The sequence below is a fragment of the Canis lupus genome, chromosome 11, assembly GCF_011100685.1.
Source record: "Canis lupus familiaris isolate Mischka breed German Shepherd chromosome 11, alternate assembly UU_Cfam_GSD_1.0, whole genome shotgun sequence".
Lineage (NCBI taxonomy): Eukaryota > Metazoa > Chordata > Mammalia > Carnivora > Canidae > Canis > Canis lupus.
In genome coordinates, this window is record NC_049232.1 from 53,080,395 (window position 1) to 53,224,573 (window position 144,179).

At 39.5% G+C, this 144,179-nt stretch overlaps 1 protein-coding gene across 9 annotated transcripts; it reads right to left on the reverse strand.

The window, feature by feature from the left end:
* Positions 1–15,526: 15,526 nt before the first annotated feature.
* RNF38 (ring finger protein 38) lies at positions 15,527–80,234 on the reverse strand. 9 transcript variants are annotated; one of them, XM_038552824.1, is made up of 12 exons: positions 80,152–80,234; positions 58,238–58,387; positions 47,746–47,939; positions 41,307–41,520; positions 32,297–32,464; positions 30,940–31,110; positions 28,503–28,664; positions 27,637–27,743; positions 25,828–25,912; positions 21,630–21,751; positions 19,196–19,295; positions 15,527–17,109 (listed from the first exon to the last, which is right to left on the reverse strand). In XM_038552824.1, exons 3-12 carry the CDS (start codon positions 47,850–47,852, stop codon positions 17,047–17,049), a joined length of 1,299 nt encoding a protein of 432 aa, XP_038408752.1. In that variant the 5' UTR covers positions 47,853–47,939; positions 58,238–58,387; positions 80,152–80,234; the 3' UTR covers positions 15,527–17,046. The 9 variants fall into 9 exon arrangements, with proteins under 9 accessions (XP_038408752.1, XP_038408747.1, XP_038408750.1 ...); XM_038552819.1 differs by having other exon boundaries at positions 80,043–80,233; XM_038552822.1 differs by lacking the exon at positions 80,152–80,234 and adding an exon at positions 67,761–67,860.
* Positions 80,235–144,179: the final 63,945 nt, after the last annotated feature.

A 144,179-nucleotide genomic window follows, 5' to 3' on the forward strand; every position in this document is an offset into this window, starting at 1 on the left:
AGTTTCAGGCATCTGTGGGATCTGAGGTGTAGCGTTTAGGAAGCCCTGACACCCCCTGCACCACGAGGATCTTCACCACATAACTCTTCTTGGACATGTTTGTTTTCTGGGCATAAACTGGAGTAGTAAGTTCATGGTTAATTTTGTCTTGCCTTCTAAAAGTCACACATATAATTAGTTTTTTCCTAATGAAAGCCCTGGGTTGGAAGGAAGGAATATTATCTACGAACAAGTTATATGATCTTGAGCAACTCATTTTTACAACCCGGATTTCTATTTTCTAATTTTTTTAAAGATTTTTATTTATCCATTCACAGAGACAGAGAGAGAGAGAGAGGGGCAGAGGCACAGGCAGAGGGAGAAGCAGGCTCCATGCAGGGAGCCTGACATGGGACTCGATCCAGGGTCCCCAGGATCAAACCCCAGGCTGCAGGCGGCGCCAAACCGCTGCGCCACCGGGGCTGCCCTATTTTCTAATTTTTAAAAAAGAGTTTATTTATGTATTTATTCATGAGAGACACAGAGAGAGGTAGAGACACAGGCAGAGGGAGAAGCAGGCTCCATGCAGGGAGCCCGATGTGGGACTCGATCCCGGGTCTCCAGGATCACGCCCTGGGCCGAAGGCAGGTGTTCAACTGCTGAGCCACCCTGGCGTCCCTGAAAATGTTTCTAGAAGAAATAGCAACATAAGAACACAGCTTTACATCCATTTTAAAAGGAATCTAATCCAATGAACATGAGCTTAGTGAGACTGACTTCATCTACATATCTAGATACTGAACAAATGATGGGTAGTGAATGGGTAAATGAATGAATGAAATACACAAAGCCGTCTTGATTCCATCAAGGGAATGAAGCCAGGCGACAGAGCGTGAGTGGGGGGCACAGCTGAGCCATTCAGAAAGAGGTCTGGCTGGTAGACAGCTTTTATAATCCTATGCAAAGTAAGTGGAAGCAGACACCTGCTTTTTGTGGGTCAACCTTTGTTCGGCCTCGGAGCAATGTGTACAGGACATTGTGTGACCTTTATTTCCCCTGTATCCGGCCAAAGATGCTTTTTGATTAATGTCTGTAGGACACCGAGACCATAAACACAGACAAGTGTCTGGCTGTGGCAAGGAGGCAGGAAGAGGCTTTCTGTTGGACCCTTTCCCCAGTTTGAATAGGGCCTGTGATGGGGGAAGGTATTATAAAACCTTTACCAGGGGCCCCTGGGTGGCTCTGTGGGTTGAGCATTTACCTTTGGCTTCAGTCATGATCCCGGGGTCCTGGGATTGAGTCCCGCATCAGGTTCCCCGTGGGGAGCCTGCTTCTCCCTCTGCCTGCGTCTCTGCCTCTGTGTGTCTCTCATGAATAAATTTTTTTAAAAATCTTTTAAAAAATCTTTACTGGGACACCTGGGTGGCTCAGGGGTTAGGCGTCTGGCTTGGGTTCAGGCCATGGTTCTGGAGTCCTGGGATCGAGTCCTGCATTGAGCTCCCTGCGGGGAGCCTGCTTCTCCCTCTGCCTGTGTCTCTGCCTCTCTCTGTGTGTCTCTCATGAATAAATAAATAAAATCTTAAAAAAAAACTTTACCACACAACATTTTGGAACCCCTTCATGCTGGGGTGCAGCAGGCTAGTACCCTGGAAGAGCAGGCGGGCAAAGCCAGATGAGCCCTACTGCAGGTCCCTTTTGTTTTGATGAACTGCCTCCAAGTTAGGGGAGGGCAGAGGCAACCCTTGCTCTTTGGGGGGAAATACTCCTGGGTGACGGGGACCTAGCGGGAAGAACATTATTTTGGGCACCAACAGACCTTGTTCTGGAGGTTGACATTACCAGTCTACCAGCAGGTGTACTCGGGGAGCTCCGTACAACCCCGGCCTCTTGCCCAGCGGATCTCAATTTGAGAATGTTAGCCCCTAGCCCCGAGGAAAGGGTGCCAAGGAGAGGCTCAAGGAGGGGGGGGCCAGGGATGGGAATGAAGGTGGGAGTCCGGCTGCAAGACCCAATCTGGAACTAGCGGGCAAAGAGCCTGTTGCCGGCCAAAGCCTTGACTTAGGGGCGCTTAGTCAGAGGCCCACAGATAGAACTGAGAGGGTCTGTAAAATAAGGAAGCAAAAGAGTACACCCTGATTTTCTAACTATAATGTAAATTTTCCTTCAGTTAAAGAAGGTGGGTAACAAACCACAGTGACTTCGTCACTGCTAGAATCACATGTTTTCATATCACAGGCCGATTGTCATGGAGACCTTGAAATATCACTTACATTCATCCCCTCTCCAAAGGCATGGTCATCATTAGACCTACCGCTACACTGTGTCCTTGAATGTGTGAGTAAAGCAGCGGCTATTTTCCCTACGCAGACTTGTTTATACGTTGGTAGCTGTATTTCGATCTGATCAGTTCCCTTTGCACTTATTTTAGGCGTTAGAACAGCATTCCGAGAAGCAGTCCACAGGCTGGGCCGCCCGTCCAGGGGGTGAGCTCACGGCACACAGAACAGCAGCCAGCACAGGGGAGGTTCTGAAAACACAGGCATGGTCACTTCCGTCTCAACATCCTTGTCAGCAGACACAAAGTCCTTTGTTGCTCATGTCTGTTGCCCTAGAAAGTTGATCAAGGGCCAACAGAGAACAGGATGGAGACGTGGGAGAAAATGGGTGGAGGGTCCCTGGAGACAGAAGGGAAAAGAAAGTCACTGCTGACGCTCCCCACCCACCGTCCCCCAACACACTGTACAGGAGAGTCTAAGTTAGAGCTGAACCGAGCAGAGGCTCGGGGACCCCGGCTCCTTAGGGTCTCTCACTCTGCAGCATCAGCTGGCTCCTTACAGACTCAGCAGCTGTCTGCTGAAAACTCCCAGCCGGCTCCTAACACCTGCCGGCCAGCTGCCCGGCCCATTGGAGACCCAACCCCAGGACCTCAAACATCTTTCCAGAAGGTCGAATGAGAACTTTATGGTCTTTGTTTGAGGACTCTACTGTTATCTGATCGCTGAGTGTATGAGTCAAAGGTCAGTGCTAAACACCCACCTGAACTTTGCAGTTTCCCTGTTTCATTCAGGAGGCTATTGTGGAGTCTGGCCCTGCGTCAAGGACACATTAATTCTGGGGACAGCCTGTTTCTCCGGGTCAGTCCCGGAGGGATGGAAGGGTGTGGCCAGGAGCCAATAGGAAGGGGCTGCGAAGAGAGGAGAGAGGCTCTGCAGGAACTGCCACGGAGCTTAAGAGCCCACCTCTGGGGATAGCATTTTTCTAGGCTGTAGAGCTCTATCATCCGATTTCCTGCTCCAGAAATAATATTTCCCCAGTAACCCGCAGCTAGTGTAGGTAAGGAGAGGTGGCGAGTGTGGGAAGATACTTGCACTAATGATTGTTACAGAGCCTCCAGGTTTCTTAGCCAGTCAAGCTGAGGTTTCTATAGGGTCACAGTAAAGTGTGCTCTCTTCATTTTTCCTAGGGATCCAGGGCTGTAGAAAACAAACAAAAAAAACCCTCCAAAGGCAAACTATAAACCTCGCCCATCTCATTTACTTGCCAAAGTGCAAACAGGTGAGTTGCCAAGTTGCTGGTTGGAGGAGGGTGGAGGAGGAAAAGTCCCCTTGTTGGCCACCACCCACAGGAACACCGCTCACGGAAAGGACATGATGCTAGCTAGTTACTAGGACACCTGGGTCCCGGGCCTGCCCTGCCTCTCTCTCTAACCCCCTGCTTGACTTACTTCTCCCAGTGGGCCGCCTCCGTTTCCCCACTGGAAAGCTAACCACCTCTGCTCCGGTCTGCAGTTCTGGCTGGATGCCTGCGCCCCCAGTGTGGGCAGTCCGAGAAAAGGAGAGTTCTACCGGCAGCACCCCCCCCCCCCCCCCCCCCCCGCACCTTGACCCTCCCTCCCTCCACGGGGGAGCTGCAGTCCCACCCAGCTGGGGGGAGTTCTGTGTAGCCCCAATGGTGCCTTTCACTCGCTCATTCATTCATGCATTCGTGCATTCATTTATTAGGCGCTGTCTTTGGATATTTTTCTGCTTCTAAGAATAAAACATGTTTATTGTCAACATTTCAAACAATGAAAATCTAAAATCGGTGCAAGTATTTTCCCAGCACTGCCTCCTAGAGGAAATGATTTACTGTTGTTTCTTGTATGTACTTTTAAAAATTCCTTTATCTTCCTTTTCTTTCTGTCTTTCCTTCTTCCTTCCTTCCTTTTTTTTTTTTGTGAACATGTTTTATTTGAGCAATATAGAAATACTTTGATTAAAAATCAGAGAGTTCCTCTCTACTCCTTTCAACCCCCAATTCCACTCCCTTCTCCAGACAGTCACCGTGAATATTCTGGTTTTGACCCTCCTAGGGACGCCGGGATGGCTCAGCAGTGAGCGTCTGCCTTTGGCTCAGGCCGTGATCCCGGGGTCCTGGGATGGAGTCCTGCATCGGGCTCCCTGTAGGATGCCTGCTTCTCCCTCTGCCTCTGCCTCTCTCTCATGAATTTAAAAAAAAAAAAAAAGAGTTGGTTTTGACCCTCCTAGACATTTGAGGGCAGGTGGCTCCCTATCTGAATGCTTGCCATCCAGCACTGGCCCCGTGGGGTCCCTGGGGCCCCTGCAGCGCTGCTCAGCCTCTGCCTCTCCACTTCCCAGGTAGGTGGCAGACACCGTGCCTTCTGTCCCCCAAAGTCCAGGGCCCAGCTAAGTCCTCCAGTCCTGTCCTGAGTGGCTCTCTCACACAGCTCCTCCCCACGGCGGGTGATGGAGGGTGGAGGGGAGGCTTTGGTGCCCCAAGAACTCCTCCGCCTGCTGTCCTTTTATAGGCTGGGTGGGGGCGAGCAGTGATGCCCGCAAATCTGGTTTCAGGACATCTCAGCATGTCCCACCGGTGTGGTCCAGCCCTTCCCTCGGGATGTAGGGGAACCAAGCACGCGCAGGCGTTTAAATTAAATTGGCTGCTGATTCTTATAAACACTTGTCATTTTGGCCTCCCCAGACCATCTGACCCCTGCCCTGCCTCTCCAGCTGGGAGAAGCTTACCACTGGACATGCCCAATGTACTCCATGGGGGCTTTGACAGCATCATATTTGCTGAAAAGTTTTAGTGCAAAAAGGATGTAGCATAATTAGTACTTAATACAAGAGATAAGTCAGGAGATGTCAAGAACATTTCTCCTTCGAGATGAGCTGTTCAGGACTCTGGTGCCAGACCTCCAGGAGATGCACAGATGTTCTCCTCTGCCCCTAAGGGCATCTTTCAATGCACTGCTCTGGTAGCCAGCCTCCACGGTGACCCCAGCGATCTGGGCCTCCCAGCATCCACACACCCTGCAGTAGCCCCTTCCCATGTGGTGCCAGGGTTGGTCTGCACGACCAAGAGAACATGGCAAAAGGGATGGCATGTTACTTCCAACATTAAGTTATAAGGCTATCAGGTTTTAGAAGACTTGGACTCTCTTTTTTTCTTGGACATTGTTTTGGGGGAAGCAAGCTGCTTTGTTAAACAGCCCGAAGGAGAGGTCCGTAGAGGAACTAAGGGCTGTCAACAACACATGAGTGAGCTTGGAAACAAATGCTTCAGCCCCGGTCAAGTCTGCAGCAGCTGCAGCCCTAGCTAACAGCTTGATCATATCCTCATTAGAGATCCTGAGTCAGAACTGCCCAGTTAAACCTCTCCTGGATTCCTGACCCTCAAAAATTGTGACATAATACATATTTATTATTTTCATCTGCTAAGTTCAGTTTGGTTTGAAACAGCATTAAGTATATGCTATATGCTGGGTCTTGGTGATTCAAAGATGAATAGCATCCTTGACCTTCAGGAACCAGCTTATAATCAGTAATGGATAAAACATATAATGAGATAGAAGCATTATTACATAGAAAGTGTCATGTTGGAGATTCAAGTGGAGAGTCCTCTGGGAGAAATGACCCCTGGACTGAGTCTCAGTGGATAAGGAGAAGTCTTCCAGACAAGAAGTGGGAAGGATAGTCCAGGGAGAAGGGAATATGTGAGAGGAAAAAAAAAAAAAAAACCCGCAACAAAAAACCATCAGAATATGAATCAGATGTATTGTGTGTAGAGGAATCACAAATAGTTTCCATTTCTAGAGTGTAAAATGCAGAGCTGAGAGTAGCAAGAACCAAGGCTAGAAAGGCTAGGAGGCCCAGGAAGGTCCTTGGGAACCAAGTTAAGGATCTCGGACCACATCTAGGTGATGGGGAGCCATGTATGGGACTCAAGAAAAGGAACGACGCATCAAGATTCGGCATATGGAAAGTGGATTTGAAGGGAAAAACAGACTATCAAGGATTTTCACAGCCCAGAATGGAACAATCTAAATGTTCAATAATAGAAGAATAATTAAATACATTTTGAAGCCCATACAATGGACTATTATTACACCACTATCAAAAAATCACTCCTGCAAAGACTATTTCATGATGGGTAGGGATGTGCATGTTATATACTGTTTTGTCCCGTCCCTTTCCACTTAGTGTGCTGGGTGGGTATGCTGCAAGATCCCAAATTTCTCTTAAAAAAAAAAAATCCATCAGAAAAAGCAGTAAGTATGATTCAACAGATTAGTAATTGGGAGCGAAAGGAAGACAGCCTAAAATGAGGGTGATGAAAAATGAAGAGACCAAGGTGCAGAACAGAGAGGCCAAAGTACAACTTAGTCCCCCATAGTGGGGAGCTGGGGGCATTGGGGACAGTTGGGCTTGTTGGACTTGGAAGGCAGATCTGAAAGCACCAGAGCCTGAGAGGTTTGGGCAGGAAGATGAGTACAGGTCTAGACATGTTGACTTCTGAGGTGCCAGACAGTTTCAGAAGAGAGACAAATCTGGTAAATATTGGAGAATAGCCAAATCTAGATGATTGACAGAGTCATCTTGGGTTAGGTCCTTCATCCAGAGTCATGTGGAACCTGGAAGAAGGTAGAGTTAGTTCCCCAGCCAGCCCTGAGAAGACTTCCTTCTGAGGCCTCCTAAAGTCAGCCTTGTCTTAGCCGACACGATTAAATGTTTGTTAAGATTTTTATTTATTTGTTTGTTTATTTATTCATTTATGAGAAAGACAGAGAGAGGCAGAGACACAGGCAGAGGGAGAAGCAGGCTCCCTGCAGGGAGCCTGATGCAGGCCTCAATCCCAGGACCCCAGGATCACGACCTGAGCCAAAGGCAGACGCTCACTGCTGAGCCACCCGGCATCCCCGATTAAACATTTCTAACATGCAGCTGCCCAAGCTTCTCTCTGGACCTCTGGACCTCGATATGGGATATCTGCCTGTGTGTTCACCTGACAGGGTGTCTAAAAGCCAGGTCCTCATCTTTGACACACACTCTCCTCTCCCATCCTCATTTTTGTCAAAATCTGCTCCTCCCTCAGGATGCATTCTTTGGGTGACTGTTCCTGCCAGCTGCCTAACCATTCAAGCTGAGTCATTCCCCATTCCTCCACTCAAGAAACCTTTCTGGAGTCACTACCCAGTGCCAGACTCTGTGTTAGGCCCTAAAGATAAAGACATGCACTAGTGCAGGCTCAAGATGCTCACAGGTCAGCAGGGAACCCACCAGAACAAGTGTTGATCACACATTGGGTTGTTCCAGAAGAAAGGTGGAGCGTCATAGGGATCAAGGAAGATTTCCTGGAAGAGGTGATACCTGCATTGAGTCATGAGAAAAGAGAGGAGGGGAGGAAGTGGCCTTCCAGGCAGAGGAGCCTGCAGGAAAAAATATATAAAGAAAGAGCACAGTGTGCCTGGGAAACCAATAGTAGATTGGCGCTGCCAGAGGATGAAATACAGTGGGAAAGGGGCCTTGAGCATTAAGACTGGAACCATGACTAGGAACAGACTTAGGAGGACTTTTTGTTGGAGAGTAAGATTGGACTTTGTTCTGTAGGCAACAGAGACATTTCAGGGTCTAGGACTTAAGGTAGGGGTGGGTGGTGAGGGAGCCAGATTTCAAATGACTCACTTGGGAAGCTGCGGAGAGATCAGAGTAAGAGGGTGGGTGGGAGGGATGCAAGCCTGGAAGCAAGATCTTGAAAAGGCAGGGGATGGAAACTGAGCCATGGTTGTGGAGGAAGGGGAGACAAAGGGGCAACTGATTAATTTGCCGTAAATGGGAGATGAATGGGTCAAGATGACTTCCTTGGTTCTGGCTGGAGTATTTGGGTGGCTGGTGGGGCCAGCAATGGAAATAGAGGAAGGAGGAGAAACAAGCTTGGGGGAAATGTGAGTTTATGTGGATACACAGATTGAATGCCAATGGGATGTTGGGGAGGAGATGTTTGGGAGGAAGTGGGAACACAGGCAGTAGCTCTGGGGAAGGAGCTGGGACTGGAGGCAGGACTGTGTGAGTCATGAGAACGGAGAACCGGTGAATCAGTAGGAGATTGCAGTCCCTCCAGTGAGAGAGTATGCAGAATAGGAAAACCAGAGGGAAAAGACACATCTTAGGGAGCCCTGGGAGGAAAGGGACAGGCCAAAGAGAAGAAACTCAGAGAGGAAAAAAAAAAAAAAGAAAAGAAAAGAAACTCAGAGAGGTGGAAGAGAGGAAACGCAGAGAAAATGAGGAGTGAGGACAGCATCTCGAAAGCCAAAGACTCTAAGAAACAAGTGGTGTCACCCCCTGGAGAGAAGTCTGGCAAGACTCAGACTGAGAAGTCTTCATTCAACTTGACAGTGAAGAAGCCACGGGTAAACGTGGGACTGGTGGGGGGCAGGTCTCGGCAGAGACAGTAGCTCCTGTCTGAGCTGCGTGAATGGTGAGAGCACCGGGGTCGAGTTCCTGTGTTCCACTGGATCTTGATCAATATAAAGGGAGCCCGATTTTAAACAAAATTGCACATTAGAATATAACCCAAACCAACCAACCAGTTGTAAGTGAAACATTAAAAAAACATTTAAACTGTTAGACACCCTACTTGGTAGGGAACAAACACAATGTTACTTAGAAAGGAATGAATCTCTGAGCTGTCCTGGTCCTGTGCTATTCTGAGAAAACCGACTTCCTATGTATACTTTCTGTAAACAAAAGCAACAGTAAGGCACATTTTGGGCATTTATAACCACATCAATCTTGACCTGTACAACTTGGTTGTGTACAATAGTGCCCTCTGCTGTGGATGTTATGCATAAAAACCTATCTTTTATTAGCATGAAGGTGATATTCTCTAATTATTTCTGCTCTCACATATGGTGGGGGGAGCGGTTGTCTGATTTACGTTTTATGGGATGCAACAAGCAACATCAGTGTATGTACCCAGGGTGGCTTCTTTAGGACGGTTAAAATTTTCATTTGCCCATTTTTTTTGTGTGTAGTTGTACTTCTATCAAAAGGGTTAGAGTGGGACCTACCATTTATTAAATTATAATGAGTTGAACAAATCATAAAGCACAATGAATTTCTCAAACTGAAGTACCTGTGTAATCAAGCACATAGATCAACAAACATTACTGACAGCCTCGATGTACCCTGCCCTTCCCAACACGCCCTCTAAACCTTTTAGTCACTATAACTTCTAAATGCCAAAGGGAACTACTCATATACTTTTTCATAGCATAGACCCACTTTGCTTTTGAACTTTCTATGTCACTCCCAGCCTCTCATCCCCTCAGCCATAGTCAACCAGTAATCTGTTGCTATAGATTTGCTTTTGACATTTCACATAAATGAATCACGTAATATGTGGCCTCTGTCTGGCTTCTTTTATTTTAAAGATTTTACTTACTTATTAATGACAGGCACACAGAGAGAGAGGCAGAGACACAGGCAGAGGGAGAAGCAGGCTCCATGCAGGGAGCCCGATATGGGACTCGATTCCGGGTCTCCAGGATCAGGACCTGGGCTGAAGGTGGCACTAAACCGCTGAGCCACCCGGGCTGCCCTGGCTTCTTTTACTTACCACGTTTTGAAGACTCATTGGATTTTGATTCAGCAAAGAAACCATCATGGATGAAACTACACATGGGACGGGACATAGGCTTCAGGCTTGTTCTGATTTATTCATTCCTCTTTAAAAATATTGCTAATTGCTCACTCGATGATATATTTATAGTTAACTTTCATAGTTCATGTATTTTCATGGATGTACTAGGAAGCCTCATTACTCTGAATCAATTTGCAAGAGCAACTGGTTTATCTTTGACTGTCAAGGATAAAGTAACAAACCCCTCTAACATTTTCTGGCTCAAAATTATTTTGGTCATGTTTTACGATAAATTCTGGAGTTTTGAGTTCATCTGTTGGAACAGATTCGAGTAATTTCCTGAGATGGGCAAATCTGGCTTTTTCTAAGGTACCATATAGCTGACCTCTATGTAGAGGCATGGGGCCTTCCATTCAGTTGAAAACACAGAGAAACACAAGGGAGATGTGAAGACCCATGTCCAGAGAGACAGAGATTGTGGAGTTACCTATCTACAAGCCAAAGAACTCCAAGGAGAGAGACACAGATTGCTCCTTGGAGCCTCCAGAGAAAACCAACCCTGCCAACACCTTGATTTTAGACTTCTGGCCTCCAGAAGAGTGAGAAAATTTATTCTAAGCCACCAAATTTGTGGTCATTTGTTGCAGCAGCCCTAGAAAACCTAACACACTAGATACCTGAACTCCCGATTCTGAAGCTGCCTGGCATAAACTGGTGCTCCATGGAAGCTTGTGGAGCATAGCCTTGCAGGCTGTGAACACACCTTAGGGAAGACCTGAATCTCTCATTTTGTAAGGAAAAGAAATTGAACTATTTTCCTTTAAGTAAGCTCTATGCTCAACACAGGGCTTGAACTTACGACCATACTCTACCTACTGAGCCAGACAGGTACTTTATCACTTTTTCCTTTCTGACTAGTTTCTAAAGTCAAGTGGCTTGTATTAGAAAGATGGCCCAAACTTCTTTTAGAAATTCTAGAATTAAAGAGTAAATGCAATCTATTTTCCTCCTGATAGCAAAACCAGGGCAGTCTGAGCTGAATCGCCAGGAAGCATTAAATTTCTTCTTGGGAAGGCTGGCCTTATTTTGGTACAAGGGTCAAGGTTATATTTTCCTCTGATTCAGCTTAAATCCAGTATTAACATGTCCAAAAACAAAAGGGGAGAAAAAGAACGAACTAGAACCTATGGATACCATATGCCTATATAGTCAACAGAAATGTCAATCTTTACTAGGATTAAGTTTACCTAGTCAGAAGAGATCTTAACATGTTTTGTGAACCCTTCTTTATTAGAAGTGATAACTACCAATAAGATTGGATAATACAAAAATTATTCTTATCCAAACATGAAAGGACCAAAGTAATGCGGAGAGGCCATCATATTCCAAATCTCTAAGGTTACTATTAAGGAGGGGCTGTGGGGGAGTCTAACACCTGAGAGGGAGGTTAAGAAAGCAGCTTGTGAACATGTTTACTGGACACACTGAGGAGTACTGGCAGATGCTGGGTGTTGGCTAGAAGTCCTTTTATTTATTAGCCACTATATTTTGTTTCCATGTATAGACTAAGAATCAGAGGTGTAAAGGGAAAGTGCAGTCCCTTTTTACTCAACAATTCATTTCATTTCCTCTATAGTGGGAAAATATCCATGCTGATTCTACAGCATTTTTGGACTTCAGACTGCAAAGTGACCTTTAATATCCCTGGCTGTCACTGTTTCTTTTTTCTTTCATTCTTTTTCTTTCTCTTTTTCTCTCTTGATTTTATTCATGAGAGACACAGAGAGAGGCAGAGACACAGGCAGAGGGAGAAGCAGGCTCCCTGCAGGGAGCCGGATGTCGGACTTGATCCCAGAACTCCGGGATCAGGCCCTGAGCTGAAGGTAGACATTCAACCGCTGAGCCACCCAGGCGGCCCTGTTTTTCTTTAGTTTTTCTTATTCCTACATTTCTTGCTGACAATTTTGGGAGGCAGAGAGAGTCACATGAAAGATGTTAAGAGCATATGCACTGTAGAGCATCTACCCCATCATCTCAATGTGAATTGGGTTTCCTACTCCCAATCCTTCAGAATGACCAATTCTCTGGCAAATGATCTTTCAAATTGCCACGAGTACTGAAAGTGCTTGGCAAATGTCTTTTTTTGGGGGGGGGGGGGCGCAAATGTCTGATTAGGGAATGAACGGACATCCCAATCCAGACTTGTCCTGTCCAACATTATGACCATCATCCATAACTACTTGAGCATTTGAGATGTAGACAGTCCCAATGGAGACATACTGTAGATATGTACATTGGATTTCAAAGACTTGGGATGAGAAAACAAACATCTCATTGATCTTTATACTAATCACATACTGAAATATTTTGAGTAAGTTAGATAGACCATATTAAAAATACTTCAACTGTTTCCTTTTACTTTTTAACGTGGCTACTAAAAAAAATCTTTAATTACAACGATGGCTCATTACACTTCTGACAGCAGTCTATTCAGCAATCTGAAACATACGAGAGATCTGAAACACTTGTGGCAGTGTCATCAAAATATTCCCAAGAAGAAAAAAAAATATTCACAAGATTTTTTTTTTCCTTTGGTATAGATCAGGTCTTGTGATCTATTAAGAAATAACGGTAGCCGGTGAGCTTTAATTGGCACATTTGATACACCTGAGGCTTAGTATTATCAAAGCATAGTTAAGAGTTTAAGATGCAACTGCTGATACCAGAGGCTTTCTATAACAGCTCTTTTCCAGGTTGTGACTCAGTACCCACCATAGGGCTGCCATCACCATGGCAGAGGAAAAGAGAGAGCTGGCTTTTACGTGCTCCTACACAGCCTGTGCTTATAGGCTTTTGAATTAATGCAAAAATTACTGATATATTTTATTTTCTCATATCAGGTCTTTGAAACTCAGTGTACAAATTTCCAGTACATCTCAGTTTGGACTGTCCACAGTTCAAATGCTAAATAGCTGCATGAGAGTCCCTGCCTTACTGTTGAGAGTCATGTGATAGTGCACAGGTATGTACGGAGTAATAAAAGCCTCTCCTGTAGGACAGCACAAGTTTTGGGGCATTCAAAATCCAACACAAACATTCTTTCCAATATACTGGAGACGTGAAACAATCAAAACATGGTCACTTTATGGAATTCTTCCATCAGTTAAGTACTGGAGCCAGTCAGAGGGCATCACCTTCCCTCAGGCCAAACAATGACTGCTTCCTGAGCGAAGAGAAGTGCAATCTATTCTTCATCCTCAACTTTTTGTATTTTGTTTCTACTTTCCTTCTCCAATAACATATTTTATTTCTTTTTGGTCATAGGAATTACACAACTTGTTATATAAAATGACAAACAGGCTTCTCTTTTCCTATTATGTGGACAAATTTGCCCATTTATCTCCTGTAATCTTATTTCCGGCATCTTATGGTTAACATATATAGAAAGAAACTAGTTACCTACGATATAGCCCTACTGTTCAATAAGCTATGCCACATGTGTGGCTACATTCAGCTATCTTCTTGGCTTTCTAAATGATAGAATTCTGTTCCATTTGTTATAATGGTTGTTTTCATGTTTCTAAGATACTTACACAAATGAAGAAAAAATTCTGAATTATACTCTAAAAACTTAAATCCAGCCACAGGTAGCTCAACAGCTCCATCTTCCTGCTAGAATCCCCCCCCTTCAACCCTCCTTCCAAGTACATACAACCCTACCCCTTCCCTAACATAGTAACATGAAACACAACAAAATGTTTTAAGTGTACATCATACATTTATTACCAACAACCCTCTCAACTCCAAAATTGGGCACAGGGATTAAAAATAAAAATTCATTGCACTACTTAGTAAAGCATTACTAGTAACTTTCATAAAAAATGTACAAACTTTGTTAAAAATTTATCAAGCCTTCAAATGATTTGGTTACAGATATTTATAATACGTACATTTAAAACTATATGTTAACTGATACAATGGAATATGATTTGAGGAAATGACTCAGCAAATGATTCCAAAAAACACCCCTGTAAGCTTTCATAATCTGAAACAAACAGCAAAAATGAGGTAACCAAATGTACCAACAGGGGGGAAAATAGCTTTCTAATGAAGGCCTAAAGATATCTGTGAAAAATATTCTCTTTGAGTTGGTAGATCTCATTCAAAATACTATAAGAGGCCCAAATTTAAGAATCTTAATAAATCACATTTCAGAGAGTGTATAAAATCTAAATATGCTTTCACATTTTCCAGATTTTGCTCAAAAAAATTCAGGAGAGAAAATCCTAATGAGATCTTGATACCTGGAGGCCTTATTGTTTGTTTTGTTCTATTGGGGGAAGGGGAGTGCGGCTAAAAAAAAATTCAAAGATGAAAATTCATGCAAAACAACACAAAATGAAACCCCACAGCAGAGTTAAGATGGTAAAGCCAATATTGTTTTAGGAGAAAAGAGGAAGAAGGCAACAAACCAACATCTGCCTGCTATCTGATGCATCGCTCAAGGTGACAACAGCTGGGCACAAATCAACTGTTCTCTTTTGCTAGCCATGAAGTTGTTCACCGTGGCTAGTCTGAGTTGGTTCAGAACACATGCATGTATGCTCCTAATACGCGCTAACCATTTAAAAAGCAAGTCTGTACACATCTCTAAGGGCCCCATGCAAAGAAAGACATTCCCAAAGAGAGATCAGTCACAAGAGTGCAACAATTACTTCAGGATTTTACCAAAATAGACCCTGCTGCCTCCTAATTTGCCAACTGCCTCTCAAAAATTTGCTGGAAAAGGGATATTATGACAAGAATTCATCGTCAGAGGGAAGATAGAGCTACTTTTCCTAGTCATTAGTACAATGTGCCTTGTTAATTAGGTATCTATATAAATTAGAAAAGTGCTTTACTTGCATGCTTCAATAAAATGAATACTGAGTGTAGTAGTGTTATGTTAGATCTGTACAGATATAAATTTTTTGCAGCTATATAAAAGAGTCTATGTATAACATGGGCTTTTTGCCATTTTAAACATGATTTTTTATAATTAAAAAAAAATAAAGATCAAACTATACGTGATTCGTAATGTAGCTGATTATTATGCCAATAATTTTGGTCTTCAACGCGCTTTTTATTCATCAGGAACAGGTGGGGAAGGTCCTAATGATTGAAAAGTAACATGTGCACTTTAGCACTGTTGAGATGTATTTCTGATGCACTGACAAATACAGGGGCAAACAGAAAGTGTGCAAAATCCTATTTGTATGACTAGATAGAGGCAACAGTGTCTGGAAAAGGGCAAAATTGTGCTTCTGTGAGAATTGACTTTACTGAACTCTAAGCTGGGATGAGCTTATAGAGACTTCAAGGGAAGGCAAGTAGCATGGCAGTAACAAGTAGTTAACACTGTCTGAGTAGAAAACTGACACAGAGCCAACTGAAAGCTGAGTGAGGCTGGCAGCAAGTCATCACAGTCCTGACTGGGATTATGCAGTTTGTGCTACTGCAAACAAAGCAATGACCTCAACTGCAGGAAGAGGCAGACGATGCTGAAGACAATAAAAGAACGAGGGACGAATCAAAACACTGCTGGAAAAATGACTTTAAACAATCTAAATGATCCTCAATGGACCTATTAAAAAAACAAACCCACATAGCTATGTATTATTTCAGATCAACTAAATGAAGGTCAATTCCTGTTTTACAGCATTATTTTTTATACAAAAATCAAATCTTCATTTATACTGCAAGTATTCTGGACCTGTTATATTAAATTTTTCTCAAACAAAAACATTTTAAAAAAGCAATAGAACATCAAAGCACATCAGGTCTAAGAATTTGAGCTGTCACAGCACTTGATCCATCCTGGAAATGAGGGTTTCCATGAGAAGCACATTTACTGAGGGAAGAACTAGACAACTTTCAGAATTGGAGGTTGGCAGGTGAATCGATACAAACAAAAAATACAGTTCCTTAAAACAATTTAGTTGCCTATGAGAGCTTAACAAAGAACATAACAGAAGTCAAGCTGAATTAGTTAACAGATTTTGTTCTGGTGGAAGTAGAGAAGTGAGACTTCATGGGACCAGCAGTATACTGAGAAATATATTACTCAAATATCTTCAGAATAGACTACAAATCTAAACATCAAAAAAAAAAAAAAATCACAGGTACTTCCTGTAAGAAGCTTACTGGAAATGTAAAGGAAAAAACAAGAGAGTATCAACATTCAAATCACTGATTGAAATGCTAATATTGCTAACTGATGATGTATGATATTGCACCTTCTTTTTGGAAACAGCAAGTTGGAGATTAAAAAATTTTTCACAACAGAATCAAAAAATCAGGTTCATGGAGTGAGAAATCTGTTACACTTTTTTTTCTTAAGTGACCCACCTGGGACCACCAACGAAGAGAAGGTGACAGCTGCCTGAAGCAAAGGAAGAAGGCTTTTCTCATTCCATTCATTGGGAAGAAAGGGTATGGAGTATTCAATGCTTATCATTGATGCACCCTTAGCAATCAGTGTGCAACAGCAAACACAAGGGAAAAAACCAGTGTACAGTACTAGTGCTGTTTAAATAACACACCAGATTATACATTGCAGCATAATTAAAACTACACACACATTCTTGGTACATGCTGGTATATAGGATCTCATACACACATTTAGCTACCATGCCCTCACACAAGTAGTTGCGCACACTCTCTCACACACAGATACATTTATCACCAACAGTCATACGCTGCATTCATTTCCACTCACAGTTTCTGAAGGCTCTATATAAGGTAGATTGCTATATCATCTGGAGCTACCACTTTTTATAAAAGCACATGCTAAAAGATCACGTCCACTGTAATCTTGCAGCAACACTCGGAATGATCACACAAAAACCAGGGAATGTTAGTGCACACACAAAATTAAGCTAAAGAAAAAGTCTTTGGAGTTCCAATCACACGGTTAGTATAACAATCCCATAATTGTGAAGACTAATTGTAAGCTTTTATAGTTGATTAAGTCACACAGTGCAAAGAAAGGTCCATTGACCCTTTTGGTAAAGGGAGGGCTGGAAGCCACACAGATTAAGTTCAATGAAGAGTCCGTATATACATGTGATGAGGAACACCCAAACTAAATTTGTGCTCTTAGGTTGGTCATTCTGAATCCCGATGCACTTCGGAAGCATCAGCTCGGCAGATTGGGCAAGTACGATTTGCCTAAAAGACAAGAGAGAAAATTTGTCTGCATTGTGACTAATACAATGTAACATGTTAAAAGCAATGAGATATTTTTATTTCCCAAATAGATAGTATTTACATTCTTTATTCCTTTATAAAAAGTACAAAGTAATCATTTTATCTCTTATTTATTTTTTGAAAGATCGATCCTTCCTTCTCGATCCTTCCTTCCTTCCTTCCTTCCTTCCTTCCTTCCTTCCTTCCTTCCTTCCTTCCTTCCTTCCTTCCTTCCTTCCTTCCTTCCTTCCTTCCTTCCTTCCTTCATTCATGAGAGACATGGAGAAAGAGGCAGATACACAAGCAAGCTCCCCACAGGAGCCTGATGTGGGTCGCAATCCCAGATCTCCGGGATCACGCCCTGAGCCAAAGGCAGATGCCCAACTGCTGAGCCACCCAGGCATCCCTAATCTCTTTTAAAAAATACACCACAGGGCGCCTGGATGGCTCAGCAGTTGAGCGTCTGCCTTTGGCTCAGGTTGTGATCCTGGGGTCCTGGGATTGAGTCCCACATCAGGCTCCCCACATGAAGCCTGCGTCTCCCTCTGCCTATGTCTCTGCCTCTCTCTGTCTCTCATGAATAAATTAAAAAAAAAAATCTTAAAAAAAATAAAAAATATACCACAGGGTATCTGGGTGGCTCAGTTGGTTAAGCATCTGCCTTCAGCTCAGTTCATGATCCCAGGGTCCTGGGACAGAGCCTTGCATCAGGCTCCCTGCTCAGTAGGGGAGTCTGCTTCTCCCTCTGCCTCTGCTTGTGCTCTCTCTCAAATAAATAAAATCTTAAAAAAAAAAAAAATTGACCACAAACTCAAAGACTTAGCAGCCAAAGATTGATTTAATATGTCTGTTTCAACATATAAACAAGATTAGCTATCACCAGATCAGACAGATTGAATAATCAGCTTAAAACCCCCTCTCAACAAATGGCACCACCATTTTCTGAGTTGCCAAAGCCACAAAGCATCTAAGCATCAAGTAGCTGCCTTGACTCACCTGCACCTTTACTTTCTAAGACCCATTATTCGTCAAAAACTCCCATTTGTACATTATGGTAGCTCTCCAATCAGTCCTCTTCTTCTTATCCAACTGCCAGTATTTGTTCTCTGTTTAGCCCAGATCATCATCATTCCATCTCAAAGTCTCTTAGAAATATCTTTCCTTTTCCATTCTCCAAACAGAGATCAGTCATCTTCCTGAACACAATCTCAGCCATAGCCTTCCACATCGCTTCGGGAATCAAGTCCACAATCCCTCATATTCATCACGACCTCACAAAAGCTGGTCACTGGCCATATCTTTAAACGTCTCTTCTCCTGCCACCCTCTCCATCAGCCACATGGAATCTGCTCTTTACTGATCTCTGCTCCCACATGGCAGGGCCGTGCATGTATAATACATTCTACTTCTAAAAAATTAGGATTCTTTGCCTTCAGGATTCAGTTTGAGCTAAACAGGGCCCCCTTACTCTGTGCTCACACAGAGGACTGATTCTATTTGAACTCATCTGTCTTCTTCACCAAACTGTGACCTTATATAATCGAGTGGGGGTATTATTTTCTAATCAGAATACTCTTAAAATAATAAAGTTGACTATTTTCAATTATTTTGCTGCATCCTATTTTTATTCAACAACTATAAAATACAAAATTTATATCCTTGTTTTTTTTGTATTTACAAAAGAAAAAAACCAGAATTAAATAAAAGCACTACTGGTTCATTTCCCATGTAAATTTCTAACAAAAGAGCTCCAGTGAAGTCCCCTCCAAAACTCTTAAGGGAAACTGGCTCTGCAAGTTTCGGCCTTGTCCCTACACACCACTAGAAAGAATATACTGTGATCAAGGACAGATAACTGATTTTCAATCACTCCAACTTTCTACAATCACTCCCATTTTGATAACTCTAGTTAATTTTTACTGGCCTTTTTCTCTTCATTTGCAGAAATCAGTGGAAGTTTTGTCTCCTTACCCACCCTCCACCAAACAATGGACTTATTCTACATTAAACTATGGGCAATAAAAAAGAAAATTCAACGTTATTCTCTTCATAGACACCATCACTTTACCTTAAGCCATTTGTCGACACACTTGGCATGGAACTCGTGGTTACAGGGTAAAACTCTAAGTAGCTGCCTTGACTCAAAATCACACATGCATACTACACACCTAAAAAAAACCAAAAAGATCGTTTAACCATAAATCCATGTGGTTTTCTATTTTGTTATGACTACCGAAGCCTAGAAAACCATTTACCATTTCAGTTTTCAAACGGTCATTTAAATTTTAAGAAAAACAATCAATACCCTGAAAAAAATCAGGATATTAAAACATTTAGAATGTTCTGCTTTACTAAGAGATCACCAAGAAAACTTCTGGTTAAACATCCAAGCTTCAGCATACTGAAGACACTATAATATTTGACCGATGGTGTTGGAACAATTGGACATCCATATACAAAAGAATGAAGTTGGACCCCTAACCTTACACGATATAGAAAAATTAACAGAAAAATTGGGGGGGGGGGGGGCAAAAGCCTAAATTAAGAGCTAAAAACTACTAAACTCTTAAAAGAGGTAAATCTTCATGACCTTGAAATAAGCAGTGTTTTAACACAGGTGACACCAAAAGCACAAAAAACAACAGAAAGTAGTTAAATTGAACATTAAAACAAAAAACTTGTGCTTCAAAAGACATCATTAAGAAAGTGAAAGACAACTTACAAAATGGGAGACACTTTTGAAAATTGTAACTTGTAAGGGAATGACATGTATGTATAAATAACTTCTACAATTCAATAACAGACAACCCAATTTTTAAAAATAGCAAAGGATAGAGAAATTTCTCCAAAGAAGATATATAGGTGGCAAATAAGTACAGTAAAAGAACTCAACATCATTAGCCACCTGGGAAATGGAGATAAAACCTTAGTAAGAGGGATGCCTGGTTGGCTCAGCAGTTGAGCGTCTCCCTTTGGTTCAGGGTATGATCAAGCCCCAGACTGGGCTCCCTATGAGGAGCCTGCCTCTCCCTCTGCCTATGTCTCTGACCCTCTCTGTGTATCTCTCATGAATAAATAAATAAAATCTTTAAACAAAACAAACAAAACCTTAGTAAGATACCACCACTTCACTCCCACGAGGACAGCTAGAACCAAAAGACAGATAATAATAAGCACTGGAGAGGATGTGGAGAAACTTTACATATATTTGCTGGTGGGAATGTAAAATGGTATATCCACTGTGGAAAAAACTGGAAGCTCTCAAAAGGTTAAACAAAGTTAGAAAAAAAAAGTTGGGGTGCTTGGCTGGCTTAGTCAGAAGAACATGTGACTCGATCTCAGGGTTCTAAGTTTGAACCCCATGAATAAATTCATAAATGAATAAGAAACTTTTTAAAAAGGTTAGGGGCAGCCTGGGTGGCTCAGTGGTTTAGCACCACCTTCAGCCCAGGGCGTGATCCTGGAGACCCGGGATTGAGACCCATGTCAGGCTCTTGGCATGGAGCCTGCTTCTCCCTCTGCCTATGTCTCTGCCTCTCTCTCTCTGTGTCACTCATGAATAAATAAATAAAATCTTAAAAAAAAAGAGAGATTAAACAAAGTCATATGATCCATCAGATATTTCAGAGAAATGAAAATATACATCCACAGGAAAATTCCGTACACAAACGTTCACAGTAGTATTATTACTAGTCAAAACACAGTAATAACCCAAATGTCTATCAATTGAGGAAGGGATAAACAGTATTTGGTGAAATATTATTTGGCCACAAAAGGGACAGAAGTAGTACTGATACAAGCAACATGATGGACCTTGAAAACTTTAAGTGAAAGAAGCCATACATAAAAGAGCACATATTGTATGATCTCATTTATGTGAAATGTCCAGGACAGGCAAATCAATAGAGATTTTTAAAAAGTAAATTTCTTGGGAGCTATGCTAGACAGGGTTGGGGGAAAATGCAAAGTGGCTGCTAATAGGTGAGAGGTTTCTTTATGGGGTGAAGAAACAGTGTATATTCAAATCTGAAGATGGCTGCAAAACTCTATGAATATAGGAAAAAAACAAATTGTACACTTTACATGTGAATTTTATCTCTGTAAAGTGATTATTAAAGATACTATAATAAGCACAATGTTTAGGTAAAAACATCAACCTTTACATGTAGGAGACCCTTCAATCTTATAAAGTTTGAAGTAGAAAACACAAAATTTGTAGGCAACCTGAAAATCCAGAACAGGACTGTCGAAAAGAACTTTCTGAGACAGAAATATTCTACGTCTTCTAACACGGCATCATTAGTTAGTGCAATAAAGAAACTTAACTTCTTATTTAATCTAAACAGCCCTACATGACTGTGGCTACCTTATCGGATAGCACAACAGGCCTGGAGTATGCAACAGAGACTACTTATTTTTATCAAGTTATCTCTGACTCTCAAGCTTTCTTTTATAAAGGCAGAAAAGGAAATTTCAGAGTGATGTTGGAAAATTGTACTTACAAAGTCTGTTCTGACTGGTGGTTGTTAGGATTGAACCGATAAGAAGGAAGCTGTTCAATATCTGCTTTAGTCAGTCCTCGGGGTTTAGCCTCTCCCAGTCGCTCTGCCAGGTTTAACAGGGCCTAGAGAAGGAAAAAGGAGACATAACTTTTATCTCTAAGTTTTCTATTTCAAAAATCAAAAAACCCAAGAAACAAACAAAAGAAAAATCAACCCTATCTTTATTATAGAAAATTTTAAATATGTACAATACTAGAAAAAAGTATATGAATTTTCACATGCCTATTACCCAGCCTCAACAATAATTTCATGAAGCACTGTCCACTCTAAACTCCAGATTATTTTGAAACAAAACTAAAACATTTATTTCACTGGTAAAATAGTTCTGTGTATATCTTTAAAACAATCTGCCCACCTCAGCGCTTCTGACATTTTGGGCCAGACAAAATTTTATTGAGGGGAGCCGTCCTTGTACATTGTAGAATGTTTAGCAGCATCACTTGCCTCTAAGCTGCTGGATGCCAATAACGCCATACCCCTAGTTGTAACAACCAACAATGTCTCCAGATGTTGTTAAATACCTACCATTTGGGAAGTAAAACTGTCCCTAAGTTGAGAACCACCCTACTAAAAAATAAAAGATGTTTTAAAAGAACAGAACCACAGTATCATCACACTTAAAAAATTAACAATTCCTTTAAATGCCAATTGCCTGTTTCAATTATTTTCTTTTTTTTTGGGGGGGGTTGTTTCAATTATTTTCAAAAACACTAAATACAGTTTGTTCGAATCAGGATCCAAAAAAATCTATACATTACTGCTGCTTGGTATGTGTCTAATATCTTTTTTATTCTTCTTTTATCTGTTGAACAAACAAGGTCAATGGCTTGTACAAATCCCCACACTCTGAATTTTGCTCACTGAACCTACTTGTATTTTCTTTCCCCTGTACTTGCTATAAATTGGTAGCTTTGACTATTTCCATCATAAGACTCAACATGCCTACCTGCTATGTTAGCAACCACTGATGTAACACTGCCTAGGTCCACAAATCCATTAAAGATGGCAAAATGGTAACATTCTATCACTTTCTTAATTTATTAGGTGTGATATTATTATAATAAGGCACTGTTCTATATCAAACTGTACTCAACATAATTTAAATAGAAAAGGTAAAATAAGGGGCAGCCCAGGTGCCTCAGCGGTTTAACACTGCCTTCAGCCCAGGGTATGATCCTGGAGACCCAGGATCGAGTCCCACATTGGGCTCCCTGCACAGAGCCTGCTTCTCCCTCTACCTGTGTCTCTGCCTCTCTCATGAATGAATAAATAAAAATCGTTAAGATAAAGAAAAGGTAAAAAAAGAGCAGTGAGTTTTTTATTTTTTGAAGTTATCACTAAGAAATCATGATTTTAAGACAGTTATGCTTCAGTACATGGCTGCTGTTATGCTTATTTATTTTACACCAGTGCCTCCTTTCTCCCAGTTTTCAATGTCTCTAATTAATCATTTGCTTTATCCTACAATCTGGCAGCCTTTTGTAGGCTGCTTTCCCCTCTTTTTTAGGCTGCCAAAGGGTTAAAAGAATGGCTAAAAATGAAATGACGATGGACAATGAAAGAAACAGAATTTCCCAAAATCTCAATAATTAATGCTATGATACTTATGCCTTAATATGGGACAGCTTATTTGGAGAATTGGGTCGTCTAAATAAAGTGGTCTCCCTTCACCATGCATGCCCCTAAGTCCTTCTAAAATGCTAGACAGTAAATTTGTAAATTTAATTGATGCCAATTACAATTAGCAGATAAAACTTAGGATACAGCTGATATAAATCTTTTATACCTCTAATGTTTATACTATAGGACACTTAGGTCAATTAAAACAACTTATAACAATTATATTCAATAAAGTGTGTTCATTAAAAACCCTTACTAAATGAGGCTATGATAAGCAAGCCTTCAATGAATTTATATGATCTAGCAAGCAAGAGAACCGAAGCTAAGACATGATTAGTATGGATGTTTTTATAAGAACTTTAAGAACAAAAAGGAGGGAGGGACTCATTTAGATCTGGGAATGTAGGGCAGCCCGGGTGGCTCAGCGTTTAGCGCCACCTTCAGCCCAGGGCCTGATCCTGGAGACCCGGGATCGAGTCCCATGTTGGGCTCCCTGCATGGAGCCTGCTTCTCCCTCTGCCTATGTCTCTGCCTCTCTGTCTCGAACAAATAAATAAAATCTTAAAAAAAAAAAAAAAAAAAAAAAAAAAAAGATCTGGGAATGGACTAGAAATGCCTTTCACAGAGGCAGTACTTTTAGCTAGGTCTTAAAAAAGTTATGTTTCAAAATGTGGAGGAGAGGGAAGTTCTTAGGCAGAAGGATAGGGGAATAAAGGCACTTAGGCAAGAACGTAGCAGGTAGATTCAAAACCAGAAAAGCAAGAGTCTGGACCAAGTATGACTACAGAAGATCAAACATATTTAACCCAAAGTATAGTTTAGAAAGGTACTCCAATGCCAAATAAAAAGTATTTTTCTTATGTTGGGATGGTATCACTGCTTTTTTCCATTGATGGGTACACATGATCTATTTAACAAAGAGCTGTCCTTTTCAGCAGCATGACTTAGGACTTCATTTTAGTACAGAATGCCTAAATGATAACCAACTCCTTTGTACAAAACTAACATCATCAGTGTAGAAATAAACCAGGAAAATTATTACAGCCCCTTTCTCTCTCTAAAAATCTGGAACTGGAATCCAAAGGACAGTGCAGTGTGATTACATATGTAGAAGGAAAATGACACAATACATTTTGAAAACTATAAAGGAGGGGATGCCCGGGTGGCTCAGTGGTTGAGCAACTGCCTTCAGCCCAGGCCATGATCCCAGAGTCTTGGGATCGAGTCCCACGTCGGGCTCCCTGCATGGAGCTTGCTTCTCCCTCTGCCTGTGTCTCTGCCTCTCTGTGTGTGTGTGTCTCTCATGAATAAATAAAATCTTAAAAAAAAACAAAAACACTAGTTTTTTGGTAGAAGAATATATAGTATTTGGCCTGATCTCTTCCACATGTTAAAAAAATAAACAAAAACAAAGGTGCTTTAAGATTATGTGTGTATGGTTTTGTCCCTTCTCCATCCCTAGGTTCTAGTCACATTGTATAAATAGAGACTGAGTGAGGCTGGGGTGAGAAAGAGAAGTACCAGTATAAAAAAGTCACATTGTCACATTCAACAATACAAAGTTCCCTTCCAACCCCTAAACTGCATGCCTATTCCTAATCTCAAATAATATAATAACGTCCACATCATCTACTTGACCTGTCATCTTTCATTCTGCATTCTTCAACTACTGCAATCCTTTTTGCAGAGCATCTTCTTTTGCAAGCCCCCTACACACACCCGACACTACCACAAATCATTCAGTGATCAATTCCTGTTGAGTCTCTCAAATTAAATTATATTTAAGAATTTTAAGAATAAAAAAGAAAAAAGTCTTTTAAGATAAGACTCTTATACATTTGGAGTTCCCATGGTTAATTGCATAGTTTTATAATTTGCCCAATCTATTAGGTTACTCTTCCTTCCACTGATGTCTGACCATTCCCATCTATTCCTTCATGCTACCAGCAGAGTTTGGACTCATAAAGGTAGACGTTTGATGCCATAAGCACCAAAGATACTTAGCAGCTCCTTCCTCTCACAACAGTCAAAATTTTGTCTCTAAGCAGGGCATACATATATTCAAGAACAGCCAGTTGAACTTTTCAAACAAATCTCCATTTTCTCCCTTTCATTTTAGCCACCAATCATATGCCGTGCCATAAGAATATCCAGCACTTCTCTACCTCAATCTCATGCATGAAGCAGCCTTTCCATCCTTTAGGAACCAGCTCCAACACCTGTCCTTCCACAAAATCTTTTCAGAACATTCAATCATAATTCACTGTTTCCTCATTTACAGTCTCTTAAAGGAATTTTATGTAATTCTAATGCATCACCAAAGCCTATTTCATTATCATAGCTGTGTGGTACATGTAGAAATATCCTAAGGATGCTGACCACTTTTTTTTTTTATACATTCGCATTGTGAAATGTATAGGGGAATTATCAAATGCGTGTTTAATTACATGAATGAGTGAATGAGTAGAACAATACTTCTTATGCATACAACACTCCCCAAATAAATTTACCGACTAACCTCATAATTTTCTACTTCTCCATCTTCCACATCCAATTCAAAGCTGAAAGTCGGGCCCACTGCAGGTGGCACTGGAAGCATTGATCTGCAGTGAAAACATTAGCATTCATACATTGGTACATTACATAAATGAACAGGATAGGAAGAACAAGGTTAATGCTACAGGGAAAAAGAATGGTCAGTGTTAATCAGTGGCAACCCTTTTAAAGAAAGGGACTTGACTGGCAATATATAAAAACTGACATTAATGGGCAGCCTGGGTGGCTCAGTGGTTTAACGCCGCCTTCAGCCCAGGGCCTGATCCTGGGGTCCTGGGATTGGGTCCCGCATCCGGCTCCCTGCTTGGAGCCTGCTTCTCTCCCTCTGCCTGTATCTCTGCCTCTCTCTGTGTTTGTGTCTCTCATCAATAAATAAAATATTTTTTAAATGAAATATTAGGGATTAATTTAACCAAACATGTACAAGACCTACATAATTAAAAACTAAAAATACTGCAGGAAATTTTGTTTAAATTAACAAATAGAGAAATATACTGTTAAGCAGACAAGAAGATATCAATTCTCCTCCAAAACTGATCTATAAATTTCATGCAGCCCCTACAAAAAACCCAGCAAGCTGTATTTTGGTAGAAACTGATTTGATTTTAAACTTTATATGGATCATGTAAGACTTTAAAATAATTTTAAGAACCAAGTTGTGACACTATCTGATTTTAAGACTTATAATAAAGCTACAATTATCAAACTAGTGTAGTATAAGCACATGGCTCTCTGTATAAAAAATTTCCTAGTCTTCTTAGAAGGTAATTATAGACATCAGACTGAATTCTAGCCAGCCGGATGTAGGTAGAAGTAACACATGCAACTAAGTATCCTTGAGAGGAGGCAAGTAAGCAGAGAGATCCGTTTTCATTTTTGATAGCTGGAATGTGGATAAAATGGCTAGAACTTGGGAGCCATCTTCAATCATGTAGAGGAAGTCATAAAATTTTAAGTTTGGTAGAACCATTTCTTATTTATGAGGCTAACAAGTGGTCCCTGAATTGACTACTTCTGAACTTCATTACAAGAGAGAAATATGGGACGCCTGGGTGTCTCAGTGGTTGAGCGTCTGCCTTCGGCTCAGGGCGTAATCCTGGAGACCCGGGACTGAGTCCCACGTTGGGCTCCCTGTATGGAGCCTGCTTCTCCCTCTGCCTGTATCTATCTCGCAATCTGTGTCTCTCATGAGTAAATAAATAAATAAATAATCTTAAAACAAAAAAAAAGGGGGGGGAGAAACAAAGAAATATGACCCATAACCCTTGGGCGCTTGTTACAAACTTAATTCTAACAGTATTTCTAAGGCATTGACATAACTTCTCTGTTCCCTCTTTCCTTGAGAAAAGCAGCAATATCAAAAGCTGTATATTCAGGGTACCTGGGTGACTCAGCAGGCTAAGTGTCTGCCTTCAGCTCAGATCATGATCGGGGGCGGGGGTCCCTTGCTCAGCAGAAAGTCTGCTTGTCTCTTTCCCTCTGTCCCTTTCCCCTAACTCATGCTCTCTCTCTCTCTCTCTCTCAAATAAATAAAAATCTTAAAAAAAACCTACTTTCTGGCTCACAAATTCCTTCCTCTCCCACTTCTCTCTTGTTCTTGGCTCTTCTCTTTATTTCACCCTTACATTTGTTCCCCACCCCAAACCCCTTAATTTCTAAACAAATCTCTCATACACCCTAAATCATGTATCAGAGAAGGTATTCATAAAAGAGAGAGTTGTCAAGGGTATAAAAATTCAGAATTCACTAAAATGAGAAAAACAGAACTTACAACACATATGGTAGTAAGCTGGGATGATAAGGGGGAGGTGGTATTGGCTGCTGGGATCGATATCTACTACGTCCTGTGAGCCTCCGAGGCATAAATGGAGGATAAGGCTGTAGGGGAAAATGTTAAAAACAATTTAAGATCATTCTACCACCTTTATTCTGTCGAATAGTCTTTCTTCTTAAAAAAAAAAACAAAAAACAAAAAACAAAAAACCTTACAAAATTCCTTACTATTTAAATAACATTTGGTATTTATTAAAGTGTTAACATAGATACAACTAGTTTAAAACATACACTTAAGGCGTTTTTTTAATGGTTGGGGTGCCTAGGTGGCTCATTCGGTTGAGAGTCTGACTCTTCATCTTAGCTCAGGTCATGATTTCAGGTATTGGGATCGTGTCCCGCCTTGGGCTTCGTACTTAGCATGGAGTCTGCTTGTCCCTCTCCCTCTGCACCTCCCCCCTGCTTTCTTTTTCTCTTTAAAAATAAGTATTTTTAAAAAGAAAATACAGAGTGCTTGGATGGTAAGCCAGTGTCTGCCTTCAGCTCAGGTCATGATCCCAGGGTCCTGGGATTGAGTCCCACATCGGGCTACCTGCTCAGCAGAGAGTATGCTTCTTCCTTTGATCCTCCCCCCCCTGCTTGTCCTCGCAGCTATCTCTCAAATAAATATTTTTCTTAAAAAAATAAATAAAAAGAAAAAAAGAAAAAAAACTTAGGTATATATTTAAATACAATTTTCCAACCAAACCCTTTCAAGAATACATTTAAAATTCTAAACATGTAGAGTTGTATACAAACAGAACTCAAAACAAATAAGTTATCAGAGCAAGTAATAGATTAAAAAAACAATGAATGAAAACTTACTACTCCAAAGGACACCTCCTGATGCAAAGGATCATGGGTTAGGAACTGCAAAGGAGCTGACGGAGGTAATGTTGGGGGATGAGCCGACGGAGGGTACGTAAAACCTCCTACTGGAAGATGTTCTCCTAAGAGTTCTACTTCATTTTCTATCCTTTGCAGAGGCTGAAGGAGGAAAAATGCAAACTAATATATTAATATACTTCCAGTGTTTAGACAGATGTTTTATAATAATAAAAATTAACTCTCCCCAAAACACCTTTAAGGTCATGTATTTCTTGCTGTTTGGACCAATCAAGTTTATACACGTGGACATAGAGATTACAGTAAAATCTTCCTATCTTTAATTGGATTTCAATAAGAAAATCTCTGAAACATGTCATTTAAACATTTCTACTATCCATTCAAAGATACATTTCTTTTTACTATTTGAAACTTCTCTTAAAAAAGGAGAAAGTGGTAAGTCAATTATGTGAAAGTTAAAATTCTTTTTTAGTCATGATACACTGACCTAATCACAAAATTGTCAGACACTTAATCTCCAACATGAAACTGAGCATGAACCAGGGCTAAACGGGCTAACTTCAATATTATCTATAGAACTGACAGATTCATAGCCTACTTCAAAAGCATGCTAAGAACACTGAAACAACGTACAAAAGCAAAGCACACAGCATGTGTTGTCTTCACAACAGCTTTACTGAAATAATTCACATACTATAAAAATCACCTTGCTAAGGGGTACAATTCAATAGATTTTAGTAGATTCACAGGAGTTGTGCAACCATCACCCCTGTCTAATTCCAGAGCATGTTCAACCCTTCACCCCACAAACCTGCCATTAGCAGTTCACTACCTACTTTTTCCAGTCCCTCCCAAATCCTGCACAATTGTCAATCTACCTTCCGTTTCTACAAATTTGCCTATTCTGGACATTTCATATATATGTGTCATTTGCATCTGACTTCTGTCACTATTATTTTCAAGGCTCATCCATCTTGTACTTTGTGTTATCAGTACTTCATTCCTTTTTATAATTGAAAAAATAATTCACTGCATCATTTGAACTCTTTCCATTTTTTGGCTCTTAGGAATAACGCTGCCATGAACATTTATATACGTATTTTTGTGTATCTGATTCTCTTAGGAACATGTATTCTTAAAGATTAGTCTGACTTCCTTCTGCAGTTAGACAACACATTATTCACTATTCAAACACAGTTTGGGAGCTATATATGCTTGAAAGAAATCCCAACTGCTGACACTATGACAACATAAGTGAACCTAAGTTCTGATTTGGCTATGTGACTAGATCTTTTAAAGGATTCCAAACTCAAATATAAGTAATGGCTAAATTTTGTTTTAACCTTGAATTCTCAGTATTGGAAGCTAAGGAAAATCCTGGCATCAATCTTGCCCTGATTCTAATAAAGGATTTTCTTATAGGAGTAGTTGTAACTTTTTGGATTAGCTGAACTTCTGTCCCAATTGGCTTCTATAGTTTTCAGGAGAGCAGCCAGGTTAAGTTCACCTCTACCTGAGACCCAGTATGGTACATAAATCCTTGGTAAAGGATGGTTAGATTCTGCTAGAATACATGGTCAGGTTCCTTTCACAGGACTGAAATCTTCTCCCCTAACCATTTCATATGGTTCATAACCAGTTCTCTTTCCTATTCTCCCTCAATACCTGGTGGTTCAGATGTTTAAATTGGCCTGTCCAAAAAACATCTGGGCCTCCTTCCTGTGCTCCCTTTTCTACTTCTACAGTGCTTATATCTCTTCCAACAACTCCACCCCCCAAATAATATATCTCAGTTATATTCCGGTCCCAAGAGAGAATCAATTATGTTAATAGATGTCTCATTTTTTTCATCAGAATATAGTAGAAAAACAGGACTTTAAAAAAAACAACAAAAAAACATTTGAGGCTTAGAAATTTACTTGACTAAACAAATGTGATTATTGTAGCAATTATAAACAATTTTATAATACTTTCATTTTCCATTTCAGAAATACATAAAAGGATAAAACAGAACTGAATTTTCCTTCAGATTTACCTTCCTGGATTGCAGATATGAGGGAACAAATTTAAATTATATATGAGACATATAAAATAACTAGAAAAATTTAAGAAAAATAAAGAAAAAAGAAAGAAAGAAAGAAAGAAAGAAAGAAAGAAGAAAGAAAGAAAGAAAGAAAGAAAGAAAGAAAGAAAGAAAGAAAGAAAGAAAAAGAAAGAAAGATAGATTTAAGAAACCAAGATAATTTTAGGTAAAGATGTCTATATTAATTTGTATGTCTGTGAATTCCCTAATTCTTTTAAGAACGAGAAGAATGGCTAAATTATAGTTTTTAAATGGTAACAAATTATATCTATTAATCTGCCTCTTAGGTCTACACATTCTCTGAAAATTAAAGACATAAGAGTAGATACCTACCGATCGTGATTGCTGTGTTTGGAAAGGGACAAACTGGCCTGGTGGTGGCAAATGAGGAGGATGATGGGGAGAAAGGTGAGGAGGATGTAAAAGAAATGGGTCACTAGAAATAAGGGGTGGGAACGCAGCATATGGTACTGGTAAGTGCTGAACTGAACATGCTTGAAGCATCTGTAAAAGAAATTGTTATTTGTTGTTTAATGTATCAGAATATATAACTAGTAATAATAATTTTTTAAAATCTATACACTGAGATGGAAATGTCATTGCCATATCCCTCAATCATACCAAAATGTTTTAATAACCTCTATTAACAATTAAATAGAAGTATATTTTTGCAGCTATCAGTAAAATATTGGTAACTAGTAATTGTTCTGTATTTTATACAGTTCTGACACATCAGTCAAAAGCATCTAACTTCCTCAGTTTTTTGACACCTATGAAATGGGGTGAAAAGTGTTGCAGAGAAGAGGAAGGTTGTTCTACTTAACTCAAGACGTAGTGGATATTATTGCTTTCCTTTCTAAGAAACTCCCTTTTCAATATTATAAAAAATAATTAATTTCTAAAATTTATTAAGAGCCCAACTCACAGCTAAATATCTTTGTTCCTCAATATTTTAGTCTGCTAATTTAGCACACTGATTCCATAATCCATCACTGAGAAACCAAGCTTGGGATAAATTAACCAATTAAACTAGTGTTGCTATTTGTGTGTTCCTTTTAATCTCAAATTTAAATGAGGATATTAGGATTATATTTAGTTTTAGCAAAGTAGATTACTTTGAAGACCTTAGACAAGTCATTTAAGTTCTCTGGATTTCAGCAACCTCATTTGTGAAATTCACAGAGGTGTGAATCTCTGCTCTTTCATACTGTCTTTATGACATTAAGCAAGTTATTTTCAATTTCATCATCTAGGAAATGAGGATATCACTTTCACCATGGGCTTCCTATAGTGAGACAGAAGACCAAGCACTCAAAGTGCCTGTTAAAATCCAGTAGGTGCTGAGACTATTACTGTTGGTCACTAAAGCCTCTGAAGCTAACTTATTAACTAGTTCAATGTCCTATGTTAGTACTCTAAAACCAACCTTTATCAAGGTTGAATTATAAAGTGTTGATACATAAGCTTTGTCTTCAGGATATTCAAATATGTGTAATGTCATTTGAAAATATACCAAATTTTAAGCTAATTTTATTAAACTGTTATTATAATTATGCTTTGAGATTTCTGTTGTAATACAATTGCCTATTTTACTTGAGAGATAAAAGCTTTTCACAAAGGGCAGTCTCTTCAATTGTTTGCTTATGTGACCCACTCACAGCTGTTGTAGAGAGAGGGGCTGCGGACTTACTGGAGGAGGCACACTGCAGACGGGGAGGTGCTGCCCACTGAAAACCACAGAGCATCCTGGGACCTGCTGTGTACTGCAAGCAGGGATGTGCTGGCCTGTGCAGAGTGGGATCCCATGTGGTGCCACTGTTGTTACCGTGTAAGAAACAGGGACAGTGCCCTGATGCAGCTATTAGGAAAGAAAAACAGAACCTTAGAGCTTTGGCTGTTTGGATAAAAAAAAAAAATCAACTATTAAAATTTGAAAACTGGGTCTTTACTGATTCCTCCCTCAGATGCAAAGATTTTCACAATGTACTTCTCTAATAGTTTCAACCAGAATATTCTTGGTCATTGTACAGGACAGCTGACTGATTCAAGAATAGTATATGAGACCCACAGACCTGAGATGCAACATGACCCTCAAAAAGACTTGAAAAGTCCAGGACAATAATGAACTGCTGTTATAAATTCTTCTAGTCTCCTTTATAGAGAAAACTTTTCTCAAGAGGAAACTTACAAACATGAAAGCTGTATCTTGTTAATACCTAGCCACATCCAAAAGGAAAAACTTTTAAAATTAAATCCAACTAGTAAAAACAATGTAAAGTAGAATAAAAAAGTTAAATAATTTCCTTTTCTAGCAACCCTGTCGGGACCCCTCTCACTTCTTTTTTTTTTTTTTTTTAAAGATTTTATTTATTTATTCATGAAAAACAAAGAGAGAGAGGCAGAGACACAGGCAGAGGGAGAAGCAGGCTCCATGAAGGGAGCCCGATGTGGGACTTGATCCCGGGACTCCAGGATCACAACCTGGGCTGAAGGCAGGCGCTCAACCTCTGAGCCACCTAGGTGTCCCAAGGGACGGGATCCTCTTACTTCTGAGAGCTTTCTCTGTATCCTCACTTCTATCCCTTTACTCACTCCCCCTTCAAATTCTTTTTCTCTTGGCCAGTCTTACCACTATCCTACCTGAGGCAAACAGTGTTAGTAACATATAATCTTTCAACATCTTTCTCCATAAGCATATATATATGTATAGATGATTACTCACAAACTGTTGTCATATTTTTGGCTTTTTTTTCTTTTTTTTCTTTTTTTTCTTTTTTTTAAATTTTTTTTTTTTTTAAATTTATTTATGATAGGCACACAGTGAGAGAGAGAGAGGCAGAGACACAGGCAGAGGGAGAAGCAGGCTCCATGCACCGGGAGCCCGACGTGGGATTCGATCCCGGGTCTCCAGGATCGCGCCCTGGGCCAAAGGCAGGCGCCAAACCGCTGCGCCACCCAGGGATCCCTTGGCTTTTTTTTCCTTAACAAAAAATGAGCTATTACCCTGCAACTTGCTTTTTTTCAATTAGTATTGTAGACCTCTCTTCAAGAGTTAAAGTCAATTCATTCTTTGTAGAGTATATCAGCTCTCAAAATTTCAGGTATCTGAAATATCAGCCAGATATTTCAGGTACACTCCAATTAACACAGTTCTATCACTAATACACTAATGGGATATGCAAGTTGCTTTCACTCTTTTGCCAATGCAAATAGAACTGTAAAAAAACAAGTCATCACTGAACATATCCTCACATATGAGTAGTTTCATTTATTTCAGAGGGATTTCTGGAATATAGGGTGAATTTTATATTTTCCCAAAAGGCTGAGTAAGCCACAATCCTAAGAGTAAGAGGGCCTGTTTCCTAGCACCTCCACTCAAAGTAGATGTACCTGTATCACAGAGGTGTGCTTACCTACCTGAAGACTGGGGGTGGGGGACTGGGGGTGGTGTTAACAAGCTTGCTTTAAATTTGCATTTCTCTAATTAGAGCAACTATCTTGTAATAGGTTTATTAATCACTTAGATTTAGGGTTTCTAAAAAAAAAAAAAAAAAAAAAAGATTTAGGGTTTCTTTTCTGTAAACTATCCTTTGCTCGCTGCTCATTTTTATCAGGTTTTCTGTCATAGTCATTTATAGCTTATTTTTAATTAAGGATACAAATCTATTGCTTGTCATGTCTAACAAAACTATTTTTCCAGTCTATGTTTTATCTTTTGATTAATCATTTAATGGTAAATTTCATCTTTCATGAATTTCTATTTCTCGAATATAAATTTGTAACTCCCTTTATTGATGAGGTTATACATGTATGTTCCTAAACTTTCTAATACTTTTTGTGTCAAATTCATGCTGCTTTAGCTATAGTATCTTACTAGAAATTAGTATCTAGGAAGACATATTCTTCTAATTGCTATACTTTAATTTTATTTCTTGGCCATTTTCACGTATTTATTCTTCTGTAATTATTTTTTAAAGATTTTTTTCCTTAAAATTCATGAGAGACGGGGGGGGGGGGGGGGGGGGGCAGTGATGTAGGCAGAGGGGGAAGCAGGCTCCTTGTGGAGAGCCTGTTGTGGAACTCGATCCCAGGACCCCAGGATCACGACCTGAGCCAAAGGCAGATGCTCAAACACTGAGCCACCGAGGTGGCCCAATAAACTCAAATTTTATCCACTTTCAAAATCCATTGGTGTTTTGATTTTTATTAATCTAACTGTAGGTGTGCCTGAGTAGCTCAGTTGGTTGAGCGTCTGCCTTTGGCTCAGGTAGTGATCCTGGGGTCCTGGGATTGAGCTCCAAGTCTGGCTCCCTGCTCAGCGGAGAGTCTGCTTCTCCCTCTCCGCCTCTCCCCATGCTTGTGCTCTCTCTCAATAAATAAATAAAATCTTTAATAAAAAAAAATCTAATTGTATTAAAGGTTGTTATTTTTACAAAGGACACATAATTTTATATTAAGGCTTTTCATTAAATTATGCCACATGTTCCATTATTATAGTACTGTTTTTCTAGAAATGACTTTCTTTCATAAAGATATATTCTTCTTTTTTTTAACTTTTAATTTTAATTACAGTACAGTTAACATACAGTGTTATAGTAGTTTCTGGTTTACAATATAGTGGATCAACAGTTCTATACATTACTCTGTGCTCATCATGATAAGTACTCTTTTATTTACCCTCAATTCAGTACAGTTTTTTTCCAATAAAGATATATTCTTTATAAAACATATATTATAAAATTTATTTCTTGAAGTTCTTTCGTTAGTTTCTAGATTTTGCTATCAATAGGTTATTTTTCTCTATTTCCATTATCAAACTGGTTAGCACTAGGAGGAAAGTTAGATTTTTATCTGTCTTAAATCTAACAATCTTATCCAACTTAATTCTAGATTTTTAAAAACTCTTTTCTTATGTGCATATACAACTCTAAGATATAACACAATTATTTACTTTTCTTATCTTCTTGCTTTAGTGATAAAGAACCTTCGAAACTGATGTGCACAGGCACTTATATCTGATTTTGATGGAAATGTTTACTGAATTTCTTTTTATGTTCCCAGTCTTTACCCTGAAAGAATACTGCTAATATTTTCTTGCAGACAGTGGCTTGCTTTTTCGCTTTTAAAACACTGTCTCTGAATGAGCGGAAATTTTTTATCTTAATGAAATTTACTATATGCTGGTGTTTTATTAAATGGTTAAGAAATCTTTGCCAACCTTATGAAGACAATCTCTTTTACCTATTTACTTTTTACATTTAGATCTAGAACCCAACTTTATTTTGTGTATGATATCAAATAGGAGCCAAGGTTCCAGTTTATCTGCATGGATATCCAGTTGTCATCGTACTATTACTTAAAAGACCGTCGTTTCCCTCCTTGAATTCCTTTAAGCACCTCTGCCAAAAATTAAGTGACAATTATATATTTACATCTATTTCTGACAATGAACACAAGTTTAATTTATCGGCAATTCTATGTGTAGGTATAGTTAGTGCTCTTCCAATGTTTTACTTAAGAAAGCCTTCCCTACTTTAAAGTCATGAAGAGGAACACCTGGGTGGCTCAGCAGTTGAGTATCTGCCTTTGGCTCAGGGTGTGATCCCGGAGTCCCGGGATTGAGTCCCACATCGGGCTCCCTGTAAGGAGCTTGCTTCTCCCTCTGCCTATGTCTCTGCCTCTTTCTTTCTGTGGCTTTTGTGAATAAATAAATAAAATCTTTAAAAATAAATAAAGTCATGAAGCTATTGCTACTTACTTTCTTTAAAGCTTGTAATTTTGCCATTAACATACCTGGAACAGATTTTTGTGAATGGTATGAGATAAAGGATCCAGTTTCATGTTTTCATTTGGATATCCAACTGGCCCAGAATCATTAATTAAAAATTCTGTCTTGGGATCCCTGGGTGGCGCAGTGGTTTGGCGCCTGCCTTTGGCCCAGGGCGCGATCCTGGAGACCCGGGATCGAATCCCACGTCAGGCTCCCGGTGCATGGAGCCTGCTTCTCCCTCTGCCTGTGTCTCTGCCTCATTCTCTCTCTCTCTCTCTCTCTGTGACTATCACAAATAAATAAAAAAAAAAAATTCTGTCTTCTTTCAACTCCTCTGAAGCCATATATTATTAAAGTATTCATAAGTGTATGGGTTTATTTCTGGGCTGTATAATTCTATTTCATTAGCCTATTTAATTATTCTAGCATTAGAATCACCAGCATTATAACAGGTTGCTGGGTCTCACACCCAGAGTTTCTGATTCAGTAAGTCTAGTATATAGTCGGAGAATCTGCATTTCTAACAACTACGTAGGTGATGCTACTGCTGCTGGCCAGGTGATCGAGGATATACTTTGAGAACCACTTGGTCTCAATGACTAGACCAGAGCACCAGTTAGCCAACTATTTCTTTTTCTAAAAATTTTATTTATTTATGAAAGACGGAGAGAGGCAGAGACACAGGCAGAGGGAGAAGCAGGCTCCATGCAGGGAGCCTGACATGGGACTCCATCCTGGGTCTCCAGGATCAGGCCCTGGGCTGAAGGTGGTGCTAAACCGCTGAGCTACCCTGGTTGCCCCAGCCAACTATTTCTTAAAGAGCCAGAAAGTATTTTAGGCTTTGGGTACTTTTTTTTTTTTTTTTTTTTTTTTTTAAATGAATTCTTCAGAATTCTTTTTTTTTTTTTTTTTTGTTTTTTGTTTTTTGTTTTTTTTTTTATGATAGTCACAGAGAGAGAGAGAGGCAGAGACACAGGCAGAGGGAGAAGCAGGCTCCATGCACCGGGAGCCTGATGTGGGATTCGATCCTGGGTCTCCAGGATCGCGCCCTGGGCCAAAGGCAGGCGCTAAACCGCTGTGCCACCCAGGGATCCCGCTTTGGGTACTTTGATCTCTGTACAAAGCATCCATAGGTGATAAACAAGCATAGCTGTATTCCAATAAAACTCTATAGAAAGAGCCAGCAGCAGCCTGCTTTCCCTCACTCTTAAGATAATTCTAAGTCCTTTAAAAAAAATGCCATAGAAATTATAGAATCAGCTTTTCAAGTTACACCAAAAACTTACTGGAAATCTACTTGAGTTAATGTTATTTCTATATATTCCATAGGTCAGTTTTGACAACGGGCAGTTTAAACAAAAAGGTTTATAAGCCAAACCTTCAGTATTTATATAGGTTTCCTTTAAACTGCCTCAACAAAGTCTTATAATCTACATAGAAGAAATCTTGACCATCATCTTAAAAGATTGCTTCATAACTTATTATTTTGATTTTTCAATGATACTTTATTTGAATATAGTATCAAACACAAATAGTAGTATAATGACCCCCCATATGTATCACTTAGCCTCCGAAACCATTAAAACCATAGCCAATCCATTTCCATCAACTTCTCCCTTTCCTGTATTTTATTGAAGCAAATCCCAGGAACCCATCCTTTAATAAATATTTTAATATGTATTTCTTATAGACACACTTAACCACAATAGCATTATCAACCTCCCTTAAGAAAAAGATCCTTAAAAATATTCTGTTCAAAATTCCAATTGCATTATCAAATTTTCAATCAGAATCTAAAAATGCTTTACGTATTGCGATTAATTAGAAGCTCTCTAAGTTTATAACTGCCACTTGCATCTCTCCTCCTCCCCTTTATCACCACCACAGCTCATACACTGAAAAACTCTCGGTTGTTTAGTGGTAATCTATCTTTTAAAAAAGAAATTTATTATCTTTGATTCTGGCATAGAAAAATACAACTGATTGTTGATAGGTGTTTTTGTAACTGATCCACCTGTTGATCCACTGTTAGAATTCCTAATTCTAATAGTTTAAGATGCTTTGGGCTTTTTCATGCATATGATCATTTCATCTGTAAATACTGGTGTTATTTGTTCTTTTCTTATTCTTACACTCTTTTTCTTGTCTTCTGTCCTGGCTTATACTCCATAACAATATTCATTTCCATTTCTATGGATTTACCTATTCTAGACAGTTCATATAAATGTGGCCTTTGTGACTGTCTTCTTTAGCAGGAATTCTTATTTTTTTTAAAGACTGTATTTTATTTATTCATGAGAGAGAGTGAGAAGCAGAGTCCCTCCCACAAACAGAGGGAGAAGCAGGCTCCATGCAGGGAGCCCGATGCGCCACTCTGGCCACTCTCGATCCCCAGGATTCCAGGATCACACCCTGGGTGGAAGGCAAACTGTTGAGACACCCAGCCCCACTACTTTAGTAGGAATTAGTACTTCACTACACTCTTGAATGTGTATTTCATTGTACAGATATACCATATTGTATTCATTCGTCAAATGATGTGAGTTACCAATGTCAATACATTTAATCTGTATTTGAGCACTGTATCAAATTCTTTTAAACTAGAATTTGTGTTTTCTTCTACAATTATATAATGAGGAGGAGAAAAATACAATTATTCTGTTCAATGTTTTATACCCACAACTACATTATCTTACTCCATTTGGTAGAACTTCTAATATAACATTAAATAACATCTCTAGTTACTGATTAACCCCCAGCCAATTAGAATACTTGCTGTAAATTTTACTTATTATATTTAAGTATTAGAGTTTTTATTAAATTTTAACTGACTTTAACATTTTGATAAAATCATTATTTTCTATTATTTGTTGATGTAATATGAATATTTTCATATTAAGCTATCTTCTCAACTGGAATAAATCTTATTTATTCATAGGTTATTCTTTTTGATACACTGCTACACTATTTCTAAACATTTAGAAACTAATCTTGCTTTGTATTTGAGAGGTTTTTTTCTATTGTTCTTTGGGGATTCTTATATTTACTTTTGATATTAAAATCACACGGGCTTCAAAAAATATTTAGAAAATTGGTCTTAAGAAAAGCCTGGAATCGTTTGTATATTATTACATGAGTGCTCCTTACAGACTGGAAAAATCATCTGTGAAGCCATCTGTTGATCACTGTGCCTCTTTAATAGTACATCTCTAAGTAGCTCTTGCACTTATGTAATTCAAATTTTTCTATTATTGTTGGGTCAATTTTGGGAACTTCACATTTTCTTTCTGTACCCCCCAGAGTTAGATGTAGAATTGCATTATAATAGCTAATAACAAAATAATAATTGAGTGCTTACCACTTGTACTATTTTAAGTGCTCAAAATGAATTATTAATGCTCCCACATCCCTTACAAAACAGGTGCTTGCATTTTACAATTGAAGAAAATTCTCTGAATGTTTCCTATGTGTGTGGATATAGGTCTTTTTCATCATTCCTATTTTCTTTTCACCTTAACCAAGCTCACAAGGTGATTATTCCTATCAATTTTTCAAAGCACCATGATTGGGTTTTGTGCTACTACTTTTTTAAAAAAAGATTTCCATATTATTAATTTTAATTGTATTTCCTGGTAATTTATTCTTCTCAATTCCTTTTGGTTTACTCTATTTTTTTCGGTTTGAGTAATTACTCAAGCAATTTTCAATTTTTTTTTTTTTTAAATTTTATTTATTTATGATAGAGAGAGAGAGAGGCAGAGACACAGGCAGAGGGAGAAGCAGGCTCCATGCACCGGGAGCCCGATGTGGGATTCGATCCTGGGTCTCCAGGATCGCGCCCTAGGCCAAAGGCAGGCGCCAAACCGCTGCGCCACCCAGGGATCCCCGCAATTTTCAATTTTTAAAATAAATAAGGAAGGTTTATAAAATTTTCTCTGAAAACAGTTTTAGGCATTACTCACTGACTTGAATGGTATTTTCCTGAATTATAATCTTGCTTCAAATATTTCAGTGTCAAAAAAAATATTTGTGTCATTTTTTAAATCATTTTTAAACTTATGATTTATAGTTTTATCAGATTACAATCACAAAGAATGTGGCCTAGAAAAATTTTTCTTTTTGAACTTCTTATTCCATGATCAATTTTTTGAAGTGTTTCATTAACATACGGTAGAAGATGTCTGACAGAAGATGGTGCCTGGGAGAGTTATTTTCTACCAGTTATTTTCTATCAATTGTACAGTCTGTTCATTGTTTCCCATTATTTAATGAGGTGAAAAAAAACGGATACTGGTCTCAGTCTCTTTCCTTTGTTAATTTCTCCTGTCTATAAACTTGAAAGATTTTCAGCAACTTTATTAGGTGTATCTAGATTTGTGATGTTTTTGACTTCAGAAACTCTACAGAAATCCAAGCAATTCCGGTCTTTATTCTCAGGCTCTGAAGACTGACAAACCCTCTCCTTGACTAGTCCCCCTCAGTTCCTGGCAGGTACAAAGAGAAATGAAGTCTTCTACCTGTTGTTTCTTTGGAGACCCATGGAAACCTATCAGCAAGGATGCACCCCTATGGTCTTGCCTACTGAATTATTCTAGAAGAAATCGGAAGGGAGAGGGGAAATAGAAATGCATATTCAAAACACCAGCTGTTATCTCCAATTAATATTGTTATCAGAGATTTCCAACCAACTAATACATGAAGCCATTCTGAGCTTTCATAACCTTGCTCCTAATTTTCTAAAGTTCAACTTTCTTCTAAGCTGTATAGAATTTAAATTAAGAAGAATGAACTTATCTAAAACAGCTTCAGTTTAGGGAAAGTTATTTCCTTTTAGGTAAAATTGAAGAAATTTACAACAAAAAACAAATCACTTCAATAAACGGCCACCAATTTTTAGCATCTGTATTTCCTGAACATTCTTTTACTGTACCTGATCATGTATGTCAACCATTACTGCATTTTGCTGGGGTGGATGAGCAGCAGGGTGTAACAGACGGGGAGATACATTCGGAGGGTGGAAGGCTCGAGGTTCCTCTATTGCTTGCTGCTGTGCATAAGGGAGATGGTGATAGTTTTCATCTTGACTAATGGAATTATGTCGAGACAGACGATCCCTTCTTCCTCTCTGGCGCCTGACAGGAGGACTGTAATATAGCAAATGTCAAAAAAGTCACTGTAATATTTACTGTTGTGATCCATAAGGATTCTGTATTGTCTCTCTTTGCAATGCATCAATAGTTTATACTAAGGCAAAAGCTTGAGTATTAAATAATTGCTGTGGTACCCCATCAGCTCTAAAAACTTAAAATTTAAACAATGTTTTCTTTTAAAGAAAAGAGCAAAATGCTATTCAGCTCTGCAAATATGAGAAATCAACAGCTCACTACTGGTCACTTTTTGAGGGGTTTAAATGTATGAAACTGCCCTTTGTATAGAAAAAAGTAGTCAAACTACCAGCAATTTCACATGGTTTATCCCATTGTTTTGCTCCCTTTATCCTATAAACACATAAATTTTAATCTGCATGTTTCTTGCCAGTATTCCATATATGCCTAATGAGCACTTCATGTTTGTCTATCTGGCTAAGATATACAGAAAGACATAGTTCCTCGAACTGGTAGTTGCCAGAGGGGAGCGGGGTAGGGGGAGCAAAGTGAGTGAAGGGGGAGTGAGAGGTACAGGCTTTCAGTTATGGAATGAGTAAGTCATGAGTATGAAAGGTACAACATAAGGAATATAGTCAACGGTATTATACTGTATGGTGACAGATGTGATGTATGGCTACACTTGTGATGAGCATAGCATAATATACAAACTTGTCAAATCACGTTGTATACCTGAAAGTGTGTCAACTATACTTCAATAAAAAAAAAAAAAAAATCAAGGTGAAAAAAAGTTCCTACATACTCAAAATGAGAATCTTTTAAAATGCAAGTAGAAAATATATAAAGTAACTAAAAAACATTAAATTTGTTGACAAATGCAAATATAACAGTAACTCAGTAAATGCTACAAATGGAAATGATTGGAGATAGTGTCAGCATAAATATTCCTATAATATTCAGAATTTTTAAAAACTGCTTATGAAAGAAACCACTTTTACTCCCCCTACAGCAATCACAGTCATCTATACAGTTTAATACAAATTTTGTCAAGTTGTTATTGTAAATAGATTTCCGTTTTCTACTTTTCTACAATTCCAAAATTCATCTCCACTGCTTTCTACAATGGCTCAGTACCAGTGCAATTCAAAAAAGCAGCCTCATTAAAATGTACTCTACAGGGGCACCTGGGTGGCTCAGTTAGTTAAGCACCTGCCTTTGGCTCAGGTCATGATCCCAGGGTCCTGGGATTAAGCCCCACATCGGGGTCCCTGCTCCACAGGTACCCTGCTTTTTCCTCTCCACTGCTTGTGCTCTCTCTTGCACTCTCTCAATAAAACAAAAACAAAAAACAAAAAAACCCACAAATCTTTAAAAATAAAACAAATAAATAAATGTACTCTACGTTGTGCAAAAGAGGCCAAAACAGCCCCTTTCCAGACACAGCTGCATATGGTCACCTTAGCAATCTTTACTGAGATCAGGTCACTTCTCTACCTCTTTTATTTCTTTCTTCTCACTCCCAACTGCCCAATCTTAAAGAGAACAGTGACACGTCTTTGCAACATGAACTCTTCAATAGTGCTCTTGATACCATTCTCCGGGTTCTTGTTCCATTAACTGCTTCCTCTAGCTTTATTTTTAGTTATGTCTCTTTTTGCAAAATCTACATATTTTTGTTTCAAAATCTACATACTGTATTTCATTGAATTTAAGATGCCATCTGCCCTAAAACTTATTTTTTAAATGTTTTGAAGTAATTTTAGTATGGTTTTTTGCATACCCTTTGCCCAGCTTTCCTTCATGCTAATATATTCCATAAGCATAGAACAATTACTAAAATTAATAAACCTTGGTATTGTACTACTAACAGAGCATATTTCAGATTTCACTAGTTTTTCCACCAATGTCTCCTCACTGTTGAGAATCCAATACAGGATATCCCATTATATAGTTGTCATATCTTTTAATTTTTTTTTTTTTGAGAAGGAGGCAGAGGGGAGGTGGGGAGGAGCAGAGGGAGGAAGAGAGAGTATCTTCAGCAGGGTCCACTGCCTGGCACAGAGCCCAGCACGAGGCTCAATCTTATCACCCTGAGTTCATGACCTGAGCCAAAACCAAGAGTCAGATGCTCAACCAATTGAACCACCCCAGGTGCCCGTTTCTGTAAAAATATTTTAAAGGACTGTTTTATTAAGGTACCTGGTTAGCTTAGTTGATGGAGCGTGCAACTCTTGATATCAGGGTCGTGAGTTTGGATTGGGTGTGGAGATTACTTAAAAATAAATCTTAAAAATATAAAGGACTGTTTTATGTATCACTAAAAGGAAAAGTTGTCAAACTATGATATTCCATCAATTCTAAGTCCTTACTAGATGTTAAGGTGTGAAAAATATGTATCTTAAATAAAATACATGTGCTCAGATCATTCATTTCCTGAAAATCTATTCGACCCATACATAAACTTTAAGGGCCCCCTGTATTGTTTTTATTATTATTATTTTTTTAAGATTTTATTTATTCATGAGACACAGAGAGAGAGGCACAGACATAGGCAGAGGGAGAAGCAGTCTCCCTACAGGGAGCCTGACGTGGGACTCAATCCCGGGACTCCAGGATCACACCCTGGGCTAAGGCAGCGCTAAACTGCTAAGCCACCCGGGCTGCCCTTATTTGTTTTATTATATTGCTGCCACTTATCCTCACTTTGCCACTCAAAAACCATTCCAACAGCAAACTAAAAAACAAATTAAGATCCAAGCCCCTGTGCTGGCATTCAAGTCTCTTTGTGATTTGTTTCCTTTGTCTTTACTATATGACCTCTCACTAAATGTTATTTTTGCCTTTGTGACAACCTTTAGGAAGCAGAATAATTGAAAAATCTAGAAATGAGAAATAATGATAAAATATGGATATATATTTTTCAGTTGACCTTGTCATATTTTGTCATATTACTTTATTATCTGTAAATACCACAAAGCTGTTCTGTCCTCTTACCTGCCTTTTATTGATTGAGTTTTCTATATACGTTATTATCTGTTTTTTGTGTGTGTGTAAAAGTTATACATTCTGTATTTCTATTCACCTAGGGATTTCCCTGAATTTTGAAATATATACTTCCACTTTTCTAAAAATATCTACATTTACTCAGCATTCCCAGCAGATAGAAATTAAACTTATTACACTCTTCTCTCCACCCTGTCCCCATCTTGTGTGCAGATCTTTTCTGCAGCTCTCTTTCTAAAACAAAAGACCTTTATTCAAACTTAATAGTATGTCTTTTTCATTTCCTTTGCTAACCAATGGTCTTGAATCATAGTTCTTGAATTCCTTCTTCTGCTTCCTGGAGAGAGTACAACTTTTAATTCTTTCAGAGAGGATTTCTTGCTGGTCAATTCTGTCTCTGAATATTTGAAATGTGTTTGTGTTTTCTCTTTATACTAGTGATACATCAGCTGGCAGAACTCAAAGTTTCTGTCTTGGAATATTTGTGAATTTTTATTATTCTTGGCATGTGTTCTGCAAGTTCACCAAAATCTTGTTCAACACGGTCTTTCTTAAATTCTGAGAAATGGTTTTGCATTATTTCCTTTAAAAGGTCCCTTGAATTGTGTCCATCTGAAAATATTTTAGACATACTTAAAACTGATGGCTCTGTCTCTATATTTAAACTTTTTTTTAATCCACACTTTTCCTTTTACCTTTTACACTACATCTGGGAAAATTTCTCCACTTGATCTTCCAGAAACTAGGACACCTTTTCTGCACATTTACTGAGTTCTAAATTTTTCCCAAGCAAGGTTTCTAGTTGACTTTTATGACTATAAAATCCTCTTGTCTCTCTCTGTTACACTTATTCAAAAATTCTGTCTATTCTATTTGACTGTTATTTGTTTTATTGAGTTGAATGCCCTTCTTCCACTTTGTGTGCTCATGTTTGTATCTGTAATTATGTTAGACTGCCGTTGAATACTGTATCTGCTTGCACAGCCTCCTTCTGGAAGAAAATCTGGCAGCTAAGCTCACAGCTAGCCTAAAGTACTAAATTGAGAATGGAGTAAGGAATAACACACAGTGCTGAGCAGAATAAGCCTGTAAATTAGTTTTCTGGAGCTCCTGTCTTCCTCCTGTGTTTCCATGAGCTTAGAGCATGACACTTCTCTTCAATTTAAACAACCTATAGCTTGTTATTACTACCATCTGGAAATAGACACTTTCGACATTCCCTTTCTGGTCCAGAGCCTTTCCTATGACCCAGCAGTTGTACTCCCAGGAAATGTGTACATAAAAGATTCCTAATAACTCTTTTTAACAGTAAGAAATTGAGCATCACCATTACCCAATAGTAGATGGATACATAAATAATGGTATATCAATATAAGATTATACCAAGTAAAAATAAATGAACTACTGGCATCCACATTAAAAATAGAATGTTTGATAAACAAAATCAAAGAATACATTTAAATGAAAGTAAAACTGGCAAAACCGAAAAATATATTGTTTTACAATACATTCCAGTGTTAAAAAGTATTAACAAGGGAAGGATGTCAAATCACAGAACAGGGTTAATCCTTTAGGAAGGATGAACAGGGGCTTTTGAAGTTATTAACAATGTTCTATTTTAATCTGGGTGTTGGTACACTTGTCTACTATCCTTTTAAGTGTATGCTTGTTTTACATGTTCTCCTGAAAGTATGATACATTTCACCAAAGAAGAAGAGATTACAGTAGGTGCTCAGGCTGTAACCTTGAAACAACCAGCCATATTGTCTCATGCTATTTATTTAACAGCTATAAAATATTTTACCTGGTTTGACATACATTATCTTAACTTAAACATTCCCATAAAATTGGGGGACAATGCACCAGGTAGTGTAAAAGTCTTAGTGTCCAAACAGAAAACTCAAAAGATTTTTGTCTCATTTGAAAACAAGGAATGGTAGTTTTATGATCCTTCAATATTAGTTTCCTAGGGCTGCCATAACAAAATGCCACCTACTAGGTGGCTTAAACAACAAAAATGAATTTTCTTATAGCTCTGGAGACTATAAGTCTAAGATCAAGGTGTCAGCATGATTGGTCTCTGTTGAGAGCACTCTTCCTGGTTTGCAGATGACCACCTTTTCACTGTGTCCTCACTTGCCAGAGACAGTAAGCTCTCTGTGGTGTTTCTTCTTTTTTTTTTTAAAGATAGATTTATTTACTTATTTATTTGTTCATTCATTCATTCATTCAGAGAGAGACAGAGAAAGAGAGAGAGAGAGAGGCAGAGACACAGGCAGAGGGAGAAGCAGGCTCCATGGAGGAAGCCTGACATAGGACTCGATCCTGGGTCTCCAGGATCACACCCCGCGCTGCAGGCGGCGCTAAACTGCTGTGCCACTGGGGCTGCCCTCTGGTGTCTCTTCTTATAAGGATACCAATCCTTTTTGGACTGACTCCCCACAGCCACCCTTATGACTTCATTCAATATTAATTATTTCCTTACAGACCTCATCTCCAAATATAGCCACACTCGGAATTAGGGCTTCAACATACGAATTTTGAAGATACACAACCATTTGTCTGTAACACCTTAAGATTTTCAAAATTTCTTAATTATTAACATCCGAGACATGCAAACAGTTGTCTTACTCCAAGGATACACAATTTCCCTGAAGAAAAAAATGTATGACATCAGGACATAAAGAGGAAGCAGCTCAGAAGAAAGATTCCTCTGGGAAGGAAAAGTAGGGGACATGTCCCATGACAGAGGACTGAGCGCTGACGTAAATCTCAGTCTGTCTTTCATACCACAGGCTCCACAGTTTTTTAAAGAAACCTAATTAAGTTCCCAATTGCCTTAAGGATACAGAAGAAACGGAAATGGAATGGAAAAGAGGTAGTTCATTTCAAGGGTCTCCATACTTCCTTACAGTTGTAAACTATAAAATGCATTTTTCTGTAATCAGGATTGCAGGCTAGCCCACAGAAAGCCTTAAACCATAAAGCAGCTGAATTCTTATATAATGGCATAGACTGATTATAGGTAAATCAGCCTAGCCTCTTTGAATTTCATCTGTTAACCACAAACTAAATTAACTTCCATGCTCTGTGGTGGGAGTCTCAACAATGTGTCATGTTGTTTTTCGAGTGTATGAGTACATATGTGTGTTGATCTGTTTATAAAAAGCCCATAGAAATGATGCTTTCTCATGTTAAAAAAAAAAAAAAACTCATAAATCCACCAAAGAAAGAAAATTTAAGACATTGTAATCAACTAACCTTCTTCTGTTGCGTGCAGGTGTGTTGCATCGTTCCCCTGAGAAGTGATGTTGGCTTGATCGAACTGAAGGGGGCTGCCTATTTGATGTCATCTCCCATGGTCGCATTGGTGGTGAGGGAGCTGGTGATGCTGATGTATAATCAAAGACTGAATGAGAGAGGCGCTGTCTCTTGGGACTTGGACTATCTTCACTCTGACAATGCAACAAAATCAATCAACTTAATAAGACCTTTCAAGGATTTTCCATTACTATATATGCATAGGTGTTTAAACATATTTACCTTATAAAGTAAAGGGGAGGTGGAATATGCTATCAAGCCAAATTAATTATCTTTAAAGAAAATAGATGCTGGACAGGGGAAGGGAGATGCAAAGTAAATATTAAATGAAAAATAAAATCTGTTTCTTAAAAATCATCATAAAACTCATTAACATATAAAGACACACAATAAGGTGATAAACAATTGTATGGAACTTAACCACCTTTTTCTTAAATATTTATTTATTTATTCTAGAGAGTAAGGCAGAGCATGCATGCTAGGGAGAGAAGAAAGAGAGAACCTCAAGAGAGAACCACCCACAAGTGTGGAACATGACAGAGGCTCAATCCATGACCTGAGCCAAAAATTAAGAGTCAGACACCGACTAAGACACCCAGGCATTCCTTGACCATTTCTTTAAAACTCCAACCCAACTGAGAAATTCCACTATGCTACTCCATCAGTTAAGTGACCTTTTTAGTGATCAATTCTCATCTAAGAGATCAACTGAGGAAGGGGTGTAATTTAGGTAGGCCCTTAACTTGATTCTTTTTTTTTTTTTAAGATTTTATTTATTTATTCATAAAAGACACAGAAAGATAGGCAGAGACACAGGCAAAGGGAGAAGCTTATGAGAAAATTTAGATGTGTGCATTTTTTTTTTTAAGATTTTATTCATTTATTTATGAGAGACAGAGACAGAGAGAGAGGCAGAGACACAAGCAGAGGGAGAAGCAAGCTCCATGCAAGAAGCCCGACATGGGACTCGATCCTGGAACTCCAGGATCACACCCTGGGCCAAAGGCAGGTGCCAAACCGCTGAGACACCCAGGGATCCTCTAGATGTATACTTTTTAAAAATTGATTTTGAGTATATATATTTAAAAGAGTTTGAATATTACTGAATGGAGAAGAGTAATTGTTTTTTAAAGATTTTATTTATTTATGAGAGGATAGAGAGAGAGAGAGAGAGAGAGACAGAGACAGGCAGAGGGAGAGGAAGAGGGAGAGGGAGAAGCAGGCTCCCCGCAAGGATCCCAATGTGGGACTCAATCCGGGGACCCTGGGATCACTACCTGAGCCAAAGGCAGATGTTCAACTACTGAGCCACCCAGGTGCCCCCCTTGACTTGATTCTAAATAACACTCTTTTGCTCCTTTATTCTTATGATTTAAGTCCATTACATTAGTTTTCTCTAATAAAGGTTATAGGGATAAGATAACATTTATCTAAAACAGATAAAGAAACAGTCAACTGATCTAGATCATCAGTTTTTTTTTTTTCTTCTAAGATTTTATTTGAGAGTGAGTGAGAATCTGAGGTCGACTGTGAACTGAGCACAGAGCCCAATGTGGAGCTCCATCTCATGACCACAAGACACACTACCTCAGCTGAAATCAAGAGTTGGATGCTTAATGGACTAAGCCATCCAGTTGTCTCCTCACCTAGACTGTCAGTTCGTAACTAGAACATTACAGCATTTTGAGGAAGACATGGGGTTAGTTTCAAGTAAATCATAGGAGTAGTGGAGAATTCAAAACCAGTACTTGTTACATGTTGAGTTTTCAAGGGTCACAGCATTGTTTACTAGCTATAAATTTGGTATGGCTTTCTTAGTTGAATTAGTAACTGTCGAGGATTCCCCACACAACTCAATTTTCCAATCCAATCTCACAAAAACTATCAAAATTACAAACTAACCAAATGTCTGGGTGAGGGCTATGTGTTTTCTAAGAGAGCCTTTATTATCTCAAATCTATTCCTTCAAGTTCTAATTACTTGAGCATTAGAGCACTTTTGGTTGCAAAGTAATTGGTGCCTGCGGCCAGTACCAAAAAAGTCAGATTATCTCCAGTATACAGGGCTACAATATAACATTAGATTTTAAGAGATAAACATATAAAACAGAACAGATTAAACTGGCAGGAATAAAGTAAACTGCTAAATAGTTACTTTTGAACATTCCAAGTTATTTAGCAGAGGTATTCCAAAAACATCATTTTCCTTCTATATTTAAAATAACTCAAATCTGTCATTTTAATTAAAATATAAAATAGTTTTCAGAACCACAAAGAAACACCTTATTTTCTCCCTAGATTTAATGCTATTAAAAATGCTTGTTTTTACCCTTTGATTTCAGTAAGAAAATCAATTATGCTCTATAATATTAAAACTCAATAAATAACCAATGAGGGGCATCTCTGGCTCAGGTCGTGATCCCGGCCAGGGTCCTGGGCTCGAGTACTGCCATCAGGCTTCCCGCAGAGAGCCCGCTTTTCCCTCTGCTGGTCTCTGCCTCTGTGTCTCTCATGAATAAGTAAAAATCTTTAAAAAAGAAAAAGACTTCTGATTTTGACAAAATCATGGGCCAAATACGAAAATCTGGATAGAAACATCTAAAAATAATGCATTAAAAAAAAAGTTTTTAATTGCAACAATGAACTCAGAAAAAAGGAAAATTACCAAGGACCAAAAACAAAGAGGAAAACTGAGAACCCAGCTGTTGGTTTTATTTTGAGGCGGGACACCAAATATATGGCCTTATCACTCACTGAGAGCCCTGCATAGAGTCAAAATTTCCAAAGTACTATACTTGCAAAAAAAAAGAAGGCTAGAGGGGCACCTGGCTCATCCAGGTGAACATGTGACTCTTGACCTCAAGGTCGTGAATTCAAGCCCACAGTAGGCATGGACCCTACTTAAAATTTTAATAAAGAAGGGCAGACTAGAAAATGTTCACTGGCATAGAGAATCAATAAGAAAACACATCTACTCTGTCTGGACTGGGAAGTGGAGAAGAGATTTCTCTTCTGAGAATTCAGGTTAGTTTCTCACACCAGATTTAGGGTTCAATTTTTTCATTACCCACAGAGGTTGCCTATGAACCTCTAAGTTCAGAAATACAGAAACTGGTTAAGAATTATGCTACCAAAAGGACTTGTGACAGGTATATGCACAGCAGAATCTGAAGGAAGGGGATCCCTCGGTGGCTCAGGGGTTTAGAGCTTGCCTTTGGCCCAGGGCATGATCCTGGAGTCCCGGGATCGAGCCCCACATCGGGTTCCCTGCATGGAATCTGCTTCTCTTTCTGCCTGTGACTCTGCCTCTGTGTCTCTTGTGACTAAATAAATAAAATCTTAAAAAAAAAATAAAAAAATAAAAAAATAAAAAAGCTGTAGGGATACTCCCATTAACTTGACCAGTGCTTCTTACACTTCTGCATGTGTCAGAAACATCAGTTTGTTGGGCCCATTCCCCAGTTTCTGATTGAAAAATTTTGGATTGGGTCCAAGAAATTTTTTTTTTAAGATTTTATTTATTTATTCATGAGAGACATGGGGGTGGGGGGGGTAGCAGAGCACAGGCAGAGGGAGAAGCCAGCTCCCTGCAGGGAGCCCGATGTGGGACTCGATCCCCAGTCTCCAAGATCATGCCCTGGGCTGAAGTCGGTGCTAAACTGCTAGCCACCTGGGCTGCCTGAATTTTCATTTCTAAATTGATCTTGGGTGATGCTTGCTACTGCTGGTCTGGGACTATACTTTCAGAACCACCAAGCCAAGTTAAGGGACTCTCTTAGGAAAAGTCCCTAAAGATAAACTTGCCATAAAAGAGAAATCCATTTTTTCGGGGTGCCTGTGTGGCTTAGTCAGTTAAGCATCTGTCTGGGTGGCTCAGTCAGTTAAGTATGTTACTCTTTTTTTTTTTTTTTTTAAGATTTATTTGTTTATTCATGGAGAGAGAGAGAGAGAGAGAGAGAGAGAGAGGCAGGCGCAGAGACACAGGCAGAGGGAGAAACAGGCTCCATGATGGGAGCCCAACATGGGACTTGATCCCGGGTCTCCAGGATCATGCCCTGGACCGAAGGCGGCGCTAAACCGCTGAGCCACCCGAGCTGCCCCCCCACCTTTTTTTTTTCCTAAAGAGGGAGAGACAGAGGAAGGGGGTGGGCAGAGGGAGAGATAGAATTTTAAGCAAGCTCCACATCCAGCATGGAGCCGGACTCAGGATCTCACAACCTTGAGATCATGAACTGAGCCAAAACCATGAGCTAGACACTTTAACCAACTGAGCCATACAGGTGCCCCAATGTCTGACTCTTGATTTCAGCTCAGGTCATGATCTCAGAGTCGTGAGATCAAGCTCTCTGTTGGACTCTGTGCTGGACCTGGAGCCTGCTTAAGATTCTCTCCTTCTTCCTCCCCACTGCTCACTCTCTCTCTTAAACACCCCCCCCCCCCAAACAAACCCAATCACAACTTTTAAAAAGTTAAAAAAATAAACTCAGACCTTCTCTACCTGCCTTATCTTTGACAAATAATAAAATTTCTCATTTCACAATTAAACATATGTTAAGTTTAAATGACCCAGAGAGAGAAAACACTTACCAAAGTTCCATTCATTCTAAATACATGTGAAAGTACTTAAAAAACCAAAACATTCGATATAAAGCAAGTTGATAATAGAGAATAACCATTGAGACAGACCTTGATTTTTTTGTTGTTGTTTGTTTTGCAAAGGAAGAATATAAGCAGGAGAAAAGCATGACATCAACAATCTCATATTTGAATCACACAGTATGGTTTACGAAATGATCTCTATACATTCTCTCATTTAATTTCCCACAATCTGGTCTTTGTTTAAACTACATCCAGATTAATGTGTTCCTATTAGTCAAGATGAACCAAAGACGAATGATTATACTGTCCTTTTTTTTTTTTAAGATTTTATTTATTTATTCATGAGAGATACAGAGAGAGAGAGGCAGAGAGACACAGGCAGATAGAAGCAAGCTCCTTGGGAGCCCGACACAGGACTCGATCCCAGGACCAGGATCACGTCCTAAGCCAAAGGCAGACGCTCAACTGCTAAGCCACCCAGGCGTCCCTACACTGTCCTTAAACAACACAATGCATAGTCCTGTTCCACATAATTTACAATGGGCTTCAATTTTCTAATGTATAGATCTCATATTCCTCAGCTCAGAAGATTTCAGAGTAAAACTGAAACTCATAACCAGACTAGCAATACATTTTCCTGGGATATTATCTTATTTATATCTGTAGAGGGGAAGGAGACTTTAAATGTTATATATTCAAAAGTATGCATTAAAAAAAGACAAAAAACGAAGCTTTGTTTTTTGATATGATCCAAGTTTGTTTTTTCATGAAAGGCCAAAGAAAGAAATAGGTTTTATGTGCAGTGAGGACTTAGGGGATTCTAGTGGGATAGCAGTCCAGTTCCATCATAATGAACAGAATCCAATAGGAAGAAAATATGATGTTACCATCATTGGCCACAACTGGTAGTCCAACTTCTTCTGGGCCTCCCTGAGTTTTGGGAGGCCTACATGGCTAATATTTTTTTCTTTTTCTTTTTTTTTACATGGCTAATTTTTGAATAACCTATAGATGCCTTATTTTTGGTTTAAAAAAATTTTTTAAATAGACTCCATGTCCAGTGTGAAGCCCAATGCATGGCCTGAACTCATGACACTGAGATCAACAAGACCTGAGCTGAGATCAAGAGTTGGATGTTTAACTGACTGAGCCACTCAAGCATCCCTTTCTTAATTTTTAATCACAAATACATCACTGGTTCATAAAAACTGATTTACCTTGATGCTATAATTTGTTTTCTAATAGTATGTTAGTTCCATCAAAGCACTAGATTTTATCATGAATCTGTAACTATAATAATTTTAAGCTGTAAACACAAATCAATGGTTAAAATTAAAAAAAAACTGATGCATAAACATGAAACCAGTGAAAACAGAGAAGATATGAATAAAGAACAACTTGAAATTAAGAGATCCTTTTGAGATAGCCACAAGGAGTGGCTATCTCAAAGCTCAGAGACCAGAAATTTTAGTTTTGGGCATACAGATAAATGGTAGGTTAATGAAGCTATAGGTATGGACAAAATTTTCCCCAATTAATTTATACAAAGAAAAGGAAGCCCAATACTAAACTCTAAGAAATTTAAAAAAAAAATTTTTTTTTAAATTTTTTTTTTTTAATGATAGTCACACAGAGAGAGAGAGAGGCAGAGACATAGGCAGAGGGAGAAGCAGGCTCCATGCACCGGGAGCCGGACGTGGGATTCGATCCTGGGTCTCCAGGATCGCGCCCTGGGCCAAAGGCAGGCGCTAAACCGCTGCGCCACCCAGGGATCCCTCTAAGAAATATTTTATGCCAAGTAGTTGATGAGAAGAAAGTGGAGTGTGTTGATAGAAGCCAGTGAAATGGAGTTTCAAGGACTCAACTGAGAGGTGACAAAGGATGGGGACTGAACAACAGCCACTGTGTTTAACAACAAAGAGCTCAGGGAGAGGGGGAGGGTAACTGGGTGACAGACACTAAGAAGGGTACACAATAAGATGAGCACTGGGGGTTATATGTTGGCAAATTAAATTTAAATCAAATATATTAAAAAAAAAGAAAAAACAACAACAAAGAGCTCACTGACACGGAGCTATTTCTTTGTAATATGACTTAGTATCATTTATGGAGTAACACCCCTTACAACAACTTTCAAAAAAGTTTTTCTCCCCTGTCTTTTCTTTGAAAATCTTTCTTATGAATTTAGGATAACTCTGTAAGGTTTCTAAAATCATGAAACTCTGACTTTGGCTGAAATTTTTATTAAGTCTGTAACTTTGCTGCAGATTTTTTTTAAACAATAATTAGTCCTCTCCTTCAGAAACCTAGACTATTTCTGCATATAAATCATGAAAATTTCAATCACCTAATTAATGTTCATAAATTTACAAAATGAAGTATCACACAACTATCATTAGAATACATACATACACGCACACACACACACAACCCTGAAATCGAGGGTTGTACTAGACCCAAAATCTAACTTCTCCACAATGTACCTGCTTTATGAAAGCATACTATCTTCAGTCACAATCAATAAATTGGTTGAGTGCACCTGGGTGGCTCCATGGTTGAGTGTCTGCCTTTGGCTCAGGGTGTGATCCTAGGGTCCCAGGATGGAGTCCTGCATCAGGCTCCCCTCAGGGAGCCTGCTTGTCTCTCTGCCTCGGTCTCTGCCTCTCTCTGTGTCTCTCATGAATAAATAAATAAAATTAAAAAATAAAATAAAATAAATTGGTTGATGGTACAGGAACTGCTAATTTTAAAACTCTAAGAGGTTAATAGCAGAGACAAGAGGGAATTTTTGGGGAAAGATGAAATTGTTCTACTATCTTGATTGTGGCAGTGGTTCCACATCTGCATGCATTGGTCAAGTCAGAGACCTGTACACAACAAGGGTGAATTTTACTGTATGTAAATTGTATCTTAACTTTAAATTTCTGAAATAATTATAAGAGGTACTTTGATTGTAAGTAAATATACTTATTTTTATAGATGCCAATATGCCAACACCTATTATCTCTTCTGTAAGAAAACCCAGAGTGATAAATACACAAAGCAATCACTTGTATAGAAATTAAAATATCAATTAAGTGTACACCAGGAAACGCATACAAAAATATTCATGGCAACACTGCTTGCAGTAATAGTAAAAAACTGGAAACTACTGGAAATGTCCATCAAAAAGAGGGAATAAACTGCAATTTATTCATACAACATGAAATACTAAAAGGAAAATGAATCAACTACATGTCCACATGCATCAATATGGATGAACCTCAAGAAGACAAAAATACATAGTATGAGATCATTTTTATTGAGTTCAGGAACTAAATAGTATAGTATTGAGGGATACTGCCATGTGGTAAAACCACAAAGAGAAGCAAGGGGGTATGAAACACTAAATTCAGAGTTTTTAACCAAGGCACAAGTATGGAGCAGCAGGTAGATAGAATATAGAAGGTCATATGAAGACTTCTAAGGTACTGGTAATGGTTGACTTAAGATGGATGGCGTTTCTTAAATTATACATGTGTCTACTTTATAACTTTCATATATAAAATATTTCATAATTTTTTTAAAAACAGTATGCAAAATTTGAAAGATTTTGACTAAGTAATATAAAACAAGCAAGTAAATAAGGAGCAAAGTACAAGGTCTTTAATAAACAACAGTGACAAAATTGATAGAGGGGAAATGAATGACAAATATAGCTCAAAAACAGGAGATTCTTGTTCAAAGATGACCGGTAATTGGAAACAAGGATTCAGAAGAGTATCAAACACTTTCCTTCTCCTCTATGACCATCCCACTTATTAGACACATAATCAATTTCCATGCTGGGGGGGTGGGGGGGGCAACAATTTTTTTACTCCTACACAAGATTACAAGGAAAATGATATCCTCTGAAAAGAGACTAGTTTCAGTCAAGATAAGGGAATAAAGAGGATGCTTTAAGAAAAAAAATGCAAGAGGTAGTTGAGTCTGTTTAAAATGGAGTATTCCAAAGGGAAGGAAAAGTAAAGAAGGCTGAGAGGGAAGGAACTTGGGGGGAAAAACCCCAAAATGAAAACAACACATTAAAAGATTTCTCCCTTTCACGTGGCAACTAAGTTTTCTAAAGATGAGAAAAGCATAATCAGAACAAGAAATCACACCCAATTTTATTATCAGAATTAGCTGAAGGTATGTGACAGCATCTCAAAGGGGATGTAAGGATTTACTTTGCTTCATGTTGAACAATGGTAAGCCAGGAAGTGGGCGGAGAAAAATCTCCAGTCTTCCCTGGAAGCCAAGTACACTGAGGGCCTTGTTTTTAAAGTTAGAAAAAAGATTTAAGTTTAACTAGGGCTATAAATAAAAATTTAACAATACCACCTTCCACCTTTCTGCAACACTAAATGGAATTGGCTCTTTGTTTTCAAAACGTGTTTAAATTTGCCAGCAACTCTTTGAGTTTAAAGTTAATAATTGAGTTAATGCTTAAAGACTCAAAGTATGAAAAACAAAGAAAGCAACAAATAACTGTTTAGTGGTGGCAGCAGTGAAGATAGTCAATTTCTTCCTTAGCTATACTGGTTTACTAAATATTGAGCTATTATAGACCAATGCTGTATCAAAAACGGTAGTCAATACTCCATTTGATTCAATACAGTAACTATCTCTTAACATATACTACACTGTTTACAGAAATATCTGTTATCTAAAGATGATATGCTATAGTAGATAAGAAATCACAAAAGGTGCTCTGCCAATAACTACCTGTTTAACCGGACCTCTCAGAAAGCTTTCCTGAGCCTATTTCTTCATCTATAAAACCATCCGTGACTGGTTTATTATTAGAAAAGTACAAAAAAAAAAAAAAAAAAGAAAAAGAAAAAGAAAGAAAGAAAGAGAGAGAGAGAATACATGCAAAAGGGGAAAACCTGGCACAAATTCCAACAAGAAGTATCATATTGAAGAGCCCTGCCTGGATCACCTACACAATTATTCTCAGAAATTTCATATATCCAATTTAATGTACCACAAGCATTTCTCTTTCAGAACTAGTCCCAAGCCCCAAACTACCACTCAGACACAAAGAGAAAATGAGTTGGCTTTGATTAGCAACTCTCACTTCCTTAGATTTATATACATATATATAAATACATGCCTTGGCCCACAACTCTAAAATCCAGAAGCCACTGTATAACTAGTTTCCTTTTGGTAATATTAATACTGACTTCCATTACTAAACCATGCTTCTCTAGGAGTAATGGACTGGAAACTGAGTTGCCAGTAATTCATGTGAGCACATCCTAGCAATTTTGTCAATAAACTAATGATAATACCTGCCTTAATTTATTTTCATTTCATATACAACAAAAATTTTAATCACATTTTACCCACAGGTATCAAAAGTGATAGAAAGCAAGTCACCATGTTTTCTTTTTGAAATATACATCACTATCAAACTCTGGGCACTAAGCTAGTAAGTAGTGACAGCTTTAAAAATATCTTGCATGCTTCCATTTTTCCATTCCTACACAATTTCATCCATCTGTAATATCTTCTACTTTCCTATAGAACTTGGCCTATTAAGACAAGTGATTAAGACCACAAGATCAAAAAACAAGAATATTAATACTGGTCAAATAATAAATAGCAGCTCAAGAGAAGACAAACATTCTTCAGAAAAGCTGGCTAAAAAGTTAAGTTGAAGAAGTCCTCTAAGAAGAATACTTATTCCCACATTCAACAGAAAATAAGAAGATGATACTGAGAATATTGTTTTAAGCCTTCCTAGAAACCACCTAAAATGTATCTGTGACTTTCAGCCCTACATAGGGAAAGGGTAAATATATAAGAACCTGGAAGAAAGCTTTGAAGTGAGCATCCTCTTGAACGGTAGTATTCTGATCACTTGGGAGGAGAGGGAACAGGCTCTGAAGTCTCACCCTTTCACAAATCACCTTGTTAGGATGGCCAGGTAGAGGTGTTGAATTGGCCCCGGGAGATATCTGGGAAAAAGAGGGAGAAGAAAAGGATAGTTCATGGCTAGCCGCACCAATGTGGAGAATCATGTCTATGAAGGACAGTCTGGATTTTCTAGGTATTTGTGTTAGCAGAGACTGGAAAGAAATTAAAAATTAATCTTAAACATCAAAACAAATATAAGGATGGCAAAGGTTGCCTCTGGCAACAGATCTCTTTTACAAAAACTTTTTTAAAAGACCAAACAGCACTGCTCAAAAATGCTAAGTCTTTCCTATGTTTCCCATATAATATCTACTAATATCTTCTTCTGTTGGTATTAATTCTAAAATTCTAAAGGATAGGGAAGACTTCATGTTAAGAGAACCTGAGATAATACCATGCATCTTAAATACAGAAAGATTACTCTCTGTCTTGACTAAGATAATATTTTTCATCCTATTTTTTAATTAACCTTCTTTATGATCATGCAAAGACAACAAGAGATTTCAAAACATTGGTAGCAAAACTTCTATAGTGACCATAGGCATAAGAAAGAAGAGTTTGTGGACATCTCAGCTCTATTCAACACAAACTCAGTGACCTTAAGAATAAAGGAGGGACACCTGGGTGGCTCAGTGGTTGAGTGTCTGCCTTCAGCTCAGGTCGTGAACCCATGGTCCTGGGATCAAGTCCCATCAGACTCCCCACAGGGAGCCTATTTCTCCCTCTGCCTATGTATCTGCCCTCTCTGTGTGTCTCTCTCACAAATGAACAAATAAAATCATAAAAAAAAAAAAGGATAAAGATCATAAACCCCAAAGCAAATGACTGCATGTTTTAAATGCCTGACTTGATTGTAGGTTAATCCCCTTAAACTCATACATAATATCAACTTAAATCTGCAGGACTTTTAATCATGGACATCATGAGCATCACTTGTTCCACTGTGCTGTGGAGTAAACTCCCCTTGGGAGTTAAGTTTTGTGAACTTGCTTACCCCTACATTGAAGACCATGTGCTTTAAACCACATGTCTGGTTTTCAGTTTCACTGCCTCATTCATTCTCTTACATAGAAGTGTCTATTCTGTGCTGCTTAGGCAGCACATATACTAAGTGTCTACTCTGTGATAGACATTAAACCAAGAAGACCGGCATGGTTTCCAACCTTCAAGAAGAGTATGCTATGAAAAAGAAACAAAAGCAAATCAGTGTACAATGTACAGAATATCATCTTTCTTTTTTTTTTTTTTATGATAGTCACACAGAGAGAGAGAGAGAGAGAGGCAGAGACATAGGCAGAGGGAGAAGCAGGCTCCATGCACCGGGAGCCTGACGTGGGATTCGATCCCGGGTCTCCAGGATCGCGCCCTGGGCCAAAGGCAGGCGCTAAACCGCTGCGCCACCCAGGGATCCCGAATATCATCTTTCTATGATAATGCTAGGCACACGGTGCTATGAAGAGGTAACCGGCAAAAGACAGCAGTATAGTCAAGAAACTGCAAAATGTTCAGTTTGGCTAGGCAGTATAGAAGTAAGCAGAAAGGAAGGCAGATGATGAAGTAGCATGTTAATTATATTAATACTACTTGTATAATAGCCTTCCTTAACCCCTTTATAAATTGTTTCTGGTTTACTATGAGCCTGGTAAGCAGATAACCAAGCCTGATGGTAAGACTAAAATTATTTCTAAACACCTTCTTAGGAGCAAAAGCAAAAATCACTTGAGGGCAGTAACTTTAGAATTCACAAAATGTTTTCAACATGAGCTAAAACTTATCTTTACACTTACAAACATAAATGTGCTAATATTCTATGACGAAGTATGAAGTGCAGAATTAAGGATTATTTACTGATTGCCTCCTGCAAATCAAGAGTTTGTTACAAAAGATAAAACATGAATCCCATCACTCAAGGAGCTTATTCTAGTTTTCTTTTTTTTTTTTTTAAAAAAAAGGTACAAAGCAGCCAAACTATAAGGATGGTATTTTAAATGAATAAATAATAAAAATAAAATCTTTAAAAATAAAGCAGTTCTCTTAAAACAGTATCTTCCTTTATGTTAGTTTCATGTTATTTTTGTAATCTTCTTAAGCTTATAATTTACAAGGTATCTTTGAAGACTGTTTTATTTGGTTTTGTTTTTAAAGATTTTGTTTATTTATTAATGGGGGACACAGAGAGAGAGGCAGAGAGGGAGAAGCAGGCTCCTTGCACGGAGCCCGACATGGGACTCGATCCCGGGTCTCCAGGATCAGGACCTGGGCTGACAGCGGCACTAAACCACTGAGCCACTGGGGCTGCCCTGAAGACTTTTAAAAAGTTCACCTGTCTTCAACTATCATACCTGAAACAGTCTGCATGAGTACCATTCTTATAAACTACTTGTACAAGTAGCTAGCTTGGAGAACAAATATCAGAGGATCAGGTTTCCTCTCTTTTATACTTTGTTCCTTTGAAAACTTAAGATTTCAGTCATATATAAATAAAAATTAAAAAAAAAAAAGAACGAATCTGGTAAACTCTGGCCCTTGTGCTCATAAGTTAATAATTTTCAAGCATATTCCTCTCCTACCCACAACAATTTCCTTTGGTCAGAAGCTCCTTCTGTCTAGAAAAAAGGGAGGACAAACAATACAATGGAGAAAAGCTATATTTAAATACTGCAGAATACCTGGTTGGCTCAGTCAGTTAAGTGTCTGCCTTCAGCTCAGGTCATGATCCTAGAGTCCCACATCCCATTAGCTCCCTGGCTCCATGGAAATTTTGCTTCTCCCTCCCCCTCCTGCCTGCCACTCCCTGTGCTTATGCTCTCAATCTCTCTGTCAAATCAATCAATCAATCCATAAATCCTTTTTAAGATACTGTAGTTAATACAGATCAAGGACAAAATGAAAGATGGGGTTTTATACAGGTGCACCCACTGTATAAAATCACATATAATCATTCTGTGTGTCCCTGTGAGGCAGAATTCTAAGAAGGCCTCCAAGATTCCCACCTCTGGTACACATCTATATAATCCATCCCTCCATGGTGTGTAGGCAGGACTGTAAATACAGTGGATTTCATTCCTATGGTTAGGTTAAATTATATAACCTAATTATATGAACCCATTCACAGAAGTAAAGGGATTTTCAAGTGTAATTAAGATCCCAAGTCAGTTGATTTGAAGTTAATCAAGGTAAGCCTGACTTAAAGTTCCTAAAAGAGGAACTGACTCTTCCTGAAGAGATTCTCCTGTCAACCCTGTAGGCAACCACTATGTTGTTAGAAGACATATGAACAGGACGGGGTCATGCTGCAGAGACAAGAAGGCACCCTGTAGGAGCTGAGAAGGTCACCAGTTGACAGCTAGCAAGAAAACAAGGGACTTCAGTCCTACAATTACAAGAACCATATTGAACCAACCAGTGGCTTGAGAGAGGACATCAAACCTCTCCTGACATGGCAGCATCAGACAGGTAAAACCACTAACAGCCCTGCAGCTAACCCATGTCAAGATTTCCTGTTCCATGTGTTTATCCGTGAGGTAACAGGTTCATGTTTTATGCTACTAAGTGTGTGGTAATTTGTTACACACAATAGAAAATTAACAGGACATATATGTATCGAATAGAACAGAAATTGCTCTTCCACACCTGAAGAAAGTTTCTTCTCCAGAATCTTAGCTGTATTAATTTGATGAAAGATCTAAATTAAGACACTTATATCTAAGCAACACAGCAGTTTTCAAAATCTGGTAATAGTGAACTTCATACTAGGAACTGAACTGGCTCTCTGATCTTTATACACTGCAAGTCAGGGTTAACTGACTTGCTTAAAGCCATGTTATCTCATAAATATCAAAACCATAATTTGAAGCTAAGTCTATCTGGCTCTAAAATTCATGCTGAATGAATGAATGAATGAATGAATGAATGAATTTCATGCTTGACCCACTAAAACACCTTGTAGTTTAAGAATTTTAAAAGTGGGCAGCCCGAGTGGCTCAGCGGTTTGGCGCTGCCTTTGGCCCAGGGCATGATCCTGGAGACCCGGGATGGAGTCCCACATCAGGCTCCCTGCCATGGAGCCTGCTTCTCCCTCTGCCTGTGTCTCTGTCTCTCTGTCTCTGTGTCTCTCATGAATAATAAAATCTTAACAAAAAAATTTTTTTTAAGTAACATTTGGGGCACCTGGCTGGTTCAGATAGAAGAATATGTGGCTCTTGATCTCAGAGTTCTGAGTTTGAGGCCCTTGCTGGGTGCAAAGATTACTTTAAATAAATAAAACTTCTTTTAAAAAGTAACCTTCCTTCTTGTAATTTAATTGGATTAATAAAAAACTATTTCACAAAGTCTATTTAAAGCTATTTTAAGTATTTCTACATAAATTATTTGACATAACTCTCCACTACTTCCCTCAATCTTCCTCATTTAAAATACTGTATACTGTAACTGGAAACTGATACAATTCTCTTTTTCTCTAACCTGGGAACTGTTGAACATTACAAAGATACAGTAACTTAAGTCTTTGCGCAGCATGCAACCTATGTTTTAAAAATCCAATAAAGGAAACATCCCTGAGACCTGATTAATCTGCAACTCCCCACACTTCTCATTTTTAATGCTTATTTACGTATAACTATATGTCAAATTTACCCAGCATAACTGAGAAAACCACCTGTTTCATAAGACTAAAGTTACAGAATAGTTTAACCTTTTAAGCACCAATATGATACTATTTTAGGCCATCTTTTGTTTAATGTGGCCTTACCCTGTGTGGTAAACCATAATATAACCAACAATTAAACTTTTGTCTTGAAGAGTGTAATTATTATGTTACGGTGCTAAAAATAACACAGGGCTTAGGTCCAGATATTGTCTCGGAACTTGCACTCTACAAAGCTGCTCCTGGTAGCAGCTTCCTTTTTCATTCATTTACATTTTTCTTATAAAGATGAGGTAGAGGATAGGCAGGTGCATGATCTCTAGGCCACACATTAAAATAACCTACTTTCTTCAACATAAATTGCTAAAAGGCCAATAGTCTTCTCCAAACAACCACATTATTCTTCAGGGAAAAAAATTGTTCATTGTTACTAGCAGCATTATCAACTAGTCAAAAGCACTCAAATCACAGCCTTTCAGAAGGAAAACAAACCGAAACAAAACAAAAAATGAAGAGTGAGGTAGTTAGTGTTGACCCCACCAGGTCTTTTACTCCTTCCTCTAGGTGAAGTCTGGGTACCTAAAAAATGAAAAGGTCAAATCCAAATTATCTCAAAATCCACATATTCTCACTGCTTTCATGATGGCAAATGTTAATCTCCTGGAAAGTAATCAAATAGATTTTATCAACTACTTGAACAGTTTGAGTCAGCAATCTTTCATCTGAAAAATTCTCGTTTTACTCTAATATGGGAATACCCCCAAAATACAGGAAAAGCCACATGCACAAATGTTTATCACAGTACCATAACAGCAACAATTTAAAATAACTAGAAGTGATCTAAATGTTTAACAAATTAGTACTTGCTAAGTAAAATAATGGTATATACATGATTGGTGGACTATCACACAGCCTTAAGCCATTCAAGGACTGGTACTACCTCCTGAAGGAAGATCACTGCTGTTCAGCACTAGAATGATCATTTTTTATATTTATTTTTTTTATTTTTTATTTTTTTAGAATGATCATTTTTTAAAACAAACTATTATTCCCATTCTTGAGTTAAGGCAAACAAACTGGGTTCATGTCTTTCTGGGAGCACAACAGAACCAGATTTGGTGAAAATGACTGAAAGGCTTCACCATCCTTTCCCTAACGCTATAGTCCCATATATTACTTGGGGGTGGGTGGGGTGGGGACACACACATTACATGCAATTAAGGAGGTCTGTAACCATAACATCTACTGATCTACTGAGAAGGTGGACATAAAGGTTAGAAAAAATAAGTTACAAATTATTTAAATAAAAAGGTTTTTTTTTTCTTTCCCCTCCACATCCAGATTTGCCTGCACATTATTCTCCCAGCAAGGAAGTGTCTGAAATAACTTTATTTAGGGTGGTAACCCTTAGCACAATGCTCTAAAGTATCTCAAGATTTATCTCTAAAAATTACAAGGATTTGGAAAGTACACAGACCATGACCAATCCAACCAAAATGAAAAATTTATACACAAATATATGTATGTATGAAAAGATAAAGTGTGACTAGGCTCTTTATAATTCTTATTAAACGAAAAAAAAAAAAAAAAGATTCTTATTAAACGGCAGCCCTGGTGGCTCAGCAGTTTAGCACTGCCTTCGGCTTAGGGTGTGATCCTGGAGTCCAGGGATCGAGTCCCATGTCAGGCTCCCTGCATGGGGCCTGCTTCTCCCTCTACCTGTGTCTCTGCCTCTCTCTCTCTCTCTCTGTCATGAATAAATAAACAAAATCTTTTTTTAAAAAAAATTCTTATTAAATAGGGCAGCCCGGGTGGCTCAGCAGTTTAGCACCACCTTCAGCCCAGGGCCTGATCCTGGTGACCCAGGATCGAGTCCCACCCACATCAGGCTCCTTTCATGGAGCCTGCTTCTCCCTCTGCCTGTGTCTCTGCCCCTCTGTGTCTCTCATGAATAAATAAAATCTTAAAAAAAAAAAAAAAAAGATTATTAGATAAAATTCCTAATCAACTCATATTGACTGCACGTCTACCATGTGCTAGATGCTATGACTACTTGGGAAAAAGAAATTATTCTTGCTCTTAGACTCTGGTGAGGGGCAATTCAATAGGAACTAAACGAAGAAATAGGGCCCTCTAACAGAAATGAGAAGATAAGTGCTGAAATTCTTAAAAAAGGAACATGAAAAGATGTAAGAGTTGGGGGGAAAAATGAGACTGTCTAGATGGCCCCTCTTCCTCTATCTGCTAAAATTTCTCACTTGTTAATTTACTATACAGAATTCAGGCATTTGCTTCATCTCCAGAAAGGCCGTCACTCCAGGAATTTAACATTTGCTGAATGAACTAGACCAAACTACATTCAAATGTGTTTACAATCTGTATACTCTCTCCAGAGATAAATAAAGCAGATTATGTAGTTAAAGTAGAAAACAATTGAAAACACATGCCTGATATATATGGCCAACAGGAAAATAATCAGAAAACAAGACCCAGACACTACACAAAAACCAGCAAAGTGAATTACAAAATGAAGGTGGCCTAAACAAGACTGAAGCAGGAGAGAGAGAGAGAGAGAGAGAGAGAGAGAGAGAGAGAGAGAGAGAGAGAGAGAGATGGAATAGCTGGAAAAAGACAAAGATAATCTTGACTAGTAATCTTTCCATACAGATCAATCATTTGAGATTTCTGAGTATTTCTCCATCATAGTTCCCACCCACAGCCTTGAAAAAAAGTAAATATAAGCACAAATAAAGAGTCTGGTAATATAACTAAAAGGTTCATCCAAAGCTATTGGCAGAGAGACAATAGATCTACACTCCACATTGTGATGCTAACAGATTCAGTTATGTCTATGCCATCCTATGTCCACTCTGCCTCAAAAGTAGGATGCTCTAGTAAAGAAAATTTTCAGCATTTACTCAGATTAATACTTGCAAACTTAGTTCCCTATAAAAACAGGATGGGTATATCAACCTCAGCAAGTACAGAAACAAACTACCTTCCAGAGTCACAGAAGACATCAGAGGTGGAGGGACCACAGACATCATTTAAATCCAACTTTCCTATTTTACAAATGAAGCTCTGTGGTCCACATGGCCAGTTTGTGGCAAAATTTAAACTATATCCTTTAAAGTCTACTAAATCTCTCAGCGATAAGTCTTATATATTTTAGAAATCAACTTAAAATTGAACTCCTGTAATGAATAGACAAGGTTTAATAGGTTTTTGAAAAATGAAACATTATGCCAGTAAGTTTACAAACTAGCAATAACTGGAGAAAGGAGTATGTGAGGAGATACAATTCTCATTAAAAAATCCAGTTAGTCATTTTCCCCTTTTGACTGCAAGTATGTCCCAAATCACTGCATCGGATCTAACACCTGTATTCGGTCTTGTTACTTCTGTAGAAGTCCTATTTCTTCCTTTCCAGTATGTTGTCTGAAAACAGGAAAATTTTTACTTTGATCCCAAATGTCCTTAGATTTTTAAGTTTTGATTTCACAAAAATTGAGAGAATAGCTGTTGTTTTTTTAATTTGATCCTAGTTAAAAGAACTGAAGTAAATATTTTAACAATAGCACCTGTAAATCAGGGCCAAACACGATCCCAAGAGGCTTGTAATTCTAAAGTAACAAATCGGCTGTGCAGGAGTTGCACACACTTTAAACTTTCAAAGTTACGTGCGCCACAACGTTAAGAGAAGGAAATATCACATGATGCCAGCAATGACATGTATTCATTTCTATTTAAGGTGGAACCATTAGCATACTCAACTTTTATAGCACAAAGAAAAAAGGCTACGTCTCTTACAGAGCCTACGTACCGAAACAAAAACTTTACTTTCTTTCACTCTCAACAATTTGAAAAATTCCTGGTTCAAAACCAACCTCTCTCATTCTTCGGCCCTGAAAGGAAGAACTTCCATCCCCTGAGAACAAAACGCAGCCCGAACAGACGGCTGCGGCGGCAGAAGGACGCGCGAAAGGGCCCCGGCGACCGGGTTCCGCGTTCTCCTGGTGACATCATTTCACCTGCGCCTCGGCAGGCGGGAGGGAGCGCGCGGCCGGGGCCCTCTGCCAGGCGGGCGGCCGCCCCCGCGGGCTGCACCCGCACCTCCACGCCGCCACCTCGGGAACAAAGAGCGCCGGGCGGCCGGGCCGCGCCCCAACCCGCGGGCTACCACACCTCCTCCGGGTTCCCGGAGCGGCCCCGCAGGCTCCCAGCGGCCTGCGGCCCGGCCCGGCCCGCCCTCGCGCGGGAACCAACGGCCGCGGCGGCCAGTACCTGCGAGGGGAGGCCCCGCCCTGCGGGGCTGCTCCCGCGGCTCCTCGCTGGGCCGCCGCCTCCTATTGTGACTGCTCGCCCAGCCCGCGGCCAGCTCGCCAGCTCCGCCGTCCCCGGGCCTCCTCACCCCCGGAACCCGGGCTCCGACCGAGGCGCTGTCACGGCGCTTCCTTCCTCCCGGCACCATCACACGGGCCGCGCCAGGAAGCCGCTGCGCGCTCAGGGCTGACAGAGTCCGCTAACGCCTCGGGGGCGCCATCCTCTCCGCCCCCGGCCCTAACTGCCGGGGCCGCGGCACCGTCCCGCCCCGCCGCACCCCGCCTCGCGGCTCGCGAACACGCCGTGCCGCGCCGGCGCACTGCCCTCCGCTGCGCGCGCAGGCGACACCCCCGGCCAGGCCGCAAGATGCGCGAGCACGCGGCGCTCCCACTTCGCGGCTCGAGGTCGCCGCCCGCCTCCCTACTCGTCCCCCCAAATGAACAAACCTAGCAAGTCCAGAGCGCGAGACCGCCAGACGCTCCTCCCCTCTCCCCCTAGGCTCGGCTCCGCGCGCCGAGCCCCCTTTGTTTCCACCCCGCGGGGAAGGGGGCGGGGCGGCGCTGCGCGCGTCCGGGCGCGCGACGGGGACTAGTTCCGGCAACAGAGCCCGTCGCACAGCGCCCCTGCGCAGCCCCGCCCCGGCCCGCCCCTCACCCCGGGCGCTCGGCGAGGCCAGGCTACCCTGGGGCCCGAGCGGCTCCTAATTCGTACTCATCTCCGATCTCCCGCTCCTCCCTCCAAAACTCCGCCATCAAACAGTAACTAACCTCACTCAATTCACGGTAGAATATGTATTCATGTGGCCCTAGAAGAGGAATTCTTATTGATGTAGAAGGAGGTGATTATTTTGAGGTGTCTCTCAAAGAAGCAACCAGGTTGGAACCCAACGTATCCAACTAAAGGCCTAATTAAACCTATTATTCAGACCATGCTAAGAGTAGGAAATAAGATCGGTACAAAGACCGCAGGCGGCATAGTGCCTGTCCTGATCACGTTCAAGATCTAAAAGGGAAGACAGATATACCATAAAAGCACAATAAATGCAAGGAAAAGACAGCTAAGTGGTATCAGAGGAAAGGTGGGCCATCAAGGGGGCATTATGAAAGAAGTGGACTTTAAGCAGATAGGAAGTGGTTGATACCATCAAGGATGGTGATCATAGTTTAGGGTAGTCCAATCAGCAAAAACCTAGATTCTTACTTAAACCAGTCTCCTTCCTGCTCTTGGCCTCAGCTGCCTGCAGTAGAAAATTAAGGAATCAGACTAATGTTCAAAGATCTTTTGAATAGGTATGAGTAACACATTATTTGTGTACATTTGTCTCCCATTATCAGACTGAGCGCTGGCTCTCTGCTTTGGCTCTGAAACCCCAAGGTCTAAACCAACAGCCTGAAGCACAACAGCAGGTGCTTAGCAACTACGAATCAAAGTTCCAGCAATAAATCACAAGCTTTTACAATTCCTGGACAAAGAGAGTTAGAATGATATAACAGGCACCGAAAAACACAACCCCTCTCTCCTAACCCCAAACCCCTATTAATGTAGTCATTTTATCTAGCTGACTCTTCCTCCCAACGTGCTGTCTTCCAAAGCTGTCAGTTTGTAGATGATTATATCCAAATTGTAAAGGGTTTTTTTTTTCATTTCATGATACTATCATAAATCCCAACCACACTTTTAGATGCATCCAATGCAATCCGTTTCTAACTTGTGAGTCCCTCAATAATTCCCCATCTACTGCTGTAGCTTCACCTAGCTCCTGGCAGAACCTCAGCTGCACAAGCTTCCTCACATAATCCAAACCACTCTGAAACCACTCCTCTTGTATACTTGGATATTAGCTATGTGATGAGAGGAGGAAAGGAGAAAAAAAAAAAAAAAAACTGGGAAAGAGAAGGGAAATTAACATTTGAGAGCTCTCTATCTAATCAAAAGAGCCAGATCCCTCAAGTGCTGAATCTCAGCAGCAAAAATCTATTACAGTACTCCAGGATTTCCATCCCTTAAGCTTAATGTGAATCCTCTAGGGCCTCAGCCAATCCTTTGTGAGGCAAACTCCAGGAGAAACCTTCTCAAATGGTTAAGACCTTAGCTACCTGGGCTCTTGGGGTTTAACCCAAGAAGTCTGTGTAGATGTAAACAATAACCCCACAACTCAAAGTTGGGATAGTTTGAAATTTGTACTGCAATTTCTTCTCAAATTCATTTTCTTCACCAGAAAATCTAGTATCTTGCTAATAAACACCCAATCAAGAGGATAGGCTTTAAACTAGGCCAGTTTTGACCACCTGATGTAGCAGGTGGTAAATTACAAGAGAACAGTTGTTCAACCCCAGTCCACCTAAAATTTTATTTGGTGTCTGTTCAAAAAGGTGCAAAACCTTATTGGAGTGGTGTCCAATAAACTTTCTGGATAGAAATGGTCAATACCTGCATCATCCAAAAGGAAGCCACATGTGGCTACTAAGCACTCAAAATGAGGCTAGTGCATCTAATGAGTTGACTAGGATCAATTTAAGCAGCCACAGGTGGCTAGGGAGAGCACAGCACTTGTAGGCGAAGGAACTGATTGTTGCAAGAGCTTTTTGAGACTTCTGACTCCAAGTAATTTAAGTCCCCTCACTTCTAAAATGAAAATACACCAAATCACTGCTTACCAAAAAGAAACATATTAAAATTCCTTCAAATGTGTCTGGTCACTGGGCTTCCCTACAGTAGTGACCTACTATTCTAATACATGGGAGAAAAACAGCTGAGATTTTGATTGGGCTGGGCTGGAACAAGCAATGAATCTTTACAATACTGATCTTCAATCTATGAACAAGATACATCCTACTATTTACCTAAGTCATCAACTTTTTTTCAGTATTTCTTTACATTTTCTATACAAGTCTTACATATTTTTTGTTCTTTGGTTTATTCCAGGTTTTATATATAATTCCTAATTCCAGAAATATATATAAATATATGTAATGCATAATTATATATATAATTATTCTAATAGTTTATCTCAATCTTTTTGAGTTTTCTGTACATACAATCCTTTTGGCAGAAAATAATGACCATCCAATTTCTTTCTTTCCAATACATTTTTCCTTTTCTTTGTCTTGTCTTACTGCATTAACTCAGACCTCTAATGCGGTGCTAAATAGAAACAGTGAGAACATACATTTTTGTCTTATTCCCAAACTGGAAAACTTCCAACATTTCACCATTAAGTATGATGTTTGCAGTAAGTTTTTTGCAGATCCCTTCCGCAATTAGGAGAGTTCTCTTTGGGGATCCCTGTGTGGCTCAACCGTTTAGCGCCTCGCTTCCGCTCAGGGTGTGATCCTGGAGACCTGGGATCGAGTCCCATGTCGGGCTCCCTGCATGGAGCCTGCTTCTCCCTCTGCCTGTGTCTTTCATGAATAAATAAAATCTTTAAAAAAAAAAAAAAAAAGAGAGAGAGAGAGTTCTCTTTTATTTCTAAATTTTTTAAAGTTTATCACAAAGGGATGTTTAATTTTAGCAAACTTCCCTGCAGCTATGAGATAATCATACACTTTTTCTGTTAATATGTGAATTACATTGACCGGTTTTGGATGTTAAACCAATTTTGCATTCCTAATAAAATCCTGTCTTATTACCCCTTATTATATATATGTTGTCGGATTTAGTTGAACATGTTCCCATGTTCGTTAGGATTTTTATATCGTGTCCTTGAGTGAGAATAGCTGTTGTTTCCATTTTTGTAATGTCTTTGTCAAGATTTGTTAACAAAGATTATGCTAACCTTAGAAATGAATCAGGGAGTTTTTTCTATTCTCTAGAATAGTTTCTGTAAGATTGGTGGTGTGCCTTCTATAAACATTTGGCAGTATTTGCTGGTTAGCCAACTGAACTTAGAATTAAATTTGTCAGAGTTTCTATCTTTTCCTTAAAGATTTTATTTTAGGGGCACCTGGGTGGCTCAGCGGTTGAGCGTCGGCCTTTGGCTCAGGTCATGATCCTGGGGTCCCACGTTCGAGTCCCACATGGGGCTTCCTGCATGGAGCCTGCTTCTCCCTCTGCCTACTACTCTGCCTCTATGTGTCTCTCATGAATAAATACAATCAATCTTTAAAAAAAATAAAGATTTATTTTAAAGTAATCTCTATACCCAATGAGGGGCTCAAACTCACAACCCCAAGATTAAGAGTCTCATGCTCCACCAACTGAGCCAGCCAGGTGCCCCTGTCCTTTCCTTATTTTTAACAAAGAGGAGTGTTAGGATAGGCTTAATAGGGCAGCCCAGTGGCTCAGCGGTTTAGTGCTGCCTTCGGCCCGGGGCCTGATCCTGGGGACCCGGGATCAAGTCCCACATCGGGCTCCCTGCATGGGGCCTGCTTCTCCCTCTGCCTGTGTCTCTGCCTCTCTCTCTCTGTGTCTCTCTCATGAATAAAATCTTTAAAAAAATAAATAAATAAAAGGATAGGCTTAAGATCTCATACTGAAACTCACAATCTGCTTCTAGAAAACTAACTTCCAAAATTGTGAATTTGAAGAGTTCTCTTGCTAGAAATACATTAAAAAAAAAAAAAAAAAGATTTATTTATTCATGAGAGACACAGAGAGAGGCAGAGACATAAGCAGAGGGAGAAAGAGGCTCCCTGCGAAGAGACTGATGCAGGACTCATCCGGACCCCAGGATCACAACCTAAGCCAAAGGTAGATGCTCAACCACCAAGCCACTCAGGTAGGTGCCCTAGAAATAATTTTTGAGCACACTAAATAACCAATAACCACAAATAAATTTTACATAAGTGATAGTTAAACAGTCTGCCAAACAGTAAATATAAAATTTGGTTTGGTGCTCAATTTTGCATTTCTAAGACATCACAGACTATCTAAACATGATTACCCAAAGGGCCTTTATACAAGAGAAGGGACTCTGAAGCTATACAGGCTTTGTTCTTTTACACATTTCTATCACAATACCTTACAGTATTAATGTCTGTTTCCTCCATTAAACTGTAAGCCCCTCAAGAGCAGGTCCTATTTCTCTTTTGTTTTTTATCACTGATATCCATATTGGAAAAATGTTGGTTGGTAGAGAATATACAAAAAAGAAAGGAGGGGTAGCTCTTAAGACGTTGAAACACACAATGGAAGAGCTGCAGATAAAGAATCACTTGTCCAGATGCTGAAGAACCATGTATGTAGAAGAAAAAATGCTATATACCCACTTTTGGGTCCTGCCAAAGAAGGTATTGCGTAAAGAATGACCCTCCTGTTGGGAGTCTGTGACCGTTATAATGAAGGAGGCAATTTCCCACTGGTAACACTGTCAGAAATAGGGTTGTGCTGTCATCATATCCATTGCCAAGTCTCCTGACTGTAATTTCACTCTAATTCCACCACTACTGTTGAGTTAGTGGGCTCTATTTTCTATTCTAATATAGCATTAATCACTCTGCCATGTAAATATGCACTTACTTGAGTCGTTTGCCCATTAAGACAGTGAACTCCTTGAAGCCAAGGACTAAATCTCACTGCTTCTGGCAAAGGTTCTAGTACATGGCAAGCACTCAATAGTTCAATTAAGGATACGTGATATTTCATAGCAGTGGTAATTCCAATGTTTTCCTCAACAGGCAAATACCCAGGAAGAAATGAGACACAAAAGTAGAATAGGTAGTAAAAGAGAGGAACAAGTGGACAAAAAAGAAATTCTGAAATTTCCTAAAGCTAACTCTGCTCACCTTCCTCCCTAAAAGTTTCCCTCTTTCCACCAAAACCAGCTAAAAGGACCAATCAGATGAAGCTACATAGCAGAAAGGTGTATTTGCCTAGCACTATTCAGGCTACATATTATCTATAACCATGACAAGACATGATCTAAGGCAAAACATCAGCATAAGCACTTTCACCCATAAATGTTACCACCTGTCAGATTGGAAAGGTTATCAGCAACTGCCAGCTATAGTTGCTAAAGACCAGAAAGGGGCAGCAAAGGCTCACCCAAACCCAAGTCCACTGAAAACTTCCCAAATATAGCCAGCTTTGGGATGGAGAAGTGAGCATACTGTTGTTTCCACAGTACAGGTGAGAGATGCCAGGGACAGAACCATGACTGTGAAAGTGAGAAGGCGGGGGGGGGGGGGGGGGGGGGGGGGGGGGGGGCAGAGGCTAAAAAGCAGAACCAGGTGAAAGGCCATTTGCCAGGAAAGAGCTCAAGACAGAAGAGTAAATAAATAAACCTGAGTGCCTAAGATAAGCTGAGTCAGAAACAGGAAAAACAGAGACTAAGATCAAGCCAGAAATGGAGAGACAAGAGTGCAAATAAAGCATGCACTGCACATCATGACCTATTCAATCTCTGGAGCAGGATAAATGAGAAAGAGTGGACTCTGACGCATGACCTGCCTTAATGCATACCCTTTGAAGCAGAGATCTTAAAGGCACCTTGCTCATTCTGTTCTGGCAAATAGGGCACACCTTGGAAGCTATTCTACCTGCTATTACTCTCATTCTAAATTGATCTAGCAGCTCAATCTCAGGGCAAATCATATGCTAATATCATAGTTTTAAAAAACCCATCGGACAGCCCCAGGCAATAAAAAGATTCAACCTGGATACAGATCTAATAAAAGCCTGTTATTTCCTTATTAGGGATGAACCATCTCTTATTTTTAGCATTAAATATTACATTTAGGTTTTTTTTTCAGTATTTTTATATTATAAAGATACAATGAATACTCTCATGCATACATAGTTCAGCCTGCATTTGAAAATATATCCATAAAAGTGGGATCCCTGGGTGGCGCAGCGGTTTGGCGCCTGCCTTTGGCCCAGGGCGCGATCCTGGAGACCCAGGATCGAATCCCACGTCGGGCTCCCGGTGCATGGAGCCTGCTTCTCCCTCTGCCTGTGTCTCTGCCTCTCTCTCTCTCTCTCTCTCTGTGTGACTATCATAAATAAATAAAAAATTAAAAAATACATATATATCCATAAAAGTGATTTTGTAACAGTTTTCAAAGGGCCTTTGTTTTTTAATTTTGAGAAATTTTGCTAAATTGCCTTCTAAAAAGTTGTGCCAATTTTTACTACACCAACAGTAAATGAAAGTAGTTGGGAGTCAACTCAGAAGAGGAAACAGCAGTGTTTAAGGGCATTCCCTGAGGAAAGATAGGCTAACCCTATTTTTGCAGTAGGCCAAGGCTAGGGAGAGAAGCCATGAAAACAAAACTTGGGCCAGGCTACTCTTGAGAACAGTCATTATTTCATACCCAGCTTTAAATTCTTTGTTTTAATTACCTGTTAAATCCCTGAGCCTTTACTATGGTCTTATTAGATGCAATAGTCTAGGAAGTGAGCCCAAACTGGAGCCAAAGTGATTCTAACGAGAGCAGCAGCACTTAGAAAAGCTGATAAGCAAGCAACAGGCCCTCAATCAAAGGGCTAGCTCGCTAGGAGGGCAAACAACAACCAGAAAAGATACCTAGGGCATCCCAGAAATACTTGCAGAGAAAGGCTAACTAAAAGTGATCACTGCAACAAAAAGGAACAAGGCCTTAAATCATTAGGAATTAGACACTAAAGTAAAATATGACCCTAAAAGCCAGTGAACATGGGCTATACTTATGTAAGGGCTTTAAGAAAATAAATAATAGTGTTAATAAGATAATTTAAAAAAATCATAGTGTTAGCACTAGTTAAGAAACAGAAAAAGCACACACAGACAATACCATCTTCACTTGAAGAAGATAATTAAAAAGCAGTTGCTGAAAAGGGACATGGGAATGAAGAGAGAGGGTCTTAAATGGCTGAGATGCAAAAAACACGAGAATGTTCTCTAAGCAGAACACAGGAATATCTTGAAACTTTCACCATGTTTGATGGAAAACAGAATTTCCTGTAGGGAATGCTGGTGGAGCTCATGTGACTGCATAGTTGAAACCTTGCTCTGGATGATGCCCCTGGCTATAGAATTCTAACACCCTGCATTCATGAGATGTGGCCAGCTCACTGAAAATGCCAGTGTCCTTGTTGCTTTTTGCACAGACATTGATACATGGCACATCTCTACAAACCCTGAACCCTCCAGCCCAAGCCACATTCAAGAGGTCTTTGCCAAACTTTAAGTTAAAGAAGAAAGGGTGTTATATTATCTGAGCACATTCACACAAAACAGAAATGATCACCTTAAACAAAACCTTTAAAGCAGAGCAACTTTTTATAAAGCAAATATAAAATTTAAGCTCCCACAGAAGTTTATTATCTCGCCTCTGCTTGCTTGTTCATTACAACCGTGTCATATAAATAAAAAAAAATTAAATTTAGCAGGCAATGACATTTCAAAAGCCAAGACAGGAATGCCACATAACAATAATCTCAAAATACCTATCATTTCAATGTATTTCCAATCACCTCAGATATTACACAGTAAGGCAAAGAGAGAATCTATTTAAAAACACAATGTGTCACATAATACCATATAGCTCAGAAAGCATAATATAAAATTTAAAAACTTTAGGAATATGTAAGGAAATAACTGGAAACAGATTTCCTAAAAGTAAAAGCAATAAAATACATTTTCAAAGGACTATACCAACAGACTTGCTCTCAAAATAATTTTAAATTTCTGAATGGGAAAAAACTTTATTAAGAATTAAAAGCTACGGGGGGATCCCTGGGTGGCTCACGGTTTACCGCCTGCCTTTGGCCCAGGGCATGATCCTGGAGTCCTGGGATCGAGTCCCACATTGGGACTCCTGCATGGAGCCTGCTTCTCCCTCTGCCTCTCTCTCTCTCTCTCTCTCTCTCTGTGTCTCTCATGAATAAATAAATAAAATCTCTAAAAAAAAAAAAAAAAATTAAAAGCTAGGAAATTTTTTGCAAATAGGACAGATGATTAATGTTCCTATACACAGTGATAGGAAATCCCAAAAGAAGAGAAAATTATGCAAAAGACAAATTTTTAAAAATCAGTAACTAAGGAACAAATGAAGCTATGAAGAGTTATATAATTTCAGTAGTAATCACAGAAATACTCATTGAAACAATTAGAAACCATTTCTCATCAATCATTCACAAAGTAACTTGATATTATGGATGCTATTCAATGTGAAAAGGAAGTGAGACAAGCATTCTCATATGGAAGCATAAATTGATGCATATGTGTGAAAAAATATACAAAAAAAGACAAAGGAAAGGCTGAAAAAATATTCTTTTTTAAAATTCTATTCTAGTAATCTAGGCTCAAGAAATATATCATTCAAAACTTATTACATAGCTACAGTCATCAAAACACTGTGGTACCAGCATCAAGACAGATACACAGACCAACTGAACAAACAAAAGCCCAGAAATAAACCCTTACATATATAGTGAAATGACCCTCAAAGCTCAAAAGCATTCCAAGACAAATTTCAATGGGGAAAAAAAACACTCAAAAAAAACAAAAACAAAACAAAACAAAAAAAAAACCACTCTTTTCCACAATGGTGTTGGGAAAACCAGATATCCATATGCAAAATCAATGAAGACAGACCCTTGCCTTACCCTATTATACAAAAATTAACTCAGATGAGTGAAAGATCTGAACTTAAGAACTAAAACTATAGAATTTTTAGGGAAAAAACATAGGGGAAAACCTTCATAAGATCGGGTTTGACAGTAATTTCTTGGATCTGACACTAAAGGGTAGACAAGAGAAAAAATTAATTGAAATTCCCTCAAAATAAGAACTTTAAAAAAAAAAGATTTATTTCAGAGACAGGGAGTAAGCATGAGTGCATGCTTAAGGGGGGAAAGTGTAGAGAGAGAATCCCCAAGTTGACTCCCTGCTGAGCACAGAGCCTGAAGTGGGGCTCAATCTCATGATCCATGAGATCATTACCTGAGCTGAAACTAAAAGATGCCTAAGCGACTGAACCACCAACGCACCCCCAAAATAAGAACTTCTGTGCGAAGGACACAACCAACAGAGTAAAAAGGCAACCTCCGTTAATGGGAGTAAAGTATTTGCAAATCATCTGTCTGATAAAGGGTTATACCCAGAATAAAGAACTCCTATAATCAAACAAAAACCAAACCTAATTTAAAAATGGGCAAAGGTTGGGGCGCCTGGGTGGTTCAGTCAGTTGAGCATAGGACTCCATTTCAGTTCAGGTCATGATCTTAGGATCATGAGATCGAGCCCTACTTAAGATTTTCTCTTTCCCTCTGATGCGCCCCAACTTGTGCATGTGCACTCTATTAAAAAAGGAGGGGAGGGCAAAGGTCTTGAATAGACATTTCCCCAAAGAAGATAAATGACCAAGAAGCACATGAAAAGATGTTCAATATCACTAATCAGTAGGGCAATGAAAATCAAAACCACAATGAGATACTTCCTCACATCTAAATAGGATAGCTACTGTTAAAAAACATAACAGAAAATAACAAATGTTGTCAAGAATGTGAAATGTAAAATGGTGCAGCCACTTTGGAAAACAATACAGCAGTTCCTCAAAACTCTAAAAATATAAATGATACAGCAATCTCATATCTGGGTCTATACCCAAAGAAATAAAGTAGAGTCTCTAAGAGATATCTGTACACCTATGTTCCTAGCAGCATTATTCACAAGAGCCAAAACATGGAAGCAACCCAAGTGTTCATCCATGATAAATGAATAAACAAAATGCATTATATATACCTACAATGGAATATTATTCAGCCTTTATAAGGAAAGAAATTCAATATTCATGCTACAACAAGAATGAACCTTAACAAGGTTACACTAAGGTGAAATAAACTAGTCACAAAAAGAAAATATGGGGCACATAGATGGCTCAGTTGGTTGAGTATGGGCCACTTGGTTTTGGCTCAGGTCATGATGTCAGGAATGTGAGATCAGGGGCAGCCCTGGTGGCTCAGCAGTTTAGCGCCGCCTGCAGCCCAGGGTGTGATCCTGGAGACCCGGGATAGAGTCCCACGTCGGGCTCCCGGTGGATGGAGCCTGCTTCTCCCTCTGCCTGTGTCTCTGCCTCTCTGTGTGTCTCTCATGAATAAATAAATAAAATCTTAAAAAAAAAAAAAGAAAAAAGGATTGTGAGATCAAGCCCAGCCTTGGGCTCCACACTCAACAGGGAGTCTGCTTGAGACTCCCTCCTTCTGCCCCTCCCCCTGTGCATGCTCCTGTGCATACTCATGCTTTCTCTCTCTCATATGAATAAATAAATTTTAAAAAATATATCTTATGATTCCATTTATATGAGGTGCATAAAACACTCAAATTCATAGGGACATGGGACATTTGGGTGGCTCAGTGGTTGAGCATCTGCCTTTGGCTTGAACATGATCCCAGGGTCCTGGGATTGAGTCCCACATTGGGCTTCCCGCAGGGAGCCTGCTTCTCCCTCTGCCTGTGTCTCTGCCTTGTCTTTGTCTCTCATGAATAAATAAATAAAACCTTAAAAAAAAAAATTCAGGGGCAGGCTGGGTGGTTCAGTAGTTTAGCCGTGCCTTCAGCCCAGGGCGTGATCCTGAAGATCTGGGATGAGTCCCAGGTCAGGCTCCCTGCATGGAGCCTGCTCCTCCCTCTGCCTGTGTCTCTGCCTCTCTCTCTCTCTCTCTCTCTCTCTCTCTCTCTCTCTCGGTGTCTCTCATGAATAAATAAAATCTTAGAAAAAAAAATTCAGAGACAGAAAGTAGAATGGTACTTGCGGGGGGTGGGGGTGGGCAGAGAGTGTAGAGAAGAACAGGGAGCTACTACTTAATGGATATAGTGTCCATTTTCCAAGATAAAAGAGCTCTGGAGATTGGTTGCACAACAACATGACTGTACTTAACACTACTTAACTGTACATCCAAAAACTATTAAGACAGTAAATTCTTATGTTAGGTGTATGTTACCAAAATTAGAAGAAAATCTCATCACAGCAGTAAAAGGGATGTTTAAAAATATAAGCCAGACCATGTCATTCCTTTGCTTAAAACCTTCCAAAGGCTTCCCATAACAAGCAGAACTGAAATTTACACTTTCCCTGGCTTACCAAGTTCTACATAAGCTGCCCTGTGCCCATCTCTTCAACTTCATCCCATACGACTTCTACCCTCAGCCACCCTACCCTGCTTGTGCACATTAGCATTCCCTCTGTTTGGACCATCTTTCTAGCCTCAGGGCCTTTGCATTACACCTTCCCTCTCCCTATGATGTTCCCCTCATGGCCTAGATTTTCACACCTTGTTCCTTATCATTCAGATTTTAGCTTAAGTGTCACCTTCTTAAACCTTCCTTGGTGGCGCAGCGGTTTGGCGTCTGCCTTTGGTCCGGGGCGCGATCCTGGAGACCCGGGATCGAATCCCACATCGGGCTCCCTGCATGGAGCCTGCTCCTCCCTCTGCCTGTGTCTCTGCCTCTCTGTCTCTCTCTGTGTGACTATCATGAACAAATAAATAAAATCTTAAAAAAAAAAAACAAAAACACCTTCCCTAATACCTAATCTAGCCAACTGCCCAATTACTTGTACAGCACTTATGAGTATCTGGTTATTTACTGGTATTTACAAATACAGCTCATTTTCTGCCCTTTTCACAAAAAATAAGCACCAGAAGAACAAGGATCTTCCTTGTTAGTCTTTTCACCACTCTTTCCTGGTGACTAAACAGTGCCTGGCACATAGTAGGCACTTAATAAATATCTGTTGAATGAATAAACGCATAATAGCTTTTAAAAATTACCTAAAGCTCTACAATTAAAGACCGGTTAAGCAAATTACCATGTATCCTTATAGTAGAACATTATGCAGCCATTTTAACTGATGTTCAAGTATATGTAGTGTGCAGATTATATTTCCCAAGATGACCATACATAGTAAGTTCTCCCACCCTTCATTCTCTTCTTCTTATGTTGACATTACTCCCCAGTGAGGAGACTGAGGTTCCTCCTTTTGAATTTGGGCAGGCCTGTGACTATGCTGGAAGTGATGCTTTGTGACTTCAGAAGTTAGGTCATAAAAGGCCTTACAGCATCTGTCTGGTCCTCTTGGAGCAGTCACTCTTGCAATCAAGCTGCCATGCTGTGAGAAAACCCACAATACATTTAGGTGTTCTGGCCACGGGTCCCAGTTGAAGACCCAGCTGACAGTCAGCATCAACCATCAAATATGTGATTGAGGACTTCAAGATGACTCCAGCTTCAGCCACCATTTGACTGCACCTGTATGAGAAAACTCCAAGCAAGAGACTCCTAAATGAGCACAGGAAACCCCAGAAACATGAAAGATAAAAGTGCTATGCACCAAATGAATTTTAGGGTCATTAATTACACATAGATAAATCAGAGCAATTTAGTTTTATTTTAACCATGAAGAGAATGCAGAAAGAGTGAGTTTTCTTATGACACAGTCTGTTTCTGTGTATTTCCCCAAATTACCATAATGGACACATATAACTATGTAATTGGATGTATGGGGAGACTTTTTTTTTTTTTTTTTTTTTTTAAGCACAGGGGCAAGAACAAGAAAAAAGGTCCTAAATGACTTTTTTTTTAACTGACTATAGAAGATTTGGGATGGCCAATAGCATATAAAAAAAATGCTCAGCATACTTAGTCATTAGAGAAATGCAAACTAAACAACTGAGATATCTCACTATAACCGCTATAATTTAAAAAAACAACTGAAGAGTGCTGGATGTGAACATGTGGATGTGAAGAATGTGAGACCTTCACGCATTTGCTGGAATGTAAAATGGTACAGCCACTTTGCAAAACAGTTTGGTAGATTTTCAAAATGTTTAAAATAGGAGTGCCTGGGTGGCTCAGTCAGTTGAGCGTCTGCCTTGGGCTTGGGTCATGATCCCTGACTTCTGGGATCTAGCCTGCGTGGGGCTCCCTGCTAAGCAGGGAGCCAGGTTCTCCCTCTCCCTCTGCCTCTGCCACTCCCCCTGCTTCTGCTCACTTGATCTCTCTTTCGACAAATCTTTTTTTTTTTTTTAATTTTTTTTTTTAATTTTTTATTTATTTATGATAGGCACACAGTGAGAGAGAGAGAGGCAGAGACACAGGCAGAGGGAGAAGCAGGCTCCATGCACCGGGAGCCTGACGTGGGATTCGATCCCAGGTCTCCAGGATCGCGCCCTGGGCCAATGGCAGGCGCCAAACCGCTGCGCCACCCAGGGATCCCTCGACAAATCTTTTTAAAACAATGTTAGAAATAAGAATGCCTGGGTGGCTCAGTGGTTGAGCATCTGCCTTCAGCTCAGGGCGTGATCCTGGAATCCCAGGATCGAGTCTCGCATCAGACTCCCTGCTTCTCCCTCTGCCTGTGTCTCTGCCTCTCTCTCTCTGTCTCATGAATAAATAAAATCTTTTAAAAAGATGTTAAAATATACCATGTGACCAACTAAACAAAAACACACTTACATAAAAATGTTCCTAGTAATGTTATTCATAAAAACCACAATGTGGACACCTATTAACCGGTGAAATGGATAAACAAAATAGATTAGATGCACACAGTGGAATACTATTCACACATAAAAAGGAATGGAATATCGATTCATGCTACAACATAGACAATCCTTGAGATTATCATGCTAAGTGAGAGAAGCCAGACACAAAGGCCACAAAGTATGTGATTCCATTTATAAATGTGCAGAATAGGCAAATCCATTAAGACGTAAAGATAAGTGGTTGCTAGGTAGGTGGGAGAAGGAATAATGGAGAATGGAATAATGGAGGGTGACTGCTAATGGGTATGGGTATTTGAGTGAGGAATGTTAAAATTGTTCTAAAATTAGATGGTAGAGATAGCTGTACAACTCTGAATATATACGAATAACCAGGGCTTGCAAAGATGAAAAATATTTTATACAAATCTAACATTAATTAATCTTGTTAATATTATATTCCAAATGTTACTTCTGAGTAGAGGGGTTAAAACTATTATTACGTATCTTTTTATACTCAACATACAACTTTTTAAAAAACTATAAAATGTAAAACATCAAAATTAAAAGAATGTATACATAGAATCATGAAAGAAAAATCAGTTAACACATTTCCAACCTTCCCGGAAAGCAGTGTGCATGGCATTACCTGTACACAAACTGGACTGATGCCTTCTGTGACAAATGGACCCAAGGCTAGCACAAGGAAGTTTTGTCCAGAAAGACTTCTGCTCTGAGTAGCCATTTACATACATGCCAGTTCAGAAAGAATTCTCCCATTTCCCTCACTCAAATGACCAGCCTTCCTGGAAGTGTTCCAGGCCACTCTGGGAAAGTGTACCATTGAGGCTACAAATTAATTAATCTCACCCCTGGTTCCATCCCCAGTCACACATGGAGTTAAAATTGAGGCAACTTTTAAGAAAAATCACCTTTTATTCCCAAATCTGAGAAATGGATCATGCCTGAAAGTGAGGATACTGAGCAAGGCATCCACATGTTTTGACAGTTTTCACAATCAGAATAGCTAAGCCATTATTTTTGCATGACTTGTATAGGGGACAGAAGATCTGGTCTAGATCCAGCTCTACAGGGTGACTCCTGAACAAGTCATTTCTTCCAACGGAGTCACAGCTTCCAAGTTTATTTTAAAAAGAGGGTTGGATTAGCTGTGCCCCATAATCCCTTCAATTCTCAAAGTGAGAGAAGTATGTGTGAGTGTATAATATGTACATACACACACCCAAGTGTAAGTATCAGGGAGCAGTTTGTTGTTACAGAAGAAAGTCAGAATCTGTTGCAAACATAAGGATCTGAATTCTAAACATGCTATCTACTGCTTTCCTCCCCAGAACAATGACTGATAATCCTATTCAAAGCCACAATCTGTACTATCCAACTCTTGGTGGTTCTCATCCCACTTAATTCTGCTCTACATTTTCTTTACTCCACTGCACTTATTGTAACATACTATATTAATTATTTTTATTGTCTGTCTCCCCTGATAGACTGTACACTCATGAAGAAACAGCAATCTTTGTTTTGTATTCTGATAGATTTCCTAAGTGCCTAGACACATTGCTGCCAATCAATAATACACCTGACTGAATCAGTTGAATAAATTATAAATACACAGTCAAGAGACTAATCCATTCTCTCCATTCCCCCCCCCCGGGAAACAACATCTGCAAACAGAAGAGAGGGAAGAGCAGTTTCTCACATTCTTTGAAAATTGGGCTGATCAAGTGACAAAAGCCTTAAGTTCTCTTCTCTATCCCCACTTATGTCATGAAAAAATGCCATCTCCTAAAAGCACAAAATTGGTCATACAAAGATTCAGAAATTAGGAGGAAAAAACATTTTAAAGTAGTCAGCAAGTTTCTTGCAGAAGTGGAGAGAAGTCTCATCTCCAGACTTTTAAACCTGGAGACAGAACAGAGCACAGTTTGGCATCACCACCATAAATGAACAAATGGAGAAAGGGATATTATACTTAGCAAGGGAAAGAAAACCCAAAAACATCTTCACAATTACAAAGCACAAATGTATGCAATATTACTGGCCTGAAGAGATCTTGTCTTTCCCTCTATCATCACTCAGGTTTTTTTCAAATGCTCATTTCTACAATCTGTGGTATATTGAATTTTACAGAGCCAACTATACAGTCTAGCAGTCTCTTTCAGCAGCTTGCTTCTAAAATAAGTTAGAAGTTAAATCCATGCCCCTGGATTACTGTAATAAAAAGAGACTCTGGAATGCTAAAAGCATACCACTCTCTCTGTAAACAGACTGAAATCTGCCTGAGCAAAGCCCACAAAGACAGAGAGATCAGCACACAGAACAAAGAAAACCATTTGGAAAATCCCAATGACCAACCAACTTCTTGATCTAGCTCCAACAGGATGAGGGAGGAGGATCTTGATTAAAACAGCAGAGAAAAAGATCACTTGGATTGGTCTGCCTTGGAAAACTACCAAGGGAGTGATACATTCCTGCATGTAAGACACAGGAAATGGGAGGGAAGCCACTGGAAACTGATGATGGAAAAGACTAAATTTAAGCCCATCCAACATCAGCAACCAGATGTTCCAAACAGCAAGCCCACATTAGTATTTATTGCAAGGGTTGAGCCATCAAGGGCACTGAGGAGTACTGGGAAGCCCCCAAAACCAGATTCCTTTAGAGAAGAAGCAAAATACCAGAATGAAACAAAACTACCAACAGTTTGGACCTGATTTCAAAAACAAAAACAAAAACAAAAAAGGCCCAAAGCAGGTTTCTTTGGTGTGAAACAGGTTTCATTCTCAATCCCCACCATTTAAATTGGGCTTTGGAAATGGGGAGGGGGGGAAAACGTCAGTATGAGAAGAAACCATAATCTAACACAATCAACTACAAAAACAAACCAAACTGAAATGCCTAAGATATTTCAAACTAGAAACAGACACAAATTGCTGAGGTAATTAGCAGCTGTGGGAGTACCTATTCATATATTAAGATAATTCACTCAGTCTGCGCAAAAGAGGAAGCAAAGTGACAGGAACAGGGATGAGGGAAAAAAAAAATGAAGTTTATCAGGAGTCCAGCCCACTTCCTGAAAATAATCCTCAAGTGTTCTGGAGCAGTCTACTAATCTGACACATAAATCAGGAAGGCCTTCAGCATCTCAACGGTGTGCATAGCAAGGCACACCCTCCTGGCCCTATGTCCACAGTTATGCAAATGCATCCAACAATATTAGGGCAGCATGCATTTTTACCATGAGTGACATCAACACAGACCTCACCTTGTCACTGTCATCATGACAAATGTGGTCGTGATGGATGGACTGGCACTGAAAAGAAGCACCAACACTACCTACAAGAGAAAGAGAGGAAAAGTTAAGATGCAATAAGTCCTTACATTTAAGCTGTTTTTCCAATTAAAAGTGTTTTTATATCTATTATCCCATCTAATCCTCAACAACACTCAGAAGTAGGCTGGATAGGGATTACTATTCATGCAGTCTAAGCAAAACAGTGAGGCTAACTTGCACAAAGTAGGAGTCAGTGAAGCAGCGGGTCTGAAACTAAAAGCTTGTTCAAACCCCTTATTCACCACTTTCTACTATACTGAGCAGGTTAGCTTTCAAAGGCCACCTGAATAAGCATAACAGCTTTCAGTAAGGCAAACCTATTCAGGAAAAAATATATCCCCTTCTTCAGACTACACATACTTTCTTTGAAAAAAAAAAAGCTGACCCTATAAATTCTTACCATATAGATAACAGGGTCTAATACACAATCATGGAGAGCCTGGCTGGCTCAGTTGGTGGAGCATGCTAGTCTTCATCCTGAGGTTTTAAATCTGAGCCCCATGTTGGGTATAGAGATGACTTAAAAATAAAATCTTAAAAAAACATTTAGTATATAATCAGATTATAAATAATTTATTACTTGAAAAGTATATATTTTAATATACCTATTTGTTAATTTGAAGAACTATTTCCTTTTTTTTTTTTTTTATTTATGATAGTCACAGAGAGAGAGAGAGAGGCAGAGACACAGGCAGAGGGAGAAGCAGGCTCCATGCACCGGGAGCCCGACGTGGGATTCGATCCCGGGTCTCCAGGATCGCGCCCTGGGCCAAAGACAGGCGCTAAACCGCTGCGCCACCCAGGGATCCCTGAAGAACTATTTCCTAATAATAACTGCTCTTAATAGCAACATTTCTAACTAACAGGAAAACAAATGATTATTCAATAAAGGATTCAAACAACTCATTAGTCATTTTGAGAAAGTTTGGTTCTTACCACACACCATACAGAAAATGATGGCTCAAAGACATATGTAAATGTAAAAAAAAAAAAAAAATGAAGTCCGTTTTAAAAGAAAACGCAGAATAAAAAAGGAATCATCTTGGAGTAAGAAAAACCTTTTAAAAATAACTAAAATAAAAACTATTTCGAAGGTCAGCAGGTAAGACTAGCTACCAAAGGTGAGCAAAACCCTTTCTCCTCTTACATGTAAGAGTTTGACCTAGGGATAATCCCTGTTACCCGATTAAAATAACATGCCACCTATATGTTACTTTGCAAGTTTCTCTGAATCTGGTGACATGCAACTAGGCATGTCCCTTGCAGAGGATCCTGGAAACTATGTCTATGGAGTACTCTGCAGCACGCAATGTGGATAACATCTCTTTGACCTTGAGCTGTCAGAAGAGCACTTCAGAAAGTAAGAACTGCTACACAGACTACAAGGACTCCAACTATCTTTTATTTGTTTTTTTTAAGATTTTATTTTTAAGTAATCTCTATACCCAATGTGGGGCTTGAACTCACAACTCTGAGACCAAGAGTCACATGTTCTACCAACTGAGCCAACGAGGTGCCCCAAGACTCTATCTTATGGACAAGTTATAGTTTCTGTCCTAAATACTCCTGAATCAAGTGGTGCCAAGTGAGACCTATAATGATAGTTTTACCAGTCTGAATACATAAATGTTTAATTGAACCTAAGACATGGGCAGACTGGCTGGCTCAGTGGTTTAGTGCCACCTTCAGCCCAAGGCCTGATCCTGGAGACCTGGGATCGTGTCCCATGTCAGGCTCCCTGCATGGAGCCTGCTTCTCCCTCTGCCTATGTCTCTGTCTCTGTCTCTCTCTCTGTGTGTGTCTCTGTTTCTCATGAATAAATAAAATCCTTAAAAAAAAGTTTATGAACCGAAGACATCCCACTGCCACCACCCATATTCTGCAAAACTTACCATGCCAGCAATTCAGATGTCCAATTATTTCATATGCAACTGAGAATGCTGCCAACTAAAGTTTGACACACTCAATACTAAACATTTTTATTTCAAACTTACTGAAATAATTTTTTATACTTCTTTAAAAGTAGATTTTATCATATTTTTCTTATATATTGATAGAAAATAATGTCAGAATGGCTATGATCAAAAACTCAAAAAATAACAAGTGTTGGTGAAGATGTGGGAAAAAAAGGAACTCTCATACACTGTTGGTAGGAATGCAAGTTGGAACAGCCAGTATGGAAAGCAAAAATTAAAATTAAAAATAGGGGATCCTTGGGTGGCGCAACGGTTTAGCGCCTGCCTTTGGCCCAGGGCGCGATCCTGGAGACCCGGGATCGAATCCCACATCGGGCTCCCGGTGCATGGAGCCTGCTTCTCCCTCTGCCTGTGTCTCTGCCCGCCCCCCCCCTCTCTCTCTGTGACTATCATAAACAAATAAAAATTTTTAAAAAATAGTTGAGAAAACCTTTAAAAAATTAAATTAAATTAAATTAAAAATAGGGGCACCTAGGTGGCTCGGACTGCCTTCAGTTCAGGCCATGATCCTGGAGTCCTGGGATCAAGCCCTGCATTAGTCTCCCTATCCAGTGGGGAGTCTGCTTCTCCCTAACCCTCCTCTGTCTCTCCCTCTGCTTGTCCTCTCTTGCTCTGTCAAATAATTAAAATTTTTAAAAATTAAAAATAGAATTACCATATAACCTAGTAATTCTACTACTGGGTATTTACCCAAAGAAAACACTAATTCAAAAACATATATGTATTCCTATGTTTACTGTAGTGTTATTTATAACAGCCAAGATACAGAAGCAACAAAGTATCCACCGACAGAGGAATGAATAAAGATGTGGCATGCACTTGGGTGTGCCTTTATGTCATTTGCAACAACATGCATGGACTCTGAACATACAATATGAATTGAAACCAGTCACAGGAAGTCAAATATCATAGGATTTCACTCATATGTAGAATTTAAGAAACAAAACAAAATGAGACCAAAAGAATGCAGGCTACTTTTTTAAAGATTTGTTTTAAAAATATATTTTTTTTATTCATCCATTTTATTTATCAATTTGAGAGACAGAGAGAAGATGAGCAGGCAGAGGGTCAGAGGGAGAAAGAGAAGCAGTCTCCCGGCTGAGCAGAGAGCCTGATGCAAGGCTCAATCTCAGGACCCAGGATCATGACCAGGGCTGAAGGCAGACACTTAACCAAGTGAGCCATCAGGTGCCCCACCTGGACTCTTAAATACAGAGAACTGGTGGTTTCCAGAAGGGGAGTAGAGGGGGTGAGGGGTGAAATAAAGGGGATTAAGAATGCATTTATCATGATGAGCATTAAGAAACTGTACAGAATTGTCAATCATACTGTATACCTGAAACTAATATAACACTGTATGCTAATTATACTTGAAAGAAGAAAGAAAATAATTAAATTGGCAATAGCAGAGAACATTATTTAAAAACTACAGAGGACGGGCAGCCCAGGTGGCTCAGTGGTTTAGCTCCACCTTCAGTCCAGGGCTTGATCCTGGAGACCTGGGATTGAGCCCCAGGTCAGGCTCCCTGCATGGAGCTTGCTTCTCCCTCTGCCTGTGTCTCTGCCTCTCTCTCTCTCTGCCTCTCTCTCTGTGTCTCTCATGAATAAATAAATAAAATCTTTGAAATAAATAAATAAAATAAAAACTACAGAGGATTAAAAAAAACTCCTTACTAGACAGATTTACAGTTAATTTCTTCCAATGTACAGATTCAATAAACCCAGTGACAGTGACTATTCCTAACCTATGGTAGTACAAGTTGTCTCTCGACTCCTTTTATATGACATTGATTATAAAATATAAAAAAGATTAAACTAAAAAACCAAATTAATCTCACTCAAACACTGGAATAAAAATACTAGGGCCACCTGGGTGGCTCAGTTGGTAAAGCATCTGCCTTTGGGTCAGGTTGTGATCCCAGAGTCCTGGGATCTCTGCTCAGCAGGGAGCTTGCTTCTCCCTCTACTACCCCTCCTCCCTGCTCTGCTATCTCTGTCTCTCTCTCTCTCTCAAGTAACTAAATAAAATCTTTAAAGAAAATACTAAATATAAGTGTAGCATACACAGTTTATACAGTATAGTGTAACATAGTATATGTAATACTACATGTATGAATAGTAATTATATGTAATATAGTATGTCATCATAACCTACTCATGTTTACCTAAGAAAAACCTGATTCCTTACATGAAGTCAATAAAAAGAAAATTTATCAAGAAAGCATTAAGACAGGCGGCCCCGGTGGCCCAGAAGTTTCGCACTGCCTTCAGCCCAGGGTCTGATCCTGGAGACCCAGGATCGAGTCCCACGTCAGGCTCCCTGCATGGAGCCTGCTTCTCTCTCTGCCTGTGTCTCTGCCTCTCTCTCTCTCTCTCTCTCTCTCTCTGTGTGTCTCTCATTAATAAACAAAATCTAAAAAAAAAAAACAAAAAAAAAAAGGCAAGCAAGCAAGTAAACATTAAGACAAAAAACAATCTAAAAAAGTTTGATTTGGGGTGCCTGGCCAATTCATTCAGTAGACCATGCAGTTCTTTTTTTTTTTTTTTTTTTTTTATTTATTTATGATAGTCACAGAGAGAGAGAGAGAGAGAGAGAGAGGCAGAGACACAGGCAGAGGGAGAAGCAGGCTCCATGCACCGGGAGCCCGACGTGGGATTCGATCCCGGGTCTCCAGGATCGCGCCCTGGGCCAAAGGCAGGCGCCAAACCACTGTGCCACCCAGGGATTCCCCCCCCCCTTTTTTTATTTATTTATGATAGTCACAGAGAGAGAGAGAGAGAGAGAGAGAGAGAGAGAGAGAGAGGCAGAGACACAGGCAGAGGGAGAAGCAGGCTCCATGCACCGGGAGCCCAATGTGGGATTCGATCCCGGGTCTCCAGGATCGCGAGACCATGCGTTCTTGATCTCAGGGTCATGAGTTCAATCCCCACACTGGGTATAGAGCTTACTTAAAAAAAAAATAAACGAAAGATAAAAATAAAATTTAATAATAAAAAATACCATGTGATATTATCAATACCCATTTCTCAGAAATACACTTAAAGACGGATGCCTGGGCGGCTCAGCAGTTGAGCATCTATCTGCCTTTGTATCAGAGCGTGATCCTGGAGTCAGGATCAAGTCACACTTCGGGCCCCTTGCTTGGAGCCTGCTTCTCCCTCTGTCTGTGTCTCTGCCTCTCTCTCTATCATGAATAAATAAATCTTAAAAAAAGAAAAAAAGAAATACACTTAAGAATATGCTTAACAAGTTTCTGATTGGAGGACAATTCTGGGGAGGATGAAGTGGGAAAGGTACAGTTGCCAAAAAAGTACAGCTATGGATAAAATAATATAAACCATACAGTTCCCCTCTAGTACTGTTACCAGTTCATTTAACATATTCCAAAACCATGTTTTGGAAGAAAGAATATACAATAATGTCCCAAATATTAAAATCTCCTGAGATAGAATGACAAATCAAATCATGACATCAACTATAGCACCAAAAATATGGTAGATGTGTTTTCAAGAGGCATTAGTAAAACTTAAACTTTCAGTTCCTATTAATTGAGTGTCATGAAACACTAGAATCAGACTGGTGAAAAAATCCGTAAGAAATTATGGTTATAGGTGTACATTAGATACCTTCAAAGAGGTACCAAAACATGTTATTTATTTCTTACACAAAATCCCTGTATTTATTTTTTATAAGAGCTTTTTTTTTTTTTTTTGAAGATTTTATTTATGCATGAGAGACACAGAAAGAGAGGCAGAGACATAGGCAGAGGGAGAAGCAAGCTCCTCAGAGGGAGCCCGATGTGGAACTCGATCCCAGGACCCCAGAATCATGCTCTGAGCTGAAGGCAGACGCTCAACCACTGAGCTACCCAGGCATCCCAAAACCCCTGTATTTATATACCATGTCATGTGCATTTCTATTGAACAGAGTTTAAGAAAGATGAAACTGTGCTGGAAACAATTCACATAATACCTCTAATGACTGGGGGATACCACCACTTGGGACCATCACCAAGAACTTGGGACCCCATGAGAGCTGGAAAGATGAAGACTGAGACACATTATTTAGCAAATTAAAAGTCTCTTCTGAAAGAAAGGATTAAAAATAAATGAACAAGGATGTCTGGGTGGTTCAGTCAGTTAGTTAAGCATCTGCCTTTGGCTCAGGTCATTTGACCTCAGGGTCCTGGAATCAAGCCCTGTGCAGCAGTGAATCTGCTCCTCCCTCTCCCTCTGCCCCTTCCCTTGGCTCTGCTTCTCTTTTTCTGTCTGTCTGTCTCTCTCTCTCTCTCTCAAATAAATAAATCTTTTAAAATAAACAAAAAGACATCCACAAATAAAAACAAAAAAACACCTAGGCACTGACTTTACACCTTTCATAAAAATTACTCAAAATGGAACACAGACCTAAAATGTAAAACACAAAACTATAAAACTTACAGAAGATTACAAAGGAGAAAATCTAAGAGACCTTGGGTTTGACTGAACTTTTAGGTACAACATCAAAAGCATAATCCATGAAAGAAAATAATTGATCAGATGGACTTTGTTAAATTAAAACTTCTGTTCTGTGAAAGACATTTAGAGAATTTTTTTTTTTTAAGCCACAAACTGGTAGAAAATATCTGCAAAATGTGTATCTGATAAAGTACTGGTATCCAAAAGTATTCTAAGAGCTCAAAACTCAACAGTAAGGAAACATACAACCCAATTTTAAAATGGGCAGGGTTTCTCTTTGACCTTTGGCCCTGAATATCAGAACTCACTCCTTTGCCACTAAGGAAAGGGCCCTCGGCTGGAAAACCATGCAGAAACATCCAAGAGGTGAAAGAATACACAAAACCGCCAGCTTCCCTCTCCAGCTGTCCCTAGACAAAGGATGTAGACAGACTACTCAAACTGAATTCTGAAAGAATAAAATACAGATCTAAGGTAGCTTTGGATAAGCTAATCAGAAAAAGAAGTACAGGGTCGCCTGAGTGGCTCAGCGGTTGAGCATCTGCCTTTGGCTCAGGGAGTGATCCTGAGGTCGGGATCGAGTCCCACATCGGGCTCCTCGCTGGGAGCCTGCTTCTCCCTGTGTGTGTCTATAATGAATATATAAATAAAATTTTAAAAAATAATAAGAAAAAGAAGTACACAGCAGCAAAAGAAGAAACAAGGGAGCCAATTTTTGAAACTTGAAAGAATCTGGTAGAGAATAAGCCAAATATAGTACATTAGATGATGATGTTTACCGTGAGTGTTCTGATTTTTTTCAAATACATTTTAGAAAATTATTATTCCTGTTCAAGAACCTACCCTGGCACCCATAAGCATAGAAGGTGTAGGAGGCCTAAGTAACAGTATGCTTCCTTCCATGCAGACAAGGCTTGTTCTTTCCCCTGGTGGCCCATTCAATGGGCTACTCACCAAGATTTACATGGGAATAAAATTTTTATTATCATTAACTTGAAAATTAAATGTAAAAATTCATTCTCTTACAAATACAGCAACAAACTACATTAGTATCAACAGTATTTGTGACTGTGACACTAATAAAAACCACATTTAGTTTCATTTATTAGTAGTTAAGGGTATATTGAAACGTCACATATATCACTACTTTGGAGGTTTTGTTTTTTTCCCACACATATCACTATTTTAAATTTATGATAGCTATTAAGAACACTGTTAAGTATGTTATTTAATGCATTAAGAGATGCAAACGTACTTTTATTACAAATTAGTTTTTGATGTTTTGATAACTACATTCCCGCATAATTGATTTCCTCTGTAATCTCATGTATTTCACTTTATGCAATTAAAAACTCTCCTGGAAAGGGGCCTAATAAACTTCATCTAATTACCCAAGGAGTCCAAGACACACACCAAAAATAGGTACAAACCCTACTTTAGCTAGCAAAAGATGCTGGGCCCAGAGGAACAAATCAAAGCAAAAGCCTTGTGGGATCCCTGGGTGGCGCAGCGGTTTGGCGCTTGCCCTGGGCCCAGGGCGCGACCCTGGAGACCCGGGATCGAATCCCACATCAGGCTCCCAGTGCATGGAGCCCGCTTCTCCCTCTGCCTGTGTCTCTGCCTCTCTCTCTCTGTGTGACTATCATAAATAAATAATTAAAAAAAAAAACAAAAACAAAGCAAAAGCCTTGTAAAGATAGATAGATAGATAGATAGATAGATAGATAGATAGATAGATAAATAAATAAATAAATAAATAAATAAATAAATAAAAGCCTTGTAAAGGAAAAGAGACAAGTAACATCATGAGAAGAGCCGGAAAAATGTGTGAAACTGAGGGAAGATAACAGAAATGAAGATTAGGGGCACCTGGGTGGCTCGGGTCAGGATCTCAGGGTTGTGGGATCAAGCCCCTCACCCGGCTCCCTGCTTAGCTAGTCTGCTTAAGTTTCTCTCCCTCTGCCCCTCTCTCTCTGTTCACTCATGTGTACACTCCTCGTTCGAACTCCCTCTAAAATAAGTAAATCTTTAGGGGGCGGGAGCAGTGAAGATTAAAGTCAGGGTGTGAAGCCCAAAGTTTAAAACTAGGTAACACAGGGACACCTGGGTGGCTCAGTGGTTGAGCATCTGTCTTTGGCTCAGAGTGTGATCCCCGAGTCCCAGGATCAAGTCCCACAACGGGCTCCCTGCATGAAGCCTGCTTCTCTCTCTGCCTACGTCTCTGCCTCTCTCTCTCGGTCTCTCATGAGGAAATGAAATCTTTCAAAAAATAAAACTAGGTAACACAAAGAGGTCAAGGGTGAAACAGGGACACAGCAAAGTGGAAAAGTTTCATTGCAACTGCCAAGAATATCAGCTAGTGTTTTAATCCACAGAAGCAAGGTAGTGAGGTAAAACAGAGACAACGTTTTCCATGTTCCCAGAGACCACTACACTGCAAAATCCAATAGTCAAGGGGCACCTGTGTGGCTCAGTTGGTTAAGTGGCTGACTCTGGATCTCGGGTCAGGTCTTTTTTTTTTTTTTTTTTTTTTTTTTAAGGGTTTTATTCATTTATTCATGAGAGACACAGAGAGAGAGGCAGAGACACAGGCAGAGGGAGAAGCAGGCTCCATGCAGGAAGCCTGATGTGGGACTCGATCCTGGGACTCCATGATCACACCCTGAGCCAAAGCAGACGCTCAACTGCTGAGCCACTAAGGCATCCCTCAGGTCAGGTCTTGATCTCAGGGTTGTGAGTTCAAGGCCTGCCCTGAGCAGCATCACACTGGGTGTGATTTAAAAAAAAAAAAAAATCCAATAGTCAATTCTGAATCCTCATCTTTCTTGATCTATTCACAGCAACTGACTCACTTGATTCCACTCTCCTTCTGAAAACCCTCTTTTTCACTTGGCCTCAGGAAAATGTTCCACATTACTGACTTCAACTTCTTAGACCCATCTGCTACATTCTCTTCATCTCCTCAATTTCTCAAAGTTGGAATGTTCCAAAGATCAATCCTCTGACTTCTTTCCTATCTATATTTACTCCTTTAGTGATCCCAACTAGTTCCATGGCTCTATCTCCACACCCTCCCTCACCTCCCATGGGAAGGAAAACCAGATTTCTATATCCTTCTACCTACTCAATATCACTGAGATGTCTAACTAGCATCTCACATATACACGTCCAAAATTGAGCTCTTGATCTTCCCCTCCAAAACTCTTCCAATTTCAGTAAATGATAAAGCTATTCAACACCTGCTCTGGCCAAAGCCCTTGGCATCATCCTCAACTCCTCTCTTTCATTTATATCCCACGTTTGATCAATTAGCAAATCCTCTTGGCTCCAATTTCAAAATATGCCTGAAATATAATTACTTCATAAATTCTCCACTGCTACTACCTAAGTAAAAAAGCCTGGACTAATTCAATAGCTTAACCGGTCTCTGTAGTTCAACTCTTTTCCCTGTGAACTTTCCTTACCTCCCCTCACCCAGTCTCTTCTCCAGAGTAGCATGAATGACCCTTTACATGTTCAGATAGATCACATCACTCTACTTCTCTGAAAACCTTGGTTCCATGGGACACCTGGGTGGCTCAGCGGTTGGGCTTCTGCCTTTGGCCCAGGGCATGATCCTGAGTCCTGGGATAGAGTCCCAAATTGGGCTCCCTGTATGGAGCCTGCTTCTCTCTCTGCTTATGTCTCTGCCTCTGTGTGTGTCTCTCTCATGAATAAATAAAATCTTTAAAAAAAAAAAAAAGTAAACAAGAGAACCTAGAACCTCCTCACATGTAAAATAAAATCCAAAGTCCTTACACCTCGATCTTACAAGGTCTCACGTGACCTATCTTGTATCTTTCTGATCTTATCTCCTGACACTTCTCCTTTCCTAAAAGGAAGTTAAACAGTAAATACATGTAACAAATTTTCATGCAAGAATGTAATACACCTAAGACACTGCCAAAGATCACTGTTCTTTGAACGCAGTAAAATGGCTTCTTAGTCCCAGGCCCATCCAGAATTCACTTTCCCCTTTGTAGACATGCAGTGTGATTTTCCAAATGACAAGTTCTAACAAAGATAGTTATAATGTAACTGAGACTCTTCTGCACATTACTTTAAAAAAAATAAAAAAAAGGTTGTACTGAGTTTGTGAAATACAAATATACAATCCTTTTATATAAAGGTCAGCAGAAAAACATTGTTGAGACATACTCCTTGAAATCTACATATAAAAAACAAGAGGCATTAAACCAGGAAACCAAACTACAGGGACTTGGGCAAAGGGTGTATATCTTTAAAGGTGGTTAGCTCTTTCAGTTGTAACAGAAGTGTGGCATATTTTTTAAAAATTTTATTTATTTATGATAGTCACAGAGAGAAAGAGAGGCAGAGACACAGGCAGAGGGAGAAGCAGGCTCCACGCACCGGGAGCCCGATGTGGGATTCGATCCCGGGTCTCCAGGATCGCGCCCTGGGCCAAAGGCAGAAGCCAGGGATCCCAGAAGTGTGAGGATTAGTCCTCAATACACACATCTGAGATGGGGGTTTGCATTATTTAATCTAGAAATATGAAGTGGGTCCCTCTTAAGCACTGCCTAGACTCAACAGCCTCAGGAACAAAAAAATGAGGGTTTTTAAATGAAGGTTTCAAAGTCACAGGGGTGAGAGATACAGCACAAAGAATACAGTTAGTGGTACTGTAATAGCATTCTATGGTGACAGATGATAGCTACACTTGTGAGCTTAGCATACAGATCTGTCAAATCACTATGTCATACATCTGAAACTAACAACATTGTACGTCAACTGTGCTTCAATAAAAATACTAGTAAAATATGCATTTGTTTAGATTTTTATTCATAAAGTATTTTCCAGATGTAACATTTTATACTGAAAGAAATATTTTTTTAGAACTATACTCTTTGGGCACTTAGGTGGCTCAGTCAATTAAGTGTCCCACTCTTGACTTTCACTCAGGTAATGATCTCAGGGTCGTGAAACCAAGGCCCACATCAGGTTACATGCTCCCCCTCAAAATAAATAAATAAATGCAAACTACACTCTCGAATTAATGTATTCATTTGACAACAAGAAACTAACCTACAGTCAAACCCTAACAGTTTAAAATAAAAAACAAAGTATTTCTCTTTTAATAAATAAGTAAAATCTACTTTCAAAGTGGAACAAAAAAAGAGGGTCCTAGGTAGCTCAGTTGTTGAGCAATCGACTCTTGGTTTCAGCTCAGGTCATTAACTCCAGGTCATGGGATTCAGGCCTGTGTTGGCTCCTCACTCAGCAGGGAATCTGCTGGAGAGTCTCTTACTCTCCTTCTGCTCCTCTCCCTACTTGCTCACGCGCTTTCTCTCAAATAAATTTTTTAAAAATTGAACAAAAAAACAAAATAAAAATGAAGTTCTGAACTACAAAACTGGACAGTGGGATGAGCAACAGCATCCATATAAGCACCACATGCTTTCTGTGATCTATTCTACAAGATCAAAAGCAGTAGCTCCTATCGGCCAAAGTTTTACCAATTTAAGCATTAAAAACAACAAAAGTCTGTAGCTGACCCAAAACACATTGTATCAATGAAAACCTCTGAGTCTCTAATTGTACTCAACAAAAGAGAGAAAAGTAAAACTCTCTAGCACTTTTTTTTTTTTTTAAGATTTATTTATTCATGAGAGACACAGAGAGAGGGGCAGAGACACAGGCAGAGGGAGAAGCAGGCTCTTCAAAAGGGAGCCTAATGCGGAACTCGATCCTGGATCTTGGGATAACGACCCGACCCGAGCTGCAGGAAGGCACCCAACTGCTAAGTCCCCCAGGCAACCCACTATCAATTCTTCTGATAACTACTACAACAGCTTCTGACTTCAAAAACTGGTAATTAAAACAAAAAATCATGTAGTTATCCCACCTTTTAAGAGTAACCAAACAGCCCTAGTTCTTTCTAGTTCTACAATATAAGAACAGCAGCAAAATATGTGTTGAAAGTCTTTCAGAATTAGGAAACATCATTTTGCAAACCCCGTAAAACTGGTGATTCAGGCAAGAGTCATCAATTAGGTTAAAATCATTAAGTGATAGGCTGACAGAAACTTCTAAGTGCTAAAATAACACTAGACAGATTACTTGGTGATTGCAGAGAGAACTACACAATAAAGAGGTCAACTCCCATCATGTTAATTGAGGAGTCAATCAGCATCATTAAGTGGGCCAACCAGACAATGAACTCTGAGTTGATACAATATGAGATTCAGACATGACCTCTGTTTGGCATTAAAGCAAAAAATACTTCACAATGTCCACCAAACTACTGGATATGATTTCCAACTCACAGAAAATACAGAAGACAGATGAACAAATCATATCACAAAAAAGCAATCAGCTCGCCCAAAGTTGTTTTGCAGAACAAATGGCTCAGGTTCTCAGTAAGTCAGTGTTAATATTATTTTAAAAGGAAAGATACAAGACAGGAAGTGGTTAGATTAAAAAAGACTTAAGGAAAATAATTAGATACAATATGCATACCAAATTATACTTTAAACAAACCAATTGAAAAAATATTTGGGATAGAACTGGAGAAATGTGATATGTTGAAATTAGAGGAGATGATGAAAATACTGAAATGAAATGTTAACTTTAAAAGCAGGGTATATAAGAATGTAAACAGCATAATTTCATGATGGTTACATATACATGTACATAGATATGCATACGAAAAGTTCAGAAGAATATACACTAAAATACAGTAAGTGATGGGAGGAAATTTTATTATTGCTCATCTATATTTTCTGATTCTCCATGATGCCCATGAAAAAAGGGGCTACCTCCAAGACTAGCTTCCAATATTCCTAGAATACTGGACCAGATGGGACAATCAGCCTCAAGAATAAAAAAAAAACAAACTAGAGAACTCCAAGAGCATTCTCATGACCATAAGCAGCGTTCTTGATGTGAACTATCCATTTTCTTCTTTCCCCTTTGAGACATTGTCTACAAAAATATCTTGGTGGCAACTGTTAAGACACTTTGCTCTGCTAAGATTCAACTGTTAGCTTAAGTGTAGGAACAAATATTTTGACTCTGTTCCTTTTGTTATTAAGCTCCAGTCCAAATCCATAATAGCTTCTGAGAAAAGTACCTTGGAGGAGGCAGTTGAGACCAACCTTTAAACAGTTGTACATTGCTTTTAGATTCTTCTGGACAATGGAAGAGGCCCCTGCACATATTAGATATTTCAAGTATTTAATTGATTGATCTGAAATCTGGTCCATTAACAACCCTTCCAAATCAGTCTTTTGAAAACTTAATTAGCCTACCAGCTACCACAATCCAAATATAATTGATATAGATGCTAAAAGCATCTGAACTCAATCAGTAATATAAAAAAGAACTAAGCATATAAAACTAAGCATATATTTTTGTTCATCCTACACTAAGTGACAGGTAGACTTTTCCAAAAACAACAACAACAACCACCACCCAGCCCCAAGAATCCTGCTCGTACTTTTATTTATTGTTTAGAAATTTCTATACTCAACATGGGGCTCAAACTCACAACGCCAAGACTTGCATGCCAAGTACTTCTGAAGTAACTGTCACTACAATTATTGTCTAAAAGACACTCACCACTTAAGTCTAATTTTTTGGTTCTGTTTCCATTGACTGTTCTTTCAGGGCTCTTTTCCTTTTCACTCTAGCAGAAATTTTTTTCTAAGTGCTTGATTTTTATAGCAGGACATGAAAACATACTGAGTCTTACCCAATACTTGCCCAAAGGTTGCTAAATTCTGGAATATAATGTCTCGAGGTTTTAATCACATCACTACCAGGATACCAGAGTCATGGCACAGATGCAAAGAAATGTGCTAAGAGAGTTCTGAGTCTCACAACCAACTAACATTGTCTGTATTTCTGCTCCAAATATTTAAGTATCATCCAACTGGTTAAACCCAACTTTCTCTACTTACCAATTTTCAATGTTGTAAGCCTTCTCCAAGTGAAGTTAGAACAAAACAGAACGTACTGTTTTTAGAAATCTTACTTAAAATTTACAAGACAGATTACTTGCTGAATCAGATAACATACTTTAAAAGACTTATTAAGGGGATCCCTGGGTGGCTCAGCGGTATAGCACCTGCCTTTGACCCAGGGCACAATCCTGGAGTCCAGGGATCGAGTCCCACATCGGGCTCCCCGGCATGGAGCCTGCTTCTCCCTCCTCCGGTGTCTCTGCCCCCCTCTCTCTCTCTCTCTCTCTCTCTCTCATAAATAAATAAATAAATAAATAAATAAATAAATAAATAAATAAATAAATCTTTAAAAAAATAAAAGACTTATTAAGAAGGATGCCTGGGTGGCTCAGCAGTTGAGCGTCTACCTTTGGCTCAGGGCATGATCCTAGGGTCCTGGGATCAAGTCCTGCATAGGTCTCCCCCACAGGGAGCCTGCTTCTCCCTCTGCCTGTCTCTGCGTCTCTCAAGAATAAATAAAAGCTTTAAATTAAAAAAAAGACGACTTCTTAATGTTGGGTAAAAAACAAGTGAGGAAAAAATCTTACTCTGTGAGGACTGGCTGTCAATTTACTATTACAGTAAGATCTTATTGTTACTTCTAGCTAAGTAGAGCAGAAAATTAAATTTCAGTCTTGGATTGTTTTAAATAGTTTTATTAAGATACAATTCATATACCATAAAATTCATCCATTTAAAGTATAAAATTAATTTTTTTAGTATATTCACAACACTGTGCAACCATCATCACAATCAATTTTAGAACATTTTCTCACTCTAAAAAGAAACCCAAGGCCATTATCTCATTTTCTCCCTCTAAAAGCCCCTGACAAGCACTAATCTAATTTGTGTATCTGCCCATTCTGGACATTTTTTATAAATGGAATCATAAAATACATGGTCTTTGTAACTGACTTTCACCTAAGCATAATGTTTGCAAGCTTCATCCATGTTACAGAATGTATCAATTCATTCCTTTTTACTACTAAATAATATTCCTGTATACAGATAACCACATTTTGCTTATCCATATGTCAAGTGATGGACATATGAGTTGCTTCCATTTCAGCAATACTATAAATAATGCTATTATGACATTCATATGTAAGCTGCTGCATGGATGTTTTTATTTCTCTTGAGTAGAACTGCTGGATCAATTCAACTCTTAAGGAACTGCCAAAGTGTTTTCTAAAGTGGCTGCCATCACTTTACAATTCTACTAGCAGTATATAAGCATTCCTCTGGTTGTTTCTTAAATAGAATGAACCTTGAAGCCAAACCTAGACACTGTTCAGTCATTTACTGGAATATGTGATCTTAAGTTATTTAACAAATCACATGCCTTCTATCTATAAAGTGGGAATAATAATGGTCTACTTATCTACTTTAGAGTTGTTCTGAGGGTTATTAAGATTATATGTATGAAAATGCTCACAGCACAGTGCCTGGCACATAGCAATTCAAGAAATGGGCTCATAATTAACACTTCTGTTCACACAAGGCTGCTGATTTGCCTGTGAGACACTGCCTAACTACTTAACTTTCTGCTAGAGCTCTCTCATTGTACTTAACATATTGTAATTTTTTTCATTACATATCTGTCTCTCCAACCAGACCATAAGCTCCTTAATTTATCTTTCATATTCTAGCATGAAGTACATTTCCCAGCTCATGACAGGCACTAAACAAAGACAGAAATAAGGAAGGCTAAAAGAAACTACAAGAAGAAAAGAGAAAAAAGGAGAAGGAGAAAGAAAGGGGGAAAAAAGCCTTCATCATCTCCCTCCCTTCTCTGGCCTACACTTCAATCAGTCCTTCCCTCTCAGCCTCAGTGAGACTTAATTATGCCTTCCTCCCTTTTCCCACACAAGCTGCTTACACCTCATAATATGTCTTGTATGTAATAGTGAAATACAAAAAAATTCAATTTCCTCTGCTGTATTACATTTTCCTTAGAATCAGAGACTTAGGTTTATTCACCTTTACTACCTGTGTAGAGCCCAATGCCAAGTTTTGTTTGCAGTAGACCCTACTAAAAAAGTTTACTAAATAAAGACTGTGCAATCAAGTGAGTCTGATTTTATGCCTAACAAAAAGGGACCAACCAAGGGAAGCAAGGAGTATACTACAAGTAGATAGATACAACAAGACCTCACTAAGGGAATTACACTTTCTTCTTATACTCGGGCTGTAATTCTTTAACGGTCCATTCTAAAAAGAGCCCTGAACATTTTTGAGTACCTATTGTACCAGACACTTGTACAAGACACTGCAAAAAGCAAAGATTCCTTGCTTTGGAGTTTACAGCTCAGTAGAGAGCACTTGCCTTCTATCCTGAAGGTTCTAATCACATTCCTATTTCAGAAATTTCATCTCACAATGGCTTCATTCATTATTTATCAAACCCCCCATGTGTCAGATCTACCCCAGGCACTATGGACATGGGACTAAATAAATAAGACAAAGTCTCTGTTATTTCATTTATTTCTATTTTAACCCTTTCTATAAAGATGCATTTCCCAGTCAATAGTTTTGTGAATACTAATGTAATAATACATAGACGTAAGTTTGAAAAGTAAAAAAGAATGAAATGGCTTATGATGAAAAAAGAACTCCACTATCTTAGTCCCTAGCCCCCCTTCCCAGGGGCAAGTATCCTTGAACTTTCTAGGCATTTCCTCTAGAACTGATCTCAATTTTTCTAAAGAATATGCTTATATGACTATTTCTTGGTTATCAATTTTATGAATTATTTACCAAATTTCTGCCATGCTACTATTAGAAGACCACATTCTTCCATCCCTATTCTACTTCCTCTCTCATCCAGTCTTCCAACATAATTCTATTACATACTGAATGTGTATCAAAATGATAGTCATTGAAATTTCAGAAATAGGGGCGATCTCTCTTTTTTTTTTTTAAAGACCTTATTTATTTCTTTTACACAAAGACTGAGCACAAGCAGGGTGAGCAGAGGCAGAAGCACGATCCCCACTGTTTAGAGGCAGAGGCAGAAGCACAATCCCCACTGTTTAGAGAGCCTGACCTGAAGCTCCATCCCAGACCCTGGGAGGAGAAGCAGAGGCAGAAGCACGATCCCCACTGTTTAGAGAGCCTGACCTGAAGCTCCATCCCAGACCCTGGGATCATGACCTGAACCAAAGGCAGATGTTTAACCAGCTGAGCCACCCTGGGACCCACAGAAATAGGTGAGTGGGTCTTCTTAAGAAGTTGTAACCAAAAAAAAAAAAAAAGAAGTTGTAACCAGAGAAAAGCAGATGGCTAACAGGTAAAAAATTTTTGAATAATGAAATATACAGGAAGGGGTGAGGAGTAGTTAATAAAGGAGACAAAGGAAGAGAAGGAGACAAAAGAAAATAAAAACAAGGTAATAGAGTTGGGGGCTATGGGAGGAGGAAGAAATGACTGATATGATCAGTTTTAAGTTTTAGTAAGAAGCCAAGTAGTAAAGGGAATGGCTCCACTTTTTACTTTTCTTTATGTGAGTGGAAATATGAGGACTTCAGATAGGACAGGGAAATATTCCATTTCCAGAGCAGCTCCTTATTCTTTGTGAGGGGACATAAAGAGAATGCAGAAATTGTGAATCCAAACAAAAATATATCCTGAATGCAATCCATTTCTGGCACTGTAATATAAGTTATCTAAATAGTGATTCTAGGCATTTTCTCACTCAGCTTTAAATTAATCAAAGTCTTGAAGTGCCTGGCTGGCTCTGTTTGGTGGAACATTTGACTCTTGATCTCAGAGCTGCGAGTCTGAGCCTTACACTGGGTGTAGAGATTACTTAAAAAAAAAAAATCTTAAAATTAATTCATTACTCCAACTCCTGACTTACCTACCTATCCATTACCCTCTTATTTTACAAGGGATAAAGGTGAACTTCAACAAATACTATTTCAGCCACTGAGCAGAAAATGTCAGGTACACATATGCTAAGCATGGGTGATCATCTACTATTCACAATAACCAAACATAGTAACGTAATATTTTACACTTCAGTTCTTATAAATTCAAATCTTTGGACTAAAATACTTGAAATCTCTAACATCTTCCCCAAATGAAAAGTGAGAACTTAAATTACTGCTATGATTTCTAGTACAGACACAACCCTGATAATCACATGTAACACTATATTTGCCATATGAAAAGGATAAGAAAAAATTATCACTTTTCCACAGTCATAACGTAATAAATAAATAATGGGTTAAAGAACAGGGCCTAGGGGATCCCTGGGTGGCTCAGTGCTTTAGTGCCTGCCTTCGGCCCAGGGCGTGATCCTGGAGTCCCAGGATCGAGTCCTGCATCGGGCTCCCTGCATGGAGCCTGCTTCTCCCTGTGTCTATGTCTCTGTCTCTCTGTGTCTCTCATGAATAAATAAAATCTTAAAAAAAAAAAAAAAAGAGGGCAGCCCCGTGGCTCAGCGGTTTAGCACCGCCTTCTGCCCAGGGCCTGATCCTGGAGACCCGGGATCGAGTCCCACGTCAGGCTCCCTGCATGAAGCCTGCTTCTCTCTCTGCCTGTGCCTTTGCCTCTCTCTCATGAATAAATAAATAAAATACTTTAAAAAAAACGGCCTTATTTTATTCCCACTCACATAAATAGTAAGCTTTTCTCAAAAGAAACATGCAAATGAGTATTACACTGACATACCTTTCTTACTCATCAGATTGAAAAGATCAAATATTTTGATAACACACCATCTTGGAAAGGTATGAAAAACCAGGCATTGAAACATTGTTAGTAGGACATATATAAACCACTACATCTTCTAAAAAGAGCAATTTGGCAATCAAAACAAAACAAAACACATATGCTTTAAACCAAATATTCCAATTCTAAGAGTTCACTTTACAAATATGCTGGCACTCAGGTAAATTGATATATACACAAATTACACTTCATATAATTTATTATAGGTCTCCCATGATTGTAACTGGCTTGGGACGCCTGGGTGGCTCAGTGGTTGAGCATCTACCTTCGGCTCAGGATGTGATCTGGGGTCCTGGGATGAAGTCTTGCATCAGGCTCCCTGTAGGGAGCCTGCTTCTCCCTCTGCCTATGTCTCTGCCTCTCTCTGTGTCTCTCATGAATAAATAAATTATTTTTTTTTAAAATTGAAACTGGCTCCTTGGGGGCATTAATTCCCTCTGCTCTATACTTTGTTATCCTAAGTACAAAGGACAGTGCCTAGCACATGCTCAATAAATATTTGGTCAAATGAATGAGTAAAAGCCAAGATTTTAAGAATTTATTTTATTTTTTTTTTTATTTTTTTTTTTTTAAAGATTTTATTTATTTATTCATGATAGTCACAGAGAGAGAGAGAGGCAGAGACACAGGCAGAGGGAGAAGCAGGCTCCATGCACCGGGAGCCCGATGTGGGATTCGATCCCGGGTCTCCAGGATCGCGCCCTGGGCCAAAGGCAGGCGCCAAACCGCTGCGCCACCCAGGGATCCCGATTTTAAGAATTTAAATGTCCATCAATAAAAGAACACTCTGTGACAATAAGGGGAGTTGGGGGAAGGATGTTTTTTAGGTACTGATAAAGAATGAGCTCCTATATACTGTTAAAGGAGAAAACAATGTGTGGAATAGCAATAGTGGGCCACCACTGTGTAAAATAAAAGGGGTGTGTGTGTACAGATGTATAGAAATTGATTACACCAACTGTCTCACATTTTTGGAATTTTGAACCATGTGAATCTATTACCTGTTCAAAAAAATAAATTTTCGGGGCACCTGGGTGGTTCAGTGGTTGAATGTCTGCCTTAATTAATTATTTAATAAATTAATTTTAGAGGCGCCTGCATGGCATGGTCAGTTAAGCATCCAACTCTTGGTTTTAGCTCAGGTCATGATCTCAGGGTCGTGAGATCTAGCCCCAAATTGGGCTCCATGCTGGGTATAGAGTCTATTTCAGATTCTCTTCTCTCCCCCTGCCTCTCCCACTCATTCTCTCTCTCTCTCTCTCTCTCTAATAAATCCATTTTAGAAAAGAGATCAGTCCTACTCTAAATTACAGTGGTTGTAAAATGAAGCAGATTCTTAAATACACTTGAGGTTAACAAGTTGAAAATTTGAGGCAAACACAGGAGTCATAATTTTCAAGAGATGTGACTTAATATCTAAGAATTATTTACCTTCCAAAACAAAAGTAGAAAGTACATAAAATGAAATTACTCTAATAATTTATATTATCCTATTAAGCATAAAGTTGGATAATAGAACATCATTTAAAATGAGAAGCTGAATGTGAAAAATAAACAATAGTTAATGTTCTTTAAAAAAAAAAAAAAAGACTTTATTTATTCTTGAGAGAAACAGAGAGAGAGGCAGAGACACAGGCAGACGGAGAAGCAGGCTCCATGCAGGAAACCCGACGTGGGACTCGATCCCGGGTCTCCAGGATCACACCCTGGGCTGAAGGCAGCACTAAACCACTGAGCTACCTGGGCTGCCCTAATGTTCAGTTCTGATTCTTAAACGTTCAGAGACAACTGTTGATGCCTTGGCTTTACTAAGTGAAGTTTTCTAGGCAGGAAATATAATCTAGTGCTTTGCAATTCTGTGTTTTCTTTTATACCTAAACTTGGAGCTTCTCATTTCCTAAAAAATATCACCGTTTTCAAAATGACAAAACAGTTCATTTACATGTTAAGCTTCCCATAAGATGCTGTCAGTTCTTAATGCTAAGGACGGTGTCTGCATGTATATGCATAATTCTGTAATAAAGTTTTGTGGAAAAAAAAAAAAAAATAAATAAAGTTTTGTGGATGAGTCTGTCACTGAAATTAGGCTCTTACCACTTCTAAGTGATAGCAGAGTGTTTTGTTTTTATAAAGGGGTGCCAAAAATATGAAGAGTTGGTAGAAAAGTAAAATATTGGGAAACTACATTAAAAGTATCGGGGGAAGCCAAATCTCAATGGAAAAATTGACATTAACTGATAGTCCAAACAAAGAAGATCTCAATTAATTCTGGAAAGACCTAAATTACTCTTGCTCCTTATCTGAAAGATGTCTCCCCATTATTAAAATAGTAGTGATAGACCTATTTGGCATATTCTAAGGGCAACTGGCTGGCTCAGTCAGAGGAGCACATGACTCTTAAGAGTTGTGAGTTCAAACTCCACGTTGAGTATAGAGATTAAATAAATAAAACTTAAAAAAAAAACACATAGCATATTCTAAATTATATTACATTCACTTACATCCATTCTTTCCTTCTATTACATGTGGAAAATATTTTAATTTACAGAAGCATAATCAACAGCAGGAAAGAGTCACAGTAAGATTAGCATTTTTTTTTTAATTTTTTAAATTTTTATTTATTTATGATAGTCACACACAGAAAGAGAGAGAGAGGCAGAGACACAGGCAGAGGGAGAAGCAGGCTCCATGCACCGGGAGCCCGACGTGGGATTCGATCCCGGGTCTCCAGGATCGCGCCCTGGGCCAAAGGCAGGCGCCAAACCGCTGCGCCACCCAGGGATCCCAAGATTAGCATTAAAGAATAGGAACATTAAAAATTAGGAAAATAAGAATAAATAATATAAAATGGATAATCATGCATCTTCTTTACCTGCCATGGCAACCTGGGCCAATAATCTTTGAAGTTTGTATTCTAAATTGCTAGTCCTGAGAGAAAGTAGTTTTCAGCCACCAAAGTAGCAGGTGTCAGGCCTTTTCTTTTTCCCCTCTTTGCTGTCCCTATGCGGATAAATATTTAGGAAGTAGGACATGAGTGACCACTTGACAAGGTTACACAGGCTGCAGTGGCAGGTAACCAGCCCTTCACTCCCTCTCCTGGTATTTGAGCTGAGTGCGGCAGGTATAGTGAGAGAATTTGTGTGTCAATCTTTTTTTCTTTTTTTTAAGATTTTATTTATTTATTCATAAGAGACACACAGAGAGAGAGGCAGAGACATAGGCAGAGAGAGAAGCAGGCTTCATGCAGGGAGCCCAATGTGGGACTCGATCCCAGGACTCTTAGGATCATTCCCTGGGCCGAAGGGAGGCACTCAACCACTGAGCCACTCAGGTGTCCCCCGTGTGTCAATCTTAATACCAAAGTGAGAATTCTCACCAATCATGAGTCATATATATACTATATGGTTATTTTCCTCAACAAATCATGTAATTATAATATGTTCTTTTTTAAAGATTTTTTTAAAAAATAATCTCTACAACCAACAGGGGGCTCAAACTTACAACCTCAAAATCAAGAGTCACATGCTCTAACGTGCTCTACCAACTGAGCCAGTCAAGCACCCCTAAAGTATATTCTTTATATCAACTTTTGGTTATCTGTAGTGATGCAAGTGAGCCCAAATATAAATACAAGTAAATAAAATCACAGGAAAATCTACCCAAACTTTCAGTTGTATGGTTACTGGTATCTCCCCTTATTCACACATCCTTGGGTTATAAAATGTTTATCCTCCATCTGGAGAACTAATCCTTTCCATCTGAGATCATAGCTTTCTGAGGGCAACATTCTTAAAAAAAAAAAAAAATGTTCACTTATCACCTGATGAGTGATAAGCCAATCAATGCCACTAGCTGACAGCCTGAGCTTGGTGCTGGGAGAAGGAAAAAGGCAGCAGAAACATGGTTCCATCTTCAGGCAGCTTTCAACCTCAGATGGGAGACAAAGCCTAAATTATCAGAAAACCCCAAAATAACTTGTCAAGATGGTTTACTTCAGACTCTAAGTGCAAAGGCAATCCAAGTGAGTGGTTTTTAACAGATCCTCACAGAGGTCCAGGACTCTTAGAGTTAGAATTCACTACTCTAAAACAAAGTATTTAAAATAAATAAATAAATAAATAAATAAATAAATAAATAAATAAATCAAACAAAGTGTTCCAGATTTCTCCCTCCATACTTCATTCCCATACACACAAACAGGAAGAGTTACATTCTAGAGTAGAGCTTTCACAGAGCTGAGCAAAAGGCCTAAAGGTAGGAAAGTGCACTCATTCTCCAAAACAATTACTTCTACAAAACCAAAGAGGTATTGCAGTGTGGGAAGTGTCAACGCTATTCATAACCTGGAAAAAAAAATCTCCCTCTTACCCAGGTGGTTAGGTAAGAGGACTGGCATCTTGGTCTGCTTGGATAGAGACGCCCTTTTCCCACTCTCACCACCTTAAAAGGCCACTGGCCTGGGGGAGGGCAAAGCAATACACAGGTAAAGTTTTACAACAGACACTAGAAGCAGAAGAATTACTGTTAGAAAGTTCTCTCAACCTATTCTGAATATGGCTACACAGACATTTATATCAAATACCATCTAACAGAAACTAGAAGAATCGGAGGCAATATGAGCCACAGGGGCCATGTCATATTGCCGTATTTCAAATCTAAGCAGAATAGAGCTATGTATGAAAAGCAAGGGGGAGGGACTACAGAACTACAAATAAAGGAGTGAGTTTTTATAAGTAAAAGTTTTATAATAAAAACCAAAGCCACTCAGGTGCCTCAGTCAGTTAAGCATCTGACTCCTGATTACGACTCAAGTCATGATCTCAGGGTCATGAAATGGAGCACCGTGTGGGGTTTAAGATTCTCTGCCTCTTCCCCCAACCGCTCTAAATAATAATGAGTAAATACCTACATACATACATACATACCTCAAAATTATATTCAAGCTAATTCTAATATCACTGCCAGAAAAAACATTTTACTTGATAATAATATAGTTAGATCTAGAAATGAGATGTGATAAAGAATAAGATTTTGTGATGAGACCAGCTTTGATTTTAACCCTTGGTCTATTCTTGAGCTGTGAGACCTTGGGCAAGTAAGCCTCAATTTTTTTCCTCACCTGGAAAAGAGTGTAACATCTGACACAGGCTGTTGCAAAGTTTATACGATATAAAAAATTTAGTAATGTGTCTGGCACAAGAAGGGTTATAAGGGCACCTGGGTGGCTCAGTGGTTAAGCATCTGCCTTTGGCTCAGGTGGACATCAGGGGGTCCTGGGATGGAGTCTCTGAGTCCCTCCAGTCTGCAGAGAGCCAGCTTCTCCCTCTGCCTCTCTCATGAATAAATAAAATCTTTAAAAAAAGAGGGAGGTGGGGTTAATAAGTGGTTATACTTACAACAGATCAATAGAAAAAGTTAAGAGCACCAACTCCTTTCTCTAGACCTCCAAAAATTGTCTGGCATAGTCTGTAACTCGGAAAATCCATCAATAGGAAAGTGGAATGAATGAATGAATTAATTAATTAATTAATTAAGAAACGAAAAATAGGAAAATGGTTAAATTATTATTTCTTTGATCTACTCAATATACAGATCTCCTAAAAGTTACTCAACATGGAAAGTCCACCAAGATATATTAAGTGAAAAAAGTAAGCTGTAGATCAATAAATATAATAAGGTCAAGTTTGTCTGGAAATATACACAAAATGTTAAGGGGCAGCCCAGGTGGCTCAGGGGTTTAGCGCCACCTTCAGCCCAGGGCATGATCCTGGAGACCCAGGATCAAGTCCCATGGGGCTCCCTGCATGGAGCCTCCTTCTCCCTCTGTGTCTCTGCCCCTCCCTCTCTCCCTCTCTCTCATAAATAAATAAATAAATAAATAAATAAATAAATAAATAAATAAATAAATAAATAAATAAATAAATAAAATCTTTTTTTAAAATGTTAAGATAATTATCCTTGAAAAGAATAATGGGACTGGGGGAAATGTTTATTTTTTATTGTTTGCATCTCCTACAATTACAAGCACTGCTTGTAGAATTAAAAACTAGTAACAATATATATATATACATATATTACTTGTGTAGTTAAAGTGGCAACTACTGGGCAGCCCAGGTGGCTCAGCGGGTTAGCACCACCTTCAGCCCAGGGCCTGATCCTGGAGACCCAGATCAAGTCCGGTGTTGGGCTCCCTGCATGGAGCCTGCTTCTTCCTCTGCCTATGTCTCTGCCTCTCTCTCTCTCTCTCTTTCTCTCTGTCTCTCTCTTGAATAAATAAATAAAATCTTCAAAAAAACTGAAGTGCCAACTACTCATATGGGCACTTATATAACATCAGATACTGATTTAACCTTTTTATCCAAACCTTTTTTCCTGATGTAGCTCATAGCCTGACAGGTGTAAACCACACAGGCCGACTTAGTTTTGGTCCCATCCGACAGCCAATCTAACATAGCCAAGGCAAAGCTGGGTGTGGCTCCTTTACCCATGATGGTGGTAACGGGGTGGGGGAATGGCATGCGGTGTGTATAAGGGAGAACATGGTACAAGATATGATTAAAAAGGAAAGGCTCAAGGGAAAAAGAGCACCCTTCTCTATTTTGTGCTGGAGTGCCACTGTTACAACATGTACTTTGTCCATGCTGGTAAGGCCCCTCCTATTGGGACTGGGACATCTGTGTGTAACATAGTCAACCTGTCCATGAATGTTGGCTGATAAGCACAGATATAATTTATGTAATTTCATTTTTCAGCCTTTTTACCTCTTTATAGTTACTAAATTACTCTGCCAAATCTTTCTTTTTATTATTACTTTTAAATTTATTTATGAGAGACACACAGAGAGAGAGAGAGAGGCAGAGACACAGGCAGAGGGAGAAGCAGGCTCCATGCAGGGAGCCTGACATGGGACTCGATCCCAGGTCTCCAGGATCAGGCCCTGGGCTGAAGGCGGCGCTAAACTGTTGAGCCACCCAGGGCTGCCCAGCCAACTCTTTCTTAATATTTAATTACATTGCAGAGTCCCTGGCTGGGCTCAGTTGGTAGAACATGCAACTCCTGAACTTAGGGTTGTAAGTTCGAGCCCCACATTGGGTGTGGAGCCTAGTTAAAAATATATATTTATATATATTGAATTACATCACATAAATAGATTCCAAAGCTATTTCTCTTATCTCAATTTATCAGACACCAGTCTAACATACATTCACAAACACACTTATAGAAAAAACTTCCTCTGGGAAGTAAATACTCAAGGATAACTTTGAGTCCATCTAAATTAGTCTACAAATCTGCCTTCTATTCAAGAAAAAAAAAATCATAGTTATTTAAGGAATTACCACCTTCAAAAAAGATTATTTTCAGGACACCTGGGTGGCTCAGTGGTTGAGCATCTGCCTTTGGCTCAGGGCGTGATCCCAGAGTCCCAGGATCAAGTGCTACATGGGGCTTCCTGCATGGAGCCTGCTTCTCCCTCTGCCTATGTCTCTGCCTCTCTCTCTCTCTCTCTGTCTCGCTTATGAATAAATAAATAAAATCTTTTTTTTTTAATTTTTTTATTTATTTATGATAGTCACACACAGAGAGAGAGAGAGAGAGAGAGGCAGAGACACAGGCAGAGGGAGAAGCAGGCTCCATGCACCGGGAGCCCGATGTGGGATTCGATCCTGGGTCTCCAGGATCGCGCCCTGGGCCAAAGGCAGGCGCCAAACCACTGCGCCACCCAGGGATCCCCCTAAATAAATAAAATCTTAAAAAAAAAAGACTTTCTAATATATTAAGTCATTTGTACTTCCAAACTGATTTAAAGTGAACATTAGATTGTAGCCTATTAGCTGTAGCCTATTAGCTGTTACCACTGGTTATTGGCCTGTTCTTTGAACACTAATGAGAACATATTCTTGTACAGGTTATATTAAAACACCAATTCATAAAACTTCTTTTTAATACATTCCTTTAGCATTATCATTTCCCTACAAGGAACTGTCAAATTGCTTTCTGCTACTTTTAAGATTAAAAATGCCAGGGATCCCTGGGTGGCGCAGCGGTTTGGTGCCTGCCTTTGGCCTAGGGCGCGATCCTGGAGACCCAGGATCGAATCCCACATCGGGCTCCCGGTGCATGGAGCCTGCTTCTCCCTCTGCCTGTGTCTCTGCCTCTCTCTCTCTCTCTCTCTCTCTCTGTGACTATCATAAATAAATAAAAATTAAAAAAAAAAAGATTAAAAACGCCAAATTAGTCAATCAGCATTCAATGTTCTATCAGTCTGCTCTGGCCAATCTTCCCAGTCTCATCACTACCAACAACGTACCAAAGGCTTTGCTCAAGCCAACTAACAACTTATTCTCAGAGCTCACCTGTATCTGCCTGAATCTTCTCAATATACCTTTAAAACCTTAGCTGAAAAAAAACAAAAAAAATAAATAAATAAATAAATAAAAATAAAATAAAACCTTAGCTGAATTCTACATTTCACAATGCCCAACTCAAACCTCAAGAAAGCCAGAAAAGACCACCCACCCCCCATGAACTTTTTAGCAATATTACTACTGGACTTTAAGGGATCATTAAATAAAATACCTTTAACCTACTTCTGGGATAATTGAGAAGACAAAAATGTCAAAAAAAAAAAAAAATGAAGATCAAACTGTCAGCTTTGTTACAGATTAAGCTCCTATTTTTAAAATTTAACTTAAAGACATTGCAACAGAGGCTTCCTAAGACTGCACCCCAGAAATGAGCCATTTCATCCACCCAATTACAGGCACGGTTGGAAAGTCACAGGTTTCCCCCAAAGTTATCTAGAAAACAGATACAGGTGGGTTGCCTCCGCAGGTAAGGGAAAGCGGAAAGGGACAGGGAGTGAGACCAAATTCCTTACCCAAATTCTCCAACAATATCAATCACTCCTCCCCTGGGACAAAGAGAGGCCAAGGGAATTACAATGGGGTGATATTCCTCCATGTGGAAACATCAATCTAGGCTAAAAGAAGGCCCCACTCTTCAAATAATTGCTTGTATAATGTGATTAACAACGTATCAAACATAGGCCTATGCCACTTTCTCTACAAATGCCTTAAAATGTTATTTTTAAGTCTTTTACTGTTTTTACTCATTGTTATCTCCAAGTAGATTTTAAGCTCCTAGAGGGTGGTACGTTAAATGGACTAACCAGCATCTGACCCAGATGATCAAATCTCTCATGAATTAAGGGAAGCAGGGTGACAGAAACGTCTGTGCCAGAGTTTTAGTAGATGAAGACAAAGAGGATATAAGGACAGTCTGGTATAAACCGCAAAGACAGCTTTTTACATAAAGGTGTTAAAGCAAAAGTATGAAAGATACAAGAACACTCCTATATATATAAAAAAGTAAAAAAGCAATTCAATCTTTGTATTATTTATACGCACAATACAACACAATGGGACACAGAAGAGTCAAATGAAAATTAGGAATCACTAGAAACAGATAATAAGCCTTAATTAACATACATTGCTGGAAACTTATTTCAAGCTATCAAACCTTATAGACCATAAAGCAACAAAAAGAATGTGATTAAGACGCAAAGAAGAAATGAACTCAAATTTTAAAAGGCAAGCATAACCACTGAACTGAAAAAAAAAAAAAAATTTAAGATGGCAAACAGACTCCTCCATCTGGTTCCTGTGACTGATGAGGGCAGAGGTGCTCAGGAGAGAGAGCAAGCATATGGAGAGAAAAGAAGAGATCCCAGTAAGAACCTGGTGAATGGAACATGGGAAACAGCGGCTGCAAGCTCAAATGTACAAAGACTAGGTGATTACCAAACAAGTAAAGTGCTCTGGATAGTGCCAAGCCAACTGGAGCAAGTGCCTTTCCCAGAGAAGCAGCTCTGAAGATCACTGCCACAGGGAAATGGCCACCCAGTGCAGCCAGCTCCTTTCCCCACCCCAAAAAAAGCCCTACATTCAGTTTCTTAAAATAAAATGTTATATTTTCATTATTGGTGACTACTGTATTTTCAAAACACTCTAAGGACCAAATAAAATATGTCAGCAAACCAGATTTGACACACAAGTTTGCCAGATTGCCATTGCTGATTCGAGACACGAGCAAAGCAAAACCACCATAGCCCTTGAAAGGGAATACTGAAAGGGACAGTGAACCATCAGTGCAGAACAGTTCACTGCAACCAAGGGAAAAGGATTTCAAGAACACTGATAAACAGGAAGTTCAAAAAGAAATCAAGACTGAAAAGTACCCAAAGAATCCGATTCATTAGAAATTCATTGATGGAATAAAAGGCCTATAGGGACAATAGCAGGCAGCTACTTTGTAGCAAAATACTTCCCTTAACTGCCATTTTTGACAACTCGAGGGACCCATAGTCCAGAAAATCTTGCGAAACTAACAAAATGATCTGTATGTCACTGGTTAACATCAAACAGATTCTGGCCTTACAAATACTACAACTACAGTTTAGCTTTTCAGAAGAAAAATAAGTTAAAAGAGTAAAATCTGAATAAAGAAATATTCCAAATGCTATGAGTGCTCTTTATTAACCTGAAAATTTAGCATAATTTCATACTGCAGCTTTAAGAACCATTCTCCTTCCTCCTCACAGCCATCTCTGGAGATCATTTATGATACACTCTGGTTAATCCCTTATCCCCACTACACCCCCAGCAAATTCTGCATAGATCACAAAGGCTCAAATCTCCTAGGCTATACTAGCCAACCCAGAACACACAGTGTCCCACAGGGTTCAGCAATCACAAGAATATATCACCTTACTCTTTTTTTTTTTTTTTATCATGGGAGAGCATATGATAACATGATACTTCTACCCTAGATGTCTGACAGACATGGTACACACAAATGATGTGACTTAGGAAGATTTAAAGACAACTAATCAACAAGAATCATTAAGTATTCGAAGCAAAGAACAGAATAAATCCAGGTGAAAAGAAGTTAATCATGAAATACTATCTGAGAAAATTAGAACAAGGGAGAGAAGTTGAACACTGGTTAGAGAAACAAACATAGGAAGTAGGGACGCCTGGGTGGCTCAGTGGTTGGGTTTCCGCTTTTAGCTCAGGGCATGATATTGGGGTCCTGGGATCAAGTCCCACATCGGGCTCTCTATGGGAAGCCTGCTTCTCCCTCTGCCTGTTGTCTCTGCCTCTCTCTCTCTCAATCTGTCTCTCATGAATAAATAAAATCTTTAAAAACAGGGCAGCCCAGGTGGCTCAGGGGTTTAGAGCCGCCGCCTTCAGCCCAGGGCCTGATCCTAGAGACCCAGGATCGAGTCCCACATCGGGCTCCCTGCATGGAGCCTGCTTTTCCCTCTGCCTGTGTCTCTGCCTCTCTCTCTCTCTCTTTCTCTCATGAATGAATAAAATCTTTTTTAAAAAAGATCTTTAGGGCAGCCCTGGTGGCGCAGCGGTTTGGCGCTGCCTGCAGCCTGGGGTGTAATCCTGGGGACCCGGGATCGAGTCCCACATTGGGCTCCCTGCATGAAGCCTGCTTCTCCCTCTGCCCGTGTCTCTGCCTCTCTCTCTCTCTGTGTCTATGAATAAATAAATAAATAAATAAAAATCTTTTAAAAAAATAAAAATAAAAATATCTTTAAAAACAAAAACAAAACACATAGGAAGTAGATCGTATGGCCATGTATCCCAAATTTTGAGACAATATGATTTCATGTAATTTTTTCCTTTTTAATAATGGTTATCTGTTAATTGCATAATTAAATAAACTCAATTATCATTTTCTCCACTCTTCCTTTGTCATACCTCGTACACAACTTGAAATTGGATAATTGGTTGCCGTATAGATCAAAGCAACAGAACCTACAATGCTGGTACAAAGATGCTTGTGAATAAATTAAGGAGTTGGGGTGAAAGGCACTGTAAGCAGACAGCCCATGCTAAGACAGAAGAGGCAAACCACAGACCAGAAAGACCTGGGGAGGGTGAAGGAGACAATGAACCAGCTGGTGAAAGATTCTTCTTAAGCAAGGAGGCACGTGTCTCTCTGATAGCAAGCCTACAGCTCCTTAATCCAGGTTTTCAATTTAGTACTTCAGACTGTCAGCTGATCTCAAAGAGTGTCACAAAACAGCAATATACCAGCAGTGAACACTTTCCTTTACAAAAGTAATTCACAGCTTCAACATGTCACCTGAAGTGACAGCCTACGAAAAGATACATTGAAACTCTTCTCCCTTTCAACTCTCATCCAGGCTTGAACATTTCACCTTGAGGCAGAAAATGAGAGCGAGCCAGTCCCACTTACTGCAACATGTAGTAATTGAATTGTCTAAATTCTCCCACACTCATTCTGCTCTGTCTTTGTCTTCCTTCTTCCCCTTCCCTTCAATGTTTTCACTCTTGCACGGGAAAGCCTACCAAGCTTTGTGATGAGCTAAAAACTCTCCTGCTACTCTGTGAGGTCCACATGAAAAACTGGACCTTCTCATGTTAGAGACTTCCTCTGTAGATTAGCCCTGCCAAAGTACTAACTATGCTAAAAGACTCTGACAATGTTACGCTGATTTTTAATCACAGGGAGGGTTATTTCCTGTTCCTGGAATTTGAGGGCAAAGACTTAATATATAGGGCTCAAATACATATAAACAGTGAGGATTTTCCCGACAATCTTTAAGAGCTTACAATAGTATGAATTCAGTACAACAGATTACATGAAATGCTTTTTATCCTCCCCTGTGCTTTAAAAACAAAACTCAAATAAGGAAATGGCTTGGAAACAATTTTTTCTTTGTATTAAAATAAAAATGTGGGACTCCTGGGTAGCTCAGTGGTTGAGCATCTGTCTTTGGCTCAGGTCGTAATCCCAGAGTCCTGGGATCGAGTCCCACATCGGGCTGCCCACAGGGAGCCTGCTTCTACCTCTGCCTATGTCTCTGCCTCCCTCTCTGTGTCTCTCATAAATAAATAAAATCTTTTTAAAAATAAACAAATGAAATAAAAATATAATCTAAAAACTGTTCATTAACTTAACACATCAAGTTAGCCTGATTAGGCTCCTGTGATTAAATATGGCTAGAAATTTTGAGTTCAGGGTCTCATCACTGTGACTGAATAGCATGACTCAGGCACTCCTCTGTGCTGCCATAGAACTTTGCATAACAGGTCACGAAACATCCCAAAGCTTCGCTTCTCCTTCTAGACCTTCTGCTTGACAGCAGAAGCCACACCTTACAACATGTTTTGATATACTGAACCCAGCACGCATCACTGGGCACATAGTGGGTATTAAATAAATACTTCCAAATGGAAAGACATATTTGTTACGAATTCAGGAGACAAATTTCTGACTAAAAGTTTGCTATCTCTGAAGGATTCAAATCTGCAGTAAATAGCTACCTGTCTCAAGCCCTAGATGTGTGGGCATTTGGTAACATGATGCTAGTAAATGTTTAGTAACAAATGACCTATTAAAGTAGATAACCAGGGAGAGGAATAAATCCCCAAAGAAGCAAAGAAAATACAAGTTTTTAACAGACTCTGAATTCTTGAGCCCTCTTAGCATACTTAGTATTCATAATAACTATTGAACAAGTAACAGAAATGTAAACACAGAAAGGAAATGGTCTTGCCAACTACCATTTCCTTTCTATCTTCTTTTCAAATCCAATGACCTTAGGATCCAGGCCAAGAGGAAGTTTGAGATTTCAACATTCAAATTTATTAACTGCATTAAGAGACGACCTAAAGAAAAATTCACTCATGTGAACTCTGTAATTGGGTTTGTTTTCACTTATGTGCACAACTACTGTCATGGGCAACCAAGAGCAGCAGCTTCTACCCTGTGAATTCTTTTTAACTAAACGCATGGAAGAGGGTGATTCTTCACTGCAATACTGAAACCTATACAGCTCAAAAGCTCTGAATGGCTGAAAAGAGCCATCAAATCTACCTCTACTAGTTTACACTAAGCATAAAACTAAGGTCCACTGAGGGTAAGTGACTTGCCCCCGGTTTACAAAAAATTAATGACAGAGCAAGGGCTTAAGATCTTATGGCTGAGGCCAGGGATCTGCTACCCCGAACCAGGTCCCTGCAGCTACTAAATTTGTGTTCACTGTAATAAACTATACCGAAGTATTATGCAAGTACAAATGCAAATTGAAATGATCAAATATAGCAAAACCTTCCTAAGCAGACTTCTCAGAAGAACTGCATATTCTAGTTGACTTAATTTTCTGGTTACCAAAGGTTGATTTTGATAATTGAACCTCACAATTACCGAAAAAAGGACACGAAAAAAAGGAAAAATCAGAATACTAGTCCTATCTCTAGACATACAAAGAGAGCTATTTTCTTTTTGATACACTTTTGCTATTAAGTAGTGTTGATATAGAACAAAGCCCTACTGCTGACTGACTAGCTGTATGGCACTGTGCAAGCCAACCTCTCTGGAACTCAGTTTTCACATCTTTAAAAAGAACAGGTTGAAATAAATAATGCAAGATCCCTTCCAGCTCTGAAACCCAGAACATCTAGAACACTAAGCACGCTTTGTTATAACTTACTATGTTCTCCAGAAAGTGCCTACATTTCCCCCCTACAAAAAAAAGTTCTGAGCATGTGATTACCTGAGGTTGAAACAGACCTGAACAATAAACCAGTTAAAACACCCAACTGAGGGGTACCTGGGTGGCTCAGTCAATTAAGCCTCTAACTCTGGATCTCAGCTCAGGTCTTGATATCAGGGCCCTTGGGGTCCAGCCTCACAGTGGGCTCCAACCTGGGTGGGCTCCAAGCTAGGTGTTGAATCTACTTAAAAACAAAAACAAGAGACACCAGGGTGGCTCAGCGGTTGAGCATTTGCCTTTGACTTGGGGAGTGGGATCTAGCCCCACATCGGGCTTCCTGCATGGAGCCTGCTTCTCCCTCTGCCTATGTCTCTGCCTCTTTCTGTGTCTCTCATGAATAAATAAATAAAATCTTTAAAACAAAACAAAGCCACCCAACTGATACCTAGATCTCTTCTACAAATACTTGTAACTCTAATGAATACAGGCTTTCTGGCTTACAAGGAATGGCTCAGGGATTTTCCATAGCTTAATACACTTAGGAGCTCTCAAATGGTATAGGAATGGGGGAGCTTGCTCAACTAGATGGAAGTAGCTTTCCAAGATCTCTCGTTATATCTGAGGAGTTCCAATTTAACATTTTATCATGGTTGTCCTGCTTAAAATAATTTTGGAAGCTCACTGATTTAAAGGCTGGTCTATGGGACACCTGGGTGGCTCAGCAGTTGAGGGTCTGCCTTCAGCTCAGGGCATGATCCCCAAGTGCCAGGATTGAGTCCCAAATCAGGCTCCCTGACTGGAGCCTGTTTCTCCCTCTGCCTGTGTCTCTGTGTGTCTCACATGAATAAATAAATAATCTTTTTTAAAAATTTAAAAATTAAAAATAAAGGCTGGTCTTTCCCAAAAAGGCAACAATGTAACAAACACATTGGTCCTTTTTACAAGAATAGCACTACAGAATTTCCACATATATTTATATGCTAACAAATACTGTCATGAGGTTGTCCTATTTTTCATTGTGGCAAAACATACAACATAAAATTTATCATCCTAACCATTTTTAGGTGTATAATTCAGTGGTATTAATTATATTCACAATGTTGCACAACTACTGTCACTGTCGATTTCCAAAATTTTCTTATTGCCCCAAACAGAAACTTTGTAACTATTAAGCAATAGCTAGCTCCTCATCCTCTGTGCTTTATTTTCTATAATTATATTCCCAAAAGATTTAGTAACTTTCAAATTATGGTATACTGCCACCAGGTGGCTAGAGAGTGTCATGGCTGCCCAAGATTGGAATCTGTTTCAAAATAATTCAAGGTAGATATAGATATGGGGGATATGGAAGTATAAATGAAACTGTCATAATCCAATAACTGTTGAGCCTGCATGATAGGTACACAAGCTGATTGTACTAGTACAATCATATGTACATTTAAAATCTTCTTTCACAAATATTAAGTGTGCCTACTATATTACAAATATATAGATTTCACACATTTTTAAAACCTAGAAAACAAACTATACCTGCTACATCGCATACATCAATACTACACAAATACTGTATTTCTTCAGGTTTTTAAATTTTCATTGAATTTATTTTTTCAGTAAGCTCCATGCCCAGCGAACTCATGATCTGATCGAGACCTGAGCTGAGATCGAGACACTTGCTTAATCAACTGAGCCACCCAGGCAACCCATCTTCGAGTATTTTTTTAAAACCAAAACCATAAAAATTTTATGCTTAATAAAAGTATCAATTATACATTAATTTTAGTTTTTTTTAATTTTTAATGTATTTTCTACACCAAACATGGGGCTCAAACTCACAACTCTGAGATCAAGAGTCACATACTGGGCAGCCCAGGTGGCTCAGCAGTTTAGCGCCGCCCCCAGCCCAGGGTGTGATCCTGGAGACCCGGGACTGAGTCCCATGTCAGGCTCCCTGCCTGGAGCTTGCTTTCCCTCTGCCTGTGTCTCTCATGAATAAATAAATAAAATCTTAAAAAAAAAGAAAAGTGTCACATACTCTACCGACTGAGCCAGCCAGGTGCCCCTATACACTAGTTTTGTTTGTTTTTAAAAGATTTTATTTATTTATTCATGAGAGACACAGAGAGAGAGAGAGAGAGAGGCAGAGACACAGGCAGAGGTAGAAGCAGGCTCCATGCAGGGAGCCTGATGAGGGACTCGATCCCAAGTCTTCAGAATCACGCCCTGGGCTGGAGGCGGTGAGCCACCTGGGCTGCCCTATACATGTTTTAAAACCTGTTAATAACTAAATTTTCAAGGTTACATATTTATGCTAGTTAAGATAGACTTTGTGCTGTATCCAACTAAAACTCATTAGCTACAAATGTGAAAAATCAAATTTATCAGCATTCAACTCCCAGCATGTATGCAGAAATAAGTTCAGAGGAACTGCAAAGGAATTACACTTTATCTCATTTAGGGTTTTGTTTAATAGGAAGTACAAACTATACAAAGAAGCCAATAGTCAAGTATCTGTAGTAGAGGGAAGCTAAGAAACAAGTTTAAAACTGAAGTCATTTTCTTTCTGTTTCATAAATTGCCATTTGACAAGATCACAGAAGTCAGCCCAGTAATTTTCAATTTTTTTGGCATCAGTAGGGAGTAGAAGTTTCACCTGGATGAACTTTCCTTTTTTTTTTTTTTTAAAAAAGATTTATTTATTTATTTATGATAGACATAGAGAGAGAGAGGCAGAGACACAGGAGGAGGGAGAAGCAGGCTCCATGCCGGGAGCTCGACGTGGGACTCGATCCTGGGACTCCAGGATCACGCCCTGGGCCAAAGGCAGGCGCTAAACCGCTGAGCCACCCAGGGATCGATCCCCTGGATGAACTTTCTTGATAACTCATCCAACAATTTTTATTTCAACCATCTTTCCTGATATTATTCCAATATATAATATCTATCCCTCTGCTTTTTTTTATTTTTTAAATTTAAGAGAGAGCAGAGCAAGAACACAAGTGGGAGGGAAGGGCAGAAGGAGAAGCAGGCTTGTACCTCTTTATCCCCCTTCACCTATTTTGCTCATCCCCCCACTCTTCCCCTCTAACCACCACCAATTTGTCCTCTATATTTAAAGCTATGTGGGGGCAGCCTGGGTGGTTTAGCGCCGATCCAGGAGACCTGGGATCATGTCGGGCTCCCTACATGGAGCCTGCTTCTCTCCCTCTGCCTGTGTCTCTGCCTGCCTCTCTCTCTTTCTCTCTCTCCCTCTGTGTCTCTCATGAATAAATAAATAAAATCTTAAAAAAGGGGAAAAAAACTATGTGGGATGCCTGGGGTGGCTCAGCGTTTGAGCATCTGCCTTTGGCTCATGGCCTGATCCCGGAATCTGGGATCAAGTCCCGCGTTGGGCTCCTTATGGGGGAGCCTGTTTCTCCCTATGTCTCTGCCTTGCTCTCTCTCATGAATAAATAAATAAAATCTTTAAAACAATTTTTTTTTAAAGACTCTGTTTTGCGGCACACCTGAGTGGCTCAATTGGTTGAGCATCTGACTATTGATTTTGGTGGAGTCTTGGTGTCATGAGATGGAACCTCAAGTGGGGCTCTGCACTCTGCCAGGAATCTGCTTGTGATTCTTTCCCTCTGCCCCGCACTCGGCTCACTTGTGCACACATGCGTTCACACACACTCTCAAATAAATGACTAAATTTTTTTAAGTTCACTTGGTTTTGTTTTTTAGATTCCACATGTAAGTGGAATCATATGGTATTTGTCTTGCTCTGTCAAGCTTAGTTCGTTTAGCATAATACCCTCTAGGTTATCCATGTTGTCACAAATGGCAAGATAAAATCTTTTACAGCTTAGTATATTCCATTGTATGTATACCACATCTTAATCCATTCAGCTATGGATGAACACTTGGGTTATTTCCATATTTTGGCTATTGTAAATAATGCTACAATAAACACAGGGGTACATGGGATGCCTGGGTGGCTCAGCGGTTGAGCATCTGTCTTCAGCTCAGGGCATGATCCTGGAGACCCGGGATCAAGTCCCACACAGGGCTCCCTGCACGGAGCCTGCTTCTTCCCCTGCCTGTGTCTCTGCCTCTCGCTGTGTCTCGCTTGTGAATAAATAAAATCTTTTTTAAAATAAATAAATAACATAGGGGTACGTATATCTTTTCAAATTAGTATTTTCATATTTTTGGGGTAATACCCAGTAGTGGAATTACAGGACCATATGGTAATTCTATTTTTGATTTTTTGAGAATCATTCATACTGTCTTCCACAGCAGATGCATCAATTTACATTCCCATCAACAGTACATAAATGTTCCCTTTACTCCACATCCTTACCAACACTTGTTACGTCTTTTTTTTTTTTTTTTTTAAGGATTTTATTTATCTTTTCATGAGAGACACAGAGAGGAGGTAGAGACATAGGCGGAGGGAGAAGCAGGCTCCTCGGAGGGAGCCCGATGTGGGACTCGATCTCAAGACCCAAGGATCATGCCCTGGGCCAAAGGCAGACGCTCAACCACTGAGCCACCCTGGCATCCTGCTTTTTTTTAATTTTTAAAGATTTCATTTATTTATTTGAGAGAGAGAGAAAGCACAGGGTTGGGGGTGCGGCAGAGGGAGAAGCACGCTCCCCAATGAGCAGGGAGCCCAAATCAGGGATTGATCCCAGGACCCTGGGATCATGACCTAAGCTGAAGGCAGACACTACAATGACTGAGCCACCCAGATACCTCAACACTTGTTACTTCTTGTCTTTTTTGATACTAGCCACTCTGTTCTGACAGGTATTCTGAAATTACTCTTAGGTTAAATTTACTAATCTATGTTAAAGTATTAACTCCTTTTATTTGTCCAAAAAAAAATCTGTCAAAATCAGGAATAGAGAATTGCCCTTTTTTTGTTGAGTATTTAGTATTTTGAGAATAAATCCATTATCATGGTTTTATAAGCTTTGATTACAAATCCCCTTAGTGTTTTCTAAGACTGCAAAATTCCTTTATATTTAACACTGTGGATCCACGAGAGCAAGAGACAGAACTTACTCCATAACCTATCACATACAGACCACATAAGATATTAACTCTCAACACTGTATGCTGCTTACAGAGAAATACATCATTCCTTTCACCACTAAATACTATTAGTTGTTCACTTTAGAGTTTTGTGTATTTAAAAATTTTATATTCACATTTTCTACCACTATGTACAAGCTAAGGATGAGTTTTTAACTAATTGCAGTGTTCTTCCAAAAGAAAATGAAGGATTACTTAGGAAATTTTTGAACACAAGATTCTCCACAGTAATTGGTAACATCATCATAAATGCTGTTTTATACCTATGTATTTTAAGGGCATTGCTATCTAAAACTTCAGGGGAAATTTTTTTTAACTTAAGAGGCAGAGAATTAAATCCTTTTACCAAAACCATGTCTCTTAATATTTGAAAACTATATTCCAGGACAAAACCACTGCTTCCAACTAGAGACCACAAATGTAATTTTAAAACTTTTTTCATATGGTTTCTTAAGATGATCAACTGCTAAAGATTAAAAACAGTAATGACCAATAATATACTAGAAATTCCAATTCTTCCATCTATAGGCATAGCATAATTGTTTGATATAATCACACAGTTATCCACATACCTTCCTCAGAACTCCATATGGATGTCTAGCAAAGAAGGTAGCAGAGAGTATTATAAAAATAGATTGTTCTCAGTTTGCAAAACTCATGGTTTACTTCTCTAGCATAAGTGACCATAATAAAAAATAAACTAGGGATCCCTGGGTGGCGCAGCGGTTTAGCGCCTGCCTTTGGCCCAGGGCATGATCCTGGAGACCTGGGATCGAATCCCACGTCGGGCTCCCGGTACATGGAGCCTGCTTCTCCCTCTGCCTATGTCTCTGCCCCTCTCTCTCTCTCTCTCTGTGACTATCATAAATAAATAAAAATAAAAAAAATAAAATAAAAATAAAATAAAATAAAATAAAAAATAAACTATAATTCAAAATTCAAGCAAGCAAACAAAATTCAGAGGCAAGAACAAAAAGAACTTTCATCTACATTGGTTTAAACTATTATATACACATACATTTTGGAATAAATGCGGTAACAGCAAAGGGTATCTATATCCAAGTGTGCCTGCCCCATACCACCCCTCCACCACAAGAACAGGGTTAATTAGGAAAGTGAAGCAGGGATCCCTGGGTGGCGCAGGGGATCCCTGGGTGGCGCAGCGGTTTGGCGCCTGCCTTTGGCCCGGGGCGCGATCCTGGAGACCCGGGATCGAATCCCACATCGGGCTCCCAGCATGGAGCCTGCTTCTCCCTCTGCCTGTGTCTCTGCCTCTCTGTCTCTCTGTGTGTGACTATCATGAATAAATAAATAAAATCTTTAAAAAAAAAAAAAAAGGAAAGTGAAGCAAATGAAAACACAGTGGTAAGTAACTTGCTTTTCCTAGACCCAGGAACACTTAACGGACCAAGAGACACAACCAGCTTAATCAGTGACACATGCACACACACAGAAACAAAGGGCCACCTGAAGGTGGCAATCAGCAACAAGAAACAGGTTCTGAGACTCTGGTCTAGCTCTACCCAGAGAAGAGACATTTGCAGGGAGCAGCGGGGAGCACACAAATGTTCTGGATACCAGTGGTATCTACTGCTGAGAGGAAGGGATTTTTCATCAATTCCTCACTCCTATCACTTAGATGAAATTCTCAAAAGATGAGCTACCTGCTTTTGCTCCACTTCCATTCTGTGCATGTGTACTGAGCAGCTACTAAGTGCCAGGCACTATATAAGTAGTAGGTACATAATGCAGGTGAACACTGGTGATAGATTTATCTCATGCTGCTTGCAATCTAGTATGGAAGAAAAGTTAAAGCGGGGAGGCGAGAGCAGGACAGGGGAACCCCAGTCCCACCTTCATTCCTTTGATTTTTTTCCAGTGCCAAATTCCTGGACACAAGGAAGTACATTAGAATGATACATCAAAGTTTATTAGAAGAGATGACAACATGAGAAGTCCAGTCTGCCCTATAAATGTTTGCTTTTGAAGAATATGATGACTCAAAATCATCTTATTGGATAGAGCAAGGATCAAGTCAACTTGGACTTCAATATAAGCTGTCAAAGACTTTCCCTGTCTTGGGCAAAAGAAGGTTATCAGAATAGAAAGGGAAGGGATAAAGAAAAACAAGGAAGAAGGGACATCAAAAGAGAATGGGCTTCTGGGAACTGACCCAAGACAAAGAACAAAATTACTTGCAGTCTTTTCTGAATTTACTTTCTTTGGAATCGGTTACAATTAAGACCAAGGTCTTCTGCTAAAGGACAGACTCATCTATTTTCCCAGACCTAGAGGGACAAGTGTATGGGCCACATATGTAAGCCCATGAATAAGTAATTATAAGTTGTGGCAAGTGCTTCAAAGGAAAAAAAAAAAAAAAACAGGATAAAATGAGAGAACAGAGAGGCTGAACCTCTTTTTGACAAGGTAGTCACAGAAAACCTCAGAGGAAAGCTGAGAGCAACAGATGAGTAAGAGCTGAGCGAAGGGCAAAGTGAATAGTCTATACAGAGAAAACAGCTTGTAAGAGAAAGGAAATACTGGGTAAGTTCAAGTGCAGCAGAGGGCCAATGAATGGTTTTAAGTAGCTATATGACCCATTGTTTTAAAAGCTCTCTGGTTACCGTAGTGCAGAGAAAATGGGAGGGAAACCAGAGAAGTGTGAGGACCAACTAAAATGCTCTAAGTGGTAGTTCTGGGAGAGAGACAAGATGGTTTTGATGGAACAAAATGAAAGGATACAAGATACATTTTGTAGATAAGTTGAAAAGGACTTGGTGAAGGAAGTGGGAGAAGGGGCATGAGAGTAAAACAAAGGGCCAAAAATAACTCCTGGCATTGCCAATTTAAGCAACTGATTGTACCATTATTGATGGAAAAAACTGTGGGGGCGAAAACTGCTAGAACTCATACAGGAATTCAGCAAAGTAGCAAGATAGAAAATCAATGCACAGAAATCAGTCGCATTTCTATACACTAACAATGAGACAGAAGAGAAATTAAGGAGTCAATCCCATTTATAAATGCACCCAAAACCATAAGATACCTAGGAATAAACATAACCAAAGAGGCAAAGGATCTATACTCAGAAAACTATACAACAGTCATGAATGACATTGAGGAAGACACAAAGAAATGGAAAAGTATTCCATGCTAATGGAATTGAAAAACAAATGTTGTTAAAATGTCTATGCTACCTAGAGCAATCTATACATTCAATGCAATTCCTATCAAAATACCATCAACTTTTTTCAGAGCTGGAACAAATAATCCTAAAATTTGTATGGAACCAAGAAAGACCCCAAATAGTCAGAAGAATGTTGAAAAAGAGAACCAAAGCTGGTGGCATCTCAATTCCAGACTTCAAGCTCTCTTACAAAGCTGTAATCATCAAGACAGTATGGTACTGGCACAAAGACAGACACAAAGATGAATGGAACAGAATAGAGATCCCAGAAATGGACTCTCAACTCTATAGTCAACTCATCTTCGACAAAGCAGGAAAGAATATCCAATGGAAAAGTCTCTTCAACAAATGGTGTTGGGAAAATTAGACAACCACATGCAAAAGAATGAAATTGAACCATTTTCTTATACCATACACAAAAACAGTCTCAAGATGGCTGAAAGACCTAAACGTGAGACAGGAATCCACCAAAATTCTAGAGGAGAACACAGGCAGCCACCTCTTCAACCTCAGCCACCGCAAATTCTTGCTAGACACGTCTCCAAAGGCAAAGGAAACAAAGGCAAAAATGAACTACTGGGACTTCATCAAGATGAAAACCTTTTACACAGCAAAGGAAACCGTCTACAAAACCAAAAGACAACCAAGAGAATGGAAGAAAATATCTGCAAATGTCTAATATTTGCAAATGTCTTATCAGATAAGGGACTAGTATCCAAAATCCTTAAGAACTTACCAACTCAACCAACACCCAAAGAACAAATAATCCAATCAAGAAATGGGCAGAAGACAGATATTTTTCCAAATAAGACATACAAATGGCCATAGACATGAAAAAATGCTCCACATCAATCAGCATCAGGGAAACACAAACCAAATCACAATGAGATACCACCTCACACCGGTCAGAATGGCTAAAATTAACAAGTCAGGAAATGACAGATGTTGGCAAGGATGTGGAGAAAGGAGAACCCTCTTACACTGTTGGTGGGAATGCAAGCTGGCACAGCCACTTTGGAAAATAGTATGGAAGTTGCTCAAGAAGTTGAAAATAGTGTCACCCTTGACCTAGCAATTGCACTATTAGGTATTTACCCCAGAGATACAAATGTAGTGATCTGAAGGAGCACCTGCACTACAATGAATCTAGCACAATAACCAAACGATGGAAAGCCCAGCTGTCTATTGAAGATGAATGGAGGGATCCCTGGGTGGCGCAGTGGTTTGGCGCCTGCCTTTGGCCCAGGGCGCGATCCTGGAGACCCGGGATCGAATCCCACGTCGGGCTCCCAGTGCATGGAGCCTGCTTCTCCCTCTGCCTGTGTCTCTGCCTCTCTCTCTCTCTCTGTGTGACTATCATAAATAAATAAAAAATTTAAAAAAAAAAGAGTGAAGATGAATGGATAAGGAAGATGTGCTACAGGGGCACCTGGGTGGTTCAGTCAGTTGGGAGACTGCTTTTGGCTCAGGTTGTGATGTCAGGGTACTTATATCCAGCCCCGAGTTGGGCTCCCGGCTCAGGAAGGAGTCTGCTCCTCCCCTCCCCCTTGTCTGCTCTTGCTCACTTGTGTGCTCTCTCTCTCACTTCTGCTCTAAAATAAATAAAAAATTTTAAAAGGTGTGGTATATACACACACACTCACACACAATGGAATACTACTGAGCCATCAAAAATGAAATCTTGCCATCTGCAACAATGTGGATGAACTAGAGTAGTAAGCTAAGCAAAATAAGTCAATTAAAGAAAGACAATTATATCATCCCACTCATATGTGGAATTTAAGAAACAAAGAGAGGATCATTAAGGGGAGGAAGGAAAAAAAACAAAACAAGATGAAATCAGAAAAGGAGACAAACCATAAGAGATACTTAAATACAGGAAACAAGGGGTACCTGTGTGGCTCCGTTGGTTATGTGTCTGCCTTTGGCTCTGGTCACAATCCCAGGGTCCTGGGACTCAGCCCTGAATCAGTCTCCCTGCTCGGCGGGGAGTCTGTTTTTCCCTCTCCCTCTGCCCATCTCTGCTCTCTCTCAAATAAATAAAATCTTTATTTTCTTTTTAAGATTTTATTTATTTATTCATGAGAGACACAGAGAGAGAGAAAGGCAGAGACACAGACAGAGGGAGAAGCAGGCTCCATGCAGGGAGCCTGACATGGGACTCAATCCTAGGTCTCCAGGATCACGCCTGGGCTGAAGGCGGCGCTAAACCGCTGAGCCACCTGGGCTGCCCTAAATAAAACCTTTAAAAAGAAAAAAGCATAGGAAACAAACTGAGGCTTGATGGAGGGGAAGGGTGTCAGGGGATGGGGCAACTGGGTGATGAACATTAAGGAGGGCACGTGATGTAATGAGCACTGGATATTATATAAAATCGATGAATCAGAGATGCCTGGGTGGCTCAGTGCTTGAGCATCTGCCTTTGGCTCAAGGCATGATCCCAGGGTCCTGGGATCCAGTCCCACATTGCATTGGGGTCCCCACAGGGAGCCTGCCTCTCCCTCTGCCTATGTCTGTTTCTCTGTGTCTCTCATAAATAAATAAAATTCTTTAAAAAAAAAAAGACTAATGAATCAGTGAATTCTACCTCTGAAACTAGTAATTCACTATATGTTAATTAACTGAATTTAAATTTTAAAAAGGTAGGGATCCCTGGGTGGCCCAGCGGTTTGGCGCCTGCCTTTGGCCCAGGGCATGATCCTGGAGACCTGGGATCCAATCCCACATCGGGCTCCCGGTGCACGGAGTCTGCTTCTCCCTCTGCCTGTGTCTCTGCCTCTCTCTCTCTCTTTTTCTCTCTCTCTCTGTGTGACTATCATAAATAAATTAAATTTTAAAAAAATATAAAAAAATTTTAAAAAGGTAGCACAGGGAGGAAAAAAGAAAAAAACTGAGGTACAAAGGCAGGTCCCCCCGGTTTGGGCTGGGTAATAATTTTAGTTATTGACATGTAAAATATGAGCTCCCTACAAAATGTAAATCTGAGAATTCTCAGCATATAAATGATACTTAATCCTTGGGAACAAATAATATCAAGAAAGAAAACACAGAAGAAGAAAAAAAAAACAACAAAGGTACAAGGCCAAGCTGTGAGCAGCTCAACCCTGTAGTTACTGGGGGGAAGGAGCAAACAACAACAACAAATACACATAAAGATGAGAGGAAAAATCAGCACTGCAAAGTTACAGAAGCCAAGATACAGGGATTCAAGAGTCAATTCTATGTGGGCGCCTAGGTGGCTTAGTCAGGTGAGCGTCTGTCCTAGGCTTAAATCATGATCCCATGATCCTGGGGTTTGAACCCTGCGTCTAGCTCCTGTTCAATCGGGAGTTTGCTTCTCCCTCTGCCCACCCGTTTTCCCTCTTGCTCTCTCTCTCAAATTAAAAAAAAAAAAAAAAAAAATTTTTTTAAAGAGTCAATTCCATGGAGGAGTCTATTGAGACATGCAGTGAGATGTGGCCACAGTATCCGTCGGTTTGCAACTCACCATCATTGATGATTTTGGCAAGAGCAGTTTCAGAAAGTAGAAAAAAGGTCAAGTTGATGAGGGCTGATGAGTGGGGTAAGCTATACACCAAGCAGTCTGTTTCTGACTTAGTCCATATACCCCAGCTATAAACAAGCAGCAGATTAATCACTTCATCTCCTGCTCTACCGAAACAGCCTCCTAACCACTTTTCCTACTCCAAACCTTCTCCTCCTCTATAGCCCATTCTCAGCACTGCAGCCACAGTGATGGTGCTAAAAAGGCAGTTATATCATATCATCACTCCTCTGCTCAGTAATCTCATCTCAGAACAAAAGTTGGAAAGTCTTTATAAGGGTGAAGGTCACCATCCTACTTCCTGCCACTCAGAATTCCCTCCTGCTCTCTAAATACAGCAAGCAAGCTTCTACCTCAGGGCTTTTGAATTTGCATAGTTGACTCCACTTCCTTTAGGTCTCAGTTTGTATCACCATACCAAAGAGGTCTTCTTTGGCCAACAGATTTAAATAGCACCCACTTGGGGCACCTGGGTGGCTCAGTGGTTGAGCATCTATCTGCCTTTAGCTCAGGGAGTGATTCTGGGATCCTGGGATAGAATCCCTTATCATGGGCAACCCGGGTGGCTCAGCGGGTTTAGTGATGCCTTCGGCCCAGAGCATGATCCTGGAGACCCGGGATGGAGTCCCGCGTCAGGCTCCATGCATGGAGCCTGCTTCTCCCTCTGCCTATGTCTCTGCCTCTCTCACGGTGTCTCCCATGAATAAATAAAATAAGTAAATTTAATAAAAATTACATTTATATAAATAAATAACACCCACTCCTTTCATACTTTGCTTATCTTTCCTTAACCTACTCTATTTATCTTCTTAGTACTTATCATCTTCATGACCTGTTATAGATTTATTATAGTCTCACATCACCAGAATGTAAGAGCAGAGGTTTTACCTGATTTTGCTCACTACTGCATACCCAGTAGTAAGTAGGCCTGTACAAAGTAGACACTCATATTTGTTGTATTTAAGTCATTAGAAAGGCTATTTCACATATTTTTAAAGACTTAATTATTCATTCATGAGACACACAAAAAGAGAGGCAAAGACTCAGGCAGAGGGAGGAGAAGCAGGCTCCATGTAAGGAGCCCAATGCAGGTCCCGATCCCAAAAATCCAGGATCATGCCCTGAGCCAAAGGCAAATGCTCAACCACTGAGCCACCCATGCATCCCAGGCCATTTCACATTATAAACTAGTACTCTTAGTTTGGATACAAGTCTTCTGTTATAGAGACAGGGTGAGTCTGATCACTTGTAGACATGCAGGGAAAGTCCCGTTTCTGGGGCCATGAAACTGAATACTATCCTCTAGGCCTTGGAAAATTCACATTAATATCATCCTGTGGCCCATATCCTATAGACTCCTCAAGACGTATTTCCATTCAGATTTCAATATGAACTGTTTACCTTTTGGGTAAAGCAAAGCATACTGTATAAAAATTGTTTTTAATAACTCAAAGGGGTCATAGAGAAAATAGTGGTACTGATAAATCACAAATATGAAGATATATACATATTATATTTGATCAAATTCAGCAGGCATGATGCTCCAGAATTAGGTGACCCTCCAAATAATAGAACTATGCATTCTACTCTGTCCATCTAGTTTCCCGAGTCATCTCTCTGATCACCAAGAAACAGACTACATCATTTTTCTCTACAAACTCTCAACCTCAGGCTGTTCTTCCTGGAAGAGTAACTAACTGAAACTCCTGATGAGTTAAGAGCAAACAAAGCTCTGGATTCTGTCAATGAAATGCAAACCTTAATCATATCTTTGAAATGTCTCAATCAGGTTTATCAATCATACAGATCATCTCATGTACTATAGAAAATACATGGAAACACGTATCCGGGAACCCTGGGTGGCGCAGCGGTTTGGCGCCTGCCTTTGGCCCAGGGCGCGATCCTGGAGACCCGGGATCGAATCCCACATCGGGCTCCCGGTGCAAGGAGCCTGCTTCTCCCTCTGCCTATGTCTCTGCCTCTCTCTCTCTCTCTGTGGGACTATCATAAATTAAAAAAAAAAAAAAAAAAGAAAAGAAACACGTATCCTGGAAACTGTAGAACTCATGCGACAAATGAACTGATTTGGGACACCTGGATGGCTCAGCGGTTAAGTGTCTGCCTTTGACTCGGGGCATGATCCCAGAGTCCCGGGATCCAGTCCCACCATCCAGCTTCCTGTGAGAAGCCAGCTTCTCCCTCTGTCTGTGTCTCTCAAATAAATAAAATCTTAAAAAAAAAAAAAAAAGAACTGATTTATATTTATTGTATAGCTAAGAATGGAAGGCAACAGCAAAAAAAAAAAAAAAGGAAGGCAACAGCAAACAAGTTAAAATATAGATAAATCTAAATAATTGTAAACCTCACTATGTAATTGCATGAAAACACTTAAAAAAATCATTCTCAAAATAGGTAATACATAAAAATAACAAACACTAGATTATATCCACAAAAAAAAGTACAGTGTTGAGAAGCATAGATGTACTGAAATTTTAGATGCTTGTCTAAAAATTATAAAGACACAAAAGATACTATTTAGCTTTTCTTTTGGCAATTAGGGAAAATTTAAAAACCTTTAAAAAATCTACATGGACCCAGTAACACCCGAAAAAATGCTCAGTATCATTAACCATCATGGAAATGCAAAGCAAAACCACAATGAACTACCAATGCACCCCCAGTAGAATGGGTACAATCAAAAAGATAGAAAGTAACACATGTTGATGAGAATGCGAAGAATTTAGGACTCTCATACATTGCTGATGGAAATGAAATATGAACTGGTACGACCAACTTGGAAATTCCTCAAAAGGTTAAACAGAGTTACAACTGGACCCAGTAATTCTACTCTTGAGGGTGTGTGTGTGTGTGTGTGTGTATCTAAGACAAATGTAAACATATGTCCACACAAAATCTAGTATACAAATGTTCATATCAACATTATTCATAGTAGTCCAAAAGTGGTACAATCTAAGTGCCCATTAATTAATGGATAAATAAAATGTAGTATACTCATATAATGATTATTTGGCCATAAAAAGGAAACCGTGATATACATTACAACATGGATGACCCTGGAAACATTATGCTATGAGAAAGAAGCCAGTCATTAAAGACCATATGTTGTATGAGTCCACTTACATAAAAGGTCCAAAATGGAAAAATCTATAGAGACAGAAAATATATTAGTTGTTACCTACCACTGGCATAGGAGGAAATGGAGTGACTACCAATGAGTACAGAGTTTCTTTCTAGAGTGATGAAAAGATGTTAGAATTAGTGATGATAGTTTCAGAATTGTGAATATACCAAAATACCAAAGGCACAGAATTTTATACTTCACGTGGGTGAACTGTATGATACATGAGTTATATCTCAATAATTGTTAAATTTTTAAAAAGAATGAGGGATCCCTGGGTGGCCCAGCGGTTTAGCGCCTGCCTTTGGCCCAGGGCATGATTCTGGAGTCCCGGGATCGAGTCCCACGTCAGGCTCCCAGCATGGAGCCTGCTTCTCCCTCCTATTGTGTCTCTGCCTCTCTCTCTGTGTGTGTCTATCATAAATAAATGAATAAATAAATCTTTAAAAAAAAAAAAAAAGAATGAGATAGGGCAGCCCAGGCGGCTCAGCGGTTTAGCGCCCCCTTCAGCCCACGGCATGATCCAGGGCGAGACCCGGGATCCAGTCCCACAGGATCGAGTCCCACGTCAGACTCCCTGCATGGAGCCTGCTTCTCCCTCTGCCTGTGTCTCTGCCTCTCTCTCTCTCTCTCTCATTCCGTGTCTCTCTTGAATAAATAAATAAAATATTAAAAAAAAATAAAAAAAGAATGAGATAGGCACAAGGGAAGCTTCTGGGGTATCTGTTTATTTCTTGACCTAACTATTGGTTACACAATGTGTTCACCTTATGATGATTCACTGAACTGCAAACTCAGAAGATGTGAATGTTGCTAAATGTCTACTGTTTGTCAAATACAGGTTTTAAAAGAGAAAAACTAGATCCATAAATTCTAACTTGGAAAGAGATCCAAGATATAAAGTTGACAAAAAGCAAGTCACAAAATAATATATATATACTATGGTCCTACTTTTTATAACATTAGACATACATATATATGTATATGCATAATAAAAACAGAAACACACAAGTATATATACATGTTCTCCCTAATCTCTCAAGAATTTGAATACTTTTATTTTCTCTGATACATATTTCTGTAATGTTTGAATTTTTGCCATGTTTCTTTTTTTTGTTTTTTGCTTTTTTGTTTTTTTATTTTTATTTATTTTATTTATTTATGATTTGATTTATTTATGATAGTCACACACACACTAAACCGCTGAGCCACCCAGGGATCCCGCCATGTGCTTTCTTATAATCAGAAGACGATAAATGTGGGCAGCCCAGGTGGCTCAGCGGTTTAGCGCCGCCTTAAGCCCAGGGTGTGATCCTGGAGACCTGGGATCGAGTCCCACATCGGGCTCCCTGCATGGGGCCTGCCCCTCTCTCTCTGTGTCCCTAATGAATAAATGAATAAAATCTTTAAAAAAAAAAAAAAAAAAAGGGATCCCTGGGTGGCGCAGCGGTTTGGCGCCTGCCTTTGGCCCGGGGCGCGATCCTGGAGACCCGGGATCGAATCCCACATCGGGCTCCCGGTGCATGGAGCCTGCTTCTCCCTCCTCCTGTGTCTCTGCCTCTCTCTATATATATATATGTCTGAAATAAATAAATAGATAGATAGATAGATAGATAGATAGATAGATAGATAGATAGATAGATAAATTCCTCCAGGAGGCACCTGGGTGGCTCGTGGTTGAGCGGTTGCTTTTGGCTCAGGTCATGATCCCGGAATCCAGTCCCACATTGGGCTCCCCGTGGGGAACCTGCTTCTCCCTCTGCCTATTTCTCTGCCTCTGTGTGTCTCTCATGAATAAACAAAATCTTAAAAACAAAAATAAAAATAAAAGAAATTCCTAAATCAGTATACCAAAATAATCGAAACAATAAAATACAAAAGTAATAAAATATAATCATTTTTTGTAACAACTATTGGGGCACCTGGGTGGCTCAGGTGGTTGTGTCCCACTCTTGATTTTGGCTCAGGTGATGATTACAGGGTCCTGAGATCTAGCCCTGAGTCCCGCTCTGTGCTTCTGTTTCTGTTTCTCCCTCTCCCCCTCCCTAAAAATAAATAAAAATTTAAAAAAGAAATATAATGACCATCATTTGATTGCTTACTATGTGGTAAGGCACATATATTAATTAGCCTATTTTCATATATTAATTAGCCCTTTTACAGATGAGTAAATAGGCAAAGACAGATTTTAATCTAATCAAAAAGCAAAATACAGATTAAGAAAACTGACAAAATCATAATTACAGAGGAAAATTTTAAAAGTAGAGAACATAATGAACTCACTCATGCTTTTTTTTTTACACTGGAAAAGGAATTTAATCTTCTACAAAAAATATCTAATTCACCAAAATTGAGTTATTTGCCCCCACCTTGCCCCATACACATTAAAAATAAGAAAACTAAATGGAACAAACTAAAAAACAAAATAGAAATGGTTACTGCTATGGGACACCTGGGTGGCTTGGCTGTTGAGTGTCTGCCTTCACCTCAGGGCATGATCCTGGGGTCCCTGAGTCCCACATCAGGGTCCCTTCATGGAGCCTGCTTCTCCCTCTGCCTATGTCTCTGCCTATCTCTTTCTGTGTCTCTCATGAATAAATAAAATCTTTAAAAAATTTTTTAATATAATTCAGCACATAAATAGGTTGGAAGAAACAATCTCCAAGGGTAGCTGAGTTGAAAAGCATCTGACAAATTTATCCTTTCTGAGAAAAACACTTAATAAATAAAAATACTCCTTTAACTTCTTCGGTCTCAGACCCACAGTCAGCCCAACAATGAACAGTGAAACACACCTGAGGTAGCCACATTAAAGTCAAGTAGAAGACATTTTTCTCGGTTATAGCCTAGGCAATTAAATAAGAAAAAAGAAAAAAAGAGGTAAATACTGAAAAGTAGTCTAAATTAGCAATCTTTACCCATAATTAAGTTGTCCAATTGGAATACCCAAAGAAAACCTGTGAAAAATTACTAAAACAACAAAACAGGTTAGGAAATAAATAGGAAATTTATAGGAATAAATATACAAAAATCAACATCTTTTTCTAACATCAGCAAAACTCAAGAAGTATGATGAAAACGCCCCACTGTCAAAAGCAAAAAGAATGTGAAATACATTGACGGTGGGAATTAAACTACAAAACTTCACAAATGTGTTTCCAATCAGGGTATCAATGGGATGAGGGAATTCTGACACACTTTTAAAAACTGTATCTGGAAAAACATATGTGTAAAAAAGTTATTTGATGAAAGCCAAAAAAAGTCTTCTCCAAAATAAAAACAACGATGAGTATTTGCCCTACTAAGAATTTAGCTGTATAAAACTATAATAAGTAAAATGCGGGGATCCCTGGGTGGCTCAGCGGTTTGGCGCCTGCCTTTGGCCCAGGGCGCGATCCTAGAGTCCCGGGACTGAGTCCTGCGTCAGGCTCCCCACATGGAGCCTGCCTCTCTCTCCTCCTGTGTCTCTGCCTCTCCGTCTCTTGTGTGTGTCTATCATAAATAAATCTTTTTTAAAAATTAAATAAACTATAATAAGTAAAATGTATAATATTGGCACCACTAAGGAACTGTTATATTGAAAAAAAAAAAAGATTTTATTTATTTGAAAGAGAATACATGAGCAGGGGGAGAGGTGGAGAGGGGGAGACATGCAGACTCCCCATCAAGACCTGGGCCCAAAGGCAGACGCTTAGCAGACAGAGCCACACAGGTGTCCCCTAGCCACATTTTAAATACTTGGTTGTCAAAGGCCATTTCTATCACTGCAGAAAGTTCTATCAGACAGTGCTCTCAGTGAGATCTGACAGGAGGAGGAATTCAGTACTTCACAAACCAGAACAGAACAGCAGCTCAGCTGAAAGGTCTCACATTTATTACTGAACCAACCTACTGGTATAGAGGCATAGTAAGAGAGAATCATTTCCTTGATAAGACTTATCTATTGGCCAGGTAGGAAGGATGCTTCCATATTGATAGGATAGGAACATGTGATCTCCATGCAACTTAAATATGTGTGCCAATTACGTTTGTTATTTCATGATGTGATGCTTCCTCATAGACCCAGCTTGGTCCATCTCCAGTGCCTCCTCTTGGAGTTGTACCTGATTTTATTACCAGTTTTCATCCGAATCCACTGGGGAATGCGACAATTCTGCTTTTGTTTCTTGGCCAGGAATCGCCTGATTCTGAAAGTCTTGTGAGAAGACATGGCATGGAACAGTCAACCACACACAACTAGGATGGCTGTGAAAAGGAGAGAGGACTAAGGAACTGTTTAAATTGTGCTGTGTGCATATCAAATATAACAGAATAGTGTATAGCTATCAAGAATGAGGTAGACTGGGGCACCTGGGTGGCTCAGAGGTTGAGCATCTACCTTTGGCTGAGGTCATGATCCTGGGGTCCTGGGATCAAGTCCCACATTCGGCTCCCCATGAGGAGCCCGCTTCTCCCTCTGCCTATATGTCTGCCTCTCTCATGAACTAATAAATAAAATCTAAAAAAAAAAAAAAAGAGGTAGATTACACTGATGTAGAAAGATAGTCACAATATGGGGCACCTGGGTGCCTCAATCAGTTAGATTTAGGCTCAAGTCATAATCTCAGGGTTATCTCCGTTCCAAGCTCAGTTTGAGATTTCCTCCCTCTCCCTCTGCCCCTTCCCCCAGCACTCTCTTTAAAATAAATCTTTAAAAAAACAAAACAAAAAGATAGTCACAATGTAGTATGATGTAAAAAATATATATAGATGTATGATAGGAAGTACAATATGATTCCTTGTATGTTAAAAATGTATATTTTATTTTTTTAAAGATTTATTTATTTATTATTTATGATAGAGATAGAGAGAGAGGCAGAGACATAGACAGAGGGAGAAGCAGGCTCCATGCACCGGGAGCCTGACGTGGGATTCGATCCCGGGACTCCAGGATCGCGCCCTGGGCCAAAGGCAGGCGCTAAACCGCTGAGCCATCCAGGGATCCCCAAAAATGTATATTTATTTTAAAGCCACACTATAGGTCAGCCCCGGTGGTTCAGCGGTTTAGCGCCGCCTTCGGCCCAGGGTGTAATCCTGGAGACCCCGGATGAGTCCCAAGTGGAGCTCCCAGCATGGAGCCTGCTTCTCCCTCTGCCTCTCTTTCTCTCTGTGTGTCTCTAATAAATAAAAATTTTTTTAAAGGCCACACTATATTTAGAAAATGTCTGGAAGGTTACACCCACCAAAATAGTACTCACTACTTCTGGGATTATAGTAGAGGGAGGATGGGGTGGGGTGGGTGTTAAGTAAACAGGAAAACACATTAGAGAGAGGAATAGGACTAGAAGTTCCTTCAGTCAGGGTTCCAGCAATGAAGAGATGACAAACTCAAATTAGAATAAACTGAAAAAGGGACGCCTGGGTGGCTCAGCAGTTGAGCATCTGCCTTCAGCTCAGGGCATGATCCTGGAGTCCTGGGATTGAGTCCCACATCGGGCTTCCTGCATGGAGCCTGCTTCTCTCTCTGCCTATGTCTCTCATGAATAAATAAAATCTTAAAAAAAAATAAACTGAAAAGGGTCTATTTGTAAAAGGAATAATTACTAAATTATGTGAGGCCTACGGGTATCACAGAGCCTGGAACAGGAAGGAAACAGGACTAGCACTAGCGAACAGTTATTGCTCTGGCCCCCCAGAAAGACAAGAGACAGATTCCCAGAACCCAGGTAATAAAATGCAGGCTACCACGAGAGAAGAAGGGATAAATATTCTGACTTCATTCTCCTTCCCTTCAATCTCCTAAAGCTGAACCCAATAAGAAGAAGCCAGAGGATTTGGGAGCTCTTTCTCTGGGGCAGAGAACCAGGTGGAACAGGGTGGAGGACAGATCTGGAGAAGTAAATGGGAGGCTATCTGGCCCAGTTCTCTTATCCCTTTTTATAAAATTAATTACATAAAAAAAAGTACAAGTTCTTCAAGTAAAAAAAACCTTACAAAGAAAGCTAAAATCCCACCCTCCATAATCCTAGATCCTTCTTCATTAGTAATCGTCCTTATTACCATCCATTTGTTGTCTATCGTGGATGTTAGATCTTTTTTTTAAGATTTTATTTATTTATTCATGAGAGACACAGGTAGAGGGAGAAGCAGGCTCCATGCAGAGAGCCCAATGTGAGACTGGATCCCTAGACTCCAAGATCACGCCCTGAGCAGAAGGCAGACGCTCAACCACTGAGCTACCCAGGCGTCCCTGTGGATGTTTTCTAGATGGGACATACTCACCAAAATAAAACTCACAGAATTCTTTAATCAGGTGTCACTTGCCTAACATGGACAGTATTCTTTTAAGTTTTTATTTAAATTCCAGTTAGTTAACATACGCGTAGTATTTGTTTCAGGTATACAGTACAGAGGTTCAACATACAATCATGCAATACCTGGTGGTAATCATCACAAATGCACTCCTTAATTCTCATCACCTATTTAATCATGAACAGTATTAATTATTACTTTCAGCAAACTTTGCTTCACCGTTTTCAATTACAAAATAATGCTCAAGAAACCAAGACAGATGGTTTGATTCTCCTCGATATTATTTACATTCCACCTCAGGGGATCTCACAATATACTCCCCCTAGCTGTATTAGCATTACCTAGGAATTTGTTTAAAATGCAAAACATAAGGCCCCACCCTAGGGAAGTGAATCAAAAGCTTAGAAGGTGGGGGCCGAATAGTCTTCCTTTTAACCAGCCTTTCAGATGCCTATTATGCAGGCTAAAATTTGAGTGTCACTACTCCACCTCCTGGCTACTCCAACTACTCCACACTACTCCACCATCATCTGTGCCCTTGCTATAAATCTGCATTTTAACAAGATTCCCAGGTGATGATGCATAAATAAAGTATGAGAGGTACTGGTCTACCTCACAGAGCCATAAACCCACTCCCAATCCATATTACCCACACCCATCCAAACACAGAGCATCTATGAATGGTTCTGGGGATGGGAAGGGGGGAGGCCAGCAGAAAGAGCAAAGATTTCTAATCTCTTTGAATTTGAAACTATCACTGCTATAGGAAAAACATTAGCAGTGCATGCCCTAGTTAGGCAGAACATGTTAGCACTGTCATCTTTTGTGCATGACAGCACATAACTACCATTAAACCATCCCAGAAATGTAATGCTCTTAAGTGTCAATGTTATATGGTTAAGTTCTCATCTTTCTTTTAAAATAAGTGAATTTCAATTTTAACCCTAGGCATAATTTCATAAGACTGGTTAACCTTTGTTATTGTTAACGTTGTAGGGGGAATCTATTGTTTTAAAACAAACCACAGTGATGTATTTTTTCTGCTTTAACATGGATACCTTTACCAATATCTGTAAGTCTACTACTTATCCTTCACTTCCATATAGCTTGTGGGAAGGGTAAAATGTCCCCAGAATTCCACCTTTAACTTCCTGCTGTCTCTCTCAAAGGCTCAGAAATCTCTCCTTTTTAAAGAAATTTTCTTTCAAAACCTGTACCCTAAGTCCTCTGCCTCAGCCTCTCCCTTTGCTCTTCTCTCGTTTTCTTCCATTGAGTCTAAGGCCTAAGTCAACTGTGAGTGAAAATGTTGATTCAATCAGGAAATCTACCAGGGGTACTACATACACACTTGTGCTTGAGAATTAGTCTCACTGCTCAATCTAGCCTGACTCAGGCTAATGCAACAATCTTTTTTTTTTTTTTTAAAGGCACTTCCAGTTTCACTTCTAGTTCCTATCAGGTTTACGCCCTGCCCTGCTGCAACACAGCCCCCCACCCCCTCTCTGAGCTTTCCTGACCCAGGAAGTAACACAGACAATTCTGTGGGGCCCATATCCAATTTGACTTGCCTTTCCCTCCTTAAAAGCATTCTTGGAATCAAAATTTCTAAAGTCCCCCCCTTTTCAATTTGATAACTTTTCTTCCATAGAAACAAAGTTTTAATCAAACTAAGATAAATTTAGGTCCTGGGGTTTTAACTAAATAGCACCAGGAAAAATAATATAACTGTTCTATCAAACAACTGTACTTCAAAAGGAAACATGTTTACATCTTCAATGTGCCAAGAGAAAGATTTTGGTATGGCAAAACTAGTTTGATTTCTATCCTCACCCCACAAAACTGTTTATGTTAAATTAAAATCACTTGTGTCAGTTCAGGCGGAGTTCATTTTTTAGAAAATTTTGTTCTACCGAAAATTATATTCAAACTACGTACAGTATCAGCTAAACATTCTAGAGTCAAATTCTGGCTTTTGTTTTGACCTTAACATAGAAATTAATAATGTCATGAATTGCACACAAAATCATTTTAAAAAGGCAGATCTTTTGACTTGTCTTTGTTGGCTTTTGGTTTTTTTAGCACACAATGGTAGCTTTTATTTAAAGCTCAAAAATATACAAAAGTAATAATTTTTGAACACATGCACAATTTTTTTAAAAGACACATTAGATCACAAGAGTTCAAGACTTTTTTTTTTAAGATATTATTTATGTATTCATGAGAATACACAGAGAGAGAGGCAGAAACACAGGCAAAAGGAGAAGCAGGCTCCCCACAAGAAGCCCGATGCGGGACTCAATCCCGGACCCTGGGATCACGGTCTGAGCCAAGGGCAGACACTCTACGGCTGAGCCACCCACGCATCCCTCATGACTCATTCTTGACAAAAGCAAATATAGTCAACAATGTCTTCCATTAGAGCCCCCAAACATAACTTCTTGATTTGTTCTGAAGGTAAGGGTAAAGAAACCCAAACAAGGGGATCCCTGGGTGGCGCAGCGGTTTGGTGCCTGCCTTTGGCCCAGGGTGCGATCCTGGAGTCCCGGGATTGAATCCCACGTCGGGCTCCTGTTGCATGGAGCCTGCTTCTCCCTCTGCCTGTGTCTCTGCCTCTCTCTCTCTCTGTGACTATCATAAATAAATAAAAATTAAAAAAAAAAAAAAAAGAAACCCAAACAAGTAAATGAGTGGAAATTCCTCAACTATCTGGAATAATCAGCCTTTATCCTCTCTGAATAGAAAAAATATCTTCCTCTGATGAATTAATTCCATATCGCTTAGTAATTTGAAAAACGAAGAATTCTTTTTTCCTTTCTAGGTTTCCCAAAGCAAAGTAGGAGAAATAGATTGTTGGCAGTGCTCTGCTCAAAAACAGGCCATGTTCCAAAAGTCTTAAGTACTGTACCTGGTTTTGACCTTGGAATCTCATTTTCCCACAGCACATTTTCTAAATTGATGGCCCACCAATGCCTATTAAGCCTACAAGATAAATGAAACAACACTGGAAACACCATCTATAACTGTTTATTAGAAAATTTATTCAATCTCAGATTCCAACTCTAGGCCACCTAAAAACAGAATTTTTAATAAGCATTCCAACCAATTTCGAAGTAGTTCACGTGTAACCACAATGCCACATTATCTCCCTCAAATAATCCACTGTCTCAGGCAGCATCAACCCAACACATTAGCATCTCCAAGTAATATCTGAAATGTTCATATTCTATGGTACTGAATAGATGTTTATGCTTTAGCTTGTGACAAATCAATTTATCATGGAAATCAAGAAGTCTAAAAAGAAAAAAGCTAAAAAGAGGTCTAACATCCATTCTTTCAATGATATTTCGGGGGAAAGCACCTATATCCACAAAAAGGTGAGATTCAGAAGTTCCCCTGAATAGGGCCAAACTTTTCCTTGAGAATTTTTTTTATCTGCTTAAGTGCCTAAACAAGCACTCGGTTAAGATCCTAATGTTCAGGGCAGCCCGGGTGGCTGGCTCAGCGGTTTAGCGCCGCCTTCAGCTCAGGGCGTGATCCTGGAAACCTGGGATGGATTCCCACGTCAGGCTCTCTGCAAGGAGTCTGCTTCTCCCTCTGCCTGTGTCTCAGCCTCTCTCTTTCTCTGTGTGTCTCTCTCTCATGAATAAATAAATAAAATCTTAAAAAAAAAAAATCCTAATGTTCAGGATCATAAAACATGGGAGATTTTCTAAAAAGCAATTTAAGTATGCCTGTTCTAATGTGAACTCACCCACTGCAATGCAGGTACTCCTACTCTTTATGTAAAAAAGTAATGAATGACTTAAAAAAAATCAAATAATCCTAATGCAATAATTTAGAACTTTAAAAAACAAGAGAGTATATTTCTCAGGAGCAAAGGTAAAACTAAAGACTGAAAATTCCTTTCAATGGCTAAAGCAGTGATCACCTTTGCTTACATTCTATCTACCCTTTGTTACCAAAACTAACTGCTAAGTTTGCTTAAAAAAAAAAAAAATTTTTTTTTTTTTAAAGTGAGATCCAGTAAAGCATGATGGCTAAAAATATAGACTCTGGAACTAGACAGCTTGAGTTCATATCCCAGATAACACTCTTAATAGCTGCATCATCTCTAGCAAGTTATTTAACCTCTCTGTGTTCCAGTTTCTTCATCTGCACAATAAGGA

Coding starts and splice junctions, on each gene's coding strand:
- RNF38 (XM_038552818.1), bottom strand. Junction 19,296..21,629: donor CACCAGTCAGAACAGACTTT/GTAAGTACAATT, acceptor GGTTTTTTTTAG/GTGTGTAGTATGCATGTGTG. Junction 17,110..19,195: donor GTGTCGACAAATGGCTTAAG/GTAAAGTGATGG, acceptor CTTGTCTTTTAG/GCAAATCGTACTTGCCCAAT.